General features: G+C 42.1%; 8 protein-coding genes across 20 annotated transcripts in view; 2 read left to right on the top strand and 6 right to left on the bottom strand.

The window, feature by feature from the left end:
• LOC121840472 (copine-5-like) overlaps positions 1-4,511 on the top strand; it is a 216,012-nt gene extending 211,501 nt beyond the window's left edge. For both annotated transcript variants that reach the window (XM_042304214.1, XM_042304213.1), the window contains 2 exons: positions 2,422-2,495; positions 3,020-4,511. In XM_042304214.1, the coding sequence (XP_042160148.1) occupies positions 2,422-2,495; positions 3,020-3,223 (278 nt within the window). In that variant the 3' untranslated portion in view covers positions 3,224-4,511. The remainder of the gene's footprint in view (positions 1-2,421; positions 2,496-3,019) is intronic.
• A 53,979-nt stretch (positions 4,512-58,490) lies between these two features.
• Positions 58,491-74,416, bottom strand: LOC112222400 (SRSF protein kinase 1). Of its 2 annotated transcripts, none has more exons than XM_024385192.2 (15): positions 74,311-74,416; positions 73,544-73,598; positions 70,708-70,844; positions 70,161-70,269; positions 69,880-69,967; positions 69,508-69,702; positions 68,778-68,943; positions 68,625-68,650; positions 68,235-68,475; positions 67,429-67,929; positions 67,149-67,249; positions 66,788-66,895; positions 66,156-66,225; positions 60,822-60,914; positions 58,491-60,514 (listed from the first exon to the last, which is right to left on the bottom strand). In XM_024385192.2, exons 1-15 carry the CDS (start codon positions 74,321-74,323, stop codon positions 60,327-60,329), a joined length of 2,091 nt encoding a protein of 696 aa, XP_024240960.1. In that variant the 5' UTR covers positions 74,324-74,416; the 3' UTR covers positions 58,491-60,326. The 2 variants fall into 2 exon arrangements, with proteins under 2 accessions (XP_024240960.1, XP_024240961.1); XM_024385193.2 differs by having other exon boundaries at positions 67,441-67,929.
• A 2,509-nt stretch (positions 74,417-76,925) lies between these two features.
• On the bottom strand, positions 76,926-95,740 carry si:ch211-207e14.4 (interleukin-17 receptor D). Of its 8 annotated transcripts, none has more exons than XM_042304210.1 (17): positions 95,720-95,740; positions 93,653-93,737; positions 93,416-93,515; positions 93,003-93,104; positions 89,918-89,994; positions 87,777-88,594; positions 87,199-87,283; positions 83,599-83,757; positions 81,472-81,590; positions 81,071-81,194; positions 80,864-80,902; positions 80,619-80,779; positions 80,427-80,501; positions 80,235-80,301; positions 78,284-78,424; positions 77,990-78,159; positions 76,926-77,556 (listed from the first exon to the last, which is right to left on the bottom strand). In XM_042304210.1, the coding sequence occupies exons 6-17, from the start codon at positions 87,945-87,947 to the stop codon at positions 77,020-77,022; spliced, it is 1,848 nt and encodes a 615-aa protein (XP_042160144.1). In that variant the 5' UTR covers positions 87,948-88,594; positions 89,918-89,994; positions 93,003-93,104; positions 93,416-93,515; positions 93,653-93,737; positions 95,720-95,740; the 3' UTR covers positions 76,926-77,019. The 8 variants fall into 8 exon arrangements, with proteins under 8 accessions (XP_042160144.1, XP_042160140.1, XP_042160139.1 ...); XM_042304206.1 differs by lacking the exon at positions 95,720-95,740 and adding an exon at positions 93,851-94,151; XM_042304205.1 differs by lacking the exon at positions 95,720-95,740 and adding an exon at positions 93,869-94,151.
• On the top strand, positions 94,517-98,003 carry tmed4 (transmembrane p24 trafficking protein 4). Of its 2 annotated transcripts, none has more exons than XM_024385188.2 (5): positions 94,517-94,745; positions 95,057-95,157; positions 95,476-95,601; positions 96,053-96,199; positions 96,330-98,003. In XM_024385188.2, the coding sequence occupies exons 1-5, from the start codon at positions 94,607-94,609 to the stop codon at positions 96,417-96,419; spliced, it is 603 nt and encodes a 200-aa protein (XP_024240956.1). In that variant the 5' UTR covers positions 94,517-94,606; the 3' UTR covers positions 96,420-98,003. The 2 variants fall into 2 exon arrangements, with proteins under 2 accessions (XP_024240956.1, XP_024240955.1); XM_024385187.2 differs by having other exon boundaries at positions 94,528-94,745; positions 96,395-98,003.
• A 286-nt stretch (positions 98,004-98,289) lies between these two features.
• Positions 98,290-110,926, bottom strand: LOC112222395 (pyridoxal phosphate homeostasis protein). Of its 2 annotated transcripts, XM_024385186.2 has the most exons (8): positions 110,635-110,894; positions 106,098-106,205; positions 101,954-101,989; positions 101,783-101,858; positions 101,453-101,593; positions 99,386-99,528; positions 99,188-99,286; positions 98,290-99,021 (listed from the first exon to the last, which is right to left on the bottom strand). In XM_024385186.2, exons 1-8 carry the CDS (start codon positions 110,722-110,724, stop codon positions 98,866-98,868), a joined length of 849 nt encoding a protein of 282 aa, XP_024240954.1. In that variant the 5' UTR covers positions 110,725-110,894; the 3' UTR covers positions 98,290-98,865. The 2 variants fall into 2 exon arrangements, with proteins under 2 accessions (XP_024240954.1, XP_042160146.1); XM_042304212.1 differs by lacking the exon at positions 106,098-106,205 and having other exon boundaries at positions 110,635-110,926.
• A 578-nt stretch (positions 110,927-111,504) lies between these two features.
• On the bottom strand, positions 111,505-118,962 carry snrpg (small nuclear ribonucleoprotein polypeptide G). The gene is made up of 4 exons (XM_024385190.2): positions 118,811-118,962; positions 117,985-118,007; positions 111,828-111,952; positions 111,505-111,693 (listed from the first exon to the last, which is right to left on the bottom strand). The coding sequence occupies exons 1-4, from the start codon at positions 118,840-118,842 to the stop codon at positions 111,643-111,645; spliced, it is 231 nt and encodes a 76-aa protein (XP_024240958.1). The 5' UTR covers positions 118,843-118,962; the 3' UTR covers positions 111,505-111,642.
• Positions 118,963-119,499: 537 nt separating this feature from the next.
• Positions 119,500-127,488, bottom strand: LOC112222393 (zinc finger protein 27). The gene is made up of 2 exons (XM_024385184.2): positions 127,327-127,488; positions 119,500-122,797 (listed from the first exon to the last, which is right to left on the bottom strand). Exon 2 carries the CDS (start codon positions 122,780-122,782, stop codon positions 121,274-121,276), a length of 1,509 nt encoding a protein of 502 aa, XP_024240952.2. The 5' UTR covers positions 122,783-122,797; positions 127,327-127,488; the 3' UTR covers positions 119,500-121,273.
• A 452-nt stretch (positions 127,489-127,940) lies between these two features.
• Positions 127,941-143,516, bottom strand: tbc1d22b (TBC1 domain family, member 22B). 2 transcript variants are annotated; one of them, XM_024385182.2, is made up of 13 exons: positions 143,200-143,516; positions 140,796-140,852; positions 139,704-140,065; positions 139,343-139,510; positions 139,164-139,234; positions 138,300-138,428; positions 136,239-136,304; positions 135,956-136,070; positions 133,925-134,031; positions 133,694-133,769; positions 133,391-133,518; positions 132,997-133,092; positions 127,941-132,745 (listed from the first exon to the last, which is right to left on the bottom strand). In XM_024385182.2, exons 1-13 carry the CDS (start codon positions 143,253-143,255, stop codon positions 132,617-132,619), a joined length of 1,560 nt encoding a protein of 519 aa, XP_024240950.1. In that variant the 5' UTR covers positions 143,256-143,516; the 3' UTR covers positions 127,941-132,616. The 2 variants fall into 2 exon arrangements, with proteins under 2 accessions (XP_024240950.1, XP_024240951.1); XM_024385183.2 differs by lacking the exon at positions 140,796-140,852 and having other exon boundaries at positions 143,200-143,512.
• Between the last annotated feature and the right edge of the window lie 663 nt (positions 143,517-144,179).

Genomic DNA, 144,179 nt, shown 5'->3' with positions numbered 1-144,179 from the left:
CCCAGACTGTAGAGGGTTAAACTGGTGTTATAAACCACTATGAAGGGTAATGACGCGCCCAGACAGTAGAGGTTTAAACTGGTGTTATAAACCACTATGAAGGGTAATGACTCGCCCAGACAGTAGAGGTTTAAACTGGTGTTATAAACCACTATGAAGGGTTGTGACTCACCCAGACAGTAGAGGGTTAAACTGGTGTTATAAACCACTATGAAGGGTTGTGACTCACCCAGACAGTACAGGTTTAAACTGGTGTTATTAACCACTATGAAGGGTAGTGACTCACCCAGACAGTAGAGGTTTAAAACTTGTTCACGCTACCACGTTCCCCTAGGGCACCCCCCCCACGCTCAACTCAAAAGATGGCGCACAGAATGCAAAAATATTCTTAGAAATATTTAACCTCCACACATTAACAAGTCCAATAGCTCAAATGAAAGATAAACACCTTGTTCATCTACCCAGTGAGTCAGATTTCTAAAATGTTTTACGGTGAAAACATAGCACATATTTATGTCAAACCACCACCAAAGACACAGCCAATATATAGCCATTTTGTCGAACAAAAGATGCAATCACAAACGCAGGATTAAAAGAAAAATAATTCACTAACCTTTTGAAAATCTTCATCAGATGACAGTAATAGGACATGTTACACAGTACATTTATGTTTTTTTCAATAATATGCTATGTATATCCATAAATCTCTGTTTACATTGGCGCCATGTTCAAAAAATCCTACAAAAATGTCCGGAGAAATTATGATAACTCCGCCAGATAACAGCAATTCACATCATAAACTTTGACTAAATATACATGTTCTACATATAGTTAGAAAGATACACTGCTTCTTAATGCAATCACTTTGTCACATTTCTTTTTCACATTACAGAAATCGCTGACTATTCAATAATCTGAGACGGCGCTCAGACGTAAGCAATATTTCTCCGCTATGTTGGAGTCAACAGAAACACAAAATTACAACATAAATATTCACTTACCTTTGATGGTCTTCGATCAGAAGTAGTGGAAGGACTCATACTTACCCAAAACAGCATTTGGTTTCAAGTCGTGTGTCTTTGTGTTATCAAACGCGACAAATTCCGGCTGAAATGCAGCCAAAATTCGAAGGGTTGCGCATCAAAACTTCAAAATTACATATTATATGTCGACTAAACTGGTCAAACTAAGTGCAGAATCAAGCTTTAGGATGTTCTAAACGTACAAAACAATTCTCAACTCGAACAGACAAACTGATATCGTCTCGTGCTTCATGGAACAAAGGGCACTCGGAGCGCAACGCGCGCAGGACAGTGCATGTATTTTCTCGCGACACCAAGTATTTTGCCTGCCAAAGGGTCAAAGCCCGCGGGATTTTCACAATGAAACGCTCTATTGAAAGAAGACATCTCGCCGAAGACCTAGAAACTGATCCCAGATCCATAGTTGGTTGGGAAGGGTGGGGGTGATGACATCAAAGTTGGCCCAACTTTCCTGATGAGAGAAATAGTTTGGGAGATTGGCTGCCCTGTGAGTTCTGCTATACTTACAGACATAATTCAAACGGTTTTAGAAGCTTTAGAGTGTTTTCTATCCAATAATAATTATTATATGCATATATTAGCAATTTTGGACAGATTTTCTTTCAGTTTACTATGGGCACGCAATTCCTCCAAAGGGGGCAGTATTCTGCCTATCCTTAACAGGTTTTAAACTGGTGTTATAAGCCATTATGAAGGGTTGTGACTCACCCAGACAGTAGAGGATTAAACTGGTGTTATAAACCACTATGAAGGGTTGTGACTCACCCAGACAGTAGAGGTTTCAACGGGTGTTATAAACCACTATGAAGGGTAGTGACTCACCCAGACAGTAGAGGTTTAAACTGGTGTTATAAGCCATTATGAAGGGTTGTGACTCACCCAGACAGATGTTTAAACTGGTGTTATAAACCACTATGAAGGGTAGTGACTCACCCAGACAGTAGAGGTTTAAACTGGTGTTATAAACCACTATGAAGGGTAGTGACTCACCCAGACAGTAGAGGTTTAAACTGGTGTTATTAACCACTATGAAGGGTTGTGACTCACCAAGACAGTAGAGGTTTAAACTGGTGTTATAAACCACTGAAGGGTAGTGACTCACCCAGACAGTAGAGGTTTAAAATGGTGTTATAAACCACTATGAAGGGTAATGACTCGCCCAGACAGTAGAGGTTTAAACTGGTGTTATAAACCACTATGAAGGGTAATGACTCGCCCAGACAGTAGAGGTTTAAACTGGTGTTATAAACCACTATGAAGGGTAATGACTCGCCCAGACAGTAGAGGTTTAAACTGGTGTTATAAACCACTATGAAGGGTTGTGACTCACCCAGACAGTAGAGGTTTAAACTGGTGTCTCTTTTTCTCTTCTCTGTAGCCATGGTGGAGCTTGACGGTGATGACATCAGAATCTCCTCGAGAGGGAAGCTGGCAGAGAGAGACATTGTACAGGTAGAGCTCACTTTTTGTTCTTCCCGTATGACCATAACACAACACTGATGAGTGATGAGGGGGAGGGGGGGGGCATGTCACAGAAAGGTTACATCGATACAAGTAAGGAAACTACTGATGATTGATAGCATCATTGTTTAAATCTCAGAGGTGCCATTTGTGAAATATTCCACACCCCTATTTACCCCTAACCCATCAATCTGACATATTAGGAAAAATCAGTCATAGTTTCAATTGACAAAATTGTCCTGAAATTAAATAACAATTAACATTGTCACATATTGCCACTTTCAAGTTCGAAACAGATCAAAGTGCTATAGAAACGATACCCCTCTCTCTCTCTCTCTCTCTCTCTCTCTTTCTCTCTCTCCCTCCCTCACGCTCTCTCTCTCGCTCTCTCCTCTCTCTCTCTCTCTCTCTCCCTCTCTCTCACTCCCCCTCTCTCTCTCTCTCTCTCTCTCTCCCTCTCTCTCTCTCTCTCTCGCTCTCTCTCTCTCGCTCTCCCGCTCTCTCTCTCCATATAGTTTGTTCCGTTCAGAGACTACATGGACCGGACAGGAAACCACGTGTTGAGTATGGCCCGGCTAGCCAAGGACGTCCTGGCTGAGATTCCTGAACAGCTCATCCTCTACATGAAGAGTAGAGGCATCAAACCCTGCCTCCTGCCTCCACTCAATGAGGAACCAGGCCCTGAAGACCAGGACCATGCCCAGACCACCCCTGTCTGAGCCCCAGACCTACCCCCATCTGAAGCGCCTACCCTGGGGAAGGAGGTCGCGGTAGGATGGGTGGTAGACTGGATGGTGGACCCCCCTCCTGGAGGGATGCAAAACGTAAATGTGAAAATCCTTTCAAGGCACTTTTTTTTTTCTCATGCTGAACAAATTGATAAGACTCCATTTTGCTTGGAGTCGAGACTGTTTTGAGGGAAAAAGCTGAAGATCAGGGAGTTTTCCTTTTGAGTTTCATCTCCTGACGGAAGGGCAACGAGGGGGATGAGAATTGGAGAGTCACAGAAGGAGGAGTAGAGAGGAGAAAAACAGAGCAGTGACGTAAACTAATGTTAGACGTTGGCAGTCAGAGCTGTCAAAGTGGCGACGTAACAGGTAGCATGTTTTAGACGGAGAGGGTGTTTTTGAGGACATTAATTATTAGAACGTGCCAGTTTGCATCACGTTTGTGTATATGATACATTTTAGAGTGGTGGTGTATGTTGGACTAAGGAATCACCTGTATAATGTCGTATCTATTGTAAGAAACTACAGCATCTATTCATGTTGGGGATAATATTTTTTCTTCATATTTTCCCATCACGCTTTTTTGGGGGGAGGAGGGGGATCAATGCTATAAATTATTGTTAATTTATACTTTGAAGAGTACTGTAATATAAAGCATGTGGTAGATAGAAACTATCCAACTGTTTAGGAATAGTTGTAAAAGATCAAGATGAATGCTTTTACATTTTGGATTGTGACAGTTACACAGATGAACGGATGTTTGTATGATCGTTTAACTTCATGCACCCGGTACAAGACATACTTACCCTATATATTTAAAATAGGTATCAACAAAATGCACTAACAGTCCAAATAAAAAGCACAAAGGTCATATACAATACATATATTGATCAAGTGAAATATATACCACAATTATATACTAGCGACCAACAGCTACCCCTCAAAGACAATGAAAAGGATTGCACAGCAACAAAATGAAATGTCTTCCAGTTCTAGAATGTTATCATGAATGAGAATTAATCTAGAATCTAGTTACTTCACATTCTGCGTTATTATTGTTTACACATCTGCTCGTGCACGACCAGAGCCACATCTTCAAAGGCATAGTATTTCCATAGTATTAGTATGTAGCGATGTATGTTGATGGATGCCTGGCATCCAAAATACTCAAACCCGTCAATGAGCTTCTGCGTAGCCAGGCTTTAAAAATAGAACTTGGTTCTATTTGTGATGCTTGATGCGCTGCAAGTCCCGCCTCTCCCATCTCCTCATTGTTTTTTAGGAGCATATACCCATGTGGGTGATTGAAAGAAGAAATGAGGTCCACACTCCAGTCCAGTTGGTGGAGGTAATGCACCTTAAAGTAGGTTGCCAACCGCCATATTAAGTCCAAAGAAGAACAAGAAGCCTGAAGGAGGAGAGATTACTAGAAACAAACTAGGTTTACCCTTTTATCAGTGGATTAATTGTCAGAGTAGAGGACCTTGTGCATTTCAGGTAAAATAACAATCCAATGTTTATATCCCAGGACAAATTAGTTAGCAACAGCAAGCTAGCTAGCTAAATTGCTATGAATGTTTAATGCTTTGCAAACTGTCCCCAAATTAATATAGTTGGTTCAAAGTTCGTTTTGATATTTCAAACTGCGTGTCATGATCGCATCTGGTGTGGATGGACAAAATCAACATGCACGATGGCGTACCCGGACAAACGCGCGTGCCCGGTCTAGTCAGCATGTAAGAAGTCATTAAAATGGAGTCGATTTAAAAAGTAACTGTATAAAGAGCAGTTGATACAGTGTACAATCTATTTTACTCACTTCATCTGGACTACTGATAGATTTCAAACTTGCTGCCAGGGATGTATTGCCATCTTTCATTTAAGTTGTTGATATATATGTGACCGACTGGGGTTCAAATCTGGGTTTCCTACACACCACAAGACTGTGTTAGCCCGCTGAGATAAAGCAGTTAGCTCAAGTAGCTCAACGCAAGTCTTCAAGTTTCGGACAAGGTCACTCATCGTGTGTGCGTTGTTCCAAAACATATTTTACGTTTTTGTCCATTTAGCAGACGCTCAAGAGCAATTAGGGTTAAGTGCCTTGCTCAAGGGCACATTGACAGCTTTTTCACCTAGTCGGCTTGGGGATTCGATTCCAGCGTCATTTAGGTCTCTGCCCCAACGCTCTTAACTGCTAGACTACCTGCCGCCCTGTTATATCTAGCCACGTTTAAGTTGTTGATGTAGTTCCACGTTTAAGTTGTTGATGTAGTGCCATGTTTAAGTTGTTGATGTAGTTCCATGTTTAAGTTGTTGATGTAGTGCCATGTTTAAGTTGTTGATGTAGTGCCATGTTTAAGTTGTTGATGTAGTGCCATGTTTAAGTTGTTGATGTAGTGCCATGTTTAAGTTGTTGATTGTTCCATGTTTAAGTTGTTGATGTAGTTCCATGTTTAAGTTGTTGATTGTTTGAGTTGTTGATGTAGTGCCATGTTTAAGTTGTTGATGTAGTTCCATGTTTAAGTTGTTGATGTAGTTCCATGTTTAAGTTGTTGATGTAGTGCCATGTTTAAGTTGTTGATGTAGTTCCATGTTTAAGTTGTTGATGTAGTGCCATGTTTAAGTTGTTGATGTAGTTCCATGTTTAAGTTGTTGATGTAGTTCCACGTTTAAGTTGTTGATGTAGTTCCACGTTTAAGTTGTTGATGTAGTGCCACGTTTAAGTTGTTGATGTAGTTCCACGTTTAAGTTGTTGATGTAGTGCCATGTTTAAGTTGTTGATGTAGTTCCACGTTTAAGTTGTTGATGTAGTGCCATGTTTAAGTTGTTGATGTAGTTCCATGTTTAAGTTGTTGATGTAGTGCCATGTTTAAGTTGTTGATGTAGTGCCATGTTTAAGTTGTTGATGTAGTGCCATGTTTAAGTTGTTGATGTAGTGCCATGTTTAAGTTGTTGATGTAGTGCCATGTTTAAGTTGTTGATGTAGTTCCACGTTTAAGTTGTTGATGTAGTTCCACGTTTAAGTTGTTGATGTAGTTCCACGTTTAAGTTGTTGATGTAGTGCCACGTTTAAGTTGTTGATGTAGTGCCATGTTTAAGTTGTTGATGTAGTGCCATGTTTAAGTTGTTGATGTAGTTCCACGTTTAAGTTGTTGATGTAGTTCCACGTTTAAGTTGTTGATGTAGTTCCACGTTTAAGTTGTTGATGTAGTTCCACGTTTAAGTTGTTGATGTAGTTCCAAGTTTAAGTTGTTGATGTAGTTCCATGTTTAAGTTGTTGATGTAGTTCCATGTTTAAGTTGTTGATGTAGTTCCATGTTTAAGTTGTTGATGTATTGTCATATTTATGTTCTTGCCATATTGCCATTTTGAAGGAATAGTTTCTTGAGCACACAACGGAGCAGCACTGTCTCTGTCTTTTCCGTCCCGTAGACACACCAGAAGGTTAATATGTCTACATTATTGTCTTTTCTACAGTGGAACGACATGTTTAGTTTCTTCTTCAATGTGTTTAAAACAAACATGAAATTGCCACTATGCCAATGCAGACCTACAATATACAGTAAGTGGTGCGTTCAGCAAGCCCATTATTTACTCAGATCACAGTAATCCAAGCCCATTATTTACTCAGATCACAGTAATCCAAGCCCATTATTTACTCACAGATAGATCACAGTAATCCAATATCTCTATCCAAATGTGCCTATAGTATCGAAACTATTGCATATCCTGATTAGATTTCCCTTATGTTATTTTGTGAGCACCAGTTCCCTTCCCATATTTCATTATTGAACATATAATTCCTAATGCCTAGAATGATAACTGTTTCATATGTACAGTAGAGCCAACTGAACAAAAAAAAGATTTACTAAGTATTATCATTGTGTCTGCAACAACATACTTACTGTATGTTCCTTAAAGTTTGCTATTACACTTTTGTATTGAATGAGAACAATGCACGCATCAAATCTATTTTACAAATGTAGTGACAGTATACTGCATGTATGGCAAAAAAAGTCAACACTTGTTTACAATTGAATCAGATGTAGGATCTTAATTTGAGCCAGTTTGCTACTGCAAGAAAATAATCATGCAGCAACAGGAAATGTGAATTAATATGTGGATTCTAATATACTTCTAGGGGATGATACATTTTTCATCAAGTCTTCAGAAGCCTTTTTAAACCACAAACGTTCTCCTGCAACAGGGCGATCAAATTAAGATCCCACCTGTATATTTACATTGCCTCAAGGTATGAGCAAATATTCATACTAAAGAAAGGATGTTATCTTTATGTAAAGTTTGTTTTGAATCTGTTCACTTATTTGTTCTCATTTATTTTAGTTGTGAGGGAAAGTGAAGGTTGGTTATATTCCCCCCATGTACATAGACACTGTGATTTAGAAAATACATGACTAATAGTTAATGAAAGTGAGGGTTTATAGTTATTTTTTAATAATATTTGGTTAAAATATTTTTGTGTATGGTTAGCAAAGCAATTGAGAGAGATTATGCGTTTCAAAATAACCTTTAAAACGATCTCCACTGGAGTCTGAAATATTAACATAAGCCCCAAATGAAGACGACTTGGTAGCCAAAAGATGTTCAGTTTGAAATGAACCTCTTAGATAATGTGCATGTTTGTGCCAAAATGGCAACAAGTTTGGTGGTCCCTGCTCCTCAACTCACCTTACTGATGGCCTGTGATAGGCAGGGACTCCCTGAGTGAGCCATTTGTTGTGTATGACGATGAGGATGATACTGTATCTACAATAGAAACAGCAGACACGTAGCATGTTGCATTCATGTTTTTCCCTCATATTTAGTTCCTTAAATAGGTCATGTTTTTGCTTCCCCTGGTCGCTATTTAAACCATGACCTAGGGTGTTTACAGCCTAGAAATAGAATGACATGTCATTCTATGTCATTGTATATCTATGCTTTACAGTGTGTACCTCCCTCTTGGTCTCTGGTTTGCATGCTGATAATGAAGAATTCTTTTCCAAACCAGACATTGGACATAATTGTCGTCATTTCTGTGGTTTGTGAAATGCTTTGTAATGGATTGCCTTAATAAAGTGACTGAAGATTAATGAAATATTGATAGTTGAATGTAAGAGTGGTTTTTATTTGATAGTACAGCAATTTTAGCAAATGACCACAGTGGGCCTCAAACCTGGGTCTCCCAACCCATACGCAGACCTGCTAAATGCTGCTCCAATAAGAGTTGGTTTGTTATCCTTGGTAAATGGTCATCTTTAGAGGAGATGCTTGTCACGGGATTCTTCCGTCGAAGGAGAGGTGGACCAAAACGCAGCGTGGTTCTCTTCATACATCTTTAATAAAGATGATACGATACAATAAACGTGAAAAACCTAACCAGCCCTATCTGGTGCAAACAAACACAATGACCCACAAAACCCAACACCAAACAGGCTACCTAAATATGGTTCCCAATCAGAGACAATGACTAACACCTGCCTCTGATTGAGAACCATATCAGGCCAAACACAGAAACAGACTAACTAGACACACAACATAGAATGCCCACTCAGATCAAACCCTGACCAAACAAAACATAGAAACATACAAATCAAACTATGGTCAGGGTGTGACAATGCTGGGTTCCTCTTGCCAAAAAAAGGAAACCTGTAGCTACCACTGTAAAATCAACCATCTACAGTATATCGCATTCTAATTAAATCTTTAGGCTTTCATTTCAGGAATTTTCAGATTCATGTGTAGTTTCTACTGTGTAGCTTCCTGCTGGGATCCTATTGTGAAATCACAACACTTCTCTGTGTCCCCTCGACCCTCACAGTGAGCGTTCCCCTTGAAATGTGTGTTTCTCAGCAGCTTTAAAGACATGCATTGCTGACGAACCAAGCTGGCCACCTGGGGGAAGGAAGACGGCAGCTGGAAGTAGAAAAGGCTTGAAAAAGTAGAGCCCTTACACTCATCTGCTGTTTTAACAGTTATATAAAGAGACACAGAGCTGCTGATGACACGTATAACTGTCATACATTGCTAAAACATCTAGGTACCGTTTTTGCTGACGGAAAGTTACCTTTACCACACAGAGAGGGAGAGAGAGAGACCGTTGGAACAGGAATAGACCACACAATACTGTCCTCTACAGTCTGAACAGAAGAACATCTGTTGCTAATGACGTATAGCTATCCCTTTAAATGTTTAGAAATCATCTAGTTACCATTTTTTTCTGATGGGAGATTCTTTGGATGGTAACCTTCCTACCTGGGGGGGAGACAGGAAAAAGTAATTGCCAAGTACAGTATATTCACAATAAACTGTCAATGACAAACTGTCACAGTACATTTATATTTGACATTTTAGTCAATTAGCAGACGCTATTATACAGAGCGACTTGCAATTAGTGCATTCATCTTAATCTTAAGATAGCTAGGTGAGAACCACATATCACAGGCACAGTAAGTGCACTCTTCCTCAATAACGTAGATATCAGGAGAGTCAGAGCTAGAAGGGGAGGAGGGGGGGAAGTCGATGTGAGGAGGAGGCTTGTTTATGATACTGTACCCCAGATTAATAATAAACTCAGCAAGAAAAGAAACATCCCTATTTCAGGACCCTGTCTTTCAAAGATAATTTGTAAAAATCCAAATAACTTCACAGATATTCATTGTGAAGGGTTTAAACACTGTTTCCCGTGCTTGTTCAATGAACCATAAACAATTAATGAACATGCACCTGTGGAACGGTCGTTAAGACACTAACAGCTTACAGACGGTAGGCAATTAAGGTCACAGTTATGAAAACTTAGGACACTAAAGAGGCCTTTCTACTGACTCTGAAAAACACCAAAAGAAAGATTTCCAGGGTCCCTGCTCAGCTGCATGAATGTGCCTTAGACATGCTGCAAGGAGGCATGAGGACTGCAGATGTGCCCAGGGTAATAAATTGCAATGTCCGTACTGTGAGACGCCTAAGACAGCGCTACAGGGAGACAGGACGGACAGCTGATCATCCTCGCAGTGGCAGACTACGTGTAACACCTGCACAGGATTGGTACATCAGAACATTACACCTGCAGGACAGGTACAGGATGGCAACAACAACTGCCCAAGTTACACCAGGAACGCACAATCCCTCCATCAGTGCTCAGACTGTCCGCAATAGGCTGAGAGAGGCTGGACTGAAGGCTTGTAGGCCTGTTGTATGGCAGGTCCTCACCAGACTTCACCGGCAACAATGTCGCCTATGGGCACTAAACCACTGTCATTGGACCAGACAAGACTGGCAAAAAAGTGCTCTTCACTGATGAGTCGCGATTTTGTCTTACCAGGGGTGACGGTCGGATTCGCGTTTATCGCCGAAGGAATGAGCGTTACACCGAGGCCTGTACTCTGGAGCGGGATCGGAGGTGGAGGGTCCCTCATGATCTGGGGCAGTGTGTCACAGCATCATCGGACTGAGCTTGTTGTCATTGCAGGCAATCTCAACGCTGTGCGTTACAGGGAAGACATCCTTCTCCCTCATGTGGTACCCTTCCTGTAGTCTCATCTGACATGACCCTCCAGCACGACAATGCCACTAGCCATACTGCTCGTTCTGTGCGTGATTTCCTGCAAGACAGGAATGTCAGTGTTCTACAATGGCCAGCGAAGAGCCCGGATCTCAATCCCATTGAGCACGTCTGGGACCTGTTGGATCGGAGGTTGAAGGCTAGGGCCATTCACCCCAGAAATGTCTGGGAACTTGCAGGTAACTTGGTGGAAGAGTGGGGTAACATCTCACAGCAAGAACTGGCAAATCTGGTGCAGTCCATGAGGAGGAGATGCACTGCAGTACTTAATGCAGCTGGTGGCCACACCAGATACTGACTGTTACTTTTGAATTTGACCCCCCCCGCCCCTTGTTCAGGGACACATTATTCAATTTCTGTTTGTCACATGAACTTGTTCAGTTTTTGTCTCAGTTGTTGAATCTTATGTTCATACAAATATTTACACGTTACATTTGCTGAAAATAAACGCAGTTGACAGTGAGAGGACATTTCTAGGTACCGTTTTGTAGATGGGCGAGTTCCTTGAACAGTTACCTTTGAACCTGGGGGAAGACGGCATTTGGACATACTGTAGAAAGAACATACAAGGAAGTGCCACTATTCTCTACAACACCAACAACGAGCTGCTAATGACAGAACTGTTGTCAGTTTTTGATAAAGCATCTATGTACCATTTTGCTGAGAAGTGATTCTTCAAATAATTACCTTCCTACCAGGAGGATAAGAGAACAGCAGCTGGAGATATAGATGGCCACTACTCTCCTCTCTAGTTTAATAAAGTTAATAATTATACAGACAGGCTGGAAGAAAGACAACGAGTTGCAAACTATATACACTGTAACTGTAATAATCCCACAGGGGGTAAGGGACTAAATCAATCAATTAAACGTATTTATAAAAGGCCTTTTTAAATCAGCAGTTGTCACAAATTGCTATACAGAAACGCAGCTTAAAACCCCATACTGCAAGCAACGCAGATGTACAAGCACGGTGTCGAGGAAAAACTCCCTAGGAAGGTAGGAACCTAAGAAGGAACGAGTTCACCACTCAACAATCCTGCGCATAGAGACGTCAGACACTATACCTGACTTCACTGCTCTAGTCAATGCCCATCAGAGACTTCACTCTGCACACTGATTGAGTCATTTAAATGTAATGTTGAGCTCTCTCTCTTTCTTGTGTTTTTGTACATACCCGTTAACAAGAGTTCCAAATCAAATCAAATTTATTTATATAGCCCTTCGTACATCAGCTGATATCTCAAAGTGCTGTACAGAAACCCAGACTAAAACCCCAAACAGCAAGCAATGCAGGTGTAGAAGCACGGTGGCTAGGAAAAACTCCCTAGAAAGGCCAAAACCTAGGAAGAAATCTAGAGAGGAACCAGGCTATGTGGGGTGGCCAGTCCTCTTCTGGCTGTGCCGGGTGGAGATTATAACAGAACATGGCCAAGATGTTCAAATGTTCATAAATGACCAGCATGGTCGAATAATAATAAGGCAGAACAGTTGAAACTGGAGCAGCAGCACAGTCAGGTGGAAGTTGAAACTGGAGCAGTAGCATGGCCAGGTGGACTGGGGACAGCAAGGAGTCATCATGTCAGGTAGTCCTGGGGCATGGTCCTAGGGCTCAGGTCAGTTGAAACTGGAACAGCAGCATGGCCAGGTGGACTGGGGACAGCAAGGAGTCATCATGTCAGGTAGTCCTGGGGCATGGTCCTAGGGCTCAGGTCCTCCGAGAGAGAGAAAGAAAGAGAGAAGGAGAGAAGGAGAGAATTAGAGAACGCACACTTAGATTCACACAGGACACCGAATAGGACAGGAGAAGTACTCCAGATATAACAAACTGACCCCAGCCCCCCGACACATAAACTACTGCAGCATAAATACTGGAGGCTGAGACAGGAGGGGTCAGGAGACACTGTGGCCCCATCCGAGGACACCCCCGGACAGGGCCAAACAGGAAGGATATAACCCCACCCACTTTGCCAAAGCACAGCCCCCACACCACTAGAGGGATATCTTCAACCACCAACTTACCATCCTGAGACAAGGCTGAGTATAGCCCACAAAGATCTCCGCCACGGCACAACCCAAGGGGGGCGCCAACCCAGACAGTATGACCACAACAGTGAATCAACCCACTCAGGTGACGCACCCCCTCCAGGGACGGCATGAGAGAGCCCCAGTAAGCCAGTGACTCAGCCCCTGTAATAGGGTTAGAGGCAGAGAATCCCAGTGGAAAGAGGGGAACCGGCCAGGCAGAGACAGCAAGGGCGGTTCGTTGCTCCAGAGCCTTTCCGTTCACCTTCCCACTCCTGGGCCAGACTACACTCAATCATAAGACCCACTGAAGAGATGAGTCTTCAGTAAAGACTTAAAGGTTGAGACCGAGTTTGCGTCTCTGACATGGGTAGGCAGACCGTTCCATAAAAATGGAGCTCTATAGGAGAAAGCCCTGCCTCCAGCTGTTTGCTTAGAAATTCTAGGGACAATTAGGAGGCCTGCGTCTTGTGACCATAGCGTACGTGTAGGTATGTACGGCAGGACCAAATCAGAGAGATAGGTAGGAGCAAGCCCATGTAATGCTTTGTAGGTTAGCAGTAAAACCTTGAAATCAGCCCTTGCTTTGACAGGAAGCCAGTGTAGAGAGGCTAGCACTGGAGTAATATGATCAAATTTTTGGGTTCTAGTCAGGATTCTAGCAGCCGTATTTAGCACTAACTGAAGTTTATTTAGTGCTTTATCCGGGTAGCCGGAAAATAGAGCATTGCAGTAGTCTAACCTAGAAGTGACAAAAGCATGGATTAATTTTTCTGCATCATTTTTGGACAGAAAGTTTCTGATTTTTGCAATGTTACGTAGATGGAAAAAAGCTGTCCTCGAAATAGTCTTGATATGTTCTTCAAAAGAGAGATCAGGGTCCAGAGAAACGCCGAGGTCCTTCACAGTTTTATTTGAGACGACTGTACAACCATTAAGATTAATTGTCAGATTCAACAGAAGATCTCTTTGTTTCTTGGGACCTAGAACAAGCATCTCTGTTTTGTCCGAGTTTAATAGTAGAAAGTTTGCAGCCATCCACTTCCTTATGTCTGAAACACATGCTTCTAGCGAGGGCAATTTTGGGGCTTCACCATGTTTCATTGAAATGTACAGCTGTGTGTCATCCGCATAGCAGTGAAAGTTTACATTATGTTTTCGAATAACATCCCCAAGAGGTAAAATATATAGTGAAAACAATAGTGGTCCTAAAACGGAACCTTGAGGAACACCGAAATTTACAGTTGATTTGTCAGAGGACAAACCATTCACAGAGACAAACTGATATCTTTCCGACAGATAAGATCTAAACCAGGCCAGAACATGTCCGTGTAGACCAATTTGGGTTTCCAATCTCTCCAAAAGAATGTGGTGATCGATGGTATCAAAAGCAGCACTAAAGCAGCTCTTTCAGTAGGTCTAGGAGCACGAGGACAGATGCAGAGCCTCGGTCCGATGCCATTAAAATGTCATTTACCACCTTCACAAGTGCAGTCTCAGTGCTATGATGGGGTCTAAAACCAGACTGAAGCATTTCGTATACATTGTTTGTCTTCAGGAAGGCAGTGAGTTGCTGAGCAACAGCCTCCTCTAAAATTTTTGAGAGGAATGGAAGATTCGATATAGGCCGATAGTTTTTTATATTCTGGGTCAAGGTTTGGCTTTTTCAAGAGAGGCTTTATTACTGCCACTTTTAGTGAGTTTGGTACACATCCAGTGGATAGAGAGCCGTTTATTATGTTCAACATAGGAGGGCCAAGCACAGGAAGCAGCTCTTTCAGTAGTTTAGTTGGAATAGGGTCCAGTATGCAGCTTGAAGGTTTAGAGGCCATGATTATTTTCATCATTGTGTCAAGAGATATTGTACTAAAACACTTGAGCGTCTCTCTTGATCCTAGGTCCTGGCAGAGTTGTGCAGACTCAGGACAACTGAGGTTTGGAGGAATACGCAGGTTTAAAGAGGAGTCCGTAATTTGCTTTCTAATAATCATAATCTTTTCCTCAAAGAAGTTCATGAATTTATCACTGCTAAAGTGAAAGTCATCCTCTCTTGGGGAATGCTGCTTTTTAGTTAGCTTTGCGACAGTATCAAAAAGGAATTTCGGATTGTTCTTATTTTCCTCAATTAAGTTAGAAAAATAGGATGATCGAGCAGCAGTAAGGGCTCTTCGGTACTGCACGGTACCGTCCTTCCAAGCTAGTCGGAAGACTTCCAGTTTGGTGTGGCGCCATTTCCGTTCCAATTTTCTGGAAGCTTGCTTCAGAGCTCGGGTATTTTCTGTGTACCAGGGAGCTAGTTTCTTATGAGACATTTTTTTAGTTTTTAGGGGTGCAACTGCATCTAGGGTATTGCGCAAGGTTAAATTGAGATCCTCAGTTAGGTGGTTAACTGATTTTTGTCCTCTGACGTCCTTGGGTAGGCAGAGGGAGTCTGGAAGGGCATCAAGGAATCTTTGTGTTGTCTGTGAATTTATAGCACGACTTTTGATGTTCCTTGGTTGGGGTCTGAGCAGATTATTTGTTGCAATTGCAAACGTAATAAAATGGTGGTCCGATAGTCCAGGATTATGAGGAAAAACATTAAGATCCACCACATTTATTCCATGGGACAAAACTAGGTCCAGCGTATGATTGTGACAGTGAGTGGGTTCTGTCCGTGGTGCTGAATGCACTCCTCTCCCCTCCCCTCCCCTCCCCTCCCCTCCCCTCCCCTCCCCTCCCCTCCCCTCCCCTCCCCTCACCTCCCCTCCCCTCCCTCCCCTCCCCTCCCCTCTCCTCTGCACAGTGTACTTTTCCCTCCATGTAGTTCATTGTTTAATAATGAAAAGGAGAACATGGATGTAGTTTATTTCTGTGTATGTTTAAAAAATTACATGAATAGCATATCTGGACTTGATTTACAGTAGATATATCTATCAACACATTCATACACGTGATGTATAATCCTGGAATATGATTCTGGCCCGCGATGGCAAAAAAATATATTCTAATGTGACCTTCCATGGAAAATAATTGCCCATGCCCGGTGTAGACCAATTAGGGTGTCCTATCTCTCTGAAAGAATATGGTGATCGATGGTGTCAAAAGCCGCACTAATGTCTAGGAGCACGAGGACAGATGCCGAGCCTTGGTCCGACGCCATTAAAAGGTAATTTACCACCATCACGAGTGCAGTCTCAGTGATGGGGTCTAAAACCAAACTGAAGCGTTTTGTATATATTATTTGTCTTCACGAATGCAGTCTTCACGAATCTCAATTTTTATTGAGAGGAATGGGAGATTCGATATTACACTGATAGACTTTTACATTTTCGGGGTCATGGTTTGGCTTTTTCAAGAGAGGTTTTATTGCTGCCACTTTTAGTGAGTTTGGTACACATCCGGTGGATAGGGAGCCATTTATTATGTTCAACACAGGAAGTAGCTCTTTCAGTAGTTTAGTTGGAATATGGTCCAATATGCAGCTTGATGGTTAAGAGGCCATGACTATGGTCATGAACGTGTCGAGAGATACATGATTAAAAAACTTGAGTGTCTCCGTTGATCCTAGGTCCTGGCAGTTCTGTGCAGACTCAGGAAAACTGAGCTTTGGAGAAATAAGCAGATTCATGCTTCTAATAGTGGCATGTTGCTGAGGAAAATTGTTTGGATAGTTACCTATACGTTAATCACTCTTAGTTTTGTACTTAAGGAATCATTTTTATAATTTTACAGAGAGCAAATAACCATGAAACAACTCCAACTACTTTATGAGTTTAAAAGACAAGTATATGCAAATGGTTTTATGGTTTCAGAACGTTCAGTGCACTTAGTTTCTAGAGAGATGAGTCATAATTTCTTATGCAGGCTCTAAACTACACATTGATTACCATGCAGACCATGACAAAGAAACCAATGAGCCAGGCTATGTCTATTACATTTAAAGTGTTTTCTAAGGCGAGAAGAGAGAAGAAATCCTCATCATTGAGCTAATAAGGTCAGTCTGATGTAGTCTGAAAATAATGAGGTCAGTTTGAAGATAATGAGTGGTCCTGGAATTTATATCTAGCACTAATCCGCTTGGGGGGGGGGGAGACCCCTATCAAATAATAATGTCAAGCAGACAACCTAAAAAAAATATAACAATGATAAATGGTTTGATGGAGAATGCAAAAACCTAAGAACGAAATTGAGAAACCTATCCAACCAAAAACATAGAGACCCAGAAAACTGGTCTATGAGCCTACGCATTTACTACGGTGAATCACTAAATCAATACAGAAATACTTCGGAAAAAGAAGGAACAGCACGTCAGAAATCAGTTCAATGTAATTGAATAGTCCACAGAATCTAACCACTCTGGGATAATTTTAACACACTTGACAACAACAACACAAAGGGTTATCTATCCAAAATGGTTATGTGGATTTACCACATAAGAAATGAGAGAGAGAGAGAGAGAGAGAGAGAGATGCCAGACCAGTCTGAGTGGAGGAGGTTTAGAGATGCTCAGTCTGGCCCAATCCATCAATAAAATCCCTTGAGCACTACAGTATACATGCACCATCACCCACTGTAGCTAGGGCTTCTGTTTCAGCTCCAATATTGACTTGCCTGGCAGGCTGCAGCCCTCCACCACCCCCACTTTCACCGGGCGCTGTGTTGCGGGTTACTGAAAATGTCTCAGAGTAAGGTAGCCAAACTAGCGTTAGACGCTACTTGAGTAATGCTCCTTTGATTTCTGCCTTTCTTCTTTTCTCAATGGTTTTGAATTCTTTATGACGACCTGATCATTTCCTTGCTACAAACATGTGATATGTACAGTGTACTGTGCAATGTAATATACTCCGGCTGTGAAAAGGATGACTCATCCACCTCAGGCAGTGTGTTGCTTTGAGAACGCTAAGCCACTGACTTGTCGTGACCTAGCGGTATCAACAAGTCAATAAGTACTGTCTCTACTACATTTTCCCATAACACACCATAAGGGCCACAGCCACCGGACCACTAAACAGTCACCAGACCACTAAACAGCCACCAGACCACTACACAGCCACCAGACCACTAAACAGTCACCAGACCACTACACAGTCATCAGACCACTACACAGTCACCAGACCACTACACAGCCACCAGACCACTAAACAGTTACCAGACCACTATACAGTCACCAGACCACTAAACAGCCACCAGACCACTGAACTGTCACCAGACCACTAAAAAGCCACCAGACCACTAAACAGTCACCAGACCACTACACATCCACCAGACCACAGTCACCAGACCACTACACAGCCACCAGACCACAGTCACCAGACCACTACACAGTCACCAGACCACAGCCACCAGACCACAGCCACCAGACCACTACACAGCCACCAGACCACTACACAGTCACCAGACCACTACACAGTCACCAGACCACTAAACAGTCACCAGACCACAGTCACCAGACCAGTCACCAGACCACTACACAGCCACCAGACCACAGCCACCAGACCACAATCACCAGACCACTACACAGTCACCAGACCACTACACAGTCACCAGACCACTACACAGTCACCAGACCACTAAACAGTCACCAGACCACAGCCACCAGACCACAGCCACCAGACCACAGTCACCAGACCACTACACAGCCACCAGACCACTACACAGTCATTAGACCACTACACAGTCACCAGACCACAGTCACCAGACCACTACACAGTCACCAGACCACAGTCACCAGACCACAGCCACCAGAACATTACACAGTCTCCAGACCACTAAACAGTCACCAGACCACTACACAGCCACCAGACCACTACACATTCACCAGACCACAGCCACCATACCACTACACAGCCACCAGACCACTACACAGTCACCAGACCATTACACAGTCACCAGACCACTATACAGCCACCAGACCACAGTCACCAGACCACTACACAGCCACCAGACCACTACACAGCCACCAGACCACAGCCACCAGACCACTACACAGCCACCAGACCCCTACACAGTCACCAGACCACTACACAGCCACCAGACCACAGCCAACAGACCACTACACAGTCACCAGACCACTATACAGCCACCAGACCACAGTCACCAGACCACTAAACAGTCACCAGACCACTACACAGCCACCAGACCACAACACAGCCACCAGACCACTACACAGTCACCAGACCACAGCCACCAGACCACAACACAGCCACCAGACCACTACACAGCCAACAGACCACTACACAGCCACCAGTGCCTTCAGTAAAAGCTACCTTGATTATGGCATAGTCAGTCAAATAAAATAAAATAAAATTGCACTGATATGATAACTGTTACAAATAGAAAATATTTCTAGACAATCATCAACACATGATAAAAAGTATGAAGGCAGTGATTGTTTGATATATACAGATAATTATTTCTATTTTTTTTTAAACTCTTGATTAAAAACAATTATTTTTCCATAGCTTATGAAAAACGTTCATCTCTTATACACACAGTAGCCTCCAATGCAGTAATGGTGAGTGGGTTGAGGAGGACTATTCCTCAGTGAACTAAGAAAAACACAAGAGCAAGAGAAGAATCCATTATGTTGAATCTTATTAAATCTTCCTGATAGGATGCATCTTATTTACTGTTTGCTGTGTGAGAGAGAGAACAGACTGTCCTCTGTACAAACACATTCTCATTACAGAAAAAAAAACAATCTGCATCCCAATGGTACCCTATTCCCTTCATAGTGCACTCATTTTGACCAGGGCCCATAGGGACCAAGTGCACTCATTTTGACCAGGGCCCATAGGGTTCTGGCCAAAATTAGTGCACTGAATAGAGAATAGGTGGCCATTTATTTTGGAGTCTTGGGACACAATCACTGTAATTGAAACTGTCAGACAGGAGGGATATTTTAGTGATTTCACTGCACGAATGTTAATTCTGCTTGGGCCACAATGGAACATAATAGAAAAGGATAATAACAAGGATTAAAGAGTGGAGTTGAATTGCATGTGCTGGTTGGAATATTCAAAAATAAGAAGGAAGAGATTGCAAAACTAATAGAAGAGTGGCCGTGTCCAAATACCCATCCTAGCGTACTAAATAGTATGTGACATTTTGAAAATAGTACTCCGAATCCGTCGTCTAATGCGCAATTGCTTTGCCTCCCACCATTAGTTCATTTTGGTACAGCATGTCAATTTATCTGATTATCAGCTGTTGTCAAACACGTGAGTGAGAAAAGATGAGGGAATTCTTCTAAAACAAACGCCGAAGACCACAGTCACCAGGCCACTACACAGTCACCAGACCACTACACAGTCACCAGACCACTACACAGTCACCAGACCACTACACAGTCACCAGGCCACTACACAGCCACTAGACCACCATTAAACAGTCACCAGACCACTAAACAGTCACCAGGCCACTACACAACCACCAGACCACTACACAACCACCAGACTACAGCCACCAGACCACAATACAGCCACCAGACCACTATACAGCCACCAGACCACTATACAGCCACCAGACCACTACACAGTCACCAGGCCACTACACAGTCACCAGACCACTACACAACCACCAGACCACTACACAGTGACCAGACTACAGCCACCAGACCACAATACAGCCACCAGACCACTATACAGCCAGACCACTACACAGACCACTACACAGTCACCAGGTCACCAGACCACTACACAGTCACCAGACCACTACACAGTCACCAGGCCACTACACAGCCACCAGACCACTACACAACCACCAGACCACTACACAGTCACCAGACCACTACACAACCACCAGACCACTACACAGTCACCAGACCACTATACAGAAAAGATGAGGGAATTCTTCTAGAACAAATGCCAAAATTAGTATGCAGTTTAAGTATGTAGTATGCTAGTATGGGTATTTGGACATGGCTAGTATGGGTATTTGGACACGGCCATTTAGTGTGTGTGAGAGAGAGGTGGAGAGAGTGTGCATCAAGTTTATTAGAGCGATTGAGACAGAGAGAGAGAGTAAGCTCTGGCATCTTCCCTAATATTTGGAACCAAGGCATGATCACCCCAATCCACAAAATTGGAGACAAATTTGACCCCAATAATTACCGTAAAATATGCCTCAGCAGCAGTCTTGTAAAAATCCTCTGCAGTAGCATCATCAGCAGACTCCAACATTTACTCAGTGAAAACAATGTCCTGAGCAAATGTCAAATTGGCTTCTTACCAAAATACCATATGACAGACCACCCATACACCCTGCACACCCTTATTGACAAACAAGCAAAACAAAAGCAAAGTCTTCTCATGCTTTGTATATAAAAAAATGTTTTGACTCAATTTGGCATGAGGGTCTGTGTACAAATTAACAGAAAATGGTGTTGGGGGGAAAGCATATGACATTATAAAATCAATGTACACAAACAACAAGGGTGCAGTTAAAATTGGCAATAAACACACAGATTTCTTTCCTCAGGGCTGAGGGGTGTGACAAGGATGCAACTTGAGCCCCACCCTCTTCAACATATACAGTGCCTTGCGAAAGTATTCGGCCCCCTTGAACTTTGCGACCTTTTGCCACATTTCAGGCTTCAAACATAAAGATATAAAACTGTATTTTTTGTGAAGAATCAACAACAAGTGGGACACAATCATGAAGTGGAACGACATTTATTGGATATTTCAAACTTTTTTTAACAAATCAGAAACTGAAAAATTGGGCGTGCAAAATTATTCAGCCCCCTTAAGTTAATACTTTGTAGCGCCACCTTTTGCTTACAGCTGTAAGTCGCTTGGTATGTCTCTATCAGTTTTGCACATCGAGAGACTGAAATTTTTTCCCATTCCTCCTTGCAAAACAGCTCGAGCTCAGTGAGGTTGGATGGAGAGCATTTGTGAACAGCAGTTTTCAGTTCTTTCCACAGATTCTCGATTGGATTCAGGTCTGGACTTTGACTTGGCCATTCTAACACCTGGATATGTTTATTTTTGAACCATTCCATTGTAGATTTTGCTTTATGTTTTGGATCATTGTCTTGTTGGAAGACAAATCTCCGTCCCAGTCTCAGGTCTTTTGCAGACTCCATCAGGTTTTCTTCCAGAATGGTCCTGTATTTGGCTCCATCCATCTTCCCATCAATTTTAACCATCTTCCCTGTCCCTGCTGAAGAAAAGCAGGCCCAAACCATGATGCTGCCACCACCATGTTTGACAGTGAGGATGGTGTGTTCAGGGTGATGAGCTGTGTTGCTTTTACGCCAAACATAACGTTTTGCATTGTTGCCAAAAAGTTCAATTTTGGTTTCATCTGACCAGAGCACCTTCTTCCACATGTTTGGTGTGTCTCCCAGGTGGCTTGTGGCAAACTTTAAACAACACTTTTTATGGATATCTTTAAGAAATGGCTTTCTTCTTGCCACTCTTCCATAAAGGCCAGATTTGTGCAATATACGACTGATTGGTGTCCTATGGACAGAGTCTCCCACCTCAGCTGTAGATCTCTGCAGTTCATCCAGAGTGATCATGGGCCTCTTGGCTGCATCTCTGATCAGTCTTCTCCTTGTATGAGCTGAAAGTTTAGAGGGACGGCCAGGTCTTGGTAGATTTGCAGTGGTCTGATACTCCTTCCATTTCAATATTATCACTTGCACAGTGCTCCTTGGGGTGTTTAAAGCTTGGGAAATCTTTTTGTATCCAAATCCGGCTTTAAACTTCTTCACAACAGTATCTCGGACCTGCCTGGTGTGTTCCTTGTTCTTCATGATGCTCTCTGCGCTTTTAACGGACCTCTGAGACTATCACAGTGCAGGTGCATTTATACGGAGACTTGATTACACACAGGTGGATTGTATTTATCATCATTAGTCATTTAGGTCAACATTGGATCATTCAGAGATCCTCACTGAACTTCTGGAGAGAGTTTGCTGCACTGAAAGTAAAGGGGCGCCCAATTTTTCAGTTTTTGATATGTTAAAAAAGTTTGAAATATCCAATAAATGTCGTTCCACTTCATGATTGTGTCCCACTTGTTGTTGATTCTTCACAAAAAATACAGTTTTATATCTTTATGTTTGAAGCCTGAAATGTGGCAAAAGGTCGCAAAGTTCAAGGGGGCCGAATACTTTCGCAAGGCACTGTATATCAATGAACCCGGACTAACCCTACTATACTCAGAAATCAAAATGTCTACTGTTTGCGGATGACCTGGTGCCTACAGCCAGTGTTGTAGTACGGTCTCGGTCTGGAGTCCGGTCTTGAGACCACATTCTGAGTGTCTTGGTTTTGTCTCGGTATTGACACGGTCTCGGACAGTGAGGACTCACAATTTCTTCATGAGACCAGCCGAGACCAGTGGAGTAAAAAAAACGTATCATTATTATCAACTTCCATTCTATAAGGGGATAAAGTTACTTCGCCAGGCCAAATGTATACATACCTTTCTTGAAATATTAATATCTGAAAAGTATTTATATCTATTATTGACATGTTTGTGAAGTGGTGAACCTATTGGACCTTTTAGTGTGTGACACGTTAGTACAATGTTGAACCTATTGGACCTTTTAGTGTGTGACACGTTAGTACAGTGTTGAACCTATTGGACCTTTTAGTGTGTGACAGGTTTGGGATGCTGAAAGGACAGCAACAGTAATACCAACGCACTCATGTAAGAGAGGGCACTTTTTGTCAAACACAAAGGGCCAGTGGTGTAGTGGAGGCTACATGCAGGTATAACCATGAGTGGAGCTGGGTGGACAAAGGCCCATCCACTGGGGAGCCAGGCCCTGCAAGGCCCACCCAATCAGCAAAGGAAAAAAAACAAAAAAAACATAAAAACACATTTCCACTCACCAGATAATGATCCTTTGAAACAACCTTTTCCTGCAGTCACTGAATAAAAGTGCAATTAAAAGTGCAATTGACAATTAGGCTAAGGCTGTTTCCTTGTAAGGGCTGTTTCCTTGCATTGTTCACAATCCTAATATGCTGGTTAATTTAGCTACTATGCACATAGCAACATAGGGAAAGGCGCCAATTCTACGGTGTCCTGAAGAATATGTTTCAGAACCCCGGACAGCTAATGTATCCAACGAGGGAGAAAGCACATTTGTTATAAAATAATATTCGATTTATTAGTGTTGCACCGTCATTTTTACATAATATAACCATATACACTTTCAGTATCATGACTTAGACTGCTGGACTGTGCCATCCCTGTGGCCTCGGCAATGAATTAGACCACTGACGCAGGTGTGAATCAGACATGTGTCTGGTGCACCATGAAAAACAACAAAAATGCGACTGCTTGACAACAGAATAATCTCGGTCAACCAACAGCCTATCGACCAAACACTCAACCAGTTGACAAATTGGGGTCAGCCCTACAGTACATAAAGTGTAATATTGGGATGCAAACTAAAAATGGAATACATTTCAACTCTATATCTGACATGGTACAGGTGTCTTTTTTAAGCCAATAACCATGTGTGTGAGGTGTATACTTTTGTTTCAAAGTAGATTTGTTTAAGACTACAAAGACTCACTCTGTGTGCCCCTGAATTAGCTCACTGCAGTAAAAGGTTTTAACTTCTTGTTGAAAGTTATTCTTGAAAAGGGAGAAGCTAACAAATTAGCAACAACATCCTCTTCGTTAACACCTGCTGCAGCCACTTGGTCTTGACTCGGACTCAATTTACTCCGGTCTTGGTCTTGAATTGGTCTCGCTTTAGGTGGTCTTAAACACAACGGGCGGCAGGGTAGCCTAGTAGTTAGAGCGTTGGACTAGTAACCGGAAGGATGCAAGTTCAAATCCTTGAGCTGACAAGGTACAAATCTGTCGTTCTGCCCCTGAACAGGCAGTTAACCCACTGTTCCTAGGCTGTCATTGAAAATAAGAATTTGGGTTAAATAAAAATAAAATATTAATGTCTCTACCATAAGCCGGTTGAATTTGGCAGTACATCCAACTGGCCTCACAACTGCAGACAATAATCATCTGAGGAAGGGGAGTGTGTGATTGGTTGAGCCTGGCTCCCTAGTAGGTGGACCTGGCTCCCATGTAGTGGGCCTGTGCCCTTCCAAGCCCAGTCATGTGAAATCCATAGATTAGGGCCTAAAGAGTTTGTTTTAATTGACTGATTTCCTGCTATGAACTATAACTCAGTAAAATCTTTGAAATTGTTGCATGTTGCGTTTATATTTTTTGTTCAGTATAATAATAAATACACAATAAGCAACGATAACTTGAAAGTTACATAACCTGAGCGGAAACCAGATTGATATACACAAGGCATCATTACCGAATTGATATGCAGGGGTATGAGGTAGATATGTACATATACTGAACTAGAAATAAAGTGACTACGCAACAGGATAGATAACAACCAGTAGCAGGAGCATATGTGAAGAGTAAAAGGGTCAATGCAGATAGTTAAATAGTTAACCAAATAGTTTTTTTTATTTTAAGTATTTATCACATCTTTGTTTAACTGGGTAAGTCAGTTAATTAAGAACAAATTCTTATTTACAATGACGGCCTACCAAAAGGCAAAAGGCCTCCTGCGGGGACTGGGGGCTGGGATTATAAAAATATAGAGCACCCTTACCTGCTGATCTATAAATTACGTCTCCGTAATATAGCATGGGTAGGATGAATCAGAATCAGGGTTCGTTTGGCAGCTGGGGTGAAAGAGGAGAGATTACGATAGAGGAAACCAAGTCTAGATTTAACCTTAGAATGCAGCTTTGATATGTGCTGAGAGAAGGACGGTGTACTGTCTAGCCATACTCACAAGTACTTGTATGAGGTGACTACCTCAAGCTCTAAACTCTCAGAGGTAGTAATCACACCGGTAGGGAGAGGGGCACTCATCTCACCAAACCACATGACCTTTGTTTTGGAGGTGTTCAGAACAAGGTTAAATGTAGAGAAAGTTTGTTGGATACTAAGAAAGCTTTGTTGTAGAGTGTTTAACACAACATTTGGGGAGGGACCAGCCGAGCATTAAACTGTATCATCTGTATCATCTGCATATAAATAGATGAGAGAGCTTCCTACTGCCTGAACTATGTTGTTGATGTAAATTGAGAAGAGCGTGGGGTCTTGGTGACAGGCAGTGGCTGTGACAGTAGATGTTCTGACTTTATACACTGCACCCTTTGAGAGAGGTAGTTAGCAAACCAGCAAACCAAAGACCCCTCAGAGACACCAACACTCCTTAGCCAGCCCACCAGAATGGAATGGTCTACCACATCAAAAGCTTTGGCTAAGTCAATAAAAACAGCAGCACAACATTGCTTAGAATCAAAAGCAATGGTGACATCATTGAGGACCTTTAAGGTTGCAGTGACACATCCATAACCTGAGCAGAAACCAGATTGCATACCAGAGAGAACACTATTGTCACTTGTGCTCCCTCCCCGGCCTCTAGGTCACCAGGCTGCTAATTATGGCGCACACTTGTCACCATCGTTAGGCGCACCTGCGCGTCATCAGACTCACCTGGACTCCATCACTTCCTTGATTACCTTCCCTATATCTGTCACTCCCTTTATTTCCTTCTCCAGGTGTTATTGTTTCTGTTTTGTCTGTGTGCTGTTAGTGGTTCTTGTTTTGTATTATGTTCCATTTATTTTATTAAAACACTCAACTCTCTGAACTTGCTTCCCGACTCTCAGCACACATCGTTACAACTATAAACATCAAGAAAATATGTTTTTTCAACGCTTTTGATAAAGCAAAATAGAAATTGGCCTAAAACAGTAAGGATTTTTTTTATTTAACCTTTATTTAACAAGGCATGTCAGTAAAGAACAAATTCTTATTTACAATGACAGCCTAGGAAATGGAATTCTTGAGGTGGAGTAACTCTGCCAGATCACGGTCAAACCAGGGGCAGAACCCGTTTTTAATTCTCATTTTCTTTATGGGGGCGTATTTGTTAACGATACCACTGGAAAATATCAAAAAGAAGGTCCAAGTGTCTTCGACAGAGGGGATCAAGCTGATTCTATACCAATTTACCGAGGCCAGGTCATGAAGCTTCCTTGCTCATTACATTTGTTAGCGAGCGTCTATGAAAAATCAGGACATTTCATTTCACTGAGCAGCTATTACAAACACAGGCTGTAAAACAGTGATCACTAAGGTCATTCCAGAAAACACCAGACGTACCTATCAAGATTATTTTTGAGTATAACATCAAGGAGAGTAGTTTTTTCGGGGTGTTTGGAGTCATACCTTGTGGGATTGGTAATAATCTGAGAAAGATTTTGGGAGTATCATTGCTTTCAGAATTGGTCAGGTGGTTTAAGCATTTCCCAGTTTAGGTCACCTAGCAAGACAAATTCAGACTTAATGTAAGGGGCTAGGAGAGAGCTTAGGGCATTTTGGGTGGTGGTGGATGATAGCACCCAGCAACAGTCAACAAAGAGTCATTTGAAAGTTTAATGCTTAAAACCAGCAAATTAAATTGTTTGGGTACGAACTTGGTGGAGACAACAGAGCACTGAAGGTGATCATTGACCTTTGGAAGATCTGTCTTGCTGAAAAAGGTTATAACCAGAAAGGTTAACATCAGTGTTCAAAACACTCTTTCTTAACCACGTCAGTAATGACCAACACATCTGGATTGGAGCTGTGAACACACACTTTCAATTAATCCATTTTAGGTAATAAGCTTCTAGTCTTAACATGCAGAAAAACCTAGCAACAGGTTTCGGGGCTAGCAACAGTAGATTGGCCAGGGTTTATATGCACATTTCAAGGTATCATCAACAGTAATACAATCAGGGCATGGCAGAGTACAGGGAGAGATCTGCAGTGTTGATTTTTTAAATTACATTTGAATGTGCATCAGATGGCAACAAGATCATATTGTACAGCAATTAAATCAGGTAACATGAATACAAAGCCAGCGAGATGTGGTTAGAATAGGATGGGAGGAAAAGAGTCCATGTAACCAATAGAGAGTCAGAGTCCCGAGTGTGGTTACAAACATAGTCTGTCCCACGGTTGGGGAAACAAGCAAGATCATAGTCAACAAAGCAGGAATCATGAGACGAAAAAAATAAAGCACAATAAAAGAATATAACAACTTAGGTCTAGCCATAGTATGTTCACTCGCCCCAACAGTGTGTGTACTGGAGGTGAGCGAAAGCTCGGGAGAGAGGGGGGAGTGTGGCGGGGTACCTGTACCAGACAGGGGAGATGGTCCAGGGCAGACGGTGAACAGATCACCAGGTTGAATCCAAGCATCAGTGTAGCAGGCAACGGAAGAAGGTGTCACACCCACTTGGGAGAATCTTCTTTTGGGAGGCAGATTCCTTGTAGAAAGAGTAGCTAGCAAGTCTCTGTCCACCATTTTTTTTCCACGTGGAGAAGGTTGTTAGCTAGCTATATCGCTTCAGTTTCTATTCAGTTTCAGTTTCGGCAAATTAAATCAAATGTATTTATATAGCCCTTCGTACATCAGCTGATATCTCAAAGTGCTGTACAGAAACCCAGCCTAAAACCCCAGTTAGTCCGGGTAAAGGCAAATGGTCCTTTACCCTGACTAACTATTTAGTCTTATGGCTTGGGGGTAGAAGCTGTTCAGGGTCTTGTTGGTTCCAGACTTAGTGTATCAGTACCGCTTGTCGTGCGGTAGCAGAGAGAACAGCCTATGACTTGGCTGGAGTCTTTGTAGCGCTTTGTGGTCGGATGCCAAGAAGTTGTCATACCAAGCAGTGATGCAGCCAATCAAGATGCTCTCATGTTGCAGCTGTAGAATGTTTTGAGGATCTGAGGGCCCATGTCAATTCTTTTCAACCTCCTGAGGGGGAAGAGGCATTGTCGTTCCTTCTTCATAACTGTGTTGGTGTGTGTGGACCATGATAGATCCTTACTGATGTTGTGACGTGACTATCGCTAATGTGATGACTGCTATTTATCAAACAATTACCTATGTTTAATTATTTCTCGATTAAATGGATAATGTAACAGTTAAGTCATTATGAATTTGGGGCACCACGGGAACAGTTGTTTACCGAGTTACTATCTCTCTTACATCAATAAAGGTCAACTATTAATTAATTCCTCACATCAGTCTCATTCTGAATGTCATTGACCTCGTAAATCTGCACGAACTCTAACCTAAGTGATGAATCAGCAATAGACAAATAGGCTTAATTATTTATTCACTAACTAACTAACTAACTAAATAATCACACAGAAATACATAAACACACACACACGGTATAGGCTATTGATTGCTAACATAATGCAATGAAAACAGTCCCTAGTGGACTGACCCGATATGACGGCTTGTTACACAATGGAAAGGGGGTGGGGAAAGAAAGAGCGGGAGAGACAAAGATAGTGGACTTATTGTACATACATTTGGAAACTACGCTTACCGTAAATATGAATATTTAGCACCCTAACAACCGTTGATTCGGATTAGAAATGCAACATATATTTACAAGTAGTTGTCTTTCTCTGTCATCTCTCTGTTGAAACCACTCTGTCCGTCTATGGGGAGTAGTTTGATGTAAGTCTCTGGTTGTTCACCAGAGGTCACAATGTCCTTGTAGCTTCTATTGTTTTGGAGTGTTCTTAGAATGCATCCTTCAGGTGTACCACACGGTGGTGAGATGGTGATCTGTTCTTCCCTCCTGTCTTTGGTCAATTGTCCTGGACTACTTTACATACCAGCTGCAGACTGTGAATGTTTGGTCTAGTCTTCACCTTCGTCACTTGTCGAGAGTTTCAGAGGGTCTTATCATTTTCTGGTCTTGCAGTTTTACCCATTTCAACGTGGGGACGTCCTCACGTTCTCTGGTCTGTGTTTAAATTCTCAGCGAGTCCTTTTATGCATTCTGGCCTTGGAGGGCGTTCTGTCCTGTTGACACAATGTCTGTGCCCCCATAGGTGTGGTTAATGACTGGTTCCAGGTTTATATGAAAAGCCATTATCTCATTAAGAGAGCTAAAATCATATTTCTGTCTTATGTAAAGAATTCTTGTTCTTAATCATTTATTTTATACAACATTTAGATGCAAGCCTGATAACTAGGATGTGTACACTTTCAGAGTTACAGTTATCTTGGTTATACCAATTCAATTCAATTCAATTCAAGGGCTTTATTGGCATGGGAAACATGTGTTAACATTGCCAAAGCAAGTGAGGTAGATAATATATAAAGTGAAATAAACAATAAAAATTAACAGTAGACATCACACATACAGAAGTTTCAAAACAATAAAGACATTACAAATGTCATATTATATATATATACAGTGTTTTAACAATGTACAAATGGTAAAGGACACAAGATAAAATAAATAAGCATAGATATGGGTTGTATTTACAATGGTGCGTGTTCTTCACTGGTTGCCCTTTTCTCGTGGCAACAGGTCACAAATCTTGTTGCTTTGATGGCACACTGTGGAATTTCACCCAGTAGATATGGGAGTTTTTCAAAATTTGATTTGTTTTCGAATTCTTTGTGGATCTGTGTAATCTGAGGGGAATATGTCTCTCTAATATGGTCATACATTGGGCAGGAGGTTAGGAAGTGCAGCTCAGTTTCCACCTCATTTTGTGGGCAGTGAGCACATAGCCTGTCTTCTCTTGAGAGCCATGTCTGCCTACGGCGGCCTTTCTCAATAGCAAGGCTATGCTCGCTGAGTCTGTACATAGTCAAAGCTTTCCTTAATTTTGGGTCAGTCACAGTGGTCAGGTATTCTGCCGCTGTGTACTCTCTGTGTAGGGCCAAATAGCATTCTAGTTTGCTCTGTTTTTTTGTTAATTCTTTCCAATGTGTCAAGTAATTATCTTTTTGTTTTCTCATGATTTGGTTGGGTCTAATTGTGCTGCTGTCCTGGGACTCTGTAGGGTGTGTTTATACCATCCTTAATGATATCACAAAATTATATGACATGGTCGATCCCCACCAGCCATTCCAAACGTTCGGATTTCAAAACTAATGATCTTTTGATGTTACAGTTCTTAGGCAAGAGTCTCTCCCTACACACAACACATTCCTTTTTTCAATACTTAAGGGCAAGTGAGAGAAAGTTTACGACCTGCGTTAAGTCATAAAACCAGCCCAACTCCCCCTTCCTCTCTGGTGGGAGAGAGGGGGGGGGGGGGTCTGGCTATCTGTCAGCCCTGTGTCGAGCTGATCTGGTGCCTTTGATCCTCACCAAGGAGAGACAGTCATAACAGTGATGCGGACACTGAGGAAATTGAAGCTCTCGACCACAGCTCTCCACTACAGCCCCGCGATATGAATAGGGGTGTGCTTGGCCCCCTGTTTACTGTAGTCCACAATCAGTTGCTTTGTCTTGCTGACGTTGAGGGCTAGGTTGTTGTGCTGGCACCACACTGCCAGTTCTCTGACCTCCTCCCTATAGGCCACATGTATCAAATTCATTCCAATGGAAGGCTGAGAGTCTGCAGGTTTGAGAGTCTGAGAGTCTGCATGGTTGATAAATTAAGCTCACTAATTAGTAAAGAACTCCCCTCACCTGGTTGTCTAGGACTTAATTGAAAGGAAAAAACATAAAAACCCACAGACACTAGGCCCTCCATGGAATGAGTTTGACACCCCTGCTATACGCTGTCAAATCAGAGAAGAGGCCTACCAACGTTGTCTAGTCAGCAAACTTAATGATAGTTGGAGTCGTGCTTGGCCACGCAGTCGTGGGTGAACAGGGAGTACAGGAGGGGGCTAGGCATGCACCCTTGAAGGGCCCCCGTGTTGAGTGTCAGCGTGGCGGATGTGTTTATGCCTATTCTCGCCACCTGGGAGTATCCCCTCAGGAAGTCCAGGGTCTCGTTGCAGAGGGAGATGTTCAATCCCAGGGTCCTTAGCTTAGTGATGAGCTTGGAGGGCACTATAGTGTTGAACGCTGATCTATATGATCTGTCAATGAACAGCATTCTCAAATAGGTGTCCAGGTGGGAGAGGGCAGTGTGGAGTGCAGTAGAGATTGAGCCATCTGTGGATCTGTTGGGGTGGTATGCGAATTGGAGTGGGTTCAGGGTGTCTGGGATGATGCTGTTGATGAGAGCCGAGACTAGCCTTTCAAAGCATTTCATGGCTACAGATGTGAGTGTCAAGGGGAGATAGTCATTTAGACAGGTTACCTTGGAATTCTTTGCTTGAAACATGTAGGGATTACAGACTGGGTCAGGGAGAGTGTTCACAGGAGGGTCCTGATGTCTGTGACAGGCAAACACAGCCATGGGATTGAGGGGTATATACCAGCAGGTATATCTCACTGGTCACCCCAAAGCCAATTCCTTCTTTGGTCACCTTTCCTTCCAGTTCTCTGCTGCCAATGACTGAAACGAACTGCAAAAAATCACTGAAGCTGGAGTCTCATATCTCCCTCACTAGCTTTAAGCACCAGCTGTCAGGGCAGCTCACAGATCACTGCACCTGTACATAGCCCATCTGTAAACAGCCCATCTATCTATCTACCTCATCCCCATACTGTATTTATTTATTTATCTTGCTCCTTTGCACCCCAGTATCTCTACTTGCACATTCATCTTCTGCACATCTATCATTCCAATGTTTTAATTGCCATATTGTAATTACTTCGCCACCATGGCCTATTTATTGCCTTAACTCCCATATCTTACCTCATTTGCACTCACTGTATATAGACTTTTTTGTTTTATTTTTTATACTGTATTATTGACTGTATGTTTTGTTTATTCCATGTGTAACTCTGTGTTGTTGTATGTGTCGAATTGCTATGCTTTCGCAGTTGCAAATGAGAACTTGTTCTCAACTAGCCTACCTGGTTAAATAAAGGTGTTCTCAACTAGCCTACCTGGTTAAATAAAGGTGTTCTCAACTAGTCTACCTGGTTAAATAAAGGTGAAAAAAAAAAATTTGTATTCCAAACTTATCTTTTCGTTTTTAAAAAAAAACCTCACAAACAGTAACTGTTAAATCTGAATTTGCATGAACATAAAATCTTTTCATTTCTCCTCTCAGACATTGTCAAAACTTTACTCCAAGAGAATTTATAATAATTTAAAAAAGTACTTCTAAATGTCTTAAAGTGATGTTCCAGAGTTTTTGTATCGTTTCAAAAGAAGTGCTCACGAGCCAAAACGAGTCGCCAAAAATCGTGTACTGTACAATTGTGTACTATGTCATCCATTTCGTATGATATGTTACATCCTGCAAAAAAAATGTTTTCTTGTTTCCTGCAATTCCTTGTGATATTTTACAAATTCCAATTCATGCAATATGTTATGAATTAGTAAGAGGAACTGACAGCGTTTTAACTACTTTGCAGATATTAAACAAACAGACAATATCTGTCAAAAATATAAAATCCCAGTTTATGCTACAAACCCAACTTTATAAGAGGTTTTAAAAATAGGTTATATCGTACTCAAAGGTCCATGACATAGAGTAAGGCATTGTTGGCAGAATAGATGGATGCAGTTCAATGCATAATTAATATAATTCACCAATACATTTTTTTGTAGTCCAACAACGTGTACACCAGTTTGGGAATACCTGCTCTACATCATTCCCAAACATTCTGTGAAAGTATGAAAACTTAAAAATGTTTGTCAGAAATTGTAAACACAAAAAGCGTCATGTTCCTCCTTAGAGAAGAACGTATTTTAATCTGATTTCATGTTGCTAAAACACCTCCAGTTCCACTTTAAGATCCAGTTCAATCCTTTTAAAATGTGTTTCAAACTGTATCTGAAAGCCACCACATTTCTAAAAATGTAGAATTAATAATATGCTTGAAGTTGACAGCCTTTGTGTCACGTTCTGACCTTAGTTCTTTTGTTATGTCTTTGTTTTAGTATGGTCAATGGCGTGAGTTGGGTGGGTAGTCTATGTTCTTTTTTCTATGTTGTGGTTTTGTGTTTGGCCTGGTATGGTTCTCAATCAGAGGCAGGTGTCGTTCGTTGTCTCTGATTGAGAATCATACCTAGGTAGCCTTTTCCCACCTGTGTGGTGTGGGTGATTGTTTTCTGTTATGTGTATGTTACCTTACAGAACTGTTTCGTTTCGCTCTCCTTTGTTATTTTGTTTAGTGTACTCTGTTTAATAAATAATATTATGAACAATTGCTGCGCTTTGGTCCTCACCTCATTCTAACGACGATCGTTATACTTTGCTCAACACCTCAAATCCCCCCCTCTATCTGTTCTCTATCTGTTCTCTTGCGGTTCTCTATCGGTTATCTTTCTGTTCTCTATCTGTTCTCTTGCTATTCTCTTTCTGTTCTCTTGCTGTTCTCTTTCTGTTCTCTTTCTGTTCTCTATCTGTTCTCTTTCTGTTCTCTTTCTGTTCTCTATCTGTTCTCTTTCTGTTCTCTATCTGTTCTCTTGCTGTTCTCTTTCTGTTCTCTCCCTCTCCACAGTCACAGCTGTCCTCATCCTTCTAAGTTTACCCCAGCTCAGACAGTCAGAAATAAATAAAGTCAGAGGACACAGTCACAGACAGGCCTCAGCCTCAAATCTACAGACAGGACTCAGACTCAACTCTACAGACAGGACTCAGACTCAACCCTACAGACAGGACTCAGACTCAACCCTACAGACAGGACTCAGACTCAACCCTACAGACAGGACTCCGACTCAACCCTACAGACAGGACTCAGACTCAACCCTACAGACAGGACTCAGACTCAACCCTACAGACAGGACTCAGACTCAACCCTACAGACAGCACTCAGACTCAACCCTACAGGCAGGACTCAGACTCAACCCTATAGACAGGCCTCCGCCTCAACCCTACAGACAGGACTCAGACTCAACCCTATAGACAGGACTCAGACTCAACCCTACAGACAGGCCTCAGACTCAACCCTACAGACAGGCCTCAGCCTCAAACCTACAGACAGGCCTCCGCCTCAACCCTACAGACAGGCCTCCGCCTCAACCCTACAGACAGGCCTCAGCCTCAAACCTACAGACAGGACTCAGACTCAACCCTACAGACAGGCCTCAGACTCAACCCTACAGAAAGGCCTCAACCCTACAGACAGGCCTCCGCCTCAACCCTACAGACAGGCCTCAGTCTCAACCCTACAGACAGGACTCAGACTCAACCCTACAGACAGGCCTCTGCCTCAACCCTACAGACAGGCCTCAGCCTCAACCCTACAGAAAGGCCTCAACCCTACAGACAGGCCTCAGCCTCAACCCTACAGACAGGACTCAGACTCAACCCTACAGACAGGCCTCCGCCTCAACCCTACAGACAGGCCTCAGTCTCAACCCTACAGAAAGGCCTCAACCCTACAGACAGGCCTCAGTCTCAACCCTACAGACAGGCCTCAGTCTCAACCCTACAGACAGGCCTCAGTCTCAACCATACAGACAGGCCTGACTCAACCCTACAGACAGGACTCAGCCTCAACCCTACAGACAGGCCTCATCCCTACAGACAGGCCTTACTCTCAAACATTCAAACAAGCCTCAGCCTCAACAAATACAGTACATGAGATCTGGCTTTTCAGGGTGCTGCACACTGAGCCCTGAAGGGTGCTGCACACGAAGATTTGCGGGGTGCTGGCCACTAAGCTCTGCAGGGTGCTGCACACTGAGCTCTGAAGGGTGCTGCACACAAAGATTTGCTGTCCATATTGCTGATTCAAGATTCATTTTGACATGGACTGTGAGGACAGGCCATTGATGGTTCAACAGTAGATTTTCCACTATGTTCTCGGGTTAGAACAGGCTCATCTTTCCACCAACCCGTGGGAGTATTGTGTGCTTTCTGAATTATTCATGTGATCAAACATAATCACAAGATAATAGGAATACATACTGATCAGATCACTGTCTCTACAATGTCAAGATTAGTTTCTGCAGAATTAGAGAGATGGTCCTCTGAATTCCAATAGAGGGCTTGCAGTTTACGTACGACTCCCCCTGGCGGCCATGTTGGAAGACCACCGCATTAATTCTGCTGACAACAACAGCCGAATGGCTAACCCAAATTACATGTTTTCATATTCTCCGCAATCATGAAACCCCATTGGTGACAGCAAGATAAGACTCAAGAGCTGTCGGAAAAGCAAAGAAACATTTTTGCCCGTCAAAACCTGAACACAGACAACTGTCAGTAACGGGTCTGCTATACATTGTCTACTGGTATCGTTTTTAAACTGAGAACGTATAGCTGAACAATATGTCAACCATGTGTAAGTTAAGCTATTCTCTGCTTCAGATGCACAATGTCAAGGGGTGCTTTGTAAATGCCCATAAGGCTAATGCCATCATACTGTAGGCCAGTGGATCCCAACTCCGGTCCTAAACTCCAGTCCCCAAACAGTACAGTTTTATTGTAGCCCTTATTCAACTTGTCAACTATTCATCAGGTGTTCCTCAATGAGTTGAATCAGGTAGGTTTGGCCAGGGCTACAACAACATGGTGCTGTTGGGGGTACTGGAGGACTGGAGTTGGGCTGTTGTGGGTACTGGAGTTGGGCTGTTGGGGGTACTGGAGGACTGGAGTTGGGCTGTTGTGGGTACTGGAGTTGGGCTGTTGGGGGTACTGGAGTTGGGCTGTTGTGGGTACTGGAGGACTGGAGTTGGGCTGTTGTGGGTACTGGAGGACTGGAGTTGGGCTGTTGGGGGTACTGGAGTTGGGCTGTTGTGGGTACTGGAGGACTGTAGTTGGGCTGTTGGGGGTACTGGAGGACTGGAGTTGGGCTGTTGGGGGTACTGGAGGACTGGAGTTGGGCTGTTGGGGGTACTGGAGTTGGGCTGTTGTGGGTACTGGAGGACTGTAGTTGGGCTGTTGGGCTGTTGGGGGTACTGGAGTTGGGCTGTTGGGGGTACTGGAGGACTGGAGTTGGGCTGTCGTAGGTACTGGAGGACTGTAGTTGGGCTGTTGGGGGTAACTGGAGGACTGGAGTTGGGAACCCCCGCTGTAGGCCTATGGCTGCAGTGGCGTTACATGCCATTATCAGCTGAAAAATGGGTTCAAATGGCTGATATCCTGAATTTGTTTTTTAAATCAAATAAAACTAATTGGAGAGCTTATGACGGAACAAAAAGGTAATGTTCATTTGAGAATAAAACACAGACAGATTAGAGACAGATTCCCTTTCCTGCTTTATTGCAGGATTGTAATCTGTGATTAATCAACATTGACCCTAGTTAATCTTGAATAATAGTTTAGTTAACAATTAAAACAAGTTTAAACAATTAACTTCAAAGAATCAATGCTTTGACATAATTTCAAAGTGTACAAGTAAGGTAACTCATATGTAAAGGTTAGATACCTTTGTTACAAGTAGGATATTAATTACTAAAACATAATTTCAGGTGAACCAAAAACAAAATTCAATTCCAGAGGTGTCCAACCTCCCTCCACTGATGACTGATCTACTGGGGGAGCAGACTTCTATTCCAGCCCAGTAACAGCACACTTGACTATCAACTCATTAGGTTTGATCAGGTGATCAGGTTGAATCAGGTGTGTTAGTGCTGGGTTGGAACAGAAGCCTGCACACCCTGCAGGGTTGGCCTGCTGCATATGTAATAGGTTTATACATTGTGTGACTTTTAAACTGCATTTTTGTTCCCAACATTTGCAAACATAAACTCAAAACAAAGAAACATCCCTTTTTCAGGACTCTGTCATTCAAAGATAATTTGTAAAAATCAAAATAACTTCACAGATTTTCATTGTAAAGGGTTTAAACACTGTTTCCCGTGCTTGTTCACTGAACCATAAACAATTAATGAACATGCACCTGTGGAACGGTCGTTAAGACACTAACAGCTTACAGATGGTAGGCAATTAAGGTCACAGTTATGAAAACTTAGGACACTAAAGAGGCCTTTCTACTGACTCTGAAAAACACAAAAAGAAAGATGCCCAGGGTCCCTGCTCATCTGCTTGAACGTGCCTTAGGCATGCTGCAAGGAGGCATGAGGACTGCAGATGTGGCCAGGGCAATAAATTGCAATGCCCGTACTGTGAGTCGTCTAAGACATCGCTACAGGGAGACAGGACGGACAGCTGATTGTCCTCGCAGTGGCAGACCAAGTGTAACAACACCTGCACAGGATCGGTACATCCGAACATCACACCTGCGGGACAGGTACAGGATGGTAACAACAACTGCCCGAGTTACACCAGGAATGCAAAATTCCTCCATCAGTGCTCAGACTGCCCGCAATAGGCTGAGAGAGGCTGGACTGAGGGCTTGTAGGCCTGTTGTAAGGCAGGTCCTCACCAGACATCACTGGCAACAATGTCACCTATGGGCATAAACACACCATCGCTGGACCAGACAGGACTGGCAAAAAGTGCTCTTCACTGATGAGTCGCGGTTTTGTCTCACCAGGAGTGATGGTCGGATTCACGTTCATCGTCGACAGAATGAGCGTTACACCGAGACCTGTATTCTAGAGCAGGATCGATTTGTAGGTGGAGGGTTGGGCACGGTCTGGGGCTGTGTGTCACAGCATCATCGGACTGAGCTTGTTATCATTGCGGGCAATCTCAATGCTGTGCGTTACAGGGAAGACATCCTCCTCCCTCATGTGGTACCCTTCCTGCAGGCTCATCCTGACATGACCCTCCAGCATGACAATGCCACTAGCCATGCTGCTCATTCTGTGCATGATTTCCTGCAAGACAGGAATGTCAGTGTTCTGCCATGGCCAGTGAAGAGCCCGGATCTCAATCCCATTGAGCACGTCTGGGACCTGTTGGATCGGAGGGTGAGGGCTAGGGCCATTCCCCCCAGAAATGTCCGGGCACTTTGAGGTGCCTTGGTGGAAGAGTGGGGTAACATCTCACAACAAGAACTGGCAAATCTGGTGCAGTCCATGAGGAGGAGATGCACTGCAGTACTTAATGCAGCTGGTGACCTCACCAGATACTGACTATTACTTTTGATTTTGACACCCCCCTTTGTTCAGGGACACACACGTTTATTACATTTCTGTTAGTCGCATGTCTGTGGAATTTATTCAGTTTATGTCTCAGTTGTTGAATCTTTTTATGTTCATACAAATATTTACACATATTCAGTTTGCTGAAAATAAACGCAGTTGACAGTGAGAGTGCGCTTCTTTTTTTGCTGAATTTGTGATTGAACTGCAAGCCCTCTATAGGGACCTTTATTCTTTAGATGTAGCTGAGACTATAGAATTAAATATAGAATATATAGTGAATTATTACGTTCTCATAGCCCCTCTGGGTTTAAGAGGTTGGCTGTACAGGTTCTCTACACAGGGTCTCTACTAGAAGGCTTGCGTCCTTAATGGTACTATATTCCCTACATAGTGCACTACTTTTCACTAGGGCACTAAGGGCCCTGGTAAAAAGTAGTGCAATATGAAGGGATTAGGGTGCCAATTGGGACGGAAGAGGCTGGTGATACAGGTTCCCTCCCTAGGAAGTAATGGGCTGTGCCTGGATTTCTTTAATGTAGTTCTAGAACTCTGGTGTACCCTGCTGGGGGATGCTGGGGGATAAATGTGTGGCTGCTGCATTCCAATTCATTTAGTTCTAGAACTCTGGTGTACCCTGCTGGGGGATGCTGGGGGATAAAGGTGTGGCTGCTGCATTCCAATTCATTTAGTTCTAGAACTCTCGTGTACCCTGCTGGGGGATGCGGGGGATAAATGTGTGGCTGCTGCATTCCAATTCATTTAGTTCTAGAACTCTGGTGTACCCTGCTGGGGGATGCTGAGGGATGGTAGGGGATGCTGGGGGATGTTGGGGATAGATGTGTGGCTGCTGCATTCCAATTCATTTAGTTCTAGAACTCTGGTGTACCCTGCTGGGGGATGCTGGGGGATAAAGGTGTGGCTGCTGCATTCCAATTCATTTAGTTCTAGAACTCTGGTGTACCCTGCTGGGGGATAAATGTGTGGCTGCTGCATTCCAATTAATTTAGTTCTAGAACTCTGGTGTACCCTGCTGGGGGATGCTGAGGGATGGTAGGGGATGCTGGGGGATGTTGGGGATAGATGTGTGGCTGCTGCACTCAAATGAGTTTCTCTCATTTATTTTTCTGCTCTCTCACTTTAAAATCCGATGACTTATCACTGTTATATTCTCCTCAAATGCTGTGCTGTTCTCATATACTGTTCTGTTTTCCTCATATACTGTGCTGTTCTCCTCATGCTGTTTTGTTCTCCTCATATACTGTTCTGTTCTCCTCATATACTGTGCTGTTCTCCTCATGCTGTTTTGTTCTCCTCATATACTGTTCTGTTCTCCTCATATACTGTTCTGTTCTCCTCATATACTGTTCTGTTCTCCTCATGCTGTTCTGTTCTCCTCATATACTGTTCTGTTCTCCTCATATACTGTTCTGTTCTCCTCATGCTGTTTTGTTCTCCTCATATACTGTTCTGTTCTCCTCATATACTGTTCTGTTCTCCTCATGCTGTTTTGTTCTCCTCATATACTGTTCTGTTCTCCTCATGCTGTTTTGTTCTCCTCATATACTGTTCTGTTCTCCTCATATACTGTTCTGTTCTCCTCATGCTGTTTTGTTCTCCTCATATACTGTTCTGTTCTCCTCATATGCTGTTCTGTTCTCCTCATGCTGTTTTGTTCTCCTCATATACTGTTCTGTTCTCCTCATGCTGTTTTGTTCTCCTCATATACTGTTCTGTTCTCCTCATATACTGTTCTGTTCTCCTCATATACTGTTCTGTTCTCCTCATGCTGTTCTGTTCTCCTCATATACTGTTCTGTTCTCCTCATATACTGTTCTGTTCTCCTCATATACTGTTCTGTTCTCCTCATGCTGTTCTGTTCTCCTCATATACTGTTCTGTTCTCCTCATGCTGTTTTGTTCTCCTCATATACTGTTCTGTTCTCCTCATATACTGTTCTGTTCTCCTCATATACTGTTTTGTTCTCCTCATATACTGTTCTGTTCTCCTCATATACTGTTCTGTTCTCCTCATGCTGTTTTGTTCTCCTCATATACTGTTCTGTTCTCCTCATATACTGTTCTGTTCTCCTCATATACTGTTCTGTTCTCCTCGTGCTGTTCTGTTCTCCTCATATACTGTTCTGTTCTCCTCATATACTGTTCTGTTCTCCTCATATACTGTTCTGTTCTCCTCATGCTGTTTTGTTCTCCTCATATACTGTTCTGTTCTCCTCGTGCTGTTCTGTTCTCCTCATATACTGTTCTGTTCTCCTCATGCTGTTCTGTTCTCCTCATATACTGTTCTGTTCTCCTCATATACTGTTCTGTTCTCCTCATGCTGTTTTGTTCTCCTCATATACTGTTCTGTTCTCCTCATATACTGTTCTGTTCTCCTCATATACTGTTCTGTTCTCCTCATATACTGTTCTGTTCTCCTCATATACTGTTTTGTTCTCCTCATATACTGTTCTGTTCTCCTCATATACTGTTCTGTTCTCCTCATATACTGTTCTGTTCTCCTCATATACTGTTCTGTTCTCCTCATGCTGTTTTGTTCTCCTCATATACTGTTCTGTTCTCCTCGTGCTGTTCTGTTCTCCTCATATACTGTTCTGTTCTCCTCATGCTGTTCTGTTCTCCTCATATACTGTTCTGTTCTCCTCATATACTGTTCTGTTCTCCTCATGCTGTTTTGTTCTCCTCATATACTGTGCTGTTCTCCTCATATACTGTGCTGTTCTCCTCATATACTGTTCTGTTCTCCTCATATACTGTTCTGTTCTCCTCATATACTGTTCTGTTCTCCTCATATACTGTTCTGTTTTCCTCATATACTGTTCTGTTCTCCTCATATACTGTTCTGTTCTCCTCATATACTGTTCTGTTCTCCTCATATACTGTTCTGTTCTCCTCATGCTGTTTTGTTCTCCTCATATACTGTTTTGTTCTCCTCATATACTGTTCTGTTCTCCTCATATACTGTTCTGTTCTCCTCATATACTGTTCTGTTCTCCTCATGCTGTTTTGTTCTCCTCATATACTGTTCTGTTCTCCTCATATACTGTTCTGTTCTCCTCATGCTGTTTTGTTCTCCTCATATACTGTTTTGTTCTCCTCATATACTGTTTTGTTCTCCTCATGCTGTTTTGTTCTCCTCATGCTGTTTTGTTCTCCTCATATACTGTTTTGTTCTCCTCATATACTGTTTTGTTCTCCTCATGCTGTTTTGTTCTCCTCATATACTGTTTTGTTCTCCTCATGCTGTTTTGTTCTCCTCATATACTGTTCTGTTCTCCTCATATACTGTTCTGTTCTCCTCATGCTGTTTTGTTCTCCTCATATACTGTTTTGTTCTCCTCATATACTGTTTTGTTCTCCTCATATACTGTTCTGTTCTCCTCATATACTGTTCTGTTCTCCTCATGCTGTTTTGTTCTCCTCATGCTGTTTTGTTCTCCTCATGCTGTTTTGTTCTCCTCATATGCTGTTCTGTTCTCCTCATATGCTGTTCTGTTCTCCTCATGCTGTTTTGTTCTCCTCATATGCTGTTCTGTTCTCCTCATATGCTGTTCTGTTCTCCTCATATGCTGTTCTGTTCTCCTCATGCTGTTTTGTTCTCCTCATGCTGTTTTGTTCTCCTCATATGCTGTTCTGTTCTCCTCATATACTGTTCTGTTCTCCTCATGCTGTTTTGTTCTCCTCATGCTGTTTTGTTCTCCTCATATACTGTTTTGTTCTCCTCATGCTGTTTTGTTCTCCTCATATACTGTTTTGTTCTCCTCATGCTGTTCTGTTCTCCTCATATACTGTTCTGTTCTCCTCATGCTGTTTTGTTCTCCTCATATACTGTTCTGTTCTCCTCATATACTGTTCTGTTCTCCTCATGCTGTTTTGTTCTCCTCATGCTGTTTTGTTCTCCTCATATACTGTTTTGTTCTCCTCATGCTGTTTTGTTCTCCTCATGCTGTTTTGTTCTCCTCATATACTGTTTTGTTCTCCTCATATACTGTGCTGTTCTCCTCATATACTGTGCTGTTCTCCTCATATACTGTTCTGTTCTCCTCATATACTGTTCTGTTCTCCTCATATACTGTTCTGTTCTCCTCATATACTGTTCTGTTCTCCTCATATACTGTTCTGTTCTCCTCATATACTGTTCTGTTCTCCTCATATACTGTTCTGTTCTCCTCATGCTGTTTTGTTCTCCTCATATACTGTTCTGTTCTCCTCATATACTGTTCTGTTCTCCTCATATACTGTTCTGTTCTCCTCATATACTGTTCTGTTCTCCTCATATACTGTTCTGTTCTCCTCATATACTGTTCTGTTCTCCTCATATACTGTTCTGTTCTCCTCATATACTGTTCTGTTCTCCTCATATACTGTTCTGTTCTCCTCATGCTGTTCTGTTCTCCTCATATACTGTTCTGTTCTCCTCATATACTGTTCTGTTCTCCTCGTGCTGTTCTGTTCTCCTCATATACTGTTCTGTTCTCCTCATATACTGTTCTGTTCTCCTCATATACTGTTCTGTTCTCCTCATGCTGTTTTGTTCTCCTCATATACTGTTCTGTTCTCCTCATGCTGTTTTGTTCTCCTCATATACTGTTCTGTTCTCCTCATATACTGTTCTGTTCTCCTCATATACTGTTCTGTTCTCCTCATATACTGTTCTGTTCTCCTCATATACTGTTCTGTTCTCCTCATATACTGTTCTGTTCTCCTCATATACTGTTCTGTTCTCCTCGTGCTGTTCTGTTCTCCTCATATACTGTTCTGTTCTCCTCATATACTGTTCTGTTCTCCTCATATACTGTTCTGTTCTCCTCATGCTGTTTTGTTCTCCTCATATACTGTTCTGTTCTCCTCATGCTGTTTTGTTCTCCTCATATACTGTTTTGTTCTCCTCATATACTGTTCTCTTCTCCTCATATACTGTTCTGTTCTCCTCATATACTGTTCTGTTCTCCTCATATACTGTTCTGTTCTCCTCATGCTGTTTTGTTCTCCTCATATACTGTTCTGTTCTCCTCATGCTGTTTTGTTCTCCTCATATACTGTTCTGTTCTCCTCATATACTGTTCTGTTCTCCTCATGCTGTTTTGTTCTCCTCATATACTGTTCTGTTCTCCTCATATACTGTTCTGTTCTCCTCATATACTGTTCTGTTCTCCTCATATACTGTTCTGTTCTCCTCATATACTGTTCTGTTCTCCTCATATACTGTTCTGTTCTCCTCATATACTGTGCTGTTTTCCTCATATACTGTTCTGTTCTCCTCATATACTGTTCTGTTCTCCTCATATACTGTGCTGTTTTCCTCATATACTGTTCTGTTCTCCTCATGCTGTTTTGTTCTCCTCATATACTGTTCTGTTCTCCTCATATACTGTTCTGTTCTCCTCATATACTGTTCTGTTCTCCTCATATACTGTTCTGTTCTCCTCATATACTGTTCTGTTCTCCTCATATACTGTTCTGTTCTCCTCATATACTGTTTTGTTCTCCTCATATACTGTTCTGTTCTCCTCATATACTGTTCTGTTCTCCTCATATACTGTTCTGTTCTCCTCATGCTGTTTTGTTCTCCTCATATACTGTTCTGTTCTCCTCATATACTGTTCTGTTCTCCTCATATACTGTTCTGTTCTCTTCATATACTGTTCTGTTCTCCTCATATACTGTTCTGTTCTCCTCATATACTGTTCTGTTCTCCTCATGCTGTTTTGTTCTCCTCATATACTGTTCTGTTCTCCTCATATACTGTTCTGTTCTCCTCATATACTGTTCTGTTCTCTTCATATACTGTTTTGTTCTCCTCATATACTGTTCTGTTCTCCTCATATACTGTTCTGTTCTCCTCATATACTGTTCTGTTCTCCTCATATTCTGTTCTGTTCTCTTCAGATGGTGTTCTTTCTCTCTATGTCTCTCTCTCTGTCTCTCTCTATGTCTTTCTCTCTATGTCTCTCTCTCTGTCTCTCTCTATGTCTTTCTCTCTATGTCTCTCTCTCTGTCTCTCTCTCTATGGGGCAGCGTTGAACTAGTAACCGGAAGGTTGCAAGTTCAAACCCCCGAGCTGTCAAGGTACAAATCTGTCGTTCTGCCTCTGAACAGGCAGTTAACCCACTGTTCCTAGGCCATCATTGAAAATAAGAATTTGTTCTTAACTGACTTGCCTAGTTAAATAAAAAAATATGCTGTTCTGTTCTCATCATATACTGTTCTGTTTTGTTCTGTTCTCCTCATATCCTGTTCTGTTCTGTCCTCCTCATATGCTGTTCTGTTCTCCTCATATGCTGTTCTGTTCTCCTCATATACTGTTCTCCTCATATTCTGTTCTCCTCATATTCTGTTCTCCTCATATGCTGTTCTGTTCTCCTCATATTCTGTTCTCCTCATATTCTGTTTTGTTCTGTTCTACTCATGCTGTTCTGTTCTCCTCATATGCTGTTCTGTTCTCCTCATATGCTGTTCTGTTCTCCTCATATGCTGTTTTGTTCTCCTCATATGCTGTTCTGTTCTCCTCATATACTGTTCTGTTCTCCTCATATGCTGTTCTGTTCTCCTCATATACTGTTCTGTTCTCCTCATATGCTGTTCTGTTCTCCTCATATGCTGTTTTGTTCTCCTCATATGCTGTTCTGTTCTCCTCATATTCTGTTCTCCTCATATTCTGTTTTGTTCTGTTCTCCTCCGATGGTGTTCTGTTCTCCTCATATACTGTTCTGTTCTCCTCCGATGGTGTTCTGTTCTCCTCAAATACTATTCTGTTCTCCTCATTTTCTGCCTTGAATGGGATTTGGGAAGACTGATGATGATATGTCAGTGTTTCTTAACCACATGGATAAACAAGCGTGGGATTGTTGTTTGGAAAGGAAACTGAACTGAACGACTGAAATCCGAAGGTGACCACACAGCAACTGATTATGCAACATTTGGAGTCTTCAATCACACAGATGAATTAGCGTATCTCTGCCTGAGGAAAGCTGGCCTGTAAATGTAATACAGCTGCCATGTTTATTAGAACTGCCACTGTGCCAGGTGGCATTTTCTAATGCTTCTGCCCTTCTATTGGATTACCCAGGATGCATCTTAAATGGTGCCCTATTCCCTTTATGGTGCACAACTGTTAACCCGTAGTAGTGTACTATATAGGGAATAGGGTGCCATGATCCCTGGTCAAAAGTAGTGCACTATATAGGGAATAGGGTGCCATTTCGGACATCTGCTGGTATAAAATATGATGTAGCTATGTATTTCCCAGTCTGGGAGCCTGTCCATTTATAAGAAATCAATGCCAGAGAGAACGTTTAATGACATGATTTATTCTGTCCATAAATGTTTGATCCCTAACACTTTCATTTGGTGTTATACATTTAGATCTCAAACGTATGCTGTGACAAGATGTCTTGACAGCTCACATTTATTCATATTTAGACTCAAACCTGATGCTTCTGAGAAGAGGTTAACTAAATTAATAGCTAGGGGGGGGGATCTGCCTTTCCAAAAATCTAAAAAATAAAATAAATCTATCATCCTCTATCATTTCACAATAGTCTATCACGTCCAAAATAGGTCCACATTACGGATGGACCTATTTTACAAAAAGCCAGATTGAGTCTCATTTACAATCTGCCTTCTTTTAGTCTGCTGGCTAACACGTGTGAAAATAGATTATATCGTTATTTAGTAAAATTATAGTTCTAAAGTTATCAATATATCTACGGTCTTTCCCAGGTTTGGGTAGTAATGTAATTATACATTGTTTCAAAGTGGGCTTGAGTAGTAATAGGGTGAGTGAGTCGTATTAGGGTGAGTCACTGAGTCGTAGCAGGGTGAGTGAGTCATATTAGGGTGAGTCAGTGAGTCGTAGCAGGGTGAGTCAGTGAGTCGTAACAGGGCGAGTGAGTCATATTAGGGTGAGTCAGTGAGTCGTAGCAGGGTGAGTCAGTGAATCGTAGCAGGGTGAGTGAGCCATAGCAGAGTGAGTGAGTCGTAGCAGAGTGAGTGAGTTGTAGCAGAGTGATTGAGTTGTAGCTGCTGTTGACAAGTCTGTCAGCCAGACAATGGCGAAGCTAAGTAAACCAGCAAATAGCTATAGCCTATGCCTGACCCTCAGTAGAGGCATTTAAAGCAGCCCCGCCTGTCACACACACACACAATCCCCCGCAATCACAGGGCAGTCCAAGGCCTAACCCTCTTTACAACGCCATCAAAGCCCACCTGTCACACATACTGATTTGTTTGTGGTCTGAATGCTTGTGTTTGTGTTTTGTTTTGGAGAAAATGGGGGTCATGTTAGCAGTAACTGCGTAACGTTACTGTGAAACCAAGGTAAATAAAATACATTTTTCTCAGTTCCACACTATGAGCAGTTACTGCCTTCTGCTTGGTAGTGCAGAATATTTTATTTTTTATTTTTTATTTAACCTTTATTTAACTAGGCAAGTCAGTTAACCTGTTTATCAAATTATTATTATCAATGACGGCCTACCCCGGCCAAACCCGGTCGACGCTGGGTCACTAGTGGCTGAAATCTTATCAGCTAAAAGATCAAATCGGGAACGTGGGGGGATTTGAACGCATTAAAAGTTAGAGAGCCATGGAAAGAGTCTGTTCTAGTTCTGAGCAGCATCTTTGTGCTTTATTTTACTGTATGTGAAGATTAAACATATCACATCATATCGTCATCATCATCATCATCATATCGTCATATCATCATATCATCATCATCATATCATCATATCGTCATATCATCATCGTATCGTCATATCATCATCATCATCATATCGTCATATCTCCATATCACCATCATCATATCATCATCATATCGTCATATCATCATCATCATCATCATATCTCCATATCATCATCGTCATATCATCATATCATCATATCGTCATATCATCATCATATCGTCATAATCTTCGTATCGTCATATCATCATCATCATATCGTCATATCTCCATATCATCATCATCATATCGTCATATCTCCATATCATCATCATCATATCATCATATCATCATATCATCATCATATCGCCATATCATCATCATCATCATCATCATATCTCCATATCATCATCATCATATCATCATATCATCATATCGTCATATCATCATCATATCGTCATATCGTCATCATCTTCGTATCGTCATATCATCATCATCATATCGTCATATGTCCATATCATCATCGTCATATCATCATATCGTCATATCGTCATATCATCATCATATCGTCATATCATCATCATATCGTCATATCTCGTCATATCATATCATCATCATCATATCATCATATCGTCATATCGTCATCATCATATCGTCATATCGTCATCATCTTCGTATCGTCATATCATCATAACATCATCGTATCATCATCATCATATCGTCATATCATCATCCTCGTATCGTCATATCATCATCATATCGTTTTTCACTTCTGGCTGTGTACTGATTGTGCTTGTTTAATGTCTTTGAGGTTTGTATCGTCTATATTCATTGCTGTTTCCTCTGCAACACTACAGTGATGTGAGGGGATTTACATTTCAAATATAAACCCAGTCCGATATGTTTATCAGACTTAACTTAAATGCATCCATTGCACTGGTGTCATACGCAAATGTGTTTAGGAAGAGCAAATATTCAATCTTTCAAATGTGTTAACAAAAAAGACACTTGATTTATGAGCCAATTGAATCGCCAATCAGCCAAGCCAGGGAATTTGGTGCCAACGGTAACACCACAAGCAGACAGAACATACAGAATGCTGAATTTATATGCCACTTAGCAGCCACTTTTATCTAAAGAAACAACATCCAACTGAGCTACACAGGTGAAAATATCAATCAACATTTAATGGTATAATGTCCCACTGCATCCATTGATGTCCAACCACAGATAGGTTTGGATGGATGACTAGAGTTTGAATAATCAGAGTTTATAGAATAGTTTAATATCACCACTCAAGTTGAGATCCTTCATTGTCCATCATTGTGGGCACTAACAGAGTCTAACTCCTGTTAAACACAGGCTTAGCTGGTAAGCAGAACGCTAACTATCTTGTTTAGCTAATTAATGATGTGAAAATGTTGCAGCTAATGTAGCGGTTCCATTTCTCTGACAGACAGCGACTCTTTAGGGACAGACTTATTTTGAGTACATAAAGACTTCATAGTTCAAGATGTCCTAAGTCTGTGTTAACCTCAGACAGACAACGACTCTTTAGGGACAGACTTATTTTGAGTACATAAAGACTTCATAGTTCAAGATGTCCTAAGTCTGTGTTAACCTCAGACAGACAACGACTCTTTAGGGACAGACTTATTTTGAGTACATGAAGACTTCATAATTCAAGATGTCCTAAGTCTGTGTTAACCTCAGGCCTTCTCTTCTGTTTTTATCCCAAAACCCCATTATTTTCTCCAGTCATTTCCCCCCACCAGAGGTAGAAAATACTAACTAATTGCCGTTTTTTAGGACTAAAACCTGGAGAGATTTATTTCTGGTGCAATGGGGATGAGAGAGAGAGAGAGAGAGAAAGAGCGAGAGAGTGAGAGAGAGAGAGAGATTCTTTATATTCATTGAGTATAGTATCCTTTCCTCTCTCAGTCAGAGTGGTCACTGGTCACAGTCTGACGTGTGACTTCAGATCATTTTAATTGAACCTTTATTAACCCGGAAGTCATCTTGATGCTGGTCTCAGTTGGTGTTGGGCTTCTTGGCGTTGGAGTCTTCTCAGCTGGCAAAGTTGGTGTTGGTGATGTCTCCCTTACACTTCAGACCACTTGCACACTTATGGTTGTTGTCATTGAAATTCACCATAGGAGTTTTAATTGTTTTATTTAACCTTTATTTAACCAGGTAGGCCAGTTGAGAACAAATTCTCATTTACAACTGCGACCTGGCCAAGATAAAGCAAAGCAGTGCGACAAAAACAACAACACAGAGTTACACATAAACAAACGTACAGTCAATAACACAATAGAAACATCGATGTACAGTGTGTGCAAATGTAGAAGAGTAGGGAAGTAAGGCAATAAATAGGCCATAGAGGCAAAATAATTACAATTAAGCATTAACACTGGAGTGATAGATGTGCAGATGATGATGTGCAAGTAGAGATACTGGGGTGCAAAAGGGCAAGATGATAAATGACAATATGGGGGTGAGGTAGTTGGGTGTGCTATTTACAGATTGGCTGTGTACATCTCTATGACACCTTTTCATCACTGTCAACATGGTCAGTTAGGATAGCATTCGGAGCAGGTGCTAGAGAAAAGAGCTAAATCTTTCCCTCCATGTCTAGTAGTAGTAGTCATGCTACCACATCTGTCCACTGGAGGGGGCTGTTGTCCATGTCTTTTTTTTAATACATGGTCCTCTAATTCAAGTAGGCGAGAGCAAAATCCCTTATATCTCTTCTGTGTGTGTGTGTGTGTGTGTGTGTGTGTGTGTGTGTGTGTGTGTGTGTGTGTGTGTGTGTGTGTGTGTGTGTGTGTGTGTGTGTGTGTGTGTGTGTGTGTGTGTGTGTGTGTGTGTGTGTGTGTGTGTGTGTGTGTGTGTGTGTGTGTGTGTGTGTGTGTGTGTGTGTACCAGTTTGGAGCACTGATTCTCGGCAGAGAGGAGGCCACAGCGGGGCAGACTGGTGCCTTCGGGTCGGTGGCAGCCGACTACACTACTCTGCTGGCACATATCTCCTCCCTGTTCTTCTGTAGTGGTGGGAAAACACACATACAGTACAAGTACACATATTGTATCAGGGAGTGAAATATAATCACATCCTCAATATAACACCCAGGGACATAAAGTACAGTATCAGCTACATGTGGCTTTAGTCAGACTATTAGGTCCTTTTTTTTAGGCAACTACAGCAACAACAAAAAATGTTTGACAGGAACATCCACACAGGAAAAACATTCCATCCATTACACAGATCCGATTCGTTCATTACATCTTCAAGTGTGAGATTCCTGACTGGACTACAGTAGATCTGGTCCATGTGTTGGACAAACCCAAACACATTAATGCACTAGCACAGAAGAAGGAACATTTTAATATTGTTTGCAGTCATGTTTTAAAAAAAACAACTACTTTTTGCATTTGTAAACAATATTGAGGTTATCACATCACATTGGAAAATTGAAACGTTTAATACTTAGTCAGATATCTTATAAATTGATCAAAAGAATAACACCTAGCTAGGTGTATCTGGTTCCACTATGCAACATGTTCTGTCGCCTTACTCCTACCGCCTCTCATCTCCTTACCTTGAATAATTCAATACCTCACACCTGTCCTGGCATGACGATTGTCTCCAACACAGGGGACATACCAACTCTTAACAAGTAGCACTTAGCATGACTAAACCTAGGAAACTTAAACTACCATTCCTTGTTGTAAATCATGCAAATATCATCAATAACAATCATCTTCACTCTGACCGGAGACATTGTATCATCAGGGAGGGTAAAGGCCACAGATGGCAAAGGAAACAAGACATCTCACTCACTCCTTTTTTCTTTGTTCATATACGGTCAATGAACTAAGCAGACCAGACCATAGACTTAAGACAGACATCGCATCTTTGTATCTGTTCCACGCAGGGGTGGGCAATTCCAGTCCTCGGGGACCTGATTGGTGACACCAAGTGTGACACCAACCACGCCCCTGAGGACTGTCATTTCCCACCTCTGCATGGCATCTGTGAGAGCAGTGCCTCTAATGCCATCTCAGATGAAAGTATTTAATTTTCTTCTACTACTACTTCTATGAGTTGGTAAACAAACTGAAAGGGTGAACACTGCCCCCTGGAGGGTGTTGTTGAAACATGTGTAAAGCCAAGGTTGGCTATTAATGCCACCTGCAGTTACGGAATGTTTTCTTATGAGTAGAATTCATTGGCTCAGCCCCCCTGGTGACCTGGAAGGAATTATGTGATATTTCCTTAACCAATAGGAAGTCCCACCCAGTTGACTGGGTTCCCAAACTTTTTTTTCCCCAGGGCCCCCTTTTTCACATTTGAAAAATGTCACTATATTAAATAAACCACCAGCTTGATTTTGTTTAATTTAAAGGAAATGGGATTGTTTTTAAGCTAATTTCCTGCAATTCTACATAGTTTAATTCTACTTTTGACATCTTTTAGGTAGACTATTTAATTCTAATAATAATAATGGGTTAGGAAAATAAATCATAGACCCAATTTTCCCAAATATTATTCCGTTAGCGAATATGTTTTTTTTTAATGATAATGTAGATGAACTCTCAATTTAATTATTCATGGTTTGTATGTTTCGTCACAATATTGCTTTGAACGTTCGTTTTAGGACTGATGTCAATATATTAAATACACCACAAACAATGACGAGACAGCCTACAGGGAGGAGGTGAGGGCTCTGGGAATGTGGTGACAGGAAAATAGCCTCTCACTCAACGTCAACAAAACAAAGGAGATTATCGTGGACTTCAGGAAACAGCAGAGGGAGAGGCTATTGACAGGACCGCAGTGGAGAAGGTGGAAAGCTTCAAAGTTCCTAGTCATACACATAAGGACAAACTGAAATGGTTCACCCACAGACTGTGTGGTGAAGAAGGAGGCGGAATTGTTTTTGTCTTGGCACCTAAAACCCTCACAAACTTTTATAGATGCACAATTGAGAGCATGGTGTCGGGCTGTATCACCGCCTGGTACGGCAATTGCACCACCCGCAACCACAGGGCTTTCCAGAGGGTGATGCGGTCTGCAGTGTTGCCACGAGCTAGTAAAGTAAACTTGACAACATAATGTTGGCAAAGTTGCTTTCTACTAATTATGTGTCTACATTAGCAATGTCATCATATTTCCAGGCCACGACAGTGTAAATTTGATTAAACAGTCATTAGCCCCTGTTCAGAAAGACTAAGCACTAACCTTAAGTCGGACATCAATATGCTGCGGCATCTGTAGAAGATTGATAACAATGGTAACGACGTGACAGAGGTGCAACCCATGAATGCATATCCTCTTTTATGGGAAGTGAACAGATCAATTGATAGCGACAGAGTCAGACATTGTATAAGATTTCTTCCCAAGCTAAGTCAAATTTCTTGGACTCCTTTACATTTTAGCTAACCCTAACCCTTTTCCTAACCTTTACCTAATTCCCCTAACCTGCTGCGTAACTTCTCCTAAACCTGCTATGAAAAGTCCATTTTGACAAAGCTTAAAGACACAGGAACGGTGTTGTTTTTTTGATGGTAAACTGCCTGAGAAAGACATCTTCATTTATCCACCATCTTTGTGAAGGCGCGCTGTCCTTGGTTCTGAAATGTTGAGCTGCTGTCCAGATCCAGCAGAACATTGATTTTCTCACAGACTTCAAGACAAGCCAAAGAAAAGCAGAGAGAACCCACTGGGCACAGAGGTAAATTCAACCCCTTTTCCACCTTGGTTCAAAGTAATTTAATTGAAATGACATGGAAACAACATTGATTCAAGCAGTGTGTGCCCAGTGGGATCAACCTCAGCTCTCAATAGATGGGGACTTGAATTAGGAAGGATTTGTTTTGTGGACATAAGTGTGACGTTAATTTTCATTCAGTTATAACTTCATATGACAAATTAATCTGGATGCTTGGAATTGTCTGGCAGACGACCAAACGGAGACTGAAAACGAGATGGCAGTGAAGAGAAACTCAGACAGTGACTCACAGTAAGTGCTGAAAAACAATGTCTTCTCATCCTCCCCCTTCTACTTCTCCTTCCCCTCATCCCCCTTTCCCTCCTTCTTCTTCACAAAGGAAGTTCTCTGAACTTCACATCCATCCCTTTAGAACAGCCCTCTTCTCCGCAGGTACCTCCATGCTGCTGTGTGCTGTATGGTCTGTTTCACTCTGTTCTGGTTTTAACACTGGGAGTGTTAACAAGATCTGTGAGTAGATTCAGTTTGCATCAGGTGAGATTGTAAGAATCTAGCCTAACTAACCGGCACATTTTAATGTGTAGCGTCCCGTGTTTGCTGAGCCAACATGTATAGCTAGGTGCTGACCTAGAGGCCGTGTCAAAATGCCCTTACTGTCCTTCCTCTCTATCCGGCCTCGAGGCAACCTTAGCTCATGAACAGTCATACAGGCCCCTGGCTGTAACCCCCAGTGACTGAAGTTGTCATCCCTGTTGTCCAGGAGAGGTGAGATGACCAACCTACCCTGTCCAGTCTGTGACCCCCAAGTGAAATCTATCCTGTTTCAGAGGTGGCATGAGTTCAGTGCTATTGTCACTAGATGACAACAACGCTGTGGACTCCAGCTCTCATTCGATGACAACTTCACTGTGGTTTCCAGCCCTCCCTCAATGACATCTTCATTGTGGACTCCAGCCCTCCCTAGATGACATTATTGTGGACTCCAGCCCTCCCTCGATGACATCACTGTGGATTCCAGCCCTCACTAGATGACAACATCACTGTGGATTCCAGCCCTCACTAGATGACAACATCACTGTGGATTCCAGCCCTCACTAGATGACAACATCACTGTGGATTCCAGCCCTCACTAGATGACAACATCACTGTGGTTTCCAGCCCTCCCTCAATGACATCATCATTGTGGACTCCAGCCCTCCCTCGATGACAACATTATTGTGGACACCAGCCCTCCCTCAATGACAACATCATTGTGGACTCCAGCCCTCCCTCGATGACATCACTGTGGATTCCAGCCCTCACTTGATGACAACATCACTGTGGATTCCAGCCCTCACTCGATGACATCACCACTGTGGATTCCAGCCCTCACTCGATGACAACATCACTGTGGATTCTGTTTCAGTCCAGATTCTGACACCTACAATGTATTCACCCCCCTTTGGCATTTTTCCTATTTTGTTGCCCTACAACCTTGAATTAAAATAGATTTTTGCAGGGTTTGTATCATTTGATTTACACCACATGCCTACCACTTTGAAGATGCAAAATATTTTTTTCTTGCGAAACAAGACAAAAAAAATGAAAACTTGAATGTGTGTAACTATTCACCCCCTCAAAGTCAATACTTTGTAGAGACATATTTTGCAGCAATTACAGCTGCAAGTCTCTTGGGGTATGTTTCCATACTGCAGATTCTCAATTGGATTGAGGTCTGGGCTTTGACTAGGCCATTCCATTATGCTAGAGGACAGTTTAATTACCTTTTATGCTAGAGGACAGTTTAATTACCTTTTATGCTAGAGGACAGTTGTATTACTCATTATGCTAGAGGACAGTTTAATTACTCATTATGCTAGAGGACAGTTGTATTACTCATTATGCTAGAGGACAGTTTAATTACTCATTATGCTAGAGGACAGTTTAATTACTTTTTATGCTAGAGGACAGTTGTATTACTCATTATGCTAGAGGACAGTTGTATTACTCATTATGCTAGAGGACAGTTGTATTACTCATTATGCTAGAGGACAGTTTAATTACTCATTATGCTAGAGGACAGTTGTATTACTCATTATGCTAGAGGACAGTTGAATTACTCATTATGCTAGAGGACAGTTTAATTACTCATTATGCTAGAGGACAGTTGTATTACTCATTATGCTAGAGGACAGTTGTATTACTCATTATGCTAGAGGACAGTTGTATTACTCATTATGCTAGAGGACAGTTGTATTACTCATTATGCTAGAGGACAGTTGTATTACTCATTATGCTAGAGGACAGTTGTATTACTCATTATGCTAGAGGACAGTTGTATTACTCATTATGCTAGAGGACAGTTGTATTACTCATTATGCTAGAGGACAGTTGTATTACTCATTATGCTAGAGGACAGTTGTATTACTCATTATGCTAGAGGACAGTTGATTGGACCTTACTGTATCCATTGGGACCCTGTTTTCATGTGGTTTTTCCCCCCTTTTTCGAGCCTTGGTAATTGAATGCAGTTTTACTTCATCATGTTGATAATTAGCAATGTTTTCTGTATACAATATAACTGTATAATCATCAATAGTCATTTTTATTTTATGTTCATACGCACATACTTAAAAACATAGGCGCTGGGCTAATAAAAGATTACTGGTACAGAAGAAGAAAGCCCGCACACTGTTAAAGCTCCCAATTCACGTCTTTATGGACAACGCTGCGATCCAAAACAGATCTTCGTCAGGTCAAAACAAACTGAGTGCTCACATCCCCAAAAATACACATTTCACCTCACATGACCATCGCGGACATGATGCATGGTGGGTGCAACAAAACGGATCTCTAATCATGTAATAACAAAGAGATAGGTACATGTAGTAGATCCAGAAAATAATGTGTATTTACCCAATGACCAAGTGGGTTTTACCGCGGAAGGCCAGACAAATCAAAAGTGACATTCGAGTAAGAAAAATGGTGTGATATCAAACTCTTGAGTTCAGACCTCTAGGAGACAGTGCCATTGACATGCAGTGCCATTGACATGCAGTGCCATTGACATGCAGTGCCATTGACATGCAGTGCCATTGACATGCAGTGCCATTGACATACAGGGCCATTTAACAGCTGATGGACATGCAGTGCCATTGACAGGGCCATTTAACAGCTGATGGACATGCAGTGCCATTGACAGGGCCATTTAACAGCTGATGGACATGCAGTGCCATTGACAGGGCCATTTAACAGCTGATGGACATGCAGTGCCATTGACAGGGCCATTTAACAGCTGATGGACATGCAGTGCCATTGACAGGGCCATTTAACAGCTGATGGACATGCAGTGCCATTGACAGGGCCATTTAACAGCTGATGGACATGCAGTGCCATTGACAGGGCCATTTAACAGCTGATGGACATGCAGTGCCATTGACAGGGCCATTTAACAGCTGATGGACATGCAGTGCCATTGACAGGGCCATTTAACAGCTGATGGACATGCAGTGCCATTGACAGGGCCATTTAACAGCTGATGGACATGCGTACCAAAGCTCTTTGCACGCTTCTTCTGAATGCATTACTAAAACTTCACTACTAAGACATAGGGTCCGTTCCAAATTGCACCCTACTTCCCGTGTAGTGCACTATACACAGTGCATTTGGAAAGTATTCTGAACCCTTGACATTTCCCACATTTTGTTACGTTGGCACCTTATTCTAAAATGGATTAAATTGTCATTGTCACCCCCCCCCCCAATCTAAACACAATACCCCATAATGACAAAGCAAAAACAGGTTTTTAGAAATGTTTTCAAATGTCTTAAAATAGAAAAACTGATATCACATGTACATAAGTATTCAGACCCTTTACTCAGTACTTGGTTGAAGTACCTTTGGCAGAGACTATAGCCTTGAGTCTTCTTGGGTAAGATGTTACAAGCTTGGCACACCTGTATTTGGGAAGTTTCCATTCTTCTCTGCAGATGCATTTTTGTTACGTTACAGCCTTATTCTAAAATGTATTAAATAAATGCTTTTCCTCATCTACACACAATCCCCCATAATAATGAAGCAAAAACAGGTTTAGACATTTTTTGCAAATGTATTAAAAAAATAAAACTGAAATGCCTTATTTGCATAAGTATTCAGACCCTTTGCTATTAGACTCAAAATTGAGCTCAGATGCATCCCGTTTCCATTGATCATCCTTGAGATGTTTCTACAACTTGATTGGAGTCCTCCTGTAGTAAAATCAATTGATTGGGCATGATTTGGAAAGGCACACACCTGTCTATACAAGATTCCACAGTTAACAGTGGATGTCAGAGCAAAAACCAAGCCATGAGGTTGAAGGAATTGTCAGTAGAGTTCCGAGACAGGATTGTGTTGAGGCACAGATCTGGGGAAGGGAACCCAAAAAATGTTTGCAGAATTTTAGGTCCCCAAGAATACAGTGTCCTCCACCATTCTTAAAATGAAAGAAGTTTGGAACCAACACTTCCTAGAGCTGGCCGCCCTGGCAAACTGAGCAATCGGGGGAGAAGGGCCTTGGTCAGGGAGGTGACCAAGAACTCGATGGTCACTCTGACAGAGCTCCAGAGTTCCTCAGTGGAGATGGGAGAATCTTCCAAAAGGACAGCCATCTCGGCAGAACCACCAATCAGGCCTTCATGGAAGTGGCCAGATGGAAGCCACTCCTCAGTAAAAGGCACATGACAGCCTGCTTGGAGTTTGCCAAAAGGCACCTGAAGGACTCTCAGACCATGAGAGAGAAGATTCTCTGGTCTGATGAAACCAAGATTGAACTATTTGGCCAGAATGCAAGGACAACAACCCTAAGTACACAGCCAAGACAACGCCAAAGTAGCTTCGGGACAACTCTCTGAATGTCCTTGAGTGGCCCAGTCAGAGCCCGGACTTGAACCCTATCGAACATCTCTATCGAGACTTGAAAATAGCTGTGCAGCAACACTCCCCATCCAACCTGACAGAGCTGGAGAGGATCTGCAGGGAAGAAACTCCCCAAATGCAGGTGTGCCAAGCTGGTAGCATTTTACCCAAGAGGACTCAAAGCTGTAATCTCTGCCAAAGGTGCTTCAACAAAGTACTGAAAAGAATCTGAACACTCATGTAAATGTGATAGAAATGTTTCCACATTTATTTTAAATTAAACTAAAACCCTACTTTCGCTTTGTCAATATGGGTTATTGTGTGTAGATTGATGAGGGGAAAAAAAATTCAAATTGAATCCATTTTTAGAATAACGCTGTAATATAAAATGTGGAAAAAGTGAAGGGGTCTGAATACTTTCCGAATGCAGCGTAAAGGGAAGCGAGTGCCATTTCGGACACAACCTAGGATTTGTTAACTCTACATGGCTGTAACATACAGAACAACTCTTTGGTACAGGTATATACACAGACAATTTTATTTTTTTGAAAATGTCTCATTTTGGATGGGGGGGGGCTCTTATGAACATAATATTACTTAATGAAACTCACAAAACATGAGAAAACCAGTCTCTTATCCAATGAGAATGAATCAATGACAAGGTAGAACAATAACAGATTCTGTACAAAAAAGGTGGTATGGATTTTACTGATCTGAACAGCTAGACAGTCCTCTAAATGAATTTCCTGTGGAGAACTAGAAATTGTTCAGTCAGAAAAGAGAGTGGAGTGCAACCTACACATTTGTTCATGTTCGTTTGCCCTATGTGCAACTTCCTAATACAAAACAAAATGCCTTATGGGTGAAGGTGTAACACATTAGTACTCTTAGCCTTTATCAGAGGAAAAACCAAGTGGTATCAAGTTATATGACAGAGAAAAGTGGTGGAGGGCACTAGTGACTACAGTTCCTTGATCGTGTTCTGCTCCAGGTCTTGTGCTGGGGTAGAACAAAGCAAGATGGTGGTGGGAATCACAATCACTATCTTACACTACATAACCAAAAGTATGTGGACACCCACTCAACAAACATCTCATTCCAAAACCATTAATATGGAGTTGACGTTGTCGGTGGTCCTGTTCTGTGAGTTTGTGTGGCCTACCACTTCACGGCTGAGCCGTTGTTGCTCCAAGACGTTTCCACAACAACAGCATTTACAGCTGATCGTGGCAGCTCTAGCAGGGCAGAAATTTGACAAAATGACTTTTTGGAAAGATGGCATCCTATGACGGTGCCACGTTGAAAGTCATTGAGCTCTTCAGTAAGGCCATTCAATCTACTGCCAATGTTTGTCTATGGAGATTGCATGGCTGCATGCTCGATTTTATACACCTGTCAGCATCAGTGGCTGAAATAGCCAAATCCACTAATTTTGAAGGGGTGTCCACATACTTTGTATATATAGTGTACATGGATGAGAAGTGTACAGAGCACAGAATTGTGGACCATCAAAATGATTGGTTTATATGGTCAGTGTTGTCTACTAGCTTCTTAAACATCAGTACAAAAGGAAAGAAAAAAGGAGAAACAAATATTTAAAAAAAAAGACAAAGAGTCCTTGATGACAATAAGAACAAAATGTAAGAATACAAACCCAAAATAAATAGCCATCTCAGATGATCCAATTGGAAAGTGATCTGTTGCAACAAGTCTCTTGTAAGAGGTTTAATTTGCATCCCAGTGGCCAGATGCCTCCACTAGAGAGTATACATCTAGGGATGTAATTCAGGGATGTGAAACACTACTTTCACATTTGGAGTCATTTCCCACAGTATTTCCTAACTCCACAACAGTACACATTCTCAGATAAGCACACCTGATTCAACTATTCATCAGGTCCTCAATGAGCTGTATCAGGTGTGTTTGTCCAGGTCTACAACAAAAGGCTGCTGTAGGGCTTACTGGAGGACCGGAGTTGGGCTTACTGGAGGACCGGAGTTGGGCTTACTGGAGGACCGGAGTTGGGCTTACTGGAGGACCGGAGTTGGGCTTACTGGAGGACCGGAGTTGGGCTTACTGGAGGTTACATACTCCTGAACATAGCCCCAGGGTTTTACATTACAGTGGTTGGAAGGTTTCATCAGGGGCAAACCAGGCCGGGCCGCATTCAGCAGGGCAAAACGTTATGGAACGTTCGGATAGAACTCCTTAACGGAGAACAAACATGCCTCAATGACAAGTAGAAAAATGAGTTAAGTCAGCTCCAGTCATTCGAATTAGCTGCAACATTCAAAAACGTTTGCCGACTGAACAGGCCCTAGGTGTTTCGCATTGCAGTACTGGGGGGCCGTCACTGGGGGGCGATCCAGGGGTGGCGCAGGCAGTCTGCAGCCGTGGCCCTCTTCTCTGGTACCAGCTCCAGCATGGGGAGGAGGAAGTCAGCGAAACAATCAGCCTCCTCTTTGGACCACTCGTACTTATCCTGCAGCACCTCTAGTAACCCCCACGGCTTCAGCTTGGTGATATGCTTCAGGTCCCCTAGGAAAGAGAAGAGACAGTCAGCCTCAGAGACACATAGAAGGATTAGACAGAGAGAGACAGCAGTCAGCCAGCCAGCCAGCCAGCCAGTCACAGGGTTTCACGTCACCCCAGCACACGACAAGACTCACCACCATCACACACACACACACACCACTCAAGACTGTTACTAAAAGCTGTCCTTTAAATTACAGCATACAAGAAAATCCAACCAAAAAAACTTTGGCACTATGAAATACACGCATAGATTTACAACAAAAGGAGAGAAAGGTCATTTAAAAACCTTTACATAAACACTTTTCTTTACCTTTCTTGGTGAAAAAATCCTTGGAATATCTCCCAGCTGTTACGAGTTTGTGTGGGACTTGCCCCAGCAGCTCGATGATCAATGCGATATGGTCTGACAGACACAACGAGAGGAAAGAGACCGGGGGAAGAGAAGAGGACAAACAGTCAGACTTGGTGTGGCAGTCAGTCACAAGCTCACCCTGGGTGAGGGTGAAGGGGCCAGGGGGTCAGTCTGACAGCACTGAGGAATCCACCTTTTATTTTGGGGTTGTACAGTCCCTTTTATTTTGGGGGTGTACAATCTCAATAACTACCTGTCAAACAGTACAAAGACCGCTGCCTAAAACTAAGTAGAGAACACCTTCACATGACAGAGACTGGATTTAAAGTGGTTCTGATTCTACGTAGTATACAAGTGTTGACATTTGGAATGTAGCAGTTGGGTCTCCTGGTGCTGTCAGAGGACCTGGCCTGCTCTACCTCCCCACACAGTACCGCTGTCAGAGGACCTTGCCTGCTCTACCTCCCCAGACCCCCTGCTGGGCCCACACAGTACCGCTGTCAGAGGACCACCTGTCAGAGGCCTGCTCTACCTCCCCAGACCCCCAGTGCTGGCCACAGACACACAGTACCGCTGTCAGAGGACCTGGCCTGCTCTACCTCCCCACACAGTACCGCTGTCAGAGGACCACCTTGCCAGAGGCTCTACCTACCTCCCCCCAGACCCCCCAGTGCTGGCCACAGACACACAGTACCGCTGTCAGAGGACCTGGCCTGCTCTACCTCCCCACACAGTACCGCTGTCAGAGGACCTTGCCTGCTCTACCTCCCCACACCCCCAGTGCTGGGCACAGACACACAGTACTACTGTCAGAGGACCTTGCCTGCTCTACCTCCACACCCCCCTGGACACAGTACCGCTGTCAGAGGACCTTGCCTGCTCTACCTCCCCACACACCCCCAGTGCTGGGCACAGACACACAGTACCGCTTCTGGTGAACCATTCCTGGGAGAATTTCCCACTGTGCATAGAGGTGGGGAACTTTCCAACAACTCAATAAATCAGATATATATATATATATAAATATAAATAAAGAGATAGAGACATGAGAAAGTGGAGGAAGAGAGAAAGCCAGGAGGAAGCAGAGAGGAAGAAGCAGAACAGAGCCAAGCGGCAGCATATTTTGGGGCTCCCGAGTGGCGCAGCGGTCTAAGGAACTGCATCTCAGCGCTAGAGGCGTCCTGGTTCAATTCCAGGCTGTATCACAACTGGCCGTGATTGAGTCCCATAGGGACCCAGCTTGGTCCGGTGTAAGTAACTTGTTCTTCAATGCCTCGTTAAGTAAAAGCTTAAATAAAACACTATTAAGACAACGAGAACGTAGTATGACATGAAGCACATGTAGACGACAACCACAGTATCTTTACCAACTGAACACCTTCAGTCTTTGGAACAGAGCTGTCAGAAAACATAGCGATAATCCATTTAACACCATCATCTCTGTACATTTATCTCTACGGCAGAAACTAGTTTCAGTAGACTGAAGTCACAAAGCAGAAGGAAGACCATGTCTGCTACACGCAGACATTAAAAGCCAGTAAGATAAAGAATGGACATGGGGTTAGAAGATCCTCAGATCAACTCACACAGACCTGTGTCTTACTATACTTGACATTCAAAATCCTATTTTCACTAAACCTAACCCTATAATAGCCTTTAAAAACAGTGAGGACTGTCCTCAACATTTTAGCTTATTTATGATTCTTGTAAGGACTTCTGGTACTCACAAGTAGAGTAATACGTGTCCACACGCACAACGTCGGGCCAATCTATAACTAGGTGTCCAGGTTCAAGCTGTGAGTAGTCAACACGTGGCTGTAGCAGATGAGGAGTTGTAGCTTATGACAGTTAGCCCTGGGCTAGCTTCCACCTACCTCTGCAAATACCTAACGTGCCACTGAATCAAATCAAGCTGTGAGTAGTCAACACAGTTAGCTGTGAGTAGTCAACACAGTTAGCTGTGAGTAGTCAACACAGTTAGCTGTGAGTAGTCAACACAGCCAAATTGATTAAAAAAAATAAAAAAATAAGTTACAACATACGCAAGTCTGAGCAAAAAGCCTAGCAGAGGGCGCGGGGAGGAGGAGGCGGCAGATGAGTAGAGGGGGCGCGGGGAGGAGGAGGAGGCAGATGAGTAGAGGGCGAGGGGAGGAGGCAGATGGGAGGAGGCGGCAGATGAGTAGAGGGCGCGGGGGAGGAGGAGGGGAGGAGGAGGCGGCAGATGAGTAGAGGGCGATGAGGGGAGGAGGAGGAGGCAGATGAGTAGAGGGCGCGGGGAGGAGGAGGAGGCAGGGGAGGAGGAGGAGGCAGATGAGTAGAGGGCGCGGGGAGGAGGAGGAGGCAGATGAGTAGAGGGCGCGGGGAGGAGGAGGAGGCAGATGAGTAGAGGGCGCGGGGGAGGAGGAGGCAGATGAGTAGAGGGCGCGGGGAGGAGGAGGAGGCAGATGAGTAGAGGGCGCGGGGGGAGGAGGAGGCAGATGAGTAGAGGGCGCGGGGAGGAGGAGGCAGATGAGTAGAGGGCGCGGGGAGGAGGAGGAGGGGAGGAGGAGGCAGATGAGTAGAGGGCGCGGGGAGGAGGAGGAGGCAGATGAGTAGAGGGCGCGGGGGGAGGAGGAGGCAGATGAGTAGAGGGCGCGGGGGGAGGAGGAGGCAGATGAGTAGAGGGCGCGGGGAGGAGGAGGCAGATGAGTAGAGGGCGCGGGGAGGAGGAGGAGGCAGATGAGTAGAGGGCGCGGGGGGAGGAGGAGGCAGATGAGTAGAGGGCGCGGGGAGGAGGAGGCAGATGAGTAGAGGGCGCGGGGGGAGGAGGAGGCAGATGAGTAGAGGGCGCGGGGAGGAGGAGGAGGCAGATGAGTAGAGGGCGCGGGGGGAGGAGGAGGCAGATGAGTAGAGGGCGGGGGGAGGAGGGAGGAGGAGTAGAGGGGGAGGAGGAGGCAGATGAGTAGAGGGGCGAGGGGGGGGAGGAGGCGGAGGAGAGGGGCAGAGGAGGCAGATGAGTAGAGGGCGGGAGGCGGGGAGGCAGATGGAGGAGGCAGATGAGTAGAGGGGCGCGGGGGAGGAGGAGGCAGATGAGTAGAGGGCGTGGGGAGGAGGAGGAGGAGGCAGATGAGTAGAGGGCGTGGGGAACTGGAAAGGATGTGCAGTATTGACAGAAATATAGCTCCAATTGTCACGAGGGGGAAAATAAACACAGGAATGCAGGTAGGTACTCAACATCACATGATCATAGATGTACTCATAACAATAATTTCCAATAAACACATAGCAGGTTATTACGTAGGAGAAAAGCTGTAAAAGAGGGGTGGATAGGTTCATAATAACAGGTAGCAGGTTATTACGTAGCAGAAAAAGCTGTAAAAGAGGGGTGGATAGGTTCATAATAACAGGTAGCAGGTTATTACGTAGCAGTTAAAAAAGCTGTAAAAAAGAGGGGTGGATAGGTTCATAATAACAGGTAGCAGGTTATTACGTAGCAGAAAAAGCTGTAAAAGAGGGGTGGATAGGTTCATAATAACAGGTAGCAGGTTATTACGTAAGCAGAAAAAGCTGTAAAAAGAGGGGTGGATAGGTTCATAATAACAGGTATTTGACAGGACATTACGTTCTATAGCAGAAAAAGCTGTAAAAGAGGGGTGGATAGGTTCATAATAACAGGTAGCAGGTTATTACGTAGCAGAAAAAGCTGTAAAAGAGGGGTGGATAGGTTCATAATAACAGGTAGCAGGTTTCCTTTGGACTATAAAAAACCCCAAACACTTTCAATGTAAAAATCTGAACATTACTTTCCAGTCCAAGTCAAGGCTTTAAAATAATCTGGGAAACTGGCCCTTTAGGATTTGACTATAGCTGACATATAGCCACACAACGTTCTATAGTCAACAACTTCATCTCTCCTACTAAACACATGGTATGACAATGATAGACCAGATGGCTACAGTAATGAACAGGCCCAGGCTAGCTGACACATGCTAAAACAATGTGTCCAGATGGCTACAGTAATGAACAGGCCCAGGCTAGCTGACACATGCTAAAACAATGTGACCAGCTGGCTACAGTAATGAACAGGCCCAGGCTAAGCTGACACATGCTAAACCAATGTGTCCAGCTGGCTACAGTAATGAACAGGCCCAGGCTAAGCTGACACATGCTAAAACAATGTGCCCAGATGGCTACAGTAATGAACAGGCCCAGGCTAGCTGACACATGCTAAACCAATGTGTCCAGATGGCTACAGTAATTCAGTAATGAACAGGCCCAGGCTAGCTGACACATGCTAAAACAATGTGACCAGCTGGCTACAGTAATGAACAGGCCCAGGCTAAGCTGACACATGCTAAACCAATGTGTCCAGCTGGCTACAGTAATGAACAGGCCCAGGCTAGCTGACACATGCTAAACCAATGTGTCCAGATGGCTACAGTAATTCAGTAATGAACAGGCCCAGGCTAGGTGACACATGCTAAAACAACGTGACCAGCTGGCTACAGTAATGAACAGGCCCAGGCTAGCTGACACATGCTAAAACAATGTGTCCAGATGGCTATTATACCAATTACAAAATCACTGTAGTCTTTACTGTCAACTAGACTACTAATCAATATTGTACCATGAAATGCATTGCACAGTATTGTACTCACCACCTACTGCATAATGTATGACTCTTGGTTTTTAAATCATTAATGCATTTATGAATATTTAGGACCAAGTAAAATCCCAAAGTGACAAGAAGAGATTGAATGAAAACCTATTAATATTTCGGAAGGCATTTCACAGTATGCAAACGGTTAATGCCAAGAATCCAAAACAGCTCTTCTCTGTAGGCCAGGGCTCTTCAACCCTGTTCCTGGAGAGCTACCCTCCTGTAGGTTCACACCAAGGGTCTCCAACCCTGTTCCTGGAGAGCTACCCTCCTGTAGGTTTACACTCCAACCCTGTTCCTGGAGAGCTACCCTCCTGTAGGTTTACACTCCAACCCTGTTCCTGGAGAGCTACCCTCCTGTAGGTTTACACTCCAACCCTGTTCCTGGAGAGCTACCCTCCTGTAGGTTTACACTCCAACCCTGTTCCTGGAGAGCTACCCTCCTGTAGGTTTACACTCCAACCCTGTTCCTGGAGAGCTACCCTCCTGTAGGGTTTTAACTCCAACCCCAGTTGTAAATAACCGGATTCAGCTGATAAGCCAGCTAATTATTAGAATCAGGTATGTAAGATTAGCACAGAGGCAACCTTCTAAAATTAGACTACTAAACCTATATTCAAATCAAGCAGATTAATATTCGGCTGGATAACTACCTTCGTCCCTCGAGTAATCTTCCCCGGAATGAGGCTCAAACAAGTAGTCCCCAGTGGCCAGCTCAAACGCCTGCAGAGAAGGACACAATAAACAACAACAAAACACAGACAGCCTAATGGCAGGAAGCAGACAGTGTACGTGTAGGGAGGAAGATCTTGGAAAGCCATTCTAAATAGGATCTCCTTCTTGTACAGATGTCCCTCTTTCTTCCATCAGTCAATTATCTGATTGGCTGACAGCCGTGGTATATCAGACCGTATAGCACAGGGATGACAAAATATGTATTTTTACTGCTCTAATTACATTGAGAAACAGTTTATAATAGCAATAAGGCTCCTCAGCGGTTTGTGGTACATGGCCAATATATCCAGGCACTCCGCGTTGCGTCGTACTTTAGAACAGCCTTTTAGCCATGGTATATTGGCCATATACCACACCCCCTCATGCCTTATTGCTTAATTATCCCAAGTGGGGAAATTCACATGGCTAGTAAAAAGGGAATTCTAGTCCGTCGTAGCGTCGCAATCCATCCAAGAAATTACTAAATTAATGTCTTCTACTTTCTGTTTATTTACTGGTTTTAAAAATGTTGTTTTATTTGAATGTAAAGTGTGTTGTTGTCCAGTCTTACCATGCAGGCTGTACTCCATATGTCAGCTGGTGTGTTGTAGCCAGACCCTATGAGCACCTCTAGAGAACGGTACTGTCTCGTCTGGATGTCTTCTGTAAAGTGCTTGTGCTGCGGAGTAAGGGGGAGCCAGGTCAATGAGACTGCTATTGCAGAACTGGGGTCAAGCAGTGTTTAAAAAAATTTAAAAATAACTTTCCACATTTGATTGAGCCTGTATAAAGCGGCAGCTGGGGTGGAGTTCTGTTTTTTTTTTTTTTTTTTTTGGGGGGGGTATTCCATTGGCAAACTCAAGCAAGCAGGTAGGCGACATGAATGACGGGGGAAGACTTCAGCAGGAAATCATCTGCACACAGATACTCACCAGCCAGCAAGCATTGCCCAGGTCTGCTATCTTGACCTTCAGTCTGTCTGCATTGAGTGGCTCCAGAGGGTTCACCAGGAGGTTCCCCGCTGCTAATTTGGCTGTATCGAGAGAGAGAGAGAAACTCAGCAACCTGCCATTACAACACTGATCTGACCGTCAAAATAAAGAAGGAATACAACAATGTACTGTACTATAGTCGACGCCCACACCAAAATCTAATTAGCATAATAATCCAAAATCCGCCCGTTTAAATATACAAATATGTGATTTTTGATACCCATCTTCTCACCATCCTTCAGACTCTCCTGTTCTCCTCCATACTGGACGTTCTCCAGCGCCTCCTCTGTGGCCTCCTCTCCACGACTCCTGCCCTGCGCCTCCTCTGTGACTTCCACTTGACTCCTTTCCTGATTCTTCTGCTCCTCTGACGATAGCTCCTCCCGGCCACCAAAGCTTTTCATCTCAGTCATCTCGGATGCTTTAGTCTTTATTTCAGCCTCCTTCCTGGTCGGTGCTCCACTCCCTTCCTCACTCTCTGGGGTATCCGGGGACACCAGGCCGTTATACACGTGTTGAGGTGGTGGAGAGTCCTGAAGAAGAGGACAAGCCCCTGTTTGGTCTACGTTACCGTTGTGTTGGTCTTGCTCTCTCCACTGTGCCTTCCTCTCCTCCGTTTCATTGTCCTCTGCCTCAGGATGAAGGCCGTTACAGTTCACTTCTGCTTCTGTTATTATCCCTTCTGGTCCTAACCACGTCACCTCCGCACCCGCTATGCATCCTGGGTAAATGAGAAAATAACATTAGATCTAGTGGAGGCTGGACTAGTAGTTCCCTTCTAATTCGTCTAATTCTGTGTTCTTAATCCTAATCTGGGAGACCCAACTGGGTGTGCAGGCTTTTTGTCCCAGCTCAGCTGGTTCAACTAATCAAGGGCTTGATAATTAGTAGATTAGTTGAATCAGGTGCATCACTGCTGAGCAAAAAGCCTGTTCAACTCAGTGTGGATCTCCAGGCCCATGATTGAAAAATACTAACGTCCCCTTGAGTGACAAAGTAGTATTGAATTGAATTACAGAAAGTCACCTGCTGTGTCTTGGCTGGCTACTTCCTGTAAGGAGACTTGTCTGAGAGGAGCACAATATGGCCGCTGCTGCTTGGGAGATACGGGAGACTCCGGACCCTCTTCATCATCCTCCTCCTCCTCCTCCCTCTCCGGAGCCTTCTCCATCTCCTCCAGATCCAGAATGCACTTCTCCAACAGCTCCGCCTGACGCTTCTGCTTCTTCTTTAATTTCTTCTTCTTGTTCTTGGACATTTTGGTCGTCTGGAGAGGAGGAAGCAGGAGGACAGACAGGACTGACGTCAACAGGGTTTACAGAATACAATAGCTACTGGTTATGGTTGCAGTAGCACAGTAACACTGAATGGCTGAAATTGTAAGAAAAGGGCAATGAGTAAACAGGGGAGACTTACTGCTTTTGGAGCTGGAGCTGTGCTGACTGAAAAATAGAACAAAGCCAAATCAACATACTTCTGTTACACCCAAGTACCATATTTTGGGGAACTTTTGCACGAGTGCTGCTGTCTGTGCGGTGCATATGTGGGGTGCATGGACTTAACCCCTACCTGCGGACCCTGAGGGAGGGGGAGCTCCTGCTTTCTGCCACTCTGTAGCCTCCGCGGCCAGCCTCCTCACGTATGGCTCATTCACCGTCAACAGGATGTTCTCTGGCTTGATGTCAGTGTGGATGATCTCACACTTGGTGTGAAGGTAGTCCAACCCCTGGAGAACCTGCACAATGGGCACCAATTATTTTATTTAACTAGGCAAGTCAGTTAAGAACAAATTCTTATTTAGAATGACGTCCTAGCCGGGCCCAACCCTCCCCTAACCCAGACACCGCCGCACTATGGGACTCCTGATTACGGCCGGGTTGTGATACAGCCCGGGATCGAACCAGGGTGGGGCTGTATTGACGCCTCTAGAGCCTCAGACTGCTGCACCACTCAGTAATACTAGTCCCATCCCTCTTGGTCATTGGTCAAGGAAGTCTGGAAATCAATTTCCCTTCAGCCAGAGGTCATGTGATAGTTTAAGTTGATAAGTAAATAAGACATTCAAAAAAATAGGACTGAATCGTTTTTAAATGAATCTTTACAAGGTCAATGAGGTGAAGGATCAGTAGCAGGGTTGGTGCCAATTCAATTTCAATTCATTGCTTTTCAATGGAGGAAATAAAGAATCTTAGTTCACTTGCTGAATTGATATGGAACTGACCCCAATCCCGATCAGCAACAAGGTCTAGGATTAGGTTTGGATAGCCACGGTATGGAGGACTACATCCTGTGGTATTACCTGTCGTATGATGCTCTTGACGCAGGGCAGAGGAAGGCCCTGGTAGTTGGACTTGATGATCCACTTCAGTAGGTGGTGCCCCAGCACCTCAAACACCATGCACACATGAGTCCCGTTGACACCGGAGATCTTGAAGTCATCCAGTAGCTGAACCACCATCTCCCTCTTGGGATCGTCAGGGTCCGTGTTTCTCACCTACGAACCACAAAAAAAAAAAAAAAAAAAATAACAGGAAAAAAAAACTTATCAGAACAAAATGTCTGAAAGGAAAAGGTGAACAAAGGGACAAGGAAGAAAGGGAAGCATTTTTACAGATGAAAATATCAGGCTGTTGTCATGCTGGTGAGTATGATTGACCAAGTTAATACTCACAGATCTGAGCAGTTTGATCTCATCTACAGCCGTCTCTGTGTAATGCTCTGCACTCTTCACCACTTTCATAGCCACAAACCTCTTCACCCTACAAAACAAACAGTCAGTCAGTCAAGCTGACGATGTATGTTTGATTCTATGCAATATAGGATTATTTCAGCAACAACAACAAAAGTTGATTTAACAAATACTGCTTCTGGTATTGTGAAGATGTGTTGATCAGAATCTAGTGTGATGCAGTCTCAGGCCTTCACAGACAATGATATGATAAGTGATCTTACTGAATGTCCCAAGCCAGCCACACAGTGGAGAAGTGTCCCCAGCCCAGCTTCCTGATCACATGGTACCTCCCATTGAACAGATCTCCTATCTTTACATGGTGGTAGCCACCTAGAAACGCAGCAGAGGGAGATAGAGAACATCATTCAAACAAGTCATTGGCTCAGCCCGAAAGTCCAAAATAACATAAATAAGCATGTAGACTATTGTTGACTCCCAAGTTAATGTATTATAACTAGAGAGGACTAATAATGAAATAACATTCTACTTTTAAACTCTTGGCAACTTTAAACTGTTGGCTCTGCCTGAAACCAGTGGCAAGTTTCACATCTTAGGAAAGAACGTAACTTTCTGGTCAGTTCTATCCACACAGCCAGAAGTCAGAAAGAAAGCAGACACCGCAGGAACTCCCTAAAGACTAGCTGGGGCACTTCATCATCCCCTCACCCTCGCCGCTGGGTCACTTCATCATCCCCTCACCCTCGCCGCAGTCATCCCCTCACCCTCGCCGCAGTCATCCCCTCACCCTCGCCGCAGTCATCCCCTCACCCTTGCAGTAGTCATTGGGATCCTCCTGCTCCTCATCATCAGAGCCTAAGATCTCCTCAGGCTCATCTGGTTCCTGGGGAGAGGCCTCTGGCTGGGGCTGCTGCTGGGGTGCTGCACCCCTGGGGTGGGCTGGCTGTCTGGATGGAGGACACGCATAACAATGGTTAGAGACCTTCTTCCTGAGCACTTAGCAAAGGCTGTGACAATATTTACCAATACTGTTCAGTGTTCAACTTTTCCCTCTTTTCTTAAAAATCACTAGTGGAACTCGTTTCAATAATATATTTTCAGTCACAGAAAATAATACATGACAAAACATTCTGGTATTCCTGGCAGACCTACTAATGTATATTACTAATGGCACTAAGATGATATGTTGTTGTATAACAGCACAGTATCAGATCTACATTCTATAACCATCTTTCCAGAGAAAACGTGATCCTTTGCATGGCATTTAATACACTAACATTTAATACAGGACTGTCACCCTTTCCATTCACGACATCTCACAGTAGAGTGACAGCCCACTAACTGTAAGGGATAATCAGTGTGTGTGTGTAGGGGGGGGGGGCTAGGCGTTCTATGGAAAATAATGAACAATATTCCACTGAGTTGCATTATTTTCCAGAGAACGCATAGAGCCCCGAGGTGATTATGCCTTTTATACCATGGCTATAACTTTAACACATTGCTGTCTAGAAATGTGTTCAACATCCACTGAAGTAGCTAGAACGTTTAACTAGATACAGCTACAGTAGTTGCCTTGGTAACCAAACCAACATACTTGCTAGTTTAGCTAACCAAACCATCAGTCCTATAGCTTGCCATTATGAAAATTGAATTCAACAATGCCAATAATGTTTTCAAGTCAGCTTTTGCTTTCAAAAGCAGCCCCAAACATGTAAGAACGAACTATAGACATTGAATTCTACCGTGAAATATACTGTGTTATTTTAGCAATAAGGCATGAGGGGTTGTGGTATATGGCCAATATACTATGGCTAAGGGCTGTTCTTAGGCAAGACGCATCACCGAGTGCCTGGACACAGTCCTTAGCTGTGGTATATTGGCCATATACCACAAACCCATGAGTTGCTTTATTGCGATTATAAACTGATTACCAACTTAATTAGAGCAGCAAAAATAAATGTTTTGTCATACCTTTGGTATATGATCTGATATACCATGGCTGTCAGCCAATCAGCATTCAGGGATCTAACCACCCAGTTTATAAAGGGAAATAATGCAAGCTCTAGAATGCCCTTCAAACCAATCAGATGTGAGGGGGATGCTGATATATACAAATCTCTGCTGTTGAAAACTAAAATGTTCGTTTATATGCTTTTTAATCTAGAAATCAAGTTTATAAATTGCCTGTCTGGGCTGATGAGACAGTGGATTGCGCAGTCAGATTGAAGAGTAAATAAATAGGCATTACAACGCCATAAATTTAGCCGGTTGTAATTTGTAGACTAGACACCAGCTGGAATGCGGTTTTAACCAATCAGCATTCAGGATTAGACCCACCCATTGCATAATCCTCTATAAAAGAATGTTCACACATATACATAGGATGACTACAGTTTGCGAATCCATTGTTTTGAAGGACAACATTCACTTGAGTCATTTTGCTTATGTAATGTTTAAAATGTGATTTATGAATGATTTATAAATGATTTAGCATTGTTTAGGTCAGCAAAAGGAGGAACTGACAAACGAAAAACAACTTCAAGGGCAGGGCGTTTTCCCTTATCCATAACGTCGTGCTTCAGCTGGCCCGTGCTGAGGACTTCATCGTTCTCCTGCTGCTCTAAATAGCAGCACAACAGCTAGGCATTACATAATATCGGGCCTACAGAAAGGATGTCTGCTGGCATAGTGTGGGTTGGCTTGGCTGTTGTTGGGTAAACCACAAAGATCTCAATCTGTTCTATAGGAACATTAACTAAAATACTCAACATCATTCAGAATATTGAAAAAGGGTGTTATAGGATTTTTTTTTTATAGGTATATTTTTGTTCAGGGCAGGCCCAAGTGTCACCTACATTTGTACTAAACTTTGTGCAGGTGCTACTCACAAATCAGGCCCTCGAGGCCAGTTACAATTCTGCCAGCTTTCAATCTCGCCTCCTACTTAGGGACTGATTTAGTGTAGGCCTAGGACACCAATTAACTGCGTGCAAATTAACAATCCGATGGAAACAAAACCCAGAAGTGCTTTGGCGCCCCAGGAGTAGCCCTGCTCTATGCATTCAGATGTCCATATCTACCTTAGACGTGTCGTGGTCACACTCACACGATACCATACACTGATGTGATGGCAAGTTTGTGTCACTATGTAAATATTGACGTTATTAGCTCATTACATTTCCAGATATGCTGCATTCCTTCTGACCACAGAGAATAAACCAGACACCCTCAAATCCAACCAATTAACTGCTGCTATGGAAACGAGGGACAGGTGCCATCTAAAGTATTTTCACGAAACTTCACACACACACAAAAAAAAAAAACAACAACAACAACATTCATTGCATTTTTTCATACAACATCTCATATAGTTTAATTCCTAAATAAAGAATTAACTGGTGTTTATGATATGTGGTAGAAAACGGATGTACAACTGACAATTTATTTTAAAAAAAACGAAAAATACACGACATCTGCCGCAAAGTGAAGTCTGGGAGTAATTGTGGCTCTCGTCGACATGCCGGACCACAGTCAGTCCTTTTTCAGGACCCAAATGGAAACGTGATTCAATGCTTATGGTCAAACTAAAATGTCCTGTGTCAAAATGTATCGAGAAAAGCTAACAGTACACTACACAATTACTCACTTCTTGCTCGACTTCTTTGCTTTCGCCCTCTTCTTCCTTGCTTGAAGTGCTAGAACTGTAAATTGCAAATGATATATATATATTTTTTTTTTAAAACAACACATTTATTCAATATCTAGCTAACTTATCCCATTTCTGGTGAACCCGTATTTTAGGAGCTATATGTTTCTTCATCTGGGTTGAACGTTGTGTGCTAGCTAGCTAACGTTAGTTAGCCAAAGACATTTGAAAGCTGGCTGAGATATATCAAATAAATGATTAGCTAGCTAGCTGACGTTAGCAAACATTTGTTAGCTTTTGGTCGCAGAAAACAGAAAGGAATTCAATTCTGGTTCGTATTTACATAAGTGAAGATAGTGATTGAAAATATTCAGTAACGTCCTGTTTTTAAAAACAGGAAGAGCCACTGAGATGTTTGGCACCAACGCTCACTGAAGATCTGTCGTATAAATATTGCATTATTCCCTCCACGTTTACTCAATTACTTTTTCCATGAAAAGCACATGCAAATAGAAGCAGTTTAGACATGATTGTAGGGTCAGGTTGACGGTGCTAATTAGTTAGTAAAAAAAGGTAGCTAGCTGAGCCAATGCGTTCAGCTTAGCAAGAGATGCAGTTCCACAAAACACTTCGTACATAAAGACTGTCGATATAATGAACTGTCACTTTTTTTAATTTTTTAAAAACGACATCCATAGACATTTGCTATTAATATGTTAACACACAACTGATTAAACGTTTGTATTTTGTGTCTTTATGAAGATTACCTTTTCTCTCCATGTTGGATCCGGTAGTTTCAGAGACGTTCGTTCTGCCAGCAGCACAAACGATGACGTCACTTTGGTATGGCAATGAGGAAACCTTCAGATTAAAAGCCCGCGTTTCAACATTGCAACGTCAATAACTGACTTAGAAAAATATATTTTATCCAACAATTTTTAAAAAAATGTTAAGGCCCAGTGCAGTCAAAATACGTTTTTCCTGTGTTTTATGTCATATTGTACAGCAGCTGATAAAACACTGTAAAAGCTTGAAAAAGTTCAGTGTTAGTTGCTGATACAGTAGTTGCTGGTTGAAAATACAATCTACACAGGGCCTTCTAAATCACCATGTTTACATGGGTGGGAGTTTCAGTTTTACATGGTGACATTGACGTGATAAATTGGTTAATAGACCAATAACAAAGAGTTCCAAACTTCTCCGCCAGTAACTACTAGTTATATCTATATTTTCTCTTCATTTTTTATTTTATTTTACCTTTATTTAACCAGGTAGGCTAGTTGAGAACAAGTTCTCATTTGCAACTGCGACCTGGCCAAGATAAAGCATAGCAGTGTGAACAGACAACACAGAGTTACACATGGAATAAACAATTAACAAGTCAATAACACAGTAGAAAAAAAGGGGAGTCTATATACAATGTGTGCAAAAGGCATGAGGAGGTAGGCGAATAATTACAATTTTGCAGATTAACACTGGAGTGATAAATGATCAGATGGTCATGTACAGGTAGAGATATTGGTGTGCAAAAGAGCAGAAAAGTAAATAAATATAAACAGTATGGGGATGAGGTAGTTAAATTGGGTGGGCTATTTACCGATAGATTATGTACAGCTGCAGCGATTGGTTAGCTGCTCAGATAGCAGATGTTTAAAGTTGGTGAGGGAGATAAAAGTCTCCAACTTCAGCGATTTTTGCAATTCGTTCCAGTCACAGGCAGCAGAGAACTAGAACGAAAGGCGGCCAAATGAGGTGTTGGCTTTGGGGATTATTTCTCTTCATATGACAAGGATTAAAAAGGATTTGCCAGTAGACTTGATTCATGATGATGACTGCTAGCTAAGTGAAAGTACGATGTTGACATGTACAGTCCAATCAAAGCTACTGTACATATAACGTGATTTGACTTCATTTCTGTGGCCAATGACCTATGGTAGGACCCAAAAGGCAGAAATTTTGGATGTCTACCATTACTAAAGGACTGAAGCTAGGGGATTGCGTAAGGTCCCCATGAGTGACAGAATAGTGAGCCAATCACGGCGCAATGCTACTATTTTCTGCTGGCCCGACCCACCACCACAGAAAGCACTGAGCTAGACTGAAACACCTGCATTTTGGATCTGCCTTACTCAAGAAAACAAACAAGAGACCAAAGTTGTGTGTGGCTTTATTAACTCAATTACATAATTTTTTTTTATTTTTTTTTTTACATTGTTTGCAAACTTATATGTGACACATTAATGTCCAAATAACATGCAAGCCCCCCCCCCCAAAGAAATGTGGGTCTCAAAACAGGTGGGGCAGAATGACGAGTTGCCACTGAATACAGCGTATTACACATTGGGCTATAGCAACAACAACAAAGCTTGATGGAAAATACTCAGTAGGGTCTCTACTAACCGAATATGTTCAGGTTTTGAGGGAGACTCTCATACACATCCAGGAGCACTTCATACCCCTCTATTTAAATAGAGTTCAACATACCAGTATTTGTGTAAACTTTCAAAATAATAATGCTGATCTATCTATTCTCCTAGATTGTTGCAACGCTGTGCAACACGTTTCACTGCACTAGAGTGCTTCGAAAATCGATTTTCGAAATGTTTAGTGTCTTTGCAGGGGGACTCTTATTTTGAGAGAAAAAAAGTTCAGCATAACTTCCTGCTGCTAGCAAAACGGAGAAAAACGAAAACCTATTCAACTGTCAAGGCAATCAAAATCCTGTTTCCCATTCCGCAGCTTTCTTCATGAAATAACATCAAATGTAGCCTATTGCAAATAAAAACTATATTAATTTGATTCATATTTTTTTCTGGACAATGAAATGACTGTCAAATTAGTTTATATTCTATCTCTTAGTTTATATCCTAGCCTGCAGATTGTGAGACCGTCAATAAGACAGGTAAACTGCGACCACTAGCGGCTGTTCAGGCTATAGCATTCTATATAAATATAATTAATATAAATAAATATCAGTACCAGAAGAAAATACATCTGGATTTTATATTTAGTTAATTAAAATCGCATGGCATCAAACATTTTCACAATCAGAATTTCTTCAGCCTATATTTCCCCATTTCAAAAATAATTTTCCATCTACATCAGCTGTGTAGAGATATGGATAGCCTCAGGGGTTTGCTTGTGTGATATGTTAGTGTGGTAATTCCCAAAACATCTAATGAAAATGTATAGATTGTGTCTGATGTTATTCTCAGATTATTTGTAGGGAATCTAAAATGATCCACCATAAGCCCATGGCCAACCCTAACCACAGCACACATAACACACCAATAATATATTCCTCCTAACGTATTGTATAAGCAAGGCCATTTTTAAAAGCTTATCGCAGCTCAGTAGTCACAGAATAGTTCCCCATCGAGGATCACTTTGGAAAGAAGGGATTTAATAATACTGGTAATACAGTCGTCATATGTCAATTGCCCCGGAGTTTGCAGTGCAGGGCCCAACTGGGATGCTCACACACATTCCACATGATTGTCTTGAGATTTACCTCTCCATTCATCACATGATTCCTGATGATTAGTCAATGCCATGCCAGCTTCATATATAGACCATTGTAGAGCAGCACCGGCTGGCAGTTTGGTGTAACCCTCCTCTGTAATGTGTTCTATTCTCAGATACTTCCCGGGCTTATGTAGGGCCACACCATGGATGTGGGAGAAGAGCAGAGGCAAGTCTCTAGGTAGGGTGTAGCGTGACACAAACCCTAGCTCGGCAGGGATGTCCTTCTCCTCAGAGTACTCAAATATAGCAGCCATGTACTTGGAGATGTCTCTCCCCTTGGTTTTGGCACGACCAAGCTCTTCTCCCATCAGGGATACTACGGCTGCAGCGGTGCTTCTGCATTCCCCTGCATCTCTCTCCGTTGGCCGCCTCTGTAGTCCCCGGGAACAGATGACCAGAACAAAGTCACTCTCCTGGATCCTCCTGCAGTGCCATCCCATGATCCCCTCCTCTGCCAAGCTTAGAGAATCCCACAGGTCCAGAAACACCTGGCGCGACAATGCAACAACAAATAATATCATAATGATAATAATACAAATAATATAATATATTATAAATAACATTTACATTTGTCCATTTAAAATGCAATTTCAACCAATGATTTTTTCATTTTCTATTTGTTTATCACAGACCAGGGCAGGCGTGCATTCCATTCGGGTTCAAAGACTTGCCGTTTCATAACGGTTTGAAATTAAATAACACGTTTCCCGCCAAAAAAATGTGTACCATTCTTCAACAGCCTTAGAGGAACGTTTGCTCCTGTTTGGTGGGTGTGGCAAGGAAATCACGTCCAACATGGCACACACAATCACTCTCTATAATCACAACATTCTTCAACTGGTCGTTCAGTACAGAACCGTTTGTGTTGAATTAAACGTTGCGCGGCGTTCTGTCGTACTGATATTTTCTTCCCAGTGTTACCTGTGTTGCCATGTGCTGCTGCAGGAAGACTGCTAGCTGCATTACAGCTCGGACATGGGCATGGCCGTCATCGCTGCTGTAGCAAATCAGTAGTCGAGGCGGAGTTAACCTGCTGGTCAGTGACACATGTTCCTCGTTCCCTTTCTTGTCATGATGTTGCTCGATTATTTCTGAAAACCACAAAAATATATATATTTTTTTTACCATGTTCTTGTTAGAGGGAAACGTTTGTATGTCTGACCTGCACATGTAAGGAAAGCATTGGTATCGTTAGTGAAATGTAAAAATGCCGACCTGGATTTATCTCCGTCTTCCTCCTAATCTGCCTGTGATTCTTCCAGACGACAGCCAGTAATAACACCCCTAACACGGCTGCCAGGGCAACGCCAACAGGGAGCAGCAGGGTCAGGGATGGAGTGGCCGTGGGAGGTGGCTCTGAGGGGAGCAAGGTAGACTATATACACTGAACCAAAATAAACACAACAGGCAACAATTTCAAAGATTTTACTGAGTTACAGTTCATATGGAAATTAGACAATGGAAATTAAATTATTAAGCCCTAATCCGTGGATTTTACATGACTGGGAATACAGATATGCATCTGTTGGTCACAGATACCTTTAAAAAAAAAAAAAACAGTATTGGCGTGGATCAGAAAACCAGTCAGTATCTGGTGTGACCAACATTTGCCTCATGCATCGCAACACATTTCCTTCGCATAGAGTCGATCAGGCTGTTGATTGTCGCCTGTGGAATGTTGCACCACTCATTTTCAACGGCTCTGCAAAGTTGCTGGATATTGGCGGGAACTAGAACACGCTGTCGTACACATCGACCCAGAGCACCCCAAACATGCTCAAACGGTGACATGTCTGGTGAGTATGCAGGCCATGGAAGAACTTGGACATTTTCAGATTCCAGGAATTGTGTACAGATCCTTGCGACATGGGGCTGTGCATCATCATGCTGAAACATGAGGTGATGGCGGTGGATGAATATCACGACAATGGACCACAGGATCTCGTTACGGTATCTCTGTGCATTCAAATTGCCATATATAAAATTCAATTGTGTTAGTTGCCCGGTACAGTTGAAACCGGGATTCATTCATGAAGAGCACACTTCTCCAGCCTGCCCTGAAGAGGATGACAAGCACGCAGATGACCTTCCCTGAGACGGTTTCTGAAAGTTTGTGCAGAAATATTTTGGTTGTGCAAAGCTGCAGTTTCATCAGCTGTCCAGGTAACTGGTCTCAGACAATCCCGTAGGTGAAGAAGCCAGATGTGGAGGTGCTGGGCTGGCGTGGTTACATAGGGTGTGCGGTTGTGAGGCTGGTTGGACGTACCGTCAAATTCTCTAAAACAACAATGGAGGTGGCTGATGGTAGAGAAATTAACATTCAATTCTCTGGCAACAGCTCTGGTGGACATTCCTGCAGTCAGCATGCCAATTGCACAGTCCCTCAAAACCTGAGACATCTGTGGAATTATGTTATGTGACAAAACGGCACATTTTAGAGTGGCATTTTATTGTCCCCAGCACAAGGTACACCTGTGTAATGATCATGCTCTTTAAATCAGCTTCTTGATATGGCACACCTGTCAGGTGGATGGATTATCTTGTAAAATGCTCACTAACAGGGATGTAAACACATTTTCAGCCATTTTTTTTTAGAGAAATAAGCTTTTTTTTCTGCGTATGGAACATTTCTGGGTCATCAAACATGGGACCAACAGTTTACATACTGTGATTATATTTTTGTTCAGTATAAATAGCTAGATATGCTCTATACTGTTATACACACTACACTGTTTCTCATTTTCAGAAAGGGAGTTTGACATTGCCCAATTTCTTTTCAAAACCTAGGGGGAGAAGGAGAAGTGTATTGTTTGCATAATATGACAAGGTGATTTATGGCCATACTTTATGATTCATTCTGCATATCATTTAGTTTTGTGCGCAAGTACTTAAAGAAGCAGTGTATTGAAGGCCATACCAATCGGTGTATGACACGGAAATAAAATAAACCAATCGGTGTATGACACGGAAATAAAATAAACCAATCGGTGTATGACACGGAAATAAAATAAACCAATCGGTGTAGGACACGGAAATAAAATAAACCAATCGGTGTAGGACACGGAAATAAAATAAACCAATCAAAAAACACGCTAAGTACACAGCAAAAAAATATCTACAAGAATGTGTATAACTTGTATAAATGTTTGTATTGATTGGAACATACCTTGCTTAATCTGCATCACTTGGACATTGAATGTTTTTCTTACAGCGTCTACCTCATCAACTGCGATCTGTGATAAAAAAAAAAATTACAATAAAAAATCAAATTAAAAAGAGTGATTTATGGAAACGTCGGCTGGAACTATAAGTTTTGTTTGTATAGAGTATGAGTTGGGTAACATTTTTAATGACTCACCTCACACGTGTAGTTGAACCCTACCATCAGGCCTTGGAGATGATAACTGTGGTGAGTTCTGTTTTTTGTGGAATTCTACAGAAAGTAACAATAGAAAAGGTAGAACTCGTTAAACACGGCAGACTAATAAATGACAGTAAATCATTCTCCACGTAGACGTGTAAAATAGTTGGATCAAAAGCTCTCACTCACAGGTTTAATGATGTATCTCTTCAGGCCACCTCCTCCCCGCCGCCCCTCTCCATAACATAATGAGAAGTAGCGGTCGATTCCAAAATGTGGGGGAGCGAGGTTGAACGTCACAATAACGTCATGCTCTTCCTGCTGAACCTCTATATGTTTTGGGTACCAATCTATAACAGAAAACAGACAACATGAACCAATGAGGTACAGAGAGCGGTTCATAAGATTGTAAACAAACGCGTTTTATTTCTCACCTTTCTTGCAATGTTCAAGTCCGTTTTTCTCCGGGCATGCTGCAAGGGAATTCACACGTTTACAATACATTCACTTTGTGTTTTTTTGTGACTGGATCATGGTGGATTGTAAATGTACATTTGTCATAGATGAAGCCAACAGTGTTAGTGAACACTGTTCTCATGTTCCATTGGATGTGGTACTGTATATTGAGAAGGAAGATTTACTGCGTGTGGAGAACATTGTGCTGTGATAGAATTTATCCCACAACTCAGGAACTGGCAGGGCCATCACTGTGACAGCATACTGGGCCCCCAGGGTTAGACGGGCGAAGGCGTCTGACTGGTACACCTACAACACCCAATAAAGCCTATTAAACGTGTCGGGAATCTTGACAAGACAAACCCTGTTTTACTGGTCCAATTACATCTATCATTCTGACTTTAAACAGTTTCACTTTACAGTAGCATCCCTTTCAGTAAAAAAAAAATAGTATAGAAAACTTCTAGAAGAACTTGGTATTGAGGTTTGTACTGGGTTTTATCCACCTTTTTCCATTGATGTGTTTTTAAACAAAAAGATTCAGACAAATTTTGAGGAATGGTGTCATGTTAGCTAAGTGTCCTACCGTTTGGGCGTGTGAGGCAGAGAGAGAAATATTGATTTGAAAGAGAAAAAGCTGACAGGCCATATGAGATCCTCCCAAGGCCTGAAGGGAGACCTGGAACCCTCTGAGGAAGGAGATCCCTGGAACAAACACAGGGACAAGGCCAGTAGAGAGTGAGTCAACTAACATACACAGTAGAGTGAGTCAACTAACATACACAGTAGAGTGAGTCAACTAACACACAGTAGAGAGAGTCAACTAACATACACAGTAGAGAGTGAGTCAACTAACATACACAGTAGAGTGAGTCAACTAACACACAGTAGAGAGTGAGTCAACTAACACACACAGTAGAGAGTGAGTCAACTAACACACACAGTAGAGTGAGTCAACTAACATACACAGTAGAGTGAGTCAACTAACATACACAGTAGAGTGAGTCAACTAACATACACAGTAGAGAGTGAGTCAACTAACATACACAGTAGAGTGAGTCAACTAACACACAGTAGAGTGTGAGTCAACTAACATACACAGTAGAGTGAGTCAACTAACACACAGTAGTGTGAGTCAACTAACATACACAGTAGAGAGTGAGTCAACTAACATACACAGTAGAGTGAGTCAACTAACACACAGTAGAGAGTGAGTCAACTAACATACACAGTAGAGAGTGAGTCAACTAACATACACAGTAGAGTGAGTCAACTAACATACACAGTAGAGTGTGAGTCAACTAACATACACAGTAGAGTGTGAGTCAACTAACATACACAGTAGAGTGTGAGTCAACTAACATACACAGTAGAGTGTGAGTCAACTAACATACACAGTAGAGTGTGAGTCAACTAACATACACAGTAGAGTGTGAGTCAACTAACATACACAGTAGAGTGTGAGTCAACTAACATACACAGTAGAGAGAGTCAACTAACATACACAGTAGAGTGTGAGTCAACTAACATACACAGTAGAGTGTGAGTCAACTAACATACACAGTAGAGTGTGAGTCAACTAACATACACAGTAGAGAGTGAGTCAACTAACATACACAGTAGAGTGAGTCAACTAACATACACAGTAGAGTGTGAGTCAACTAACATACACAGTAGAGTGTGAGTCAACTAACATACACAGTAGAGTGTGAGTCAACTAACATACACAGTAGAGTGTGAGTCAACTAACATACACAGTAGAGTGTGAGTCAACTAACATACACAGTAGAGTGTGAGTCAACTAACATACACAGTAGAGTGTGAGTCAACTAACATACACAGTAGAGAGAGAGTCAACTAACACACAGTAGAGAGAGAGTCAACTAACATACACAGTAGAGTGAGTCAACTAACACACAGTAGAGAGTGAGTCAACTAACATACACAGTAGAGAGTGAGTCAACTAACATACACAGTAGAGTGAGTCAACTAACATACACAGTAGAGTGAGTCAACTAACATACACAGTAGAGTGAGTCAACTAACATACACAGTAGAGTGAGTCAACTAACATACACAGTAGAGTGAGTCAACTAACATACACAGTAGAGAGTGAGTCAACTAACATACACAGTAAAGAGTGAGTCAACTAACATACACAGTAGAGTGAGTCAACTAACATACACAGTAGAGTGTGAGTCAACTAACATACACAGTAGAGAGTGAGTCAACTAACATACACAGTAGAGTGTGAGTCAACTAACATACACAGTAGAGTGTGAGTCAACTAACATACACAGTAGAGTGAGTCAACTAACATACACAGTAGAGTGAGTCAACTAACATACACAGTAGAGTGAGTCAACTAACATACACAGTAGAGTGAGTCAACTAACATACACAGTAGAGTGAGTCAACTAACATACACAGTAGAGAGAGAGTCAACTAACACACAGTAGAGTGAGTCAACTAACATACACAGGAATGCATGGCAATACTATTCATTAACATGAATGTAATTTTTATGGCAATACACAATGACAGTCACCATTATTACTGTATATTCAGATTGATGCCATCTAGGCCTGAACCTTTACATTCAATGAATTCATATTCCATTTGAGTGACATCACAAACAACCACATTATAAATGACCACTACATTGGATCTACAGTAGACGATTGATGATTACAGGAAAGGGTTTGTATCTTACCAAACTGGCTGGGTTGCCAGGAGACAACGACAGTGTCATATTTAGTGTTCTCATCAGCTACGAACTCTACAGTCACATCGTGTGGAGCATGGACATAATGCTGGCACACGTCAGAGCTCTGTCCACCCAGAAAGACAAAACATGGCCACGGAACACAACCTGGGGAAATTCATGATGATAATAATAATAATAATAGCAATGACTAACATGGAACACACTGTTGTATTTTAAATCAGTGTTTATTATACAGTGAGATATATATATATATATATATACACACACACAGTGCATTTGAAAAGTTCCAGACCACTTGACTAACTCTACCTACATGTACATATTACCTCAATTACCTCGACTAACCGGTGCCCCCGCATATTGACTCTGTACCAGTACCCCCCGTTTAGTCTCGCTACTGTTATTTTACTGTTGCTCTTTAATTATTTGTTACTTTTATTTTTTAACACAAGTTATTTTTCTTAAAACTGCATTGTTGGTTAAGGGTTTGTAAGTAAGCATTTCACTGTAAGGTCAATAGACATTTACAACATTAACAATGTCTACACTGTATTTCTGATCAATTTGATGTTATTTTAATGCTTTTCTTTCAAAAACAAGGACATTTCTAAGTGACCCCAAACTTTTGAACGGTAGTGTAAGTATTCAGACCTTTTACTCTGTACTTTGTTGAAGCACCTTTGGCAGAGATTACAGCCTTGAGTGTTCTTGAGTATGACGCCACAAGCTTGGCACACCTGTATTTGGGGAGTTTCTCACATTCTTCTCTGCAGATCCTCTCAAGCTCTGTCAGGTTGGATGGGGAGCATCACTGCACAGCTATTTTCAGGTCTCTCCAGAGATGTTCGATTGGACATTCAGAGACCTGTCCCGAAGCCACTCCTGCATTGTCTTGGCTGTGTGCTTAGGGTCGTTGTCCTGGCATTCAGGCCAAAGAGTTCAGTCTTGGTTTCATCAGACCAGAGAATCTTGTTTCTCATTGTCTGAGAGTCCTTCTGTGCCTTTTGGCAAACTCCAAGCGGGCTGTCATGTGCCTTTTACTGAGGAGTGGCTTCCGACTGGCCACTATACCATAAAGGCCTGATTGGTGGAGTGCTGCAGAGATGGCTGTCCTTCTGGAAGGTTCTCCCATCTCCACAGAGGAACTCTGGAGCTCTGTCAGAGTGACCATTGAGTTCTTGGTCACCTCCCTGACCAAGGCCCTTCTCCCCCGATTGCTCAGTTTGGCTGGGCGGCTCTAGGAAGTGTCTTGGTGGTTCCAAACCTCTTCCATTTAAGAATGATGGAGGCCACTGTGTTCTTGGGGACCTTCAATACTGCAGAAATGTTTTAGTACCCTTCCCCAGATCTCTGCCTCGACACAATCCTGTCTCGGAGCTCTACGAACAATTCCCGCGACCTCATTACTTGCTCTGACATGCACTGTCAACTGTGGGATCCTATACTGAGAGGTGTGCGTCTTTCCAAATCATGTCCGACCAATTGAATTTATCACAGATGGACTCCAATCAAGTTGTAGAAACATCAAGCATGATCAATGGAAACATGATCCATCTGAGCTCAATTAAATCTCATAGCAAAGGGTCTGAATACTTATGTAAATAAGGTATTTCTGTTTTTAATACATTTGCAAACATTTGCAAACCTGTTTTCGCTTTGTCATTACGGGGTATTGTGTGTAGATTAACGATGAAAAACATTTAATCCATTTTAAAATAAGACGAATGTAACAAAATGTGGAAAAAGAGAAGGGGTCTGAATACCTTCTGAATGTACTGTATACACAAAACATTAGGAACACCTACTCTTTCCATGACAGACTGATCAGGTGAATCCAGGTGAAAGCTATGATCTCTTATTGATGTCACCTGTTAAATACACTTCAAATCAGTGTAGATGAAGGGGAGACGGGCTACAATTTTTAAACCTTGAAACAATTTAGACATGGATTTTATATGTGCCACTCAGAAGATGAATGGGAAAGACACAACAATATGAGTGCCTTTGAAAGGGGTATTGGTTGTAGGTTCCAGGCACAATGGTGTGTCAAGAACTGTAATGCTGCTGAGTTTTTCCACACTCAACAGTTTCCTGTGTGTATCAAGAATTGTCCACCACCCAAAAGGACATCCAGCCAACTGGACACAACTGTGGGAAGCATGATATTTATGCCTCTAACTTTCTCACTCATCATTATTATTATTATTATTATTCACAATTAATTCATGTTTATCTGTAATCATGCTAGCATCTACATTAATGATTATTCAAGTCTTTTTGGGTAAGTCTCTTAAGAGCTTTGCACACCTAGATTGTCCAATCTTTTTAAAACTTATTCAAGCTCTGTCAAGTTGGTGATAATTGCTACACAGTCATTTTCATGTCTTTCCATAGATTTTGAAGACGATTTAAGTCAAAACTGTAACTAGGAACATTCTAAGTGGCCTATGTCGTCTTGGAAAGCAACTCCAGTGTAGATTTGCCCTTGTGTTTTAGGTTATTGTCCTGCTGAAAGGTGAATTTGTCTCTTATTGGCTGTTGGAAAGCAGACTGAATCAGGTTTTCCTCTTGGATTTTGTCTGTGCTTATAGCTGTATTCTGGTTCTTTTTATCCTCTAAAACTCCCTAGTCCTTGCTGATGGCCAGTGGAACATAACATGATGCAGCCACCACCCTGCTTGAAAATATCAGGAGAGGTATTCATTGATGTGTTGTGTTGTATTTGCGGCAAACATAACACTTTGTATTCAGGGCAAAAAGTTCATTTCTTAGCCAAATGTTTTGCATTATTACCTAAGTGCCTTGTTGCAAACAGGATGCATGTTATGGCATATTTTTTATTCTGAACAGGCTTCCTTATTTTAACTCTGTCATTTAGGTTAGTATTGAAGAGTAACGACAATGTTGTTGATCCATCCTAAGTTCTCATATCCCAGGCATTAAACTACGTAACGTGTTTAAAAGCACCACTGACTTAATGGTGAAATCCCTGAGCAGTTTCCTTCTTCTCTGGCAACTGAGTTAGGAAGGACTCCTGTATCCTTGTCATGACTGGATGTATTGTTACACCATCCAAAGCCTAATTAATAACTCACCATGGTAAAAGAGATATTAAGCATCTGATATTTGTACCCATCTACAAATCAGTGCCCTTCTTTGAGAGGCATTGGAAAACCTCCCCGGTCTTTGTGCTTGATATTCACTACTCGATTGCGGGACATTACAGATAAACATGTGTGGGGTACAAAGATGGGGTACTTCATTCAAAATTAATGTTAACCAACTATTATTGAACACGGAATGAGTCTATGCAACATATTTAGCTATTTTAACACATTTTTAACTCTTGAACTTATTTAGGCTTGCCACAACAAAAGGTTTGAATATTTGACTCAAGTTTTTATTAATTTCTCAAAAAATGTTCCACTGTGACATTATGGGGTATTGTGTATAGATCAGTGACACAACATCTCAATTTAATACATTTTAAATTCAGGCTGTAAAAACAAAATCTGGTTAAAAAAAAGTAAAAGCGATGTGAATAATTTCTGTAGGATGAGAACCTGTTTAGTCAAACACACTTACTTCCAAATGCCTCAACAGAGGGAACGCCTAGGATTCTTGCAACATCTTCTCTGCTGATTCTGCAGTACACACATCCTGGACCCCCCTATGACGGTGTGTGAGAGGACAGGGTATGCATAAAGGACTTGTACGTGACACCGTGAATAGGTAAACACAGTGGTGGAGAGGAGGAGCCATCCTTTTCCTTTTGGCTGTGTCCTCAGGAGTCATTACTAGTCTAAGAGACAACACACAGCTGGAGAAAATGAGAGCGAAAACAGAAACAGCCAGAGAGCCCAGGCTCTCACTTGTCAGGTGTGTAGTACACTAGGTAGGTTAAAGGCCTCCATCTTGCCTACTACCTTTGCATGCATGGCTGTAAATCACTTTGGATGAAGTCTGCTTGTTAATAGCATATATCACTTCAGATGGGAGAAATGTACATACTGTACTAGGGCAAAACTTCACACGATCAATCACTGTACTACTTTAAATCTACTCTACAGTTGACTATTTACTGGGATTAATAATTTTGTACTTCTGTAGTCCATTTAAAGATGTTGTCCAGAGAGGCTTAAATCATGTGTGTGGAGGCTTACCTGCAGGACACATTCCAGACTGCAGTCCTGTGGCGAGATGGCTGTTAGGTCCTCCTGGGCCCAGAGGTACTGACTGAGAGTCAGGACCTGGAGCAAGATGAGCTTGGATCTCCGCATGCTGCCAAAGCACACATAGCAGTGCCCAAAAGCAAAGCACTTGGACTCAAACATCTCCCAATCGGACTGTATATCCGTTTTCTGTGAAAAAATAGGTGTTGTCGGGTCCTTGTATGTACAGCATGGAGAACGCTATGAAGTTGACACATCGGGGTGAGTACGTGAGAGAGTGAAGGAAACAAGGGTGTGGTATCTTGAAGCTAAAGGGCAAAAGAAAAACACAGGCACCTGCACGCTTTAACTGTTCAGTCTCCAAGAGCCAACCAAACCATATTCTCATGACACTTAAAAACAACAAGGACAAATTAAAATATATATTTTATATATAATATATATCAATAAATCAAGTTGATATAATCTAATTTATATCAACAAAGTGGACAGCATCCAAGTGTAGGTTTATTTGTATAAAAAAAAAAATAGGATCACATTTTCATAGGAATTCAAATGGGAATATTTCTTCAACAGGACTGTTATGTTATTGGTGAAGAGATCACTATGGTTTCATGATTTAGGAAACAACACTTTGGGGAATTTAAATAAAAAAGGTAGAGGAGTAACAATGAAGAGGAACCTAATGTTTTAGAGTTATTGCAATGTATTCATCTGAAAGGAGAATGCATCTGACAATACATTAATAGTTAAACATGAAAATAAAATCTGGGTCCAGAATTATCCTGAAGGCAATATTTTCACCGGATCTGAAAGACAAGAAAATATTGCACATTTTAAGATCAGCCTCCCAACTTCAGTTCAATTTTTTACCTACTAGAATTATTAAGAGGCCTATTTTGGAGTTGCCTCAGACATTTCTGACATGTTTTATGAACTAACAACTGAAAGTGAACAGGCTCATGCATGCCGCACTTTAAAAAAAACTGACACCCATTCGTCGTCATGTGGAGCATACCTATGAAACAATCCTGTTGTTGCGGTTTGAAAACGGCCATAAATCATGAGCCACTATGCATGATAATAATCCATCTAGCAATTGATGCAACATTCCTTTGATTATTAATTTGGGCGTGTGAGAAAATGAGAGACAAAACAAAAAACAGAAACAGCCAGAGAGCCGTAAATAAAAACCTACGATACCAATCACATACAGCGCTGTGAAAAAGTATTTGCCCCCTTCCTGATTTCAATTTTTTTTTGTACATTTGTCACACTTAAGTGTTTCAGATCAAACAAATTTTAATATTACAAAAAAAAAATGCAGTTAAGTGATCATTTTAATTATTAAGGGGAAAAAAAGCTATCCGAACCTTCATGGCCCTGTGACAAAGTAATTGCACCCCATTGTTAAATCATGAATTTAATGTGGTTAATCACATTTTTTGGAATTTCACTAGCCACATCCAGGCCTGATTACTGCCAGACCTGTTAAATCAAGAAATCACTTAAATAGAACCCATCTGACAAAGTGAAGTAGGCCAAAAGACCTCAAAAAGCAAGACATCATGCCATGATCCAAAGAAATTCAGGAACAGATGAGAAACAAAGTACTTGACATCTATCAGTCTGGAAAGGGTTACAAAGCCATTTCTAAAGCTTTGGGACTCCAGCGAACCACGGTGAGAGACGTTATCCACAAACGGAGAACATTTTGAACAGTGGTGAACCTTCCCAGGGGTGGCCGGGGCAACCAAAATTACCCCAAGAGCGCAGCGACGACTCATCCAAGAGGTCACAAAAGAACCCACAACATCTAAAAGAACTGCAGGCCTCAATTTATTAATTTTTTTATTTATTTTACCTTTATTTAACTAGGCAAGTCAGTTAAGAACAAATTCTTATTTTCAATGACGGCCTCAGAACAGTGGGTTAACTGCCTGTTCAGGGGCAGAACGACAGATTTGTACCTTGTCAGCTCGGGGGTTTGAACTTGCAACCTTCCGGTTACTAGTCCAACGCTCTAACCACTAGGCTACGCTGCCTCGGTTAAGGTCAGTGTTCATGACTCAACCATAAGAAAGAGACGAGAGTGGCTGGTGTCATGGATAGGGTGTATGCATAAGCCTTACCTCTCTGTCCCGTTCTGGCAGGAAACTGGTGTCCACATCTGGGTTCTTCCCTAACTACTTCTTCTTGGCAGGGAAATCTTTATAAGATAAAAGTCTGTATTAATTGATTGTTCTTAGACAAGAATAATATTTTTATTTATTTCACCTTTATTTAACCAGGTAGGCTAGTTGAGAACAAGTTCTCATTTACAACTGCGACCTGGCCAAGATAAAGCATAGCAGTGTGAACAGGCAACAACAGAGTTACACATGGAGTAAACAATAAACAAGCCAATAACACAATAAACAAATCAATGACACAGTAGAAAAAGAAAGTCTATATACAGTGTGTGCAAAAGGCATGAGGAGGTAGGGAATAAATAGGCCATAGGAGTGAATAGTTACAATTTAGCAGATTAACACTGGAGTGATAAATGATCAGATGGTCATGTGCAGGTAGAGATACTGGTGTGCGAAAGAGCAGAAAAGTGAATAAATAAAAACATTATGGGGATGAGGTAGGTAGATTGGGTGGGCTATTTACAGATGGACTTATGTACAGCTGCAGCGATCGGTTAGCTGCTCAGATAGCAGATGTTTAAAGTTGGTGAGGGAAATAAAAGTCTCCAACTTCAGCGATTTTTGCAATTCGTTCCAGTCACAGGCAGCAGAGAACTGGACGGAAAGGCAGCCAAATGAGGTGTTGGCTTTAGGGATGATCGGTGAGATACACCTGCTGAAGCGCATGCTACGGGTGGGTGTTGCCATCGTGACCAGTGAACTGAGATAAGGCGGAGCTTTACCTAGCATGGACTTGTAGATGACCTGGAGCCAGTGGGTCTGGCGATGAATATGTAGCGAAGGCCAGCCAACGAGAGCATACAGGTCGCAGTGTTGGGTGGTATAAGGTGCTTTAGTAACAAAACGGATGGCACTGTGATAAACTGCATCCAGTTTGCTGAGTAGAGTATTGGAAGCTATTTTGTAGATGACATCGCCAAAGTCGAGGATCGGTAGGATAGTCAGTTTTACTAGGGTAAGTTTGGCGGCGTGAGTGAAGGAGGCTTTGTTGCGGAATAGAAAGCTGACTCTAGATTTGATTTTAGATTGGAGATGTTTGATACGAATCTGGAAGGAGAGTTTACAGTCTAGCCAGACACCTAGGTACTTATAGATGTCCACATATTCATGGTCGGAACAATCCAGGGTGGTGATGCTGGTCGGGCGTGCGGGTGCAGGCAGCGAACGGTTGAAAAGCATGCATTTGGTTTTACTAGCGTTTAAGAGCAGTTTGAGGCCACGGAAGGAGTGTTGTATGGCATTGAAGCTTGTTTGGAGGTTAGATAGCACACTGTCCAAGGAAGTGCCAGAAGTATACAGAATGGTGTCATCTGCGTAGAGGTGGATCAGGGAATCGCCCGCAGCAAGAGCAACAACATTGATATATACAGAGAAAAGAGTCTGCCCGAGAATTGAACCCTGTGGCACCCCCAGTTTTCAATTATCATGGATTTATCAGTAGTGACCGTGTTACCTAGCCTCAGTGCAGTGGGCAGCTGGGAGGAGGTGCTCGTCCTCCTTGGACTTTACAGCGTCCCAGAACTTTTTGGAGTTAGAGCTACAGGATGCAAATGCTGTAGCTTTGCTTTCCTGACTGACTGCGTGTATTGGTTCCTGACTTCCCTGAACAGTTGCATATCGCGGGGACTATTCGATGCTATTGCAGTCCGCCACAGGATGTTTTTGTGCTGGTCGAGGGCAGTCAGGTCTGGAGTGAACAAAGGGCTATATCTGTTCTTAGTTCTGCATTTTTTTAACGGAGCATGCTTATCTAAGATGGTGAGGAAGTTACTTTTAAAGAATGACCAGGCATCCTAAACTGACGGGATGAGGTCAATATCCTTCCAGGATACCCGGGGCAGGTCGATTAGAAAGGCCTGCTCGCTGAAGTGTTTTAGGGAGCGTTTGACAGTGATGAGGGGTGGTCGTTTGATTGCGGACCCGTAGCGGATACAGGCAATGTTTATAGATTTAGGGTTGTACCTGGTGGGTTCCTTGATGATTTGTGTGAGATTGAGGGCATCTAGCTTAGATTGTAGGACTGCCGGGGTGTTAAGCATATCCCAGTTTAGGTCACCTAACAGAACAAACTCTGAAGCTAGATGGGGGGGCAATCAATTCACAAATGGTGTCCAGGGCACAGCTGGGAGCTGGGGGGGGTCGGTAGCAGGCGGCAACAGTGAGAGACTTATTTCTGGAGAGAGTAATTTTTAAAATTAGTAGTACGAACTGTTTGGGTATGGACCTGGAACGTATGATATTAGTTTGCAGGCTCTCTCTGCAGTAGAGTGCAACTCCGCCCCCTTTGGCAGTTCTATCTTGACGGAAAATATTATAGTTGGGTATGGAACTCTCAGAATTTTGGGTGGTCTTCCTAAGCCAGGATTCAGACACGGCAAAGACATCAGGGTTGGCAGAGTGTGCTAAAGCAGTGAGTAAAACAAACTTAGGGAGGAGGCTTCTGATGTTGACATGCATGAAACCAAGGCTTTTTCAATCACAGAAGTCAACAAATGAGGGTGTCTGGGGACATGCAGGGCCTGGGTTTACCTCCACATCACCCGCGGAACAAAGGAGGAGTAGTATGAGGGTGCGGCTAAAGGCTATCAAAACTGGTCGCCTAGAGCGTTGGGGACAAAGAATAAAAGGAGCAGATTTCTGGGCATGGTAGAATATATTTAGGGCATAATGCGCAGACAGGGGTATGGTGGGGTGCAGGTACAGCGGAGGTAAGCCCAGGCACTGGGTGATGCTAAGAGAGGTTGAATCTCTGGACATGCTGGTTGTAATGGGTGAGGTCACCGCATGTGTGGGAGGTGGGACAAAGGAGGTATCAGGGGTATGAAGAGTGGAACTAGGGGCTCCATTGTAAACTAAAACAATGATAACTAACCTGAACAACAGTATACAAGGCATATTGACATTTGAGAGAGACATACAGCGAGGCATAAAGTAATCGCAGGTGTTGGTTGGGAGAGCTATCTAAAACAACAGGTGAGACAACAGCTAATCAGCTAATATACATAAGTATTGTGGATATAAGCACCTGATTTATTATTAACACCACTCACAGTCCTCTTCCTCCTCTGTCTCCTCCTCTTCAGGATTAAAGGATAAACTGGCATCCTTTCTCTTCTTCTCCAGCTTCCTGGTGGTAGACAGGAGAGCAGAGACGAGATACTGACAACAGCTTTCGACAGAAGACTTCGTACATAATCATGAGTCACTGAGAGATCATAAAAGACAAAAGTGGGAGTGAATACAGTAACTTGGGGAATACAGTAACTCGGGGAATACAGTAACTCGGGGAATACAGTAACTCGGGAATACAGTAACTCGGGGAATACAGTAACTCGGGGAATACAGTAACTCGGGGAATACAGTAACTCGGGGAATACAGTAACTCGGGGAATACAGTAACTCGGGGAATACAGTAACTCGGGGAATACAGTAACTCACAGCATCAACTCCTTTGTTTGCTCTTTCTTGGCCAGTTGCTTTTCTCTTTCTTTCACAAGAGCCTCCTGCCTGGCCTTCATATCATTGAGTGTCACCAGACCTGACAAGGTAACACACGATTGCAGTAAGATTGCGTTCTTCACAATCACGTATTGAAATATTCATTCTAGTAATAAAGATGTGCCTGACATACAAGAATACCAATATTTTTCTTAACTTCTAGCTACAATTACTTACCAACAGTGCTGGATTTGAGCTCTGCTTCCACCGCATCATAATTGAGCGTTGAACTTTTATTGATGTTGGACTTGACCATGTTGTCCTGCAGGAGACATTCAGATGGTTAAGAGGGGTGGAAATAGGTCATGTTGAAGGCTTTCAGTACCTGGAAAGCATTGAATATGCAAGAATAATAACGTTACTTAGCTAACTAACGTTAACAAGTTGACTGACATGAGCAATTTTCTCCTTTAGTTGTGAAAGTTGTTCTCTTTCACGCTTTTTAAAAAATCAGCTGCATGGCTCTTCCAGCCTCGCTTTCTGCATCTTTGTCCTAAGCCATATCTTTGAATCAGAAACCAAGTAGGTAAATGCCACAGACAAATTGTCTTTACAACATCCAAACACCGTTTTATAAGGTCCCACAGCAAAATGCAATTGTAGATGCCGAGATATCCCCACATCATAACGCCACCAAGATCTGCCTCGACGAAGTGCATTCTGGGTAGTGTGTGATCCTTGTAAAAAATAATAAACACACTTCCGACGGGGTTTCAAAATAAAAGTACAGCAGCAGCTAATTGCGTCTACTTGTGACGGGCATTCGGACTCTTTTTAGTGAGCCGGCTCAATCGGCTCCGTTCACGTAAAAGAGTCGGCTCATTTGTCTCCCAAACGGATCAGATTGACGCCCTCTCCCCACTATTTATTGTTTCTGCAGTGAGGATTCATCCTATTTTGGATCATTATTTTTATTATCTACAGAAAAACGTTTAATTTGAACTCAAAAAGCAGTAGTAGCAGTATGCAAATCAGGGAACCAAATGAACGGCTCTTTCACCGATGCGGTTCGGTTCCCAATTTCACCAAAGAGATCCATTTAAAAAAAAAGAATCGTTTGTTCGCGAACGACTCATCACTTAGCATCTACTGCGCTGACTCTGCTGATGGTGACAACAAAGCTGTTTTGACATGATGCTCACTGTACCCGGCGCCGGAATTATCATATTATTTGCTTGGCTCTCTCCAAGTTACGCTCTCTATTTTCACATTGGGGAGACGGAGAAAAAATGCTTTATAGAGGAAATTCCAGATGAAACTATGGTTATTGGTAAGTTAGCTAGCTATGGTTTTAGCGTTAGCTAGCTAGGTATCTAGCTGCTTCTGGCTCATAGGCTATTTTTATTCAGTCAGTTAGTGCATATATGCATGTCTTTCATTTCCGGATGGAGGAAAAATATCTATCACATGGGTATTAATAAATAAAGAGTTTTCGAGCTAGCTACAAAATATGAGAAGATTTCATATGTGGTGAGCCACCGTGTATTGTTATTTGAGATGGAGTAGGCCATCTATTGAGGATATGAGGAATAGCTTTCATAAGATGATTTTATTTGTCATATGTCATCTCTCTATTATTAGGGAAATACAGGACCCAGCTGTGGGACAAGCAGACCGGATCGTTCCTCCCAGCCACACCTGGCCTTGGAATGCATGTGGAGATCAAGGATCCAGATACTAAGGTCAGTTGTTCATCATTGAGAAAAGACATTAGATGTAATGTAATCTCAGGTTAACCCAGAACAACAATTTTGCGTAATTTACGTTGTCAATTCATGAGAGATTAGAAATAAAGTTACCACACTCTCAAATGTGTACAGTCACTACAGTTTGTATATTCAGAGAACTTGAATGACCTCAATGAGGCAATTCATTTTGCATCATACAATACATATACACAAGACATATCTAAATATCTAAATATTACATCATGCACACAATGCCTCCACGTATATTTCATCGGCATGTCTCTATTTCTCTCCAAACCCTTCTTATTCTAGATCATCCTGTCTCGTCAGTATGGGTCAGATGGACGGTTCACCTTCACATCCCATACCCCAGGCGAGCATCAAATCTGCCTGCACTCCAACTCCACCAAGATGGCCCTGTTTGCTGGTGGCAAACTGGTATGAGTGGGATGTGTTGCTCATACAGAATGGGTTGTTCAGAAAAATGTTCTGCTCACAACAAAATAACCTTCCATAAAGCAGTATATACACGGAGTATACAAAACATTAAGAATACCAGCCTCAATCCGTCGGGGGCAGGGACTCTACAAGGTGTTGAAGGCGTTCCACAGGGATGCTGGCCCACGTTGACTCCAATGCTTCCCATAGTTGTGTCAAGTTGGCAGGATGTCGTTTAGGTGGTGGACCATTCTTGATACACACGAGGAAACTGTTGAGCGTGAAAAACCCAGCAGCGTTGCCGTTCTTGACACGCTCAAACCGTTGCGCCTGGTACCGACTACCACACCCTGTTTCGAAGGCACTTACACCTTTTTTTCCTTGCCCATTCACCCTCTGAACGACACACATACACAAGTCTGTCATTATAACCTTGTGTTCTATCTTACAGAGAGTCCACCTGGATATTCAGGTTGGTGAGCATACCAACAACTACCCTGAAATCGCAGCAAAAGACAAGCTCACAGAGCTGCAATTGAGAGCTCGACAATTACTGGACCAAGTAGAACAAATCCAGAAAGAGCAAAACTATCAGCGGGTGAGTTGAAAGATAGTTATTCAACTCAAAAATGTAGACTAAGCTACAACATATGTGATAATAAACTCTTGAAATGTATTTAAACATGCCATACAAATCCATGTTGTGGAATGTTTGTGTCTCTTCACAGTATCGTGAGGACTTCCCCTTGTCTTTTCAATGTTCTCGTGACTGTCTGTGTATCTCGTTTAACAGTATCGTGAGGAGCGGTTCCGCATGACAAGTGAGAGCACCAACCAGCGTGTGCTTTGGTGGTCGATAGCTCAGACGCTTATTCTCATCGTCACTGGCATCTGGCAGATGAAGCACCTCAAGAGCTTCTTTGAGGCCAAGAAGTTGGTGTAATGCTCTCAGGCCATCACTGATTGAGTTTAAGACCGGCATCACACCCATACAGAGCTGACTGGCAGAGAGACAAGGTGTTGATGTGATTTAGTAGATGCTTAAAAAGGGCAATTCTGCCACTTTCAACCTCAAGTGTACATATGTGAAACCAGCTCATTGATAAGGTCCTAAAAAAAAAATGCTTCTCTGTGGGTTAAAAGTAAAAAGTGATTTTCCAAACCTGCAGTTATTTTCTTGCTCCCCATGTCACCACAAAGGTTTGAAAATCAGTTTTTAAAATGTTTTGATGTCATCAGGTAGAACTTCACTTAATTGTTTTAAATAAACCAATGTGCCATTTCACATATGTCAACAATGGTATTATGCTGGAGATAAATGAGGTTGAGAAGTGGTGGAGTTGCCCTTTAAATGGGCAATCTGCAGCTGAAGGATAGGGCTGGAGAAATTTAACCACACTCAAATTTTTAGTCAAAGCTATAAATTCAAGGACTTACCAACTTTGAGATCAAAATTGTTTACATTTACTTTGTTTATAAACAATGAAGTAAAACAAGCTTTTATTTTAGGTTCTGATGAGGTACAACAGTTGAACTAAGCTCATGAGGCATTTGTAAGTTATTCAAGAATCAATGGGTACATATTAATTTGTAAGTCTAAAAATGTAACAACTGCAGATTGCCCCGTTTAAACCTGGGAAGCAAATGAATTGATGCCATCCAGTGCGATTTGTATTGTCTATTATTATTCAGTGATTTTAATTATTGTGTTAAGGAGTAAGCAGCACCTGTGTCCATGTTGTTGTATTAGGTCTACTGCTGTGTAGTTGTTGTATAAAACTTTGTTGGACTGTACATATAAGCAGTGGCAGAAGTAAACATTTAATGTGTGTCACTTTGAACTAAGCAGTCAGATCCACATTACTAGTATTTTGTAGATCTTGGTCTTTCTGAAAACTGTATACTTTTGGTTTAAAACTCTTGTATTTATTTGGACTATATTGTGTTTTAGTCTACTAACATGATTGTAACATAGCTAATAATAGGGATATCTTAATGACTAACCTGTTCACGCCCAAACACCAGTTCACAAGTAGAATGGCATCCACAACCTAACCTTCTGTTGAAGAGCAGTATCATTCCAGAAAATATGACATTATTTATATTTCCAGAGGTCCAAACAGCCCCGTTAAAAATTTTTTTTTAAAAGACCAACTAATTAAATTAGGTGCAGATTAAATTTGAATGTTGTGAAATGAATGCCCATGATAAAATACCCTTGAGTTATTCAAAACTGAACAAGGGTTTAGGTTACAAGCTAGATATCAGTAAGATGCGAATACAACTACTGTAGTGTTATGACAAGGAATAAAGTCACAAGGTTTTCATTTGTCATTATTAAGGTTTTTAAAAACTTTTGGTTGGCTGTCATTTCAATGTACTCAATAAAAATGGAAAACGTTTTTGATTCCCATCTGTGGTCTGTTTATCTAACATTCCCTGAACAGGATTTTTTCCTAACAGTTATTTTCAATAAATATTGTATTGCTTGTCAACTTCCTCAGTATCAATTTAACCCTGTATCTTGTTTAAGTGAATGTTTTGCAATACAATTTAATGAATGTGTTCATTATCACCCTTAGTTATGGATTTAGTTTTACATTGATGGTAACTACAGCATTATTGTTCCATAATAACTAGGATAGAAAATCTCATAACAGAACAAACTAAAACTATTTCCTCTTTGCATAGGTTCATTCTTAAATCTTTTTACTGCACCAACAAATAATTCAGACCAGAAGAATCACTGACATCACACAAAATGAAATAATATGGCAATGTAAACATATGGTATGAATCATTTTTTACCTGCCGTTTTCTAATTTGGTTTATCAATTATAAAAACGTCAAATATCTGACACCATACAAAACAATTTAATTGACTCATACCATACGTCATGATAAGGGGTAGTCGAGAGAGTCGACCTCTGCTTGACTCTCCAAATTATCTCGATTTCCGTTATCGTGTAAAACGGTATCTGTTGAATCTAGGGTTGGCACAAGATCAAGATGTGAGGTAGGGAACTTCTTATATCCTATACCATCAATTGATTAATGAGAATCTATGTCTTATGTCAACTTAAAAGATTGAACGTCATCCCAAAATGCTCAAATAAATGAATGGGTTCTGTAGAAAACTACGACATCAACCAAAGACATCATAAAGACATACTGTGGAAACCTGCTGTTGTTTTTTCCCCCCCAGAAAATCTCATAAAATACTAAATCCTTTTCAGCCTGTTGTGAGTGTAGGAAGGAGAAACATCACTGTTCTGTCACAGTGAGACGCTCCATCTTCTTAGCTGCCTCTTCTGTAGGAACCTTTGACTTTCTCTCTGGACTGGGAGTGGGAGTGTTGGGATAATCCCTATTACCAAAAATAGTACTACCCACTCGCACGTTGGTTGAACCCACCTCAATCTAAAAGGAGGAAATGGAAGAGGAGATATACCTCAGAAGGGTATAACTTATACAAACAGCATGAGCATTCGAGTTGCAAATGGGTAGCCTAATCAATATTTGATCATTCAATATGTTAAGAACATATTCTATTAGCCATTAAGAAGGCTGGAACAGTGGAATTTACCGCGTGTTCGAAGTCAGTGGACATGCCCATACTAAGCTCCACATCTTCAAGCGGCAGCTGTAGACTGGCACACACTTCCTGTCGCCGACTCAGCAAAGCCTGGTTGGTGATGCGCAGCAGACTTAACACACACACACCTATAGATGTTTACCAAAAGCCTTAACATAAAACATTAAGGTAATCATAACAGTCAAATACCTGAAAATCCGGGTTAGGGCCATCAGCTAGGTCATAACCATAGCGACCGATGGTCATGAGTCCGGAGAAGTGTAGGGCAGAGCATTTGGATAAAATATGTTTCACTGTGTTCACAGTCTCACCAGGAGGCAGTCCATGTTTACCTAGAGGTAATGTACACAGTGTACAAAACATTAAGAACACCTGCTATTTGCATGACTTTGACTGACCAAGGCCAATCCAGGAGAAAGCTATGATCCCTTATTGACGTCAATTGTTAAATCCACTTCAAATCAGTGTAGATGAAGGGGAGGAGACGGGTTAAAGAAGGATATTTAAGCCTTGAGACATGGATTGTGTCTGTGTGCCATTCAGAGGGTGAATGGGCAAGAATAAAAGGTTTAACTGCCTTTGGTTATGGTAGTAGGTACAGACGCACCAGTTTGTGTCAAGAACTGCAACGCTGCTGGGTTTTTCACACTCAACAATTTCCCGTGTGTATCAAGAATGGTCCACCACCCAAAGGACATTCAGACAACTTAACAACTGTTGGAAGCATTGGAGTCAACATGGGCCAGCATCCCTGTGGAACGCGTTCGACACCTTCTAGAGTCCCTGCCCCGACGGATTGAGGCTCTTCTGAGGGCATAATGGGGGCGGGGGACTCAATATTCGGATGGTGTTCTTAATGTTTTGTACACCGTGTGGAACAGTAGTTTGTGTATCTGTCTGTGAAGCAGGTTGACTTCATGATTGTTGCCCTTGAGACAGAACTGAGTGAATTCTACTAGATGGGCCAGCTGCAAAGTCAAAATTGTCTCGATATATATGTTGGATAAAATATTAAAAACAAAAATTTGCCTTTTGGTCTTATTTTATGGTCACGGTTAGGATTAAATTTAAAAAGCAGATTTTATGACATTGCGGATGTGCCAGCTAGTGACCTCTGCAGTGCTTCCTCCAGTACATGAGTCACCTCAATAAATGCCAACCTGCGTGTGTGTGAACCAAGGGTTGAAACCGGTTCATGAAACAGAACCAAAAACCAGAAAATAACAAAATTATTTGAGGAACAGAACCCGATCCGAAAACGAAAGTGATCTATGCTGTTCCGGAACAGAACCGTAATTTTAAAAGCATGGGAACCGGTTAGTAACGTTATTTCACGTTCCGAGCATTTTATTCCAGTCCCACAAAAAAAACGCAACAAAAGCGCCTATGCAAAGCCCTCACTCTGTCACACAGAAACTCATTCCAGCATCTGCCTGCCAGTTGGAAATCTTTTCCAGTCGGTCTGTGTATATGCTACCTGCCCCTCCCCATGTACGCATAGGTTACTGTAGCCTACTGACAAAGTGTCATTCAGAAATTAGGGAGAGATGTTTAATTAGAGAAGAATGAATTGACTTTTTCAATGCTATTTGATACTATAGTTACCATGTTTCACATTGGATTTATTAACTACAAAAAAGGTAAATGTTTTATTTAAAATTCTGGTGCCGCTCTGCACACACAAGCTTGATAGCTAGCTAGCTCTGGTCCAACGATAAATCAACTCAGCAGATCAAAGTCATTCAAAGTTCCGTCATAGAATCCGCTGCTCCGTAGCTATAATTCTGCGGGCCTAATTCCAATAACGCATGTCATAACAAGATGCCCAGCACTTCAAGGCAAGCTTCCTCCATCCTCAACATTCCTGATGCATCTCGTGCCCTACACTGTGACTGGCAGCATAGTGTGTGTTTGTCTTTCAATAGGATTAAACCATGATTTCACTGCAAAATTTGTTCATAATGGATTTCCTATGCAGATTAAATCGCTTATCCACTCCACAGAAAACTGCTCTGCACTGATTGGTAATTTAATAACAAGCTTAATGTAAAAATAAATGTATATTTCAGAGGTTTAAAAAGGAACAGAAAGGAAAGATATAAAGTGGTACTTTTTTGGCGGTTCGAACCGGTTCAGAACTTTATTTTTCTGGTCGGAACAGTGTAACGTAACAACAACAAAAATTATGGTTCTGTTCAGAACAAAACGATTGGGGAAAAAAATGTTGGGGTTCCAACCCCTGGTGTGAACACTTACTTTCCTCCCCACTGGTGTTGATCTGAACCATGATCTTTAACGTCTGCGTACTAGCTGTTCTCAAACGCAGCCAGGAGCTGTTCACCTTGTCGGCCAACTTGACAGAGTCCACTGTCTCCACCATGAACAGGTTTGGCACACCTGTGGGAAGAAGTGTGTGGGCAGAGTGAAGATATGCCAGTGTTACTAAAGGCTTCTACAGAATGGTGTTCAAAAAAAGCTTTCTTTTTGACAAGGACCACTGGGTATAGGAAGACATGCAAGTTGATGTTAAAAGCTTTAGAGATATGGAGGCATAGAATGTTGCACAAGATGTGACATATTACTTACCCAAAAGTTTGTTGACATTATTCTTCTGTAAATGGCCAATAAAATGCCACTCGATATCTGGGCATGATTCTAAAATCTAGGTTAGGAAAGAAATATATATTTTTTTATCGGTTGCTGGATAGACACATTACATATGGTAAAGAATAATGTGACTTAACCCTTTCAACACACCTGAGGATTTGAAGCTTTATCCACAAGTTCATTCACCTAAAAGTGAGAGGTAAAAGAACAAAAATAAAAAGTCAAGCCGCAAATGTCTTCACACTACTAATAAAGGTTTTATGTGGAACTGTACAACATGTTCCCATCATGCACAGCGGGGAGAACAAGTATTTGATACACTGCCGATTTTGCAGGTTTTCCTACTTACAAAGCATGTAGAGGTCTGTAATTTTTATCATAGGCAAGCTATATTTATATTTATATTATATTATATTTATCACGATAAAAATATTTACCTACGATAAAAAATTACAGACCTCTACATGCTTTGTAAGTAGGAAAACCTGCAAAATCGGCAGTGTATCAAATACTTGTTCTCCCCACTGTATATAACGTATACGCCCTCAACCGTAAGGCTCTTCAGAGGGTAGTGAGGTCTGCACAACGCATCACCGGGGGCAAACTACCTGCCCTCCAGGACACCTACACCACCCGATGCTACAGGAAGGCCATAAAGATCATCAAGGACATCAACCACCCGAGCCACTGCCTGTTCACCCCGCTGTCATCCAGAAGGCGAGGTCAGTACAGGTGCATCAAAGCTGGGACCGAGAGACTGAAAAACAGCTTCTATCTCAAGGCCATCAGACTGTTAAACAGCCACCACTAACATTGAGTGGCTACTGCCAACACACTGTCAATGACACTGACTCTACTCCAGCCACTTTAATAATGGGAATTGATGGGAAATGATGTAAATATATCACTGGCCACTTTAAACAATGCTACCTTATATAATGTTACTTACCCTACATTATTCATCTCATATGCATACGTAGATACTGTACTCTATTTCATCGACTGCATCCTTATGTAATACATGTATCACTAGCCACTTTAACTATGCCACTTGGTTTACATACTCATCTCATATGTATATACTGTCCTCGATATCATCTACTGTATCTTGCCTATGCTGCTCTGTACCATCACTCATTCATATATCCTTATGTACATATTCTTTATCCCCTTACACTGTGTATAAGACAGTAGTTTTTTTTTTGGAATTGTTAGTTAGATTACTTGTTCGTTATTACTGCATTGTCGGAACTAGAAGCACAAGCATTTCGCTACACTCGCATTAACATCTGCTAACCATGTGTATGTGACAAATAAAATTTGATTTGACTTATACCATTTATCAGATTTGTATTATCCAAAGCGATTCACAATCATGCGTGCATTGATTATACGTACGGGTGGTCCCGGGAATCAAAACCACCATCCTGGCATTACAAAGCGACATTCTCAACCGACTGAGCTACAGAGGACTTTGATCCCGACTCTCAGTTCCATTACATCACACAACTCTCATTGGACAAAGAAGTCTTCTGTACGGGGGATTTTTGTTTCGGAGCCCCGACACTCAATCTGAAAATGAACACGGGTCGCTTGCGGTACGGTTTTGGAAGCATAAGGATTTTATCATTCACATCAACAATAAATTATTTTCTAAAAAACAAGAAAAGGTTACATTGATATACACCTTGATAGGGTTAATGTTCCCACACAGCCATATATCCATGTGACAGTGTTTGTTTATGGAAAAATGAGGGAAGACAAGAGGCAACCACCTGTGCTAATTAGCTATGAAGCATCCACCGACCACCTGTGTGTAAGCGTAACTCGGGAAGTGTTGCAGAAGTGTGGTGACGTCGGATGAAAGCATCCATAGTGGTATGGATCTGTAACTGAGCTACAGAGGACCATGTCCTACTAACTGAACTACAGAGGACCATGTCCTACTAACTGAACTACAGAGGACCATGTCCTACTAACTGAACTACAGAGGACCATGTCCTACTAACTGAGCTACAGAGGACCATGTTCTACTAACTGAGCTACAGAGGACCATGTTCTACTAACTGAGCTACAGAGGACCATGTTCTACTAACTGAGCTACAGAGGACCATGTCCTACTAACTGAGCTACAGAGGACCGTGTTCTACTAACTGAGCTACAGAGGACCGTGTTCTACTAACTTAGCTACAGAGGACCGTGTTCTACTAACTGAGCTACAGAGGACCGTGTTCTACTAACTGAGCTACAGAGGACCGTGTTCTACTAACTACAGAGGACCGTGTTCTACTAACTACAGAGGACCGTGTTCTACTAACTACAGAGGACCGTGTTCTACTAACTACAGAGGACCGTGTTCTACTAACTACAGAGGACCGTGTTCTACTAACTACAGAGGACCGTGTTCTCCTAACTACAGAGGACCGTGTTCTCCTAACTACAGAGGACCGTGTTCTCCTAACTACAGAGGAGAGGACCGTGTTCTCCTAACTACAGAGGTCAATGTTCTACAAACTGAGCTAGAGAGGACCATGTTCTACTAACTGAGCTACAGAGGTCCATGTTCTACTAACTGAACTACAGAGGACCATGTTCTACTAACTGAACTACAGAGGACCATGTTCTACTAACTGAACTACAGAGGACCATGTTCTACTAACTGAGCTACAGAGGACCATGTCCTACTAACTGAACTACAGAGGACCATGTTCTACTAACTGAGCTACAGAGGACCATGTTCTACTAACTGAGCTACAGAGGACCGTGTTCTACTAACTGAGCTACAGAGGACCGTGTTCTACTAACTGAGCTACAGAGGACCGTGTTCTACTAACTACAGAGGACCGTGTTCTACTAACTACAGAGGACCGTGTTCTACTAACTACAGAGGAACGTGTTCTACTAACTACAGAGGACCGTGTTCTCCTAACTACAGAGGACCGTGTTCTACTAACTACAGAGGACCGTGTTCTCCTAACTACAGAGGACCGTGTTCTCCTAACTACAGAGGACCGTGTTCTCCTAACTACAGAGGTCAATGTTCTACAAACTGAGCTAGAGAGGACCATGTTCTACTAACTGAGCTACAGAGGTCCATGTTCTACTAACTGAACTACAGAGGACCATGTTCTACTAACTGAACTACAGAGGACCATGTTCTACTAACTGAACTACAGAGGACCATGTTCTACTAACTGAGCTACAGAGGACCATGTTCTACTAACTGAGCTACAGAGGACCATGTCCTACTAACTGAACTACAGAGGACCATGTTCTACTAACTGAGCTACAGAGGACCATGTTCTACTAACTGAGCTACAGAGGACCGTGTTCTACTAACTGAGCTACAGAGGACCGTGTTCTACTAACTACAGAGGACCGTGTTCTACTAACTACAGAGGACCGTGTTCTACTAACTACAGAGGACCGTGTTCTACTAACTACAGAGGTCAATGTTCTACAAACTGAGCTAGAGAGGACCATGTTCTACTAACTGAGCTACAGAGGTCCATGTTCTACTACTGAACTATACCCTTCCTGTTTGGCCCTGTCTGGGGTGTCATCGGTTGGGGCCACAGTGTCTCCTGACCCCTCCTTTCTCAGCCTCCAGGATTTATGCTGCAGGAGTTTGTGTCGGGGGGCTAGGGTCAGTTTGTTATATCTGGAGTACTTCTCCTGTCCTATCTGGTGTCCTGTGTGAATTTAAGTATGCTCTCTCTAATTCTCTCTTTCTTTCTCTCTCGGAGGACCTGAGCCCTAGGACCATGCCTCAGGACTACCGGGCATGATGACTCCTTTCTGTCCCCAGTCCACCTGACCGTGCTGCTGCTCCAGTTTTAACTGTTCTGCCTGTGATTATTATTATTTGACCATGCTGGTCATTAATGAACATTTGAACATTTTGGCCATGTTCTGTTATAATCTCCACCTGGCACAGCCAGAAGAGGACTGGCCACCCCACAAAGCCTGGTTCCTCTCTAGGTTTCTTCCTAGGTTTTGGCCTTTCTAGGGAGTTTTTCCTAGCCACCGTGCTTCTACACCTGCATTGCTTGCTGTTTGGGGTTTTAGGCTGGGTTTCTGTACAGCACTTTGAGATATCAGCTGATGTACGAAGGGCTATATGAATACATTTGATTTGAACTACAGAGGACCATGTTCTACTAACTGAACTACAGATGACCATGTTCTACCCACTGAACTACAAAGGACCATGTTCTACTAACTGAACTACAAAGGACCATGCTCTACTCAATAAGCTAGAGGACCAGTGTACAATACTCAGTATAACACTCACATAGTTTTCACCAAAGTTGCGATGTCCTTTTCGGTACGCCTCGATCACCATGTCAGGTGGTTTCGTCTTACTTACAGCTACCAGGCGGGGCGGCACCGCGGGCAACGTCTTGGGTGGGAGAGCAGAGGAAAAAGAAAAGCAAAAAAATATATTGTAAATAAATTATGTGTTATATGAACCCAGCCGACATCTGAGGCTCATTCAGGAAGACATATTGGGGGACAATACAGAACAGGAATGCCTCTGTCATGTAGAAAACTATATTGTGTTAGTTAGCTGTACTGGTAACGTGTAAAACATTGTGCCTTCCTAAACACAACCAAGGTATGCTGCCTAAATGCACTTATTTTAGCATGCATTACCTTACAATCAAGATGACAGGAATCTGAAAGGGTCGTCTTTGTCTGTCTACACTGTATTATGTTTCATTGTTTGTCCAAGATGGCGTAGCAGTCAGACGTCTTTTTGTCCTCGTCTTGTCGTGTCCCAGGTGTATATATTTTTTATAAACACTTCAGCGAGCAGGCCTTTCTAATGGACCTGGCCCGCGTATCCTGGAAGGACATTGACCTCAAATCCATCAGTAGAGGATGCCTGGTTATTCTTTAAAAGTGCTTTCCTCACCATCTTAAATAAGCATGCCCCACTCAAAGAATGGGTTCACTCCAGACCTGAATGCCCTTGACCAGCACAAAAACATCCTGTGGCGTACTGCAATAGCTTCGAATAGCCCCCGCGATATGCAACTTTTCAGGGAAGTTAGGAACCAGTATACACAGGCAGTTAGCCTTTGCTTTCCTATCTTTTTCAAACAGAAATTCGCATCTTATAGCACAAACTCAAAAAAGTTCTGGGACACTGTAAAGTCCTTGGAGAATAAGAGCACCTCCTCCCAGCTGCCCACTGCACTGAGGCTAGGAAACACTCACCACCGATAAATCTGCGACAATTGAGAATTTCAATAAGCATTTTTCTACAGCTGGCCATGCTTTCCACCTGGCTACCCCTACCCCGGTCAACAGCTCTACACCCGCCACAACAACTTGCCCAATCCTCCCCATTTCTCCTTCACCCAAATCCAGATAGCTGATGTTCTGAAAGAGCTGCAAAATCTGGACCCCTACAAATCAGCTGGGCTAGACAATCTGGACCCTCTCTTTCCAAAATTATCCGCCAAAATTGTTGTAACCCCTGTTACTAGCCTGTTTAACCTCTCTTTCGTATCGTCTGAGATTCCCAAACATTGGAAAGCTGCCACAGTCATCCCCTCTCTTCAAAAGGAGGAGATACTCTAGACCAAACTGCTACAGTCCTATATCTATCCTACCCTGCCTTTCTAAGGTCTTCGAAAGCCAAGTTAACAAACAGATCACCGACCATTTCGAATCCCACCGTACCTTCTCCGCTATGAAATCTGGTTTCTGAGCTGGTCATGGGTGCACCTCAGCCATGCTCAAGGTCCTAAACAATATCATAACCGCCATCGATAAGAGACAATACTGTGCAGCTGTAGTCATCGACCTGGCCAAGGCTTTCGACTCTGAGAATGCGGTGATTGACAACGGCAGACTCAACAGCCTTGGTTTCTCAAATGACTGCCTCACCTGGTTCACCAACTACTTCTCAGACAGAGTTCAGTGAATCGGAGGGCCTGTTGTCCAGACCTCTGGCAGTCTCTATGGGGGTGCTACAGGGTTCAAATCCTCGGGCTGACTCTTTTCTCTGTATACATTAATGATGTCGCTCTTGCTGCTTGTGATTCTCTGATCCACCTCTACGCAGATGACACCATCCTGTATACTTCTGGCCTTTCTTTGGACTCTGTGTTAACTAACCTCCAGACAAGCTTCAATGCCATACAACTCTCCTTCTGTGGCCTCCAACTGCTCTTAAACACAAGTAAAACTAAATGCATGCTCTTCAACCAATCACTGCCCACACCTGCCCGCCCCGACCAGCATCATTTCAACAAAACTAAGGAGATGATTGTGGACTTCAGGAAACAGCAGAGGGAACACCCCCTTATCCACATCGATGGGACAGTAGTGGAGAGGGTAGTAAGTTTTAAGTTCCTTGGCGTACACATCACAGACAAACTGAATTGGTCCACCCACACAGACAGCATCGTGAAGAAGGCGCAGCAGCGCCTCTTCAACCTCACCAAAAGCACTCACAAACTTCTACAGATGCACAATTGAGAGCATCCTGCCGGGCTGTATCACCGCCTGGTACGGCAACTGCTCCGCCCACAACCGTAAGGCTCTCCAGAGGGTAGTGAGGTCTACACAACGCATCACCGGGGGCAAACTACCTGCCCTCCAGGACACCTACACCACCCGATGTTACAGGAAGGCCATAAAGATCATCAAGGACAACAACCACCCGAGCCACTGCCTGTTCACCCCGCTATCATCCAGAAGGCGAGGTCAGTACAGGTGCATCAAAGCTGGGACCGAGAGACTGAAAAACAGCTTCTATCTCAAGGCCATCAGACTGTTAAACAGCCACCACTAACATTGAGTGGCTGCTGCCAACACACTGACTCAACTCCAGCCACTTTAATAATGGGAATTGATGGGAATTGATGTAAAATATATCACTAGCCACTTTAAACAATGCTACTTAATATGTTTACATACCCTACATTATTCATCTCATATGTATACGTATATACTGTACTCTATATCATCTACTGCATCTTTATGTAATACATGTATCACTAGCCTCTTTAAACTATGCCACTTTGTTTACATACTCATATGTATATACTGTACTCGATACCATCTACTGCATCTTGCCTATGCCGCTCTGTACCATCAATCATTCATATATCTTTATGGACATATTCTTTATCCCTTTACACTTGTGTGTATAAGGTAGTAGTTTTGGAATTGTTAGTTAGATTACTCGTTGGTTATTACTGCATTGTCGGAACTAGAAGCACAAGCATTTCGCTACACTCGCATTAACATCTGCTAATTATGTGTATGTGACAAATAAATTTGATTTGATTTGATCACTACAATGGACAGTTCTGACTTAGAATATGTGGACAACTACAAATACCTAGTTGTCTGGTTAAACTGTAAACTCTCCTTCCAGACTCACATTAAGCATCTCCAATCCAAAATTAAATCTAGAATCAGCTTCCTATTTCACTACAAAGCATCCTTCACTCATGCTGCCAAACATACCCTCGTAATACTGACTAACCTACCGAACTTTGACTTCGGCGATGTCATTTACAAAATAGCCTCCAACACCCTACTCAGTAAATTGGATGCAGTCTATCACAGTGCCATCCGTTTTGTCACCAAAGCCCCATATACTACCCACCACTGCGACCTGTACGCTCTTGTTGGCTGGCCCTCGCTTCATATTCGTCGCCAAACCCACTGGCGCCAGGTCATCTTTAAGTCTTTGCTAAGTAAAGCCCCGCCTTATCTCAGCTCACTGGTCACCATAGCAGCACGAGCTCCAGCAGGTATATTTCACTTGTCACCCCCAAAGCCAATTCCTCCTTCGGTCGTCTTTCCTTCCAGTTCTCTGCTGCCAATGACTGGAACGAACTGTAAAAACCACTGAAGCTGGATCTCTCCCTCACTAGCTTTAAGCACCAGCTGTCAGAGCAACTCACAGATCACTGTACCTGTACATAGCCAATCTGTAAACAGCCCATCCAACTACCTCATCCCCATACTGATACCTATTTATTTATGCTCCTTTGCACCCCCGTATCTCTACTTTAACAATCATCTTCTGCACATCTATCACTCCAGTGTTTAATTGCTATATTGTAATTATTTCACCACTATGGCCTATTTATTGCCTCACCTCCAGTAGCCTACCTAATTTGCACACACTGCATATATACACTGTATAATTGACTGTGACTATTCCATGTGTAACTCTGTTGTTTGTGCTGCACTGCTTTATCTTGGCCAGGTCGCAGTTGTAAATGAGAACTTGTTCTCAACAATGTCTACCTGGTTAAATAAAAGGTGAAATAAAAGAAATTGCAAAAACATTGTGCAGCAGTGAATTTGCCTGATGAATTTAATGAACCCTGGCTGGAATTGACAGTTGCACCATCTAATTTCTGTGTGATCTGATACATCTATTTGAATTTTGGAAGGAGTCTATCAACTTCTAGTATACCTACTGTTTTCGAATGGTGGTGGGATGGTCTCAACTGAACCAATCAAAACGGTCATTCCTTACGATCAGGAGTGAACGGAAGTTGAATATAGAAATGTTTTGCAACGTTTACATCAAAATGATAAAAGCAGCAGATCCACTAGAACCCTCCACGCGCAAACTGGTTGCATACAGCGCGCGCCTTTAAAGAGTTTGCAGTAAAAATAATCAGCACGTATCAAAATGTAATGTGAATGTTATGGTGTGCAAGGTTGGTGTTTTTCCTTGCATAACTGGTCCACCGACCCTCGACACTTAAATGATAAGACCATTTCTCACGACATGACAATCTAAAGTATATACACCGGTTCTTCCCAAGATAATATTAAACTGGATTTACCTTGGGTCGACGTGCCGCGGCTTGATTTACCCTGTCTACCACCGCTTGTAACGCTTTTCCAACCTCCTCCGACATTCCTACTTTCCACATACCCTCAATCCACCGACCGTGCGTAAGCAACAGCAACGTTATCAACCTGTCAAAATAAAAGTCCTTTCTATATTATAGAACGCTTGTGTGGAGGTGAGTGGGCGACGCCTTGTGTTGTCTATTGATAAACCATTCCGCATCAATTAAATCTAGTGCACACTACCCAGCTGGGTGTTTGAACTATGAGACCCGCACGAAACCAGAAATAAATCGACTCCGTTAGTAAATCCATTAGCTGCACCGGTCACTGGCTCCCTGCTCATGGCGGGTGAGTATCCATATAGCAATGCTGGCTCCGCTCTGCTCAATGACGAGGCATGAGAGCAGTTAGCTACTTTTCGTGACTAAACTTCGACAAAACGCAAGGAACGCTATTTTCTGTGTAATAATCTCTCGTTTTATATTTGACGAGGTTGAAGCCCTTCTGACACTTATGATCTTAGTCAGATATGACTGTAGAGCAGCGAATGGCGCAGTATCGAAATGTTAGTAATTAATTTAGTGGTAGCAGAGCTCTGTCCATACCCTAAAATAAAATACTTTCCCAGCCCTAACCCAATGTAGAATGTCGTGCTCGGTTCGTAAATTAGTAAATTAGCTCTTATTGGTGGGTACCATTTTTATGTCTCTGCGTGCAATTTGAAGAAAGTTGTCAACTAGCGTTCGCGCAATGCCTTTTTAAACGTATCTTCTGATAAACGCCTATGTATGCACACATTGATTATTCTTGACAATCAAGTGCTTGAAACATGTAGGGCTAAAAACAGAATTACACAAAAATAAAGAAAACAAATATCCAAGTTTATTCACAAGATTTCACAATTCAAAACATTTCCAAATTAAACATCTGTAAACGTATCCAGATAGAAAAGGTCCATTATTCCACTTTCTAGAAGATGATTCTGCCATCCCAACTCCTCATACTCTCTCAAGGGCCTCCAACATGATGATACTGTTTCCTCTGATTACCTACAGACCCATGAAGAAAAAAAAAATATATATATTTACTTGAAGAAAACAAGGTATGTGATAACATTGAGAATAAAAGCACAATGTGTCTGTCCCCAGAGATAGTGTAGTTAACAACGTTGTTGGGTACTGACCACCATGCCTATGGTGTTCTGTATTCCCCCAGGGGCCATTTCCAAGCAATCATCCATCACCAAGTTCATGAAGGGGTCAAATCCTCGCAGGACTCCTTGGACCTGCCTGCCACCGTTCAGCTTCACTGGAGGGAGAAAAATGTATAACTGTAAGAACAGTTTGAGGCAGTACGGCAGGGCTCCCCAAACTGGCTGCCCGCGGGCGGTTTCATATACACAAGACTGTAAAAAACACCAGGAAATGAGCTTGAGTGATTTTAATAAGAAATCTGTTCAAGCATAGAGAGACACGTGATTGTATACCAATGTAAGCAAGGTTTGAAAATATATATATTTTTTGTCAAACATATGTGTTGGGCTTCTTGCAGTCTACAAATTATTTGTAATTATAAACTGGGTGGCTTGAGGTCAATGCTGATTGGCTGACAGACTGTATACAACGGGTATGACAATTTTTATTTTAACTGCTCTAATTAGCCGTGGTATATTGGCCATATACCACACCCCTCGTGCCTTATTGCATTCCAGCCCACCTCGAACAGCCGCTCGAGAAAATAAATACAACCCAATGGCTGAATCTAGTTGATGATCCCTGCAATAAGACATGTTGGACCCACTTTTCATTTCAGTCCAACAAGTTATATGGCCAAGAAAATGTCAATTGGGTTTAGGGCTGGGTGATATACATTGCATTTGGAAAGTATTCAAGCCCCTTCACTTTTTTCACATTTTGTTATGTTACAGCCGTATTCTAAAATTGATTCAATGACCCCCCCCATGAATCTACACACAATAGGCCATAATGAAAAAGCAAAAACAGGTTTTTAGAAATGTGCCAAAAACTGAAATATCACATTCACATAAATCAGACACTTTACTCAATACTTTGTTGAAGCACCTTGGGCAGCAATTATAGCCTGAACAACTGTATTTGGGGAGTTTCTCCCAGTCTTCTCTACAGATCCTCTCAAGCTCAGTCAGCTATTTTCAGGTCTCTCCGGAGATGTTGGCTCGGGTTCAAGTCTGGGCTCTGGCTGGGCAACTCAAGGACATTCAGAGACTTGTCCCAAAGCCACTCTATCATGAAGACCTGATTGGTGGAATGCTGCAGAGATGGTTGTCCTTCTGAAAGTTTCTCCCATCTCCACAGAGGAACTCTGGAGCTCTGTCAGACTGACCATTGGGTTCGTCACCTACCTGACCAAGGCCCTTCTCTGATCGGTCAGTTTGGCCAGCTCTAGGAAGAGTCTTGATGGTTCCAAACTTCTTCCATTTAAGAATGATGGAGGTCACTGTATTCTTGGGGACCTTCGTTGCTGCAGAAATGTTTTAGTACCCTTCCCCAGATCCGTGCCTCGACACAATCCTGTCTTTGAGCTATACGAACAAGTCCTTCGACCCCATGGCTTGGTTTTTGCTCTGTCAACTGTGGGACCTTAGACAGGTGTGTGCCTTTCCAAACCAGGTCCAATCAATTGAATCTACCTCAGGTGGACTCCAATCAAGTAACATCAAGGATGATCAATAGAAACAGGATGCACCCGAGCTCAATTTTGAGTCTCACAGCAAAGGGTCTGAATACGTATGTAAATAAGGCATGTTTTTTTATATATATAAATTTGCAAGAATTTCGGAAACTTGTTTTTCCTCTGTCATTATGGGGTATTGTGTTTGTTGTTGTTGTAAGGCTATAACGTAACAAAATGTGGAAAAGGTCAAGGTCTGAATACTTTTCCGAATGCACTATCAAATGAACATTTTAGCACGATGTTCCAAATGCATGTATTGCAAGAATCTAGTTAAAAAATGTTTTTATGAGCGTTTGTTTCTTTCAGGTCTCCTTTGCTCCTTCTGTGCACCATTCCACTCAGACACCACGCCCCCGTTCCACTCAGACACCACGCCACCATTCCACTCAGACACCATTCCACTCAGACACCACGCCCCCATTCCACTCAGACACCACGCCCCCATTCCACTCAGACACCACGCCCCCGTTCCACTCAGACACCACGCCCCTAACTACAAAAGATAAAGAGATGACTTCTTCCTCTCTGACAATCAGTTTGAACTCGCTATTGTCAATTGAGGTTTGGTCCAAACAAAATCGGTTGATAGCCCTTCTAAATGATACTCTCATGTCTCAGCCATTTAAAAAACAAACAGCGCAGACACTAAAAACTTGTATGAATTAACATGATTGTGTTCATGTCCAGTTTGTTGCACACGGTATTGCAGCTAGCAGCATTTTATCCACATGCTGTTGTGTTAGCCGTCTAGTCTGTTTTATACATGTGCAATGAGCATTAAAAAAACGCTCAATTATACAAGGAACTGGCAACTCGTTCTCATTCTGAAAAAAGAGCATCATCTTATCCAGGTTGGAGCACTTGAATTCAACATCTAAACAAAATGAACAGGCCGTGTTGTTCAAACAGTTTGGAGACAGACAGGAGGGTGTATTCATAACTGTTCTACCTTGTTAGCAAATCAAATAGATCCAAGGTGGCTACACTTTAAAATATAAAAGATTAGCTGGCTACTCACCTGCATGTGGGCTTGTGCTAGAGATATTGTTTATGAAAAGTGTTAATGTTCTAGAACACCTGCTACCTGAAGTTAGTCATTCTTTTAGTTCTGATAAAATGCATACCAAACAAAAATACATTTTCATAGACTGACTTGAAAGCCAGATCAGTGACGGCAAAAAGCAGGTTAAAAGGCAGGGTTCGTTGTTGACGACATTTTTTTTCTCTTCTTTCAAACAGAAAATGCAGATCTAAAATGCTTCTTATTGTATATTTTGATTGGCTCTTCAGTCAGAGTTCGCGCTAAATCATGAATGTAAACAGACACATTTCGTGCTACTTATCTTTGCTCTCATCATTGGATCGCCAGACAGTTCTCTGACTGATGTGTAGGCAATTTTTTCTCCAATACATTCCTCCGATAGCAAGTTAAAACGCAAAATTAACTTCAAGCAAAACATTAAGAAATGTAGCTAGCTACATTCTGTGATAAACATTAGAAATATGATGGCCTGATCATTTTGGGGAAAAATAAAATACACATTTAAATTAAATAAAATCTTGCCTTTTCATTGTAAGCAATGTTCCCTCATTTTTTCCAGCACTGAGCAAATTTCAGGTCTGCAGAGCGCAAACTTGAATGTCACAATTTAGTGCGCGTTGACTTGGAACACTGAAGCTGTACCCCCTTTAAGTTACAGTTAACAGCGACAGTGGCTATTTGATCATAATGTAGACCTAACAGAGTGGCCTACCATAATAAAACAATGGAGAAAATGCATCCCATAATATTTTAACATGGAAATAGCTGTTCTATCATTCAGCCTACAGTAGCAGCCAATGTGTGGTGTTCAATGTAGGCCTACATGCCATGAGACTTTTGAAGAAAAAAAAACACGCAGGGCTTGACATTAGCCTGTTTATCCACTTGTCCTTCAGACAAGGTGACTGAAAATGTGTTTGATGCAAGAAACCACTTTATAAAATGCATTATTCACATAACATTATTACAGATTATCAGACAAATGGCTCCCTCTGCGTATTGGCTACATAGCTTATTCAAGCCTGTCTCAAAATACAACACTTCTCCTTTAAGACTGAAATAAATGCTCTTTAATAAGGGACTCACTTTTTGAAGATGTCTAGAAATGTACATGTTTTGTGCTTTTGTAAGATGCAATCACTGCTCCATTGCCAACTAGATATTATCTATAACTGGGCTAATAACTCACCACTAGCAAAGGATATGAACAAATGTGCACACGTGGCTACATACAGCTCTCGCTTTGATCTCAAAATAAGCTCATCTACTCACAACCGCTCATGGTGTAAACACAGTCCAGTTCAAAATGAATGGCACAGATCCATATTTGGCAATGGTCTAGTTGCATACTCCAATCCATTGTGCCTACAACAAAATCTCATGCATAGTTTTTTTTTTTGTTAGGCTGCATTTAAAAGGTGGCTAATATTGCACTGAATTGATCACAATAACCCACAGTAAAGGGAAACGCTGATAGTGTTAACGGAGAAAACTCTAGAAAGTTGAGGAGTTCAATCGTGTGCGCAGGATGCTATTTCTAATGCCAGGCAGCCCAGCGGAGGTTAGAGGGGAAATTGAATTGGCGGGGGAGGCGCGCAGCTTAGAGGGAACATTGAATTGGCAGGAGACATTGATTGTAAGCCAATTTCCTCCTGTATAGCTGCTAGGCAAAACAGAGGTGCACTTCTGTTGTCATCTGATGAAAATACTCTTCTCAATGTGTTGCTTAACTCGGTTGTTGGCAACTTTTTTTTTTACACAACACTATTGACTATGTAAAAATGCAGGCGAATTTCGTTAAAATATATATATATTTAAAGGCCTGCATTTTGAAAATGTAGATTTCTGAAAGCTAATGCAACCCCTGTAAACAAGTGGGTCTTATCTTATGGTTGTAGAAGGCTTATATTTAACCTAGGTATAATTCTACAAGTCCTGAATTCATTAGATTATTCCTGATTGTTTGACCTTTATTCTCTCTATAAGCTTTGTTGCAATTTTTTATTTATTATGTAGATACAATACATATACAAAAGTTCAAAATCAGCTGACTTGGCTATTTTAGCAATGTTTGTTGCTGACAGGTGTATAAAATTGAGCACACAGCCATGCAATCTCTATAGACAAACATTGATAGTAGAATGGCCTTACTGAAGAGCTCAGTCAGTGACTTTCAACGTGGCACCTTCATAGGATGCCACCTTCCCAAAGAGTAAGTTAGTGAGATTTCTGCCCTGCTAGAGCTGCCCCGGTCAACTGTAAGTGCTGTTATTGTGAAGTGGAAACGTTTATTTAACAAGGCAAGTCAGTTAAGAGAAAAGCTTTATTTACCATGACAGCCTACCTCGGCCAAACCCTAACGACGCTGGGCCAGTTGTGCGCCGCCCTATGGGACTCCCAATCACGGCCAGTTGTGATACAGCCTGGAATTGAACCAGGGTCAGTAGTGACGCCTTTAGCACTGAGATGCAGTGCCTTAAACCGCCGCACCACTCGGGAGCAACAAAGGCACGCTTAGGAGCAAAAACGGCCCAGCCGTGAAGCGGTAGGCCACATAGAACGGACCACTGAAGCGCGTAAAAATCTTTGTCCACAGTTGCAACACTCACTACAAAGTTCCAAACCGCCTCTAGAAGTAAAGTCGGCACAAACTGTTCGGCGGGAGCTTAATGAAATGGGTTTCCATGGCAGAGCAGCCGCACACAACCCTGAGATCCCCATGCTCAATGCCAAGCGTCGGCTGGAATGGTGTAAAGGTCACCGCCATTGGACTCTGGAGAAGTGGAAACACTGAACGCTACCTGCCCCAATGCATAGTACCAACTGTAAAGTTTGGTGGAGGCGGTATAATGGTCTGGGATGTTTTTCATGGTTCAGGCTAGGCCCCTTAGTGGGGCGACAGGTAGCCTAGTGGTAGCCTAGAGCCTAGGTATCCTAGAGCGTCGGGCAAGTAACTGAAAGGTTGCATGATCGAATCCCCGAGCTGACAAGGTAAAAAATCTGTCGTTCTGCCCCTGAATGAGGCAGTTAACCCACTGTTCCTAGGCCACCATTGAAAATAAGAATTTGTTCTTAACTGACTTGCCTAGATAAATAAAGGTTAAATAAAATTAAAATAAAGTTAGTTCCAAGGAAGTGAAATCGTAACGCTACATCATACATTCTAGGCAATTCTGTGCTTCCAACTTTGTGGCCACTGTTTGGGGAAGGCCCTTTCCTGTTTCTGCATGACAATGCCCCCGTGCACAATGAGAGGTCCATACAGAAATAGTTTGTCAAGATGAGTGTGGACTAACTTCACTGGCCTGAACAGTCCCCTTACATCAGCCCCATCTAACAACTTCGAGATGATTTGGAACACCTATTGTTGCCCAACATCAGTTCCCAACCTCACTAATGAGATGTTCGACAAGCAGGTGTCCACATAGTGTGTATTGTGAGCTGCCCATAATCTAGATATGATTTTAAGGTTATTTGGCCCAGCCCTAATTGGATTTGTCAACATTAGTCTCAACTCTGCAAGCAAAGAGATGAGGTTTGTCCGTTCAACTCAGCAGAACCATAAACACTCAGAATCGGTACTCACATGAAAGCTTCTTGTCCATGAATCTGAAATGGGAAAAAAAATGTATTAGTTGCTAATAGAGATAGCAACGCCCCCGATTGTATGGCTATACCAGAGACGGTTTGGCTCTGGTCCATATGGCTCTGATTTTCACTAGAAGCTGGACAATAACTCGTTTTTCGCTAAAGCATCAAACGTTTTTAAAATAAAACATTTTTACACAAGAGATCCATATAGCACGTTGGGAACGATGAAAACGGAAATGCCATTATTTTTTAATAAAGAAAGCGAAGTGGGCTGGGGAACCTTTGAGAAAAAAATGGAATAAACTAAACATTATTCAAATACTCCGCGACATCGGGTCATGATTGACCAATCGAAGCTCACAATGGCTTCCAAGACCCAACTAGATTGGCTGTTGATACCGAAAGTTGGCATTCATGCTCCCACAACAGTGCGAAACTAAATGTGGCTATCAGTATAACTTAGTGGATCACATAGTTCTCAATTCTAACATTTTAATGCGACAAGAGTGCAGAGGCAACTCGTTGTCGTCGAGCCGTTCATATATACTGACACTTAATGATATTCGTACATCAATTAAATGTCAATGAATGCATGGTTTAGTTATCTAACCGTTTCATTCAATAACTAAAGTTAGCTAGCCATTTTACTAGCCACAACAGTGTTAACTAGTTGCCGACTACCGGTAGCTTTGTGCTAGCGCGTAGCTACCTATGTTAGCTTGCTAGCCACATTATCTAAAATAAACAGCGAAATATTAGAAATTACACTGGATCGAAAACCAACTATGAATATGTATTTTTTGTTTGTTTTAATAACTCACTTTTTCAACTCTGGTGGGTGTGCTTTACTCATGTTTCTTCTTTTTGTTGAGGGCCTTCAGCTCGTGAGACTTCCTTTTGTGAAAAAAAAGGAGAAAGCATGCGCAACGACCGGAACCGGAAAACGTATTCTTCTTCTACGATTTAATGGCGTTCCGCAAACTAACGTTTAAGGTGCATGCCGTCACCTACTGTGCTGGAGTGTGTGGTCAATTGCGGTTTACAACATTAGTTCCACATTTCTAAATCCTCCTACCTAACTCTGTACTTCAAATAACCTCATGCAAACTTCCTCTAACATAAGCGAGCACGTCGCTGCTCTACTGTATGGGAGTAGATCATTGAGGAGTTCTCTCTTTATATAAATTGCAGAACTACCTTGACAGAAAAGTTGTTTGAAATGTGTGCCTATTTACTTTGCCACATAACATTTCTCACTCTCTATAAATCTGAATTATTTATTGATTGAGGGTAGTTTCACGATCTGCATCAGTGTAAAAACGTGCCACGTAAATCAACAAATCCCATTTTACAATGCAGGGCAGTGAGACATGTGAACAACTCTTCAAGCCCAAGATCCTTTCTTATGTTGTAATGGATATCGTGTATATATAGACAGTATTGTGTCAATTTAATAATATAGCAATGGTGTTGTTTTCTGTAACAAGATTAATGGAGTCAACACAAAACATCATGGGAGAATACTTTTAATGAGGTATTTTCTAAGACAAGGTTGCTAACTCGGTTCTAAGACAAGGTTGCTAACTCGGTTCTAAGACAAGGTTGCTAACTCGGTTCTAAGACAAGGTTGCTAACTCGGTTCTTAAGACAAGGTTGCTAACTCGGGACACAAAAGGCACTTTCCAGAAGTAGAAACTTAAAAACCTTTTTTCTCTCCAAATAAAACATGACTTTCTTTAAAAAAAAGGTAGACTCAGCGATATGACGTAGATGCAGAAAGTAAAACAGCATAGTGGGTCTATTTCCACAACAGCTAAGAGAGTGTTGAAGCTCAAGGTCTCCCTTTAAGTCTTATTTTCTTCTGTTTTTGGTTTACTAAACTGCAGAAAATGGATAACCTGGTAAACTAATTTCTAACCAACAGTAGCAGCAAGGGTGCAATCACTGCTTGTTTTGCATAATATCCATGTTATATTACGTCACATTGTCTTAACTGGCTCCATGAGTATGCATCACACACAGACAGACGGACAGAGATAAATAATTAGTAAATTAATGCTAAATCAGTGTCACACAAGTCCAATGTCATCAAGAGTTAAAAATAAAACGTAAAAAAGTTTTCCTGTACCAAATAAAAAAAATCTAAAAGTTCAATGTTTTTCCACCGCATTTTCAACTCTTACCAATAGATTTGTCACAAAATGGTAGTAGGTACAAGACGTACCGGTTTGTGTCAAGAACTGTAACGCTGCAGGGTTTTTCACGCTCAACAGTTTCCCCGTGTGTATCAAGAATTGCCCACCACCCAAAAGGACATCCAGCCAACTTGACACAACTGTGGGAAGCATTGGAGTCATCATGGGACAGCATCCCTGTGGAACGCTTTCAACACCTTGTAGAGTCCATGGCCTGACAAATTGAGGCTGTTCTGAGGGCAAAAGGAGAGGGGGGGGCATCTCAATATCAGGAAGGAGTTCATAGTGTTTGTTATACTCCGTGTATCTTTCCACACTGTGAGGTTGGAATAATACTGTGAAATTCTGAAAATTATGATAATGCCCTTTTAGTGTAAGAGCTGTTTGGAAAGACGTCCTGAAATGTCTGTTTTGTTGTCATGGAGTAAATTTGTGTGGGGTAAATTAATTAATAGCAAATAAGAAAGAGTTCCAAACCTCAATCCCAATAACAGCTTTCAGTTTTCCCCTCCCCACTCAGACCACTTCCAGACAGTCCTAGCTAAATTCTTGCTTGAGAAATTGTTCTTTGCTAAGAAGCTATTTTTGTTCCATTTAAATTGAAAACAAAAAACACAGTAAGGTATTGTTAACCAGAAATGATTTGATATTGAGATTTTAAAAAACTGCTGCAGCAACAATACTAAATGAGTTATTGCGTATATTCATTTAATTTAAACCATAATGACAAATGGGTGGTTGGATCCGATCCAACATTTGTAAAGGAATATAAAAGGTCTAAATGAAGAGGATTTAGGATCAAGAGGATTTAGGCCTAGTAAGACTGTTTCTGTACTGCTTTCACAGCGTACCACTGTTGGTCAGTCACAAAATGAATGGTATCAGACAGCACACACACAAAAAAAAAATGTTTTGTTGCAACTTGAATCGCATGTTGATATGAATTACATTCAAACAGCTATTCTGGTGAGTGGTCTAAACATATTTTTAACTGTACATAAACACATAATATTCTCTTGGGGAACTCAGTACAGCTTGTTAAAAAAACAAAAAAGGAAGCATACATCATCTCACATTTTGCTGTCAGGGTCATAAATTGCTCCCTTCCTCATCGCCACTGTCAACGAGGTGATCTTGGCAATGTTGTAAGAAAGTGTCCAGTGTTACAAAAGCCTTCAAGCAGGGAACACAATGGTAGGCCCTCCGAAGCTTGGCCCCAGGCTTCTTAGAGATACCCATGCCCTGACTGCACACGCTGCAGTGTCTCATACTCCCTGTAGGCTGATGCAGCTCCTCATGCTCCTTCAGAGCAGACTGCAAAGAAAACACCTCAGCACAAGACGGGCAAGGAAACTCTCCCTCTTCCTCTTTCATGGGAATTTTCTTTGGTCTCCCTCTGCTAGCCTTGACCAATGTTCCTCCCACCTTCCGTGATATGTTGCCTTTAGGCTTTTTTGGCGTCTTCTCACCTAACTTGGTCTCCTTGGCTGCTTTCCCAACCTGCTGAACATGGCTTGGTGGTTCTCGACTATGATTCTTGATGTGTGCTTTAAGTGACAAATGGTGCAAGAACACTTTACCACAAACGTCACATGGGTAAGTCTCTCTTTTCCTCCGCTTGCTAATCAGCGGCCTTGGATCTCTTCTGATATCCTTCTCTCTGCTGTGGGACTCTTGTCTGTGCAAGTACAGCTTGGCAGTGCTTAGGAAGACCCTGTCACAGGAACGACAGGAGAGGAGCTGGCTCTTTCTGCCTCTTCTTTTTGGTTGGGGTGGCCCAGCCATCTGCTTCGATAATCTATGAACCCCATTTGTGCATCCTCCTTTTAGTAGAGGATACTTGGAGATGATCCACTCCTTCCGATGGGTGGATCGCTGGTGGCATGCAAGGCCAGCCCCTGAGCGAAACCTCTTGGCGCAAAGTGGGCATTGACTTGGCCTGTCAGGATCTGGGGCACTAGTGGCATCAGTTGGGGGAGAGTCAGGGGGAGAGGAGTCCAAGATGGCAGATTCAGGCGAGGGAGAGTCCGCGGGAGGGCTGACAACTTTTGCAGTTCGCGTGGCAGATTTACTACAGCCAGCCTGCTGATGGCGAAGCAGAGATTGCTTTTGGCTAAAGCTTTTACCACACGGAGCACAGGCATATGATCTGCTATCATGATGGTGGGACTGGTGATAAAGGGACTTATCCCGGACACTCTGAGAGTCTGAGGTTGAAGCCTTGCATGCACTGCATGGAGCACCTAGCTGGGTTTTACCACAACAGACCTGACAAGGAGCAGCATCATGAATGCACTTGTGCAACTGCAAAGAGGATAGGAGAGAAAACTCTTTGCCACAGGAAAGGCAGCAATGACACTTACGTAAGGCATGTTCTCCCTGCTGGTGGTGCAATAACTCAGCCATGTCAGAGAATCCCTGGCTGCACTGTGCGCACACACACGGGCACACATCAGGCAGTAGTTGGTTTTGGCTTTGACTATCTTGCTTTTGTGCAACAAGTTTTGCCAGCTTTGTTAGAGTGTCTGAGGCAGGCTTAGTCCGAGCAAACGACTCCTGAACTCTTGTAGTGTTCCAACTGCAGGGAACTGCATCCATCTTCAACCAAGGCACCTATTTGGGAGGTACAGAGGACAGTCTATTAGACATTTTCATCATCCTGATAAGGGAAAACTTAGCTATAGCCTACAAAACATTTCCCTGGTCTCTCTTTTTATAGCACTAATGGTTGGCTGCAGAGACAGGCTGTATATCTGTCACCCTCTCTGTAGCTCAGCTGCTATTGCAACAGGATAGTTGGTTCAAATCGCGGGACCACCTATACGTAAAATCTATGTACGTGTGACTAAATGGTTCTGGATAAAAGCGTTTGCTAAATGGTATATTCCCCCTTGACGCGTAGCTACCAATGATAGTCCATGAGTCAGACCCCCAAATTTGGGTTGTAAGATTCACTTGGACCGATGTTGTCTCATAGGGATTTTTTTCAAGGTTTATGTCCCTTAGTTGGAAAATGCGTGTGCTGTCAATCTCTTTCTTTCATCCCTCCATCCACTTATATTTTCCCCATATGACAAACAATGTCATTATATGAAATATGGCTGCCAAATAACTCAATGGGGTCTTATTGGCTTTCACATGGCGATACCTGTATGAAATATAATTGTAGTTAGCACAGAAATACCTTAAAATTTTCATAGCGACCACAATACACAACCACATGAGCCAGCTGTGCCATATTTTAAAAAATTTAACTAGGCAAGTCAGTTGAGAACAAATTCTCATTTACAATGACGGCCTACCCCGGCCAAACCCTAACGATGCTGTGCAAATTGTGCGACGCCCTATGGGACTCCCAATCACGGCCAGTTGTGATACAGCCTGGAATCGAACCAGGGTCTGTAGTGATGCCACTGAGATGCAGTGCCTTGGACCGCTGCACCACTCGGGAGCCCCATACAGTGAGGAGAACAAGTATTTGAAACCTGCAAAATCGTCAGTGTATTCCTACTTACAAAGCATGTAGAGGTCTGTAATTTTTTATCATAGGTACACTTCAACTGTGAGAGATGGAATCTAAAACAAAAATCCAGAAAATCACATTGTATGATTTTTAAGTAATTCATTTGCATTTTATTGCATGACATAAGTATTTGATCACCTACCAACCAGTAAGGATTATGTCTCTCACAGACCTGTTAGTTTTTCTTTAAGAAGTCTTCCTGTTCTCCACTCATTACCTGTATTAACTGCACCTGTTTGAACTCGTTACCTGTATAAAAGACACCTGTCCACACACTCAATCAAACAGACTCCAACCTCTCCACAATGGCCAAGATCAGAGAGCTGTGTAAGGACATCAGGGATAAAATTGTAGACCTGCACAAGGCTGGGATGGGCTACAGGACAATAGGCAAGCAGCTTGGTGAGAAGGCAACAACTGTTGGCGCATTTATTGGAAAATGGAAGAAGTTCAAGATGACGGTCAATCACCCTCGGTCTGGGGCGCCATGCAAGATCTCACCTCGTGGGGCATCAATGATCATGAGGAATGTGAGGGATCAGCCCAGAACTACACGGCAGGACCTGGTCAATGACCTGAAGAGAGCTGGGCCCACAGTCTCAAAGAAAACCATTAGTAACACACTACGCCCTCATGGATTAAAATCCTGCAGCGCACGCAAGGTCCCCCTGCTCAAGCCAGCGCATGTCCAGGCCCGTCTGAAGTTTGCCAATGACCATCTGGATGATCCAGAGGAGGAATGGGAGGTCATGTGGTCCGGGGAGACAAAAATGGAGCTTTTTAGTCTAAACTCTACTCGCTGTGTTTGGAAGAAGGATGAGTACAACCCCAAGAATACCATCCCAACCGTGAAGCATAGAGGTGGAAACATCATTCTTTGGGGATGCTTTTCTGTAAAGGGGACAGGACGACTGCACCGTATTGAGGGGAGGATGGATGGGGCCATGTATCACAAGATCTTGGCCAACAACCGCCTTCCCTCAGTAAGAGCATTGAAGATGGGTCGTGGCTGGGTCTTCCAGCATGACAACGACCCGAAACACACAGCCAAGGCAACTAAGGAGTGGCTCTGTAAGAAGCATCTCAAGGTCCTGAAGTGGTCTAGCCAATCTCCAGACCTGAACCCAATAGAACATCTTTGGAGAGAGTTGAAAGTCCATATTGCACAGCGACAGCCCCGAAACCTGAAGGACCTGGAGAAGGTCTGTATGGAGGAGTGGGCCAAAATCCCTGCTGCAGTGTGTGTGCAAACCTGGTCAAGAACTACAGGAACCGTATAATCTCTAATTGCAAAAAAAGGTTTCTGTACCAAATATTAAGTTCTGCTTTTCTGATGTAACAAATACTTATGTCATGCAATAAAATGCAAATTAATTACTTAAATCATACAATGTGATTTTTCTGGATTTGTTTTAGATTCCGTCTCTCACAGTTGAAGTGTACCTATGATTAAAAAAATAAGACCTCTACATGCTTTGTAAGTAGGAAAACCTGCAAAATCGGCAGTGTCTCATACTTGTTCTCCCCACTGTGTGTCTATATGGATGTTAAATTATTCACAGAATTCTGGTAAGAATGTGCCCAAAAAAGCAGAGGACTAGAACCTTGCTGCATACATTACAATGTAAAGACTCCACAGTAATGCCAATAGGTTTTCAGGGGGTTGTAAGAGCAGCAAACCATTACACATGGTTAGTCTAAATGACAATGTGTTCTTACTATGGGGGCATAGCAGATTGGTCTGTTACTACAATACTAAAAGTAATGTAATTGGCCTCAACAGGCCCAACATTGGATTTTACTACTGTACATTGCAATGGAATGGTTTATATTCCTCAAAGAAAAAACAAATTCCGTGAATAATTTGACAATTTTACATAATCTGGCACACCTGGCTCATGTTGTGTATTCTACATCACTATATGAACATTAAGATATTTCTGTGCATACTATTATATTTTGTGCAGGTATCGCCATGTGAAATTATCCAATAAGACCCCAATTGAGTTGTTTGGCAGCCATATTGGGAGGGAAAAGGATTCTGTGGGATTAAGGGGAAGTTAATGGGTGAATTCTGTGATGGCCCGATATGTACAAATCCTTTTTTAAACCCCTGTTCTAGCCGTGTGCGCAATTTGGTGCCTCTGTCACAAGTTGAAATTAAAAAATATAGCTGCCCCATTACATGGAATTCTATGGCTAAGCATCCACCATTTTAAATGTCACAATATGGGCGATTTTTAAACCATTATTGTAGCTGATGCTTTCAAAGTTCGTTACATTATATATCATTTCAGAAGTTAGAACCACTTGTCAAACAAAAGTTTTAATCAGGGTTTCTGTGTTTAAAGCCATTTTTATACAGGTAATTCTGACATGTACCCTAGAGATCAAAGGTTACATTTCTGTTGACCTGAACATTCCGGAAATGTGTATCTAAGCTTTCCAATGAGATATGATTCAAGGGTGTAAGTGAGCAATAACTTGTTGTATAGCTACTGACAAAAGGTTAAAAAAAATGAATCCCAGCAGCCACTGCAAATGTGGCTAGCTGGGTGGTAGCCCAATGATAGACTAAAGGAGCCTAACATTACTCCTTATAGTGTAAGACCATTACATGTTTCGTTATAAAGGCAAATGTACTCAATGCCAAAACAGCCAAATACTTCATCTAAATGTGAATTGATTGTCAATTGCGGTACGGCTCTAGAAACACAATCCCTCTACTTTCATATCCTATCAAAATAATTCCACAAACGTAAAATACACACTACTTGTACACTGTTTTACCACCGTTGCAGCCGACCGTATTTGTCAGTAACACATTCGTTAAGAACATATTCTGATAACACACAGGTGTTCGGAGACGCAGGTAGTCCACTATCTTCAGTCCGTTTTCTGTAAACAAGTGCTATATAACATGGAAATATAACCCGTGTCGGAATCCTATAAAAAAAAATGGTGTTTTATCAATTTAACCTTTAGTTGTTTAAAAAAATGTTAAAAAAAAGATTTCTCCCTGCCATGAAAGATAAGGGCCGTATGTTTCCAAAACCGCGATGCGTTTTAATGTTCAGACGGAGCGTCAGGGCTCTTAACAAAACGCCTTCGTCCAATGACTTCTGTGTAATGTAATGATGAACTGTGTGGTAGGTGAGTGTAGGCATTTCCCCATTTCTAAACGACTGAAAAGCTTTACCGCCTGTATAGCAACAACAACAACAGGCTACGCGCAGTGATAACGTGGTAATAAAGCAAATCGAATGAAACATTATGCAGGAAATCGCTATTGCTACTAGTGTTAACTAGGCTATTAACCTCAACTCCACGATTTTACGTTTGTATACACACACACACACACACACACACACACACACATTTTTTTAAACTACTGATTTGAGCACACAAAGAATAGCCGACAATTAAACACGATATTGTTATTCGTAATTGCGGGCTGATCTTTGGGTGCTCAAATCAGTAGTTTAACATTTTTTTTTTTAAACATTTAGTGACGTCCACCCTAATGTTACTGTTAGCCATCGACATTGTGGAGTTTAGTCGGCTAACTAGCTAGCTAAAACAAGGCAGAATGTTAAAACATGCAACGCAATTAGCCTACCTTTTTTGGTCAAACAAATCTGAATATTGGCGACATATCAGTTTCCAACAAGTTTAATGGAAGTCATTTATTTTTATTTTTTTAAGATAAATACTTGGATACCAAAACGTTGTTTTCATTTCCGTGCAGCACGGTAGCCATGTGTTCCAAAGTGAAGCCAAGTTGTTTGTGTACTTTTGAGCTTTGGTAGGACTACAAAACATTGCATTCTGGTACTTTCTTTTCGACCAATGAGGCATTCAAGAACACAAATGGCTTCAGGAAAGTTGGTAATAATGGTAGAGTTGAACCCCATGGTTTATGATTAGAGAATGAAGTGAACAGTAAAATATTTAAATATTAGATTTATCCAGAGACTATATAAAAAACACCAGATTTAGTATGTACATTCAAAGTGTTGCAAAGTGTAAATGATCAGATTTAGCATGGCAATTCAAATGAACTCTGCTCTCTATGTGGAAATCAATGTGGGCATTTAAATGCAACAACAACAACAAAAAATCTGCTCACTTACCTCCATCCATCTGAGTTTATCACATGTATTTCAATGAGGTGAGGTATGCATCCTCTCCCACCACCCCTCTTATGCACAACACCATGACTCAGTCAAAACAAAGGGTAACAATCGTTTAATATAAACAAAACATTTATATACAGCAGATTACTGTAATATTTCCTCCATTTAAGGCTAAAACCAGTATTGACTACAGAAGCATTCAACTGAATTGAAAACATTTATTGGCCAAATAGTTTGGCATTTGAAGATAAGAAAATGAAAACTGAATGACTACAGATGAATTTTAGACAATGAATTCAGGTTACGTTACTGTACATCTTGTTTTTAAAACCTAAATGCAGTGAAACCTTTGAATGACCCTTAAAACAACACGGGACATGGAATGAATAATACAAATGTAGAATGATTTCAATTTAAATAATAAAGTCATACATTTTTGGGAGCAAATAAACACGTGAGGACAGAGCATAGTCTACTTTTAAGGCTGAAAGGTAAATATTCAAATACACAAAGTAATCATTATATATTTGAAAATGCCAACAACGAACATGAGTCTGAATTTGTTCTACAAAAACCCTGAATTGAGAAGACATGGTAAAATGTCCACTGGGAACAATGCAGAAATCAAAAGTAGAATGATTAAATTAGATGATTTAAATTGCAGAAAAGTCCTAATTGAACTACATGATGATCTTGAAAACCAAAATGAGAATAATACTGGTACGGAAGTTATGGCACTTCTGTTTCCTCAGTATCACATGAAGTTAATTCATATCATTACAGGTCTAATACCACCAGGTCCCTGTCCTAGTACTGATGATTAAAAACCCGAACTTCAGTTAAAACATTTTTTTTTTAGGTTGTCATAGCATCACTAAAACCTGACAAAACAAATTTACTCCATATTGTTCAATGCCATATCCACATGTCAATTTCACAAACTTGAACCTCAATGCCAATACAAGAATTATAACATCTAAATAATGATTGTCAAACCTTTCATACCATTAGCAGAGAAATGGTTATGAAGGTTGGTAAAATAATAACATAAATATTCACATTCCATTGTTTAAATGTAATTACTATTCCTGCTTTACGTCCCCTAAGTGAGGTCACAGCAGGTAAGCTACTACATAACCCCAATATTTAAATTGAAACACAAATGCTGTACAAACAAAACAGGGCAAATGATAACATTTCAGTTTTCTATGCTAGTCAAAGTGCATTACAAATGCTTATAACAAAGGCATCATTACAGACTTGAAGTACAGCTGTGTTGATATCACAGTTTCCAACAGATCAAGTAACTGTGTAGGGACTCGGGAGGGCTACTAAAAGTTGCCTTTGAATATCAACATCAGCATTATCAGACAACCCTCAGAGGCAAGTCAAAACACATTCATTTACTGAAAAACAAATCTTAACATTTGAATTCTTAATATACACAATTTTCACTTCTATATTAATAAAGTTTACAGACAAGTGTTTAAGTTAAACATACTAAATAAGAGTAGATGCTGTTGCAAACAACAGACAGGGAAGTACAACAGTCATTTTTCTCCTTTCTGAAGAGCTTCCTGGATGGTCATTACATCGTGTTGCAGATTGTTGATTTAGATTGCACTGGTTGCTTTGTATATATATATTCAGAAAGAGGAAATAAACAATGCAAAATCTTCAGCGCATGTTATGGACACCGCAAACATACAAAATATACATTTGGTAAAGTGTCAGATACTCTTAAATGTACATTACTTGAAGGTCTCATCAGTTTCAAATGACAACTTCATTTTGAAACAATTTAGTAACTTTCATATGTGCCACAGTTTCAAATAATCTAAAAAGAAAGTGTGACTAATCTGAATGTGAAAAATTAAGCCTGAGAATTACAAAGCAAAATAGCTAGTAATCAGTTGAGATAAACATAACCTAAGATACAGATGAACTGAAAATGTAGCTCAAAGTGTTAAAAATAATACACCATCTAAAAACACACGGCCCCCATTCTCACCCTATTCACATTGAGGCCTTGTGATTCAATATGGCACCACTATAGATAAGCCCTGAAATAAAGTACCTTTTTCTGGTCTACAGAGTGGCTATTAGTAACAGCTGTGACACCTCCTGTATCACGTTGTACTACACTGGACAATTTGTTCAGTAGATATTCAGACTGGCCTTTTACTGGACTCAATATAGCCATGAAGGGAACAAGTGGGGACAAAGTGGTCAAATATGCGGACTAGCTTCTACCACAAAACTCTGTTAAGATAAAAATCGAAATAACTCAAAATATATTCTCTGAAACTTGAACGATGATCACTTAAACATTCATCATCTATTCAGAGTTCTTTCAAGTACATGTTAAAACCTCTGAGACGACCCATACTGATTAATGCCAGTATGAATTTGAATTTAAAAGACCATAAACCGATGGTCAAGTATTTATCCCCTCTGGATTAAAATATCATTCATTTATGCAGTATAGGAAAGAGCTGCAATACCAGAACAGCATAGAGGTGCAATACCAGAACAGCATAGAGCTCCAATACCAGAACAGCATAGAGCTCTAATACCAGAACAGTATAGACTTCAAAACCAGAACAGTATAGAATTCAATACCAGAACAGCATAGAGCTCCAATACCAGAACAGCATAGAGCTCCAATACCAGAACAGCATAGAGCTCTAATACCAGAACAGCATAGAGCTCCAATACCAGAACAGTATAGAGCTCCAATACCAGAACAGTATAGAGCTCCAATACCAAAACAGCATAGAGCTCCAATACCAGAACAGCATAGAGCTCCAATACCAGAACAGCATAGAGCTCTAATACCAGAACAGTATAGAGCTCCAATACCAGAACAGCATAGAGCTCCAATACCAAAACAGTATAGAGCTCCAATACCAAAACAGCATAGAGCTCCAATACCAAAACAGCATAGAGCTCCAATACCAGAACAGCATAGAGCTCCAATACCAAAACAGCATAGAGCTGCAATACCAGAACAGCATAGAGGTGCAATACCAGAACAGCATAGAGCTCCAATACCAGAACAGCATAGAGCTCTAATACCAGAACAGTATAGACTTCAAAACCAGAACAGTATAGAATTCAATACCAGAACAGCATAGAGCTCCAATACCAGAACAGCATAGAGCTGCAATACCAGAACAGCATAGAGCTCTAATACCAGAACAGTATAGACTTCAAAACCAGAACAGTATAGAATTCAATACCAGAACAGCATAGAGCTCCAATACCAGAACAGCATAGAGCTGCAATACCAGAACAGCATAGAGCTCTAATACCAGAACAGTATAGACTTCAATACCAGAACAGTATAGAATTCAATACCAGAACAGTATAGAATTCAATACCAGAACAGTATAGAGTTCAATACCAGAACAGCATAGAGCTGCAATACCAGAACAGCATAGAGCTCCAATACCAGAACAGTATAGAGTTCAATACCAGAACAGCATAGAGCTGCAATACCAGAACAGTATAGAGTTCAATACCAGAACAGCATAGAGCTGCAATACCAGAACAGCATAGAGCTTCAATACCAGAACAGTATAGAGTTCAATACCAGAACAGTAGAGTTCAATACCAGAACAGCATAGAGCTGCAATAACAGAACAGTATAGAGTTCCAATACCAGAACAGTATAGAGTTCCAATACCAGAAAAGTGTAGTTCTAATACCAGAACAGTGTAGAGTTCCAATACCAGAACAGTGTAGAGTTCCAATACCAGAACAGTATAGAGTTCAATACCAGAACAGCATAGAGCTGCAATAACAGAACAGTATAGAGTTCCAATACCAGAACAGTGTAGAGTTCCAATACCAGAACAGTATAGAGTTCCAATACCAGAACAGTATAGAGTTCCAATACCAGAACAGTGTAGAGTTCCAATACCAGAACAGTGTAGAGTTCCAATACCAGAACAGTGTAGAGTTCCAATACCAGAACAGTGTAGAGTTCCAATACCAGAACAGCATAGAGCTGCAATACCAGAACAGTATAGAGTTCCAATACCAGAACAGTATAGAGTTCCAATACCAGAACAGTATAGAGCTTCAATACCAGAACAGTGTAGAGTTCCAATACCAGAACAGTATAGAGTTCAATACCAGAACAGCATAGAGCTGCAATACCAGAACAGCATAGAGCTCCAATACCAGAACAGCATAGAGCTGCAATACCAGAACAGCATAGAGCTTCAATACCAGAACAGCATAGAGCTGCAATACCAGAACAGCATAGAGCTGCAATACCAGAACAGCATAGAGCTCCAATACCAGAACAGCATAGAGCTTCAATACCAGAACAGCATAGAGCTGCAATACCAGAACAGCATAGAGCTCCAATACCAGAACTCACATAAGGTTATGGTTAATAGGAATAAGGTTGAAGGGAAAGGGGGATACCTAGTCAGTTGAGGATTAGCTGTGTTGTTTGTCCAGAACCTACTACTCTACCGCATGAATTGTAACAGACTGCTATTGAGATGTCTAAGCCAGTGGCTCGGAGATAATACGCTGCAGAGACAGTGGAATGAAACTTGCCAATAAAAGTCTTAACAAACAGAGAGAACCTGCAAGAAAACTATAATAGAAATAGGGTTTGAAGGTTCCTATTTTGAGCAAATGATTCTGTACCTGTGTGCAAGCTATATGTCGGCCAGTCATATCAAAGAGAGGAAGGAAACCGTACATTCCTCCTAACAGTATATCAGAATCTGTTTTACACCATGGCATAGAAGCCTATCTCCTGTAGTGATTGGGCGCGTCAGCGAACATGTACTTGAGTCTGTACGCTTCAGCCAGGAGAAGGCCCACTTCCTCATTCCCCCAGTGGATTGTGGGAAGGTTCTGGAGTAACATGAGAAGACCCTGGAAAGCCAAAACACATTTGATGACATTAATACCATGTTTGGAACCAGGTGGGTGGAAGTGTAAACTCTGGTGGGCCTCAGTCACAATCTGCAAGTGTCATGAACACCGAAATATGCAGATCTGTTTTTAATGAGAGCTTTTCACTGGAGGGGTCAGGTCATACAAAAAAAATTACACATTTTCAAATAGAAAGTACTCGAGTATTGTTCACTCGAACAAATCTCAAGAAAGGATAGAATTAATTGTACCTGAAAATCGACCATGGAGAGGATCTCTTTGCGCCACTCGATCAGGAAAGCAGCACAGACGTAGAGGTGGAAGTGGGAGAAGCCCTCTTGTTCAGCCTGCAGGGATACACGACAGGTCAGTACGTGTAGAACACGTACAGATCATCTCTGTAAATCACTCAGACATTCAGAACTAAACACAAAGGTTTCAATGCACATATCTATCTGTGTCCAGGGAGTTTTTCCTAGCCACCGTGCTTCTACACCTGCATTGCTTGCTGTTTGGGGTTTTAGGCTGGGTTTCTGTACAGCACTTTGAGATATCAGCTGATGTACGAAGGGCTTTATAAATAATAAATAAAATAAATACATTTGATTTGATTTGATTTTGTGTGTGTGTGTGTGTGTGTGTCACCTGATAGGTGTCCCAGAGGCGTATGGTGCAGCGTAGAGGCAGCTCTCTCATCAGCAGGTTGTTCATCCAGCGAAAAGCAAACTGCAGGTACTCCACCTCATACCTCTTAAAGTAGTTGTGTATGTCCTCTGTGAGAGAAAAGGGACACAGTCACACAGCGAGTAGAGAAAACACAGAGAGGATGAAAACTGACCCTGAAGCCATCTGAAAATGATGGGAGACTGGAGATCTACTTTCATATGAATTAAAAGGTAAGATCTTACCCCAGATACGCGGTAACAACATGAGGAGATCATATCTCACCATCGATTCTGCTGACCAATTCTTCCAAAGCTTTCACATTGTTCTGAATCCCTGGCTGAGCAAAAGTGTAGTTGTCCTGCACAGATTAAACAACAATATCAACAACACGTCACCAGGAGGATTTTATTTGTGATTGTAAAGGGGAGGGGGGGTTGCTGCTGGAGACAACAGTGGGTCAGAATGAAGACCATAAGAGCAGACACAGAAAAATAACTGACTAACATTACTGACCTGTATTCCATCCAGCAGCTTGGTCATGCACCAGAAACTGTCTGCCTCAATGTTCCTCTGGGTGTTAAGAGGCAGGGAAGCTACGTCAAAATTCTCCACATCCTCCTCTGTGGATGTAAACCCAAACGATCAGTGCACGGTCAACGAAACACAACCCTACTTCCAGTTCACTGAGGCAGGGGTGTCACTCATTTCCCTGCGGGCCGTATTCGGTCTTCACCGAGGTCCTGGGGGCCCGCACTTAAAGATGATTATTTTTTCTTGACGTAAAAATGTGCACAAAAAAAAGAGGAGTTTTGGCATTTTCGATGTTCCCTGACTGCCTAGCTTTCGTTTCGATGACTGTTATCTAGCTGGACAGAGTGAAGAGACTGTACAGTAGATGACTGTTAGGAAGCTATACAGGGTGAAGAGACTATAGATGACTGTTATCTAGAGACTATAAATGACTGTTATCTATCTGGACAGAGTGAAGAGACTATAGATGACTCTTATCTATCTGGACAGAGAGAAGAAACTATAAATGACTCTTATCTATCTGGACAGAGAGAAGAGACTATAGATGACTCTTATCTATCTGGACAGAGTGAAGAGACTATAGATGACTCTTATCTAGCTGGACAGAGTGAAGAGACTATAGATGACTCTTATCTATCTGGACAGAGAGAAGAGACTATAAATGACTCTTATCTAACAGAGTGAAGAGACTATAGATGACTCTTATCTATCTGGACAGAGAGAAGAGACTATAAATGACTCTTATCTATCTGGACAGAGTGAAGAGACTATAGATGACTGTTATCTATCTGGACAGAGTGAAGAGACTATAGATGACTCTTATCTATCTGGACAGAGTGAAGAGACTATAGATGACTGTTATCTATCTGGACAGAGTGAAGAGACTATAAATGACTGTTATCTATCTGGACAGAGTGAAGAGACTATAGATGACTCTTATCTATCTGGACAGAGAGAAGAGACTATAAATGACTGTTATCTATCTGGACAGAGTGAAGAGACTATAGATGACTCTTATCTATCTGGACAGAGAGAAGAAACTATAAATGACTCTTATCTATCTGGACAGAGAGAAGAGACTATAGATGACTCTTATCTATCTGGACAGAGAGAAGAAACTATAAATGACTCTTATCTATCTGGACAGAGTGAAGAGACTATAAATGACTGTTATCTAGAGACTATAAATGACTGTTATCTATCTGGACAGAGTGAAGAGACTATAGATGACTCTTATCTATCTGGACAGAGAGAAGAGACTATAGATGACTCTTATCTATCTGGACAGAGTGAAGAGACTGTAAATGTAGCTCCATTATCATTTCTACAGTTTCCATTTGGTTTTAGTCATTTCAATGTCGATTGAGACCGTTTTCCCGGGAGGGATACAAAGAAAAAGTATTACTCAAACCCAATTAAATTCGCCCCACGGGTGGTTTGATAAAAAAAATAGATATATTTGAGTTTGACATGTGCACTAAGGGAAGCCGACTGGTTTGCAATGCTGACAAATAACCAGACAGGAAAAATGTATGTTTTAATCCTTCTGTATGTAATATAAAACAAGATAATTGGACACCCTGTCAAGAGGATTCAGAGGTCATTTTCCTTTCATATGGACAAGCCTCATCTGGTTGGACAGAAATCTATGACACCCACCAGAGGAGGCTCTTGGGAAGAGCTATAAGAGGACAGGCACATTGTAATGGCTGGAATGGAATAAATGACACATGGTTTCTATAGGTTTGATGTGTTTGATACCATTCAATTTATTCCATGCCAGCCATTACACTGAGCCCATCCTCCTCTACAGGTATAGGATCTTAATTTGATCGCTTTTGTTGCTGAGAATTGTTTACTGCACAGGAGGAAATGCAAACTTGTTAGTGTATTCGTGGGTTAAAATAGCTTCTAAAGTTTGTAATTTCCACTTTAAAATGTCAGACTTGATTTGCCCTAACAAAAAATGTATCAAACCCTACAAAAAAATCCTTATCCTCCAGCCAAACCTACCAACAAATTCGGAGAGGAAGACAACAAAGAATGGAGTGACCAAGTCATTGATTCCCTGGACGTAGCCGCTGGCTGGATGGCGGATAGCCCAGATGAAGAGGATCCTCTCAAACACCTGATTGAACACATGAAGGCACAGACAGGACAGGATTCAATCCAAAGTGAAATGTCATGTCTATTACGTTGTAACAAAACTTCTCTCCAGAATATCAAAACGTGGAATTGGCAGACTGTCCATCCAAGCCAGGCAACTAGTATGAAGACCTGAGAGAGAGAAGCTCACCTCTTGCACAGTGGGCTGCTGGAAAAGTGGAATTAGTGGATTTGTCCTTGGAATATCGATGTGGATCTGTGGAAACAAAGCACGGGCTACTTAAACACTGACTCACTACAGTAGACAGGGATACTTAAACACTGACTCACTACAGTAGACAGGGATACTTAAACACTGACTCACTACAGAAGGAATATTCTACTTAAACACTGACTCACTACAGTAGACATTCTACTTAAACACTGACTCACTACAGTAGACAGGGCTACTTAAACACTGACTCACTACAGTAGACAGGGCTACTTAAACAAGGACTCACTACAGTAGATAAATCCTACTTAAACACTGACTCACTACAGTAGGTAGGGCTACTTAAACACTGACTCACTACAGTAGGTGGGGCTACTTAAACATTGACTCACTACAGAAGGCAGGGCTACTTAAACACTGACTCACTACAGTAGGTGGGGCTACTTAAACACTGACTCACTACAGAAGGCAGGGCTACTTAAACACTGACTCACTACAGTAGGCATATTCTACTTAAACACTGACTCACTACAGTAGGCATATCCTACTTAAACACTGACTCACTACAGTAGACAGGGATACTTAAACACTGACTCACTACAGAAGGCATATTCTACTTAAACACTGACTCACTACAGTCGGATTATTCTACTTAAACACTGACTCACAATAGTAGGATTATTCTACTTAAACACTGACTCACTACAATAGGATTATCCTACTTAAACACTGACTCACTACAGTAAGATTATTCTACTTAAACACTGACTCACTACAGTAGGCATATTCTACTTAAATACTGACTCACTACAGACAGGGCTACTTAAACACTGACTCACTACAGTAGACATATTCTACTTAAACACTGACTCACTACAGTAGGCATATTCTACTTAAATACTGACTCACTACAGTAGACAGGGCTACTTAAACACTGACTCACTACAGTAGATATATCCTACTTAAACACTGACTCACTACAGTAGACAGGGATACTTAAACACTGACTCACTACAGCAGGCATATTCTACTTAAACACTGACTCACTACAGTCGGATTATTCTACTTAAACACTGACTCACTACAGTAGGATTATTCTACTTAAACACTGACTCACTACAGTAGGCATATTCTACTTAAACACTGACTCACTACAGTAGGCATATTCTACTTAAACACTGACTCACTACAGTAGGCATATCCTACTTAAACACTGACTCACTACAGTAGGCATATTCTACTTAAACACTGACTCACTACAGTAGGATTATCCTACTTAAACACTGACTCACTACAGTAGGCATATTTTACTTAAACACTGACTCACTACAGTAGACAGGGCTACTTAAACACTGACTGACTACAGTAGGCATATTCTACTTAAACACTGACTCACTACAGTAGGCATATTTTACTTAAACACTGACTCACTACAGTAGACATATTCAACTTAAACACTGACTCACTACAGTAGGCATATTCAACTTAAACACTGACTCACTACAGTAGACAGGGCTACTTAAACACTGACTCACTACAGTAGGCAGGGCTACTTAAACACTGACTCACTACAGTAGGCATATTCTACTTAAACACTGACTCACTACAGTAGACAGGTATACTTAAACACTGACTCACTACAGTAGGCAGGGCTACTTAAACACTGACTCACTACAGTAGGCATATTCTACTTAAACACTGACTCACTACAGTAGGCATATTTTACTTAAACACTGACTCACTACAGTAGACATATTCAACTTAAACACTGACTCACTACAGTAGACATATTCTACTTAAACACTGACTCACTACAGTAGGCAGGGCTACTTAAACACTGACTCACTACAGTAGGCATATTCTACTTAAACACTGACTCACTACAGTAGGCAGGGCTACTTAAACACTGACTCACTACAGTAGGCATATCCTACTTAAACACTGACTCACTACAGTAGGCATATCCTACTTAAACACTGACTCACCAGAGTGGGTAGCATTGGTTGTTAGGATTTAGTGCTTTGATGACTCATGTATTACCTGTCTATATGTGTCTTTGTAAGTTTCGTCTGTCCTGGAGTGGTAATACTGTTCAATGAAGCCAAAGTACTCATCTCTCTTCCTCTTCAGCACCAGGTCTCTGCGCTCCATGTTGGCTGGGAGGTAACCCTACCATGACAGAGAGGACGACAATGAAAGAGAAGAAAAGAGGATATTCTCTTGAAGATGTGAACAGTCCCGGAACAGGGTAGAAGAGTGATACGAGTCAAGGGTCAATACTACAGTCAAGATTATGTAGATCATATCACAACTAATACCCAACATGTGTGCAGTTGTCATATATAATACACTTAGTGTACAAAACATTAAGAACACCTGCTCTTTCCATGACACAGACTGACCAGGTGAAAGCTATGATCGTTTATTGATGTCTCTTGTTAAATCCACTTCAATCAGTGTAGATGAAAAGGAGGAGACGGGTTAAAGAAGGATTTATAAGACTTGAGACATGGATTGTGTCTGTGTGCCATTCAGAGGGTGAATGGGCAACACAAAAGGATTAACTGCCTTTGGGTATGGTAGTAGGTGCACCGGTTTGTGTCAAGAACTACAACGCTGCTGGGTTTTTCACGCTCAACAGTTTCCCGTGTGTATCAAAAACACATTGGGGGGGGGGTGTCAAACATCATACTCCTTGTGTGTGATCTCCTGCCTAGTCAAAGGTCATCATGGTACATACAGAGAGGAAGTCAAAGGTCATCATGGTACATACAGAGAGCAAGTCAAAGGTCATCAAGGTAGTTACAGAGAGGAAGTCAAAGGTCATCATGGTACATACAGAGGGAAGTCAAAGGTCATCATGGTACTTACAGAGAGGAAGTCAAAGGTCATCATGGTACTTACAGAGAGGAGCCTCCATGTAATGGGCCTCACTTCTCGTGGAATACCTGACCAGCTGTGCTTCCGGAGCTCCTCTGTGGATCACAAGGACCAGGAGATAGAATGAGAATACAGTAGGCATATTAACACAACATTGGCCTTGTATTAGTTATTTCAATCTATAAGGTGGAGTTTATTCTCACCAAGGTCGGTGTTAGGACAGGACAGAAGGTATTTGAATTTGTCCAATCGGCTCTTGTCTCGCACTGTCATGATTGGGGCCCCCGAGGAATTTTGGTCAGAGATTCTGGCGACTAACGGGATGATAGGACGAACTGGGAGAGACTGTTGCTTCTGCAGGGTGGAGCGCACTGTGGAGGAAGAGACCCAGAGTGGAGGATCATGGGACAAGTCGCAGAGAGCAGACTAATCAACAATATCAGTTTTTAGTTGATAATGAGAAGTATCTTTAATACATCCACATGGGATATGAACACTAAATGCAAAGACATGTTTCCTAAAATACAACCCACCCCTGACTTTAGTGTCCAGTGTCCACATTACCTGTATTGGTGTTGAGCTGGGCCTCACTGCTGGACTTCACCACCACTCTGCCATTGATCTGTCCACCGTCTGCGTCCTCCTCCTGCTGAAGACAGCCCTCTGCTGTTGGGGGAGCCAGCCGGTCTGCAGGCCCCGTGTCTGGCTCCCTGGTGGTGTCACTGGGTTGTTGTAAAGGAAGAGGAGGCACCTGGTGCACGGAGTGCAGGGTGGACGGGAGAGATGAGGGGTGAATGGGAGCTAACAAGTCCTCATCGTCCTCGTCGTCAATGTCCCAGGCGTCGTTGGTGCTACGGGCAAATTCGTGGAAACTAGATGCTTTTTTAGACTTGAGATTGTTTCCCTTGGGAGTGTCTTTAGGAAACCTGCAGAGAGAAAAAGGGGGAGGAAAAAAATGTAATCTATGTGTCACTGATACAATGAAGATACCATTGAGTATCTACAGCACTCTCATGGTAAAGACAAGACGATGCATTGACAACGACACAATATAAAAAGGAACAGCTGACCAAATGGCATAAAAAAGGCCAACAAAACAAATAGCGTAAAAAGAAAGACCAATGTGTTACGCTTCGAAACACACAGACGGCGTCGTTACGCACAACAGTACGCAGCATCATCTGGATGTTTCTACAACACAAGTTCCAACGTTCACCTCCTGCTACCGTCTACAGCGGACAGTTTGACTGCACCCCAAGTTCGATAAATCCATTGTGTGTGTGTGTGTGTGTGTGTGTGTGTGTGTGTGTGTGTGTGTGTGTGTGTGCACCACACCGAACTCGCACTGCAACTGCCTCTGCCTCTGCAACGCACAACGCTGCAAGGCAAACGCAGCGTTTCATTGGAAATGAATGTTATTCTGGTGTACCAAACAAACAAAAAAATGCAATGATGCTGTCGGTGTGTTTGGAAGCGTTAACGTGGCACAATCAAACCAACAGTGCCATTCTCATCCACACATGTTCAAGGGCTTCTGGCAATATAGACACGAACATCCACGATCTAAAGTAAGCATACAAATAGAAATAAAATAAAAATTAAATGCTGAATGAAGGGTGAAAAAGAATCCCTGCGGGCTGCATGCAGAGCACTTACGTGCGGTGGATTCTGGGGTCAAGGGGAGGATGCTGTGCTCCATAAACTGGCTGTATACTGTAGAGGAGAAAGAGCAGTGGCCTAGCAGCACTTCACTGGGAGCACGTGGGCTCACTGAGGCCTCTTTTCATGTTTTCATTGACAATGTTGGCCATTATAGCGGACTCATTATGAATTTGCCAGGTTCATAAAGCATAGACTCCCCAGAGCAACCACTATGGGCAGACAGAGGACTTCATCTTTTCTTATCCCCCCTCAAATATGAACCTCTTCTCTTCGGGTTTTGGAAAATGGTACAGTAGGAGTACAGCTGTAACACATTATGTGACGTGAGGCGACAGCCTTAGTGACACCCCATGGAGAGTATCCACTCACCACCGATTTGATGATGCTACAAGACCTGAGACCTGCAACACACAGTCCAACGGCCCCCCGTGTGTCTGTCTCCCTTTGTGTTTCTGACGTGAACCAAGCTCGGTTGGAGAAGAAATAGCCCTACTGTTGTAGATGACTAAATTAGTCAAGTTACTGGGTCTTTAAAACGGCAATCAGCAGTTAAAACAAGAACAAAGCCTCACTGTTTCGATAAGAAGATGAGGGATGGGGCTGGAGAATGAGGCTGGAGAGATGAGGGATGGGGCTGGAGAAATGAGGCTGGAGAGATGAGGGATGGGGCTGGAGAAATGAGGCTGGAGAGATGAGGGATGGGGCTGGAGAAATGAGGCTGGAGAGATGAGGGATGGGGCTGGAGAAATGAGGCTGGAGAGATGAGGGATGGGGCTGGAGAAATGAGGCTGGAGAGATGAGGGATGGGGCTGGAGAAATGAGGCTGGAGAGATGAGGGATGGGGCTGGAGAAATGAGGCTGGAAAGATGAGGGATGGGGCTGGAGAAATGAGGCTGGAGAGATGAGGGATGGGGCTGGAGAAATGAAGCTGGAGAAATGAGGGATGGGGCTGGAGAAATGAGGCTGGAGAGATGAGGGATGGGGCTGGAGAAATTAGGCTGGAGAGATGAGGGACGGGGCTGGAGAAATGAGGCTGGAGAGATGAGGGATGGGGCTGGAGAAATGAGGCTGGAGAGATGAGGGATGGGGCTGGAGAAATGAGGCTGGAGAGATGAGGGATGGGGCTGGAGAAATGAGGCTGGAGAGATGAGGGATGGGGCTGGAGAAATGAGGGATGGGGCTGGAGAGATGAGGGATGGGGCTGGAGAGATGAGGGATGGGGCTGGAGAGATGAGGGATGGGGCTGGAGAAATGTACCCACTCTTAAATTCAAGGACTGACCATCCATTATATCAACATTATAGTTTTAACCATGAGGCAATACATTTTAATGCTATTTATTTATATTTAACACAATAATAGCTCATGTTGTAGTAAAGTGGCTCATCAGCTGGGTCTTAGGAGGATATTGTAGGATATCGACATGATCTAGTAACCTTTTAGTACACTATTCATTTGTACAATGGCAATAACCCTGTCTGGTTGGTATCTCATAACAGCTTATTACATAGCTTGTTCTGTCAGGTATTGGGAACAATGTTACTTCCTGTTCTTGGCACTAGTGTTTGCATTGTGGCAACCACCAAAGACAACACCCAATCCTTAGAGACCACTCACATTACCTTGGCACCTGCCTCCAGAGATGAGACACATTGTGTCCATTTCTGTCAATTTTCCCAGCCATAAAGAGGTTCCACAAGAAAGGCCATATGCCAATCTATTTGGTAATACTGTATTGGGGACGTTTCTGAAGTATTTTCTCAGTCTTTCCTGCTTATCCTAGATGTCAACATTCACCCATTACAGACCACCTGACATGTTGTGTGGACATATGGTAGCCAAGACAAAGGCATGAAGATTACCTCATGAGCTCCAATGTGCAACAAAGACCACCACTTCCGTATTGCCTAAAGGGAAGGTTTATGTTTATTGTCATGAGTCTTGTCCTGGAGGCAGAACTGAGCGATTCCCCCCCATAGAACAGCTGCAAAGTCAAAATTGGCTATACTGTAAAAATGTATGAAAACAAGAAAATAGCTTTTTGGACTTAATTTAAGGTTAGGGTTAGTTATTAGGTTTAGCAGTGTGGTTAGGTTTAAAATACGATTGTATGACTTTGTGGCTGTGCCAGCTAGTGACCACTCTGCACAGCGGCCCCCAGAACAAGATTCATGACGAAAAATGATAACCTGCGCACAAGGGCTTCATAAACTAGCTATCTATCAAACAAGGTTAAGCATGTGTTTTTATTAACATTTAATGACACTGTAATTACGCAAAACCAACGCTACTATGCCCACTAAAATACAGAGTTAACTCATTATCAGAATACACATTTATAATCTTAAAAATCACGAAAGATTATTCATCATTAACGAGAGGGAGAACTGAAACATACCTTCCTGGAACCTTCGCGTTTTTCCTCCAGAAATTAATTATGTTGTCGGTGGCCATGCTCGGTTAATGCAAATCCCCTCAGTCTAACACGGCGCGCAGTTCTACAAATGTACAAAGCATTGGAGAAGATTTTAGCGTTTCAGATTCGATATACTAAACCGGCTTGTCTTTGCAGCAACCAACAATAAAAGTTTTGACGTGTGTCAATAATGTCCTTTTGTTGCAATTGCCGATACCGTATAATACAGAACGGTGGAGGTCGCCATCTTGGAGTACATTAACATGGACGTGTGATTGGCGGACGGGTTTAACAGGTGCATAGACACTTACCAATAGGAATACTATAGCGAAAGGAAGTCAACCTTCTCTGAACACGCGTCTTCCATCATGTTATAATTAAGTAATAAGGCCCGAGGAGGTGTGGTATATGGCCAGTATACCACGGCTAAGGGCTGTTCTTTGTCACAATGCAACTCTGAGTGCCTGCATACAGCCCTTAGCTGTGGTACATTAGCCATATACCAAACCCCCGAGGTACCATATTGCTATTATAAACTGGTTACAAACTTAATTAGAAAAGTAACAATAAATGTTTTGGCATACCCCTGGTATACCACAGCTTTCAGCCAATCAGCATTCAGGTTCTCGAACCACCCAGTTTTTAAATTATATTATAAACTGGGTGGTTTGAGCCCTGAATGCTGATTGGTGGACAGTATATCAGTATATCAGACCGTATACCACGGGTATGACAAAACATGTATTTTTACTGCTCTAATTACATTGGTAGCCAGTTTATAATAGCAATAAGGCGCCTCGGGGGTTTATAGTACATGACCAATATACCACGGCTAAGATCCAGGCACTTATGCGTTGCGTCACGCATAAGAACAGCCATTAGCCGTGGTATATTGGCCAATATACCACGCCTCCTCGGGCCTTATTGCTTAAACATGCAACAGTTTAGATAAAGGGGGAAAC

This window comes from Oncorhynchus tshawytscha, linkage group LG22 (assembly GCF_018296145.1).
Source record: "Oncorhynchus tshawytscha isolate Ot180627B linkage group LG22, Otsh_v2.0, whole genome shotgun sequence".
Lineage (NCBI taxonomy): Eukaryota > Metazoa > Chordata > Actinopteri > Salmoniformes > Salmonidae > Oncorhynchus > Oncorhynchus tshawytscha.
This window is presented reverse-complemented; position numbering and strand designations above follow the sequence as displayed.

Coding starts and splice junctions, on each gene's coding strand:
- LOC112222400 (XM_024385192.2), bottom strand. Junction 69,703..69,879: donor AGATCAAACTGCTCAGATCT/GTGAGTATTAAC, acceptor TGTGGTTCGTAG/GTGAGAAACACGGACCCTGA. Junction 60,515..60,821: donor GGATTTTTTCACCAAGAAAG/GTAAAGAAAAGT, acceptor TCTCTTTCCTAG/GGGACCTGAAGCATATCACC.
- si:ch211-207e14.4 (XM_042304210.1), bottom strand. CDS start 87,947: ATGTTTGAGTCCAAGTGCTTTGCTTTTGGGCACTGCTATGTGTGCTTT. Junction 80,302..80,426: donor GGTTCAACTACACGTGTGAG/GTGAGTCATTAA, acceptor TTTTTATCACAG/ATCGCAGTTGATGAGGTAGA. Junction 78,160..78,283: donor GAAGACGGAGATAAATCCAG/GTCGGCATTTTT, acceptor TGTGGTTTTCAG/AAATAATCGAGCAACATCAT.
- tmed4 (XM_024385187.2), top strand. CDS start 94,607: ATGATGCTCACTGTACCCGGCGCCGGAATTATCATATTATTTGCTTGG. Junction 94,746..95,056: donor AGATGAAACTATGGTTATTG/GTAAGTTAGCTA, acceptor CTCTATTATTAG/GGAAATACAGGACCCAGCTG. Junction 95,602..96,052: donor TGTTTGCTGGTGGCAAACTG/GTATGAGTGGGA, acceptor TCTATCTTACAG/AGAGTCCACCTGGATATTCA.
- LOC112222395 (XM_024385186.2), bottom strand. CDS start 110,724: ATGTGGAAAGTAGGAATGTCGGAGGAGGTTGGAAAAGCGTTACAAGCG. Junction 101,990..106,097: donor GCAACTTTGGTGAAAACTAT/GTGAGTGTTATA, acceptor TCTCACTTTTAG/GTGAATGAACTTGTGGATAA. Junction 99,529..101,452: donor CAACACCAGTGGGGAGGAAA/GTAAGTGTTCAC, acceptor CATTACCTCTAG/GTAAACATGGACTGCCTCCT.
- snrpg (XM_024385190.2), bottom strand. CDS start 118,842: ATGAGTAAAGCACACCCACCAGAGTTGAAAAA. Junction 111,953..117,984: donor CATGGACAAGAAGCTTTCAT/GTGAGTACCGAT, acceptor TTCTCCCTCCAG/TGAAGCTGAACGGTGGCAGG. Junction 111,694..111,827: donor AGAACACCATAGGCATGGTG/GTCAGTACCCAA, acceptor ATGGGTCTGTAG/GTAATCAGAGGAAACAGTAT.
- LOC112222393 (XM_024385184.2), bottom strand. CDS start 122,782: ATGGATGCAGTTCCCTGCAGTTGGAACACTACAAGAGTTCAGGAGTCG.
- tbc1d22b (XM_024385182.2), bottom strand. CDS start 143,255: ATGGCCACCGACAACATAATTAATTTCTGGAGGAAAAACGCGAAGGTT. Junction 136,305..138,299: donor ACAAAGACACATATAGACAG/GTAATACATGAG, acceptor TTGTTTCCACAG/ATCCACATCGATATTCCAAG. Junction 134,032..135,955: donor CTTCCTCTCCGAATTTGTTG/GTAGGTTTGGCT, acceptor TTACATCCACAG/AGGAGGATGTGGAGAATTTT.